The sequence below is a fragment of the Pinus tabuliformis genome, chromosome J (assembly GCF_031772625.1).
Source record: "Pinus tabuliformis cultivar Carrire ecotype Pingquan chromosome J, CPIR1, whole genome shotgun sequence".
NCBI classification, from domain to species: domain Eukaryota; kingdom Viridiplantae; phylum Streptophyta; class Pinopsida; order Pinales; family Pinaceae; genus Pinus; species Pinus tabuliformis.
Genome location: NC_142295.1, coordinates 1,067,753,385 through 1,067,897,563, shown reverse-complemented (window position 1 = coordinate 1,067,897,563; position 144,179 = coordinate 1,067,753,385). Strand labels below are relative to the sequence as shown.

The 144,179-nt window shown below is 38.0% G+C and overlaps 1 pseudogene across 1 annotated transcript; it reads right to left on the bottom strand.

The window, feature by feature from the left end:
• Positions 1 to 39,288: 39,288 nt before the first annotated feature.
• LOC149230644 (uncharacterized) lies at positions 39,289 to 105,403 on the bottom strand (annotated as a pseudogene). Its single transcript, XR_016248016.1, has 9 exons — positions 104,917 to 105,403; positions 101,126 to 101,670; positions 100,742 to 100,862; positions 100,482 to 100,503; positions 99,917 to 100,362; positions 98,888 to 99,006; positions 93,284 to 93,369; positions 93,118 to 93,199; positions 39,289 to 39,948 (listed from the first exon to the last, which is right to left on the bottom strand). The product of XR_016248016.1 is annotated as an uncharacterized LOC149230644 (transcript).
• Positions 105,404 to 144,179: the final 38,776 nt, after the last annotated feature.

The following is a 144,179-nucleotide window of genomic DNA, read 5'->3' as shown; positions in this document are numbered from 1 at the left end:
CTATTTTAGGACTCTCAATTTCAGCATTGATCACCTAAGTGTTGATATCTCCATCATTGTAAAGAATGAAAGAATCCAAATATGAGTGGACAGAATAAAGAGGGTAGTTGTGAGGTTTCTCTTGACTACTCACCATGAATTTCATCAAGGTTTCCCTATATAATCTTCTTTGCTTCCCAAAAACTGGTATGGTGGAAAAGGTCATATCCATCTGTAGGGTTCCTTGTAATTTTTCTCCCCATGAGTGTGACAACAACATGCCATACTTATGGGGAATATCTGCAACCACTATATCCATTACTAAACTTTTAGCTGGGATTTGTCCTAAAGTAACACACAGGTCTTTGATGAGACCTAGAAATCTTACTTTACTGGAATCAATGGAGTAGAAGTCTTTATAAGGTCTAATAATGTCAAGTCCTAATTTATCCATAACAGCTTTGGCATTAAGTTGTGGGAGGCTCCTAAATTTAACATAGCATTATGGAGGATCTTATCAAGAATATTTAGGCTAACATAAAATGGAGGAACACCCCCTTCCTATGGTTTGCCTTCAAATTCCTGTCCAAATAAGAGTTCAGGCTGGTCATCATTCAGATTTACAGAGTCTATGTTTTCCCCTATGTTTAGAGCTTTCATTACTTGGGGTTTGTACATGTTTTTGTTCATTAACTCTGTGAGAGGAATAGGGATTTTCAATTTTGCTAATTCATTCTCAATGTTGAATGATGTTTGAATCTTAATCAAGTTGGGAAGTTTAGATTGATCTGTGATTTGTTTTGTTATAGGCTCTTTTTGTTGACTGGTGGTTGGGATATCTATTTGAGTAGTTTTAGAAACACTATCAACTATCTTCTTGACAGGAATTTCTACTTTCTTTTTACCATAATTATCCACAGTTTTCTTAGGAAGACTGTCTGTGGTTTTCCTAGGATCAATTTTAGAGGATTTTTTAGTAGGATTATCAGAATTTTTTGTGTTTAGAGTGTCTGAATTATTTTTGCTCCTAAGGTTATACTACCTATGTACTTCCATGATGGCATTTTCAAAACCTTGTTTATATTCATCTGATTCTTCAGAATCTAGCTCGGTTTGAGCTAGGAGAAAAAGTTCTTGCTCCTCTTGAGTGGGGAAAATTGTTTCATCATCATTGATTCGCATTAGATTTATTTGATTATCATCCAACTCTTCAATAATATTACCCTCATCATTAGTGTAGTTTCCCTGAAAAGGAGGCTGAACCTGTTGGTCTGGACCCTTTTGTTATCTTTGTTTGATTTGGGGAACATTTCTCCTGAAGTTTTGGTTTCTATTTTGAGGAGCATTTTGGTTCTCTCTCACTTGATTTTGGTCATTTATGTTTACTCTTTGCATCATCTGATTTACTACCCTAACTAAGTTATCAATTTTAAGATCAACAACTGAAGTGGAAGGCTCTTCTTGAATGGTAACCGTACATTCAGATTTTAGTTTGGCCTTCTTGGCTAAGATGTTAGCTTCAAATTTGATAGCATTAGCTTTCATTTCTTCCAAAGTTATTGGGTCTCTCTCTCTAAGTTGATATTCCATGTCTACATCAAAACCATCAGGAAAATCAATTAAAGCTAGGCTAGGGGAGGGCTTGATGTCTTATGGAATGGAATTGTAAACAATATTAAACCGTTCATAGTATTCTTCTACACTTTCATTTGGATTTATTTTTAGTCTTTTATATTCATTTAGGATTTGAAGTGGTTTTTTCTTGATTTCCCATCTAGCTAAGAAAGTTTGATGGAAAGCATCAAGGTTGGCTATACTTCCTGCATGTAAACTCCTAAACCATTTTTTGACATAACCTCCTAAACTTTGGGCAAACAATCTCATTTTTACATCGGCTTCATCTACTTCTTGAAGGTCAAACATATCATTCATTCTATCCACATGATGCTAATTAGTATGAGAGCCAATGTTATCAAAGGTCACAATTTTAGATTGGTAGTCTCCAAGCATATCATTTAGCTGGCCTAGTAACACAAAAGCTGCATACCTACCTACCATAAATGGTTTGGAAGATTGACTAGAAGATGGACCCGAGGTAGGTGTAGTTGTGATAACTACAGGGATAATAGGAATAATAGTTTGAGATATCATAGGTGAGGAAATTGAGACTATAGAATGAGTAGGGCTGGGAGGTTGTAAATGAACAGACTGGGAAGATTGGGTGGATAAAGAGGTTGTTGCAAATGTTAAAGCAAAAAATTCAACATATTGTTGAATATAAGCTTCTTCAATAGCTTGGTCCAAAATTGAAACTAGACCTTGTAATTTATCAAATTGTTGTAGGGATTCAAGATCAAGATCTGTTTCAAGAAGCTGGGTTTGGGGTATGTATGGTTGCAATAGGGCTTTATCAATGACAGTTTGATCTACAAAAGTCTCAGATTTTGATCTAAACAAACTATGTTGGAAAGGCAAATCAAACTCTATATCTTCAATAGTTTCAAATTTCTCTAGAAGAGAGTTAGACCTTGACAAAGGACTATTCTCAGGAAGAGAATTGAATCTAGACAAAGGACTATTACTACCTAACTTTCTGTAAGACTTTTCTTTCTCACCAATTTCTCTGGATTATCTACAAATTTAGTAGGGTTGGGATCAGGGTGAGCTCTAGTGAAAATTCTTTTGGGATCCAAGTCTATTAAAAATCATCACACAAATAAAAATCAAAATCAATGATACACTAAAATATATACAAAATAACAACCTCAGATCATGTATTTCATAATGATATATAAGTTTTAATTTATAGAAATATTGATTGAATACCAGGGAATAATGATTTTTCAATCTAAAGAGTTTTCATTCCCCAGTTTGGTCGCCAATATGTTGTCATTCTATATTTTTGAGGTCGAGGGAGTAAATGCATAGAAAAACATCAAAACCACTTTGGAAGTTGGGATCTAGCCCTGCCAACTTTAGAGAGAGATCTATTTGTAAAATTTAGCTTTGTTTTATGTAAATTTTAGGCTAGTTATGACTGTACTATTTTTTTTATTTGAATTGTTTGGTTGATTTAAGTATTATAATTCCATTGGGCTATGGAGTCTATAGATTAAATTGGATTTTTCATCGAATTTTAGAGTTCTCACAGGGCAAGCTAGGTTTCACTATTTGGATCTTTTCAGAAATTAAATGGATGGTGAAATAGCATAAGTGTAAGGTTCAATAGAAATCAAGGAGAAACTAAGAATTCCTTGATTTGACTTTAGTGGAAAACATTAAAATTACCAACAGCCAAAATAGGGTGCTCTAAGTAACAAATCCCATTTATCACAGTTTCTGGTTAGTAATTCAGATATTCAGAATGATAGAGAAATAAAAATAATGTTTAGACAGATAAACAGAAGAGACACACCACCATTTGGTATACCACATGAATCCTGTAAAAGGTCCTTGTATTATTGATGCTCCAGTACTTTGAAAATTACAATATGCAGATGAAATTACATTCAGAAATCAACCCTTAATACTTCAAACAGTGAAGTATTTATAACAAAACGACAATGTATTATTAGCCTAATTACAAACAATATGATCTAATCCTAGCAGATAAACATGCCACATAAACATCTGGAAGGAAAGGTGGCTCTCTTTTGATGGATTCAGTTGTTGAGTCATCCTAAAGGTGTGTTGTGTTGATGTGCTGGCCATTGTGTTGGTTTTTGCACTGGAAACTGTCTTACTGCTCCTGAATTACCCTTCAATCTAGTAAATCGACCAGTTCTTCCCATCTCTTTTCATCTGGTATGGTCAATTTTGTTATCCTCTAGCAAATTTCATCTACCTCTGTGTATTTGGAAAAAGTTGGCTTCACAGTAAAAATGTTTTTTACCTCATTCTGTATGTAGAAATCATTTGACATGGTTCTCAAAAATGCCCTTGATTTCATCCTTCCCTTTATTCCATTGACCTTGATATTGCTTCTGGCCATTTCTTTCATCTTTAGGACATAGTCTTCCTGAGTGATTAATTTGTCATTTCTTACATAAATGTTGCGTAGTCCTTTCTGGATCAATGCTTCAATTTGGTTAGTGAACCTGTTTTCTTCCAGCTCCAAGGTTTCACATCTTTCTTCCAAATGATCAATAAGGTTCCTCTTTCTCAAGACATTATTCACTTCTAAAATAGTGGTAGTTCTATCACTGATTCCTAATTCTTCAAGCTCATATTTTGACTTAGAATTCAGGAACCTGATGATGTTGGAGGCTTCTGTGGGCATTTCTCCAAGCTTCTCTCTTTCCTACATAGTAGTTTCTGTAGCCTTTTCTATCATCTCTTTCTGCTCAAATATGATTTGGATAGAAGGCCAAATCTCATTCATAGAGTCTAGTATATTCATCCAAATGGTTTCCTTGGCTTCGGCCAAGGTATGAACAATGGAAGTGTCCCTTTCCACCTTCTACAACTTCTCCAATAGTCTCTATGATTTCTACATTTCAGTAACCCGAGAAGCTTCATCTCTGTCCTTTTGTACCTCTAAATCTTTGAGTTGATCCTACAAAGTTTTGATCTCTTTTGACTAGAGTGACATGTCCTCCACTGTCTTGGTCACCTGTTCAACACTTGCAGTATAAGTGGAAGAAGTGGTTGTAGTGGGTATTCCTATTGCTGGAAGCTAAGAAATGGGTATGGCATCTAGGGGGACAATGGCCATCTTCTGACTTTCTTCTTTCTCCTTTTTCATTTTCTCCATCTCTGCCTCCATATGTATGTTCTGTTCTATGATCAGCTTCATCATGTTAGCTTTTTGTGCTTCGTTTTCTCCAATGTCCTTGGTCAATGGATCCTCTATGGCAGGAAGCTTAAGTTTTTTTCTCAATGTTGTAATGTCCATGTTCTTCTTTTTAATAATCTCCTTCTGCAGCATTGACATCTTTGAGATCATATCCTATCTTTAGCACCAAGTCTTCCAAAGACTTGATCCTATTGTCTTTTTCTAGGGAGGATACTTTCTCCATTTTCAACTATGACTGAACATTTGTAAATGAAACCTGCAACTTAGACAATGACATAGCAATGTTAGTTAAAGTAGAAGATATCATTTCACCATTTTGCTTGTGCATCTCCATTTTATCAATGGGATGAATGTCTTTAGTGCTAAACTCAAATGTGGTGCTCTTGTAGTCTGTTGTTGTTTTTGGCTGTGAATTTTGGGCCTCAAGGAAGGCCATATTCATTTTTCCATGCTCTATGTCAAACATTGACAACAATCTACTCTGTGAGTTGTAGGTCTACTTCCAAAATTGATTATATGTAATGTTTTTGAGAATCTCCTTTCCATGCTTAATCTCCCTATACCTATCAAAAACTATCTTCTCCTTTTCTATTTGGACATTTTGTGACTCTAGCTCAGTTTCCTTCTAACCTTGTGATGATGAAGGCCCAGTAGGAGATGTTGTAAATTTGTTGGTTGCAAGTGGTGAATCTGTGATTATGATGGCAACCTACTCTTTTGTTTCTTTGTCCACATCTACTCTAGGAGTCAACTTTTTCCTCTTCCTGTAACTGATCCTGAACTCTTTGGCTTCACTCCCACTTATTGAAGAAGATCCTTCCTCCCTCTATCTTTTTCTTGATTTTTCCTTAGGAGTGGGAGTCTACAAACTGGAAGTAGAAAAGAGTTGTTCTTCATCTTCATGCATGGTGTTTTCTCTCCATTCCAACTTATTAGCATACTGCTCTATCCCAGGCCTTGAAGTATGAATGTTAGGAGTGATTTTATTCTCTACTCTAAGCTTTGAAATTATGCCACAAGGGTCATAAGACCATGTAAAACTAAGACTAAACTTCATTTCTTTAAGCATCATGTCTGCTTCTTCATTTGTTGTCCTGGTGTTACATACAAATGGGCCCACCTGTGTCTTTATTTTGAACTGTGATTTCTTCTTGACGACTACAAAATGGACATCATCCGAATTCAACATCTATCTAATATACTCCATGGAAAAAATCCTCATGGTGAGGTATTTGGGGAGTTTGTATGGTGCCATTTCACAACCATACACCCTGATCTCTGTGTAATTTTGGTATAAATACCAATCCCCAATCTTTGCTTGATATGTCAGGTGTAGAATTCTCTTGACTTCTTCATTGATCATGGGTTGAATTGCACTATTAAGGATGTTCATGGCTGGATGAACAAAATATTCAATGAACTACTTATAAGAAAACTCATGTTGTTCTTTCATGACCAATGATGTCCAAAAGATCACTAGATGTTGATTTCCTGCATCATCAAGTTTCTGCACTCCAAAACTGAAGTTATCTGCCGGATAGTAAAGGAACATATAAATCAAAATAGAGGTGTAATTAAACATTTGCTCTGTGGGAAACTTTATGAATTTTTCATGAATACTGTTAGCCAAGAATTGATTGAAATTGAACACAATGGAAGGCTTGTCTGTGGAAAATATGGAGAGGAATCCTAAAATGGGTTCATATACCCACTAATATGAATAATAGCCTAAAATATAGGAAATCATGGATATAATTTGTTTGGCTTGATCAAGGAAGATGGAGGAAGGATATGGAGGATTCTTTTTAGGTAATTGGGCATTCTCAGGCAAGAAGATTTCGAAGATTTTAGCTCTAGTAGTGAAATCCAGCTTCTGATAAAGCTGGGTGAGGGCTTCTAAGGAGAAAGGAGTATTATTTTCCACAGTGGGAGCCAACATCATTTGGTCAATGGACTGGGCAGTAATTGTGAAGAGAATGTCACCTGAAGGGGCCATGATAGCTCTTTGAGTAGGGACATAACATGCCTGACATTTTTTGGTAAACTCAGGGGCTTGGAATGTAAGAGGGAAGATGTAATGGGGAAGATTGGACTCCCAGAGCCCAATTTCATCAGTTTTATCTATGTGTTTGTCTTCTAACCAACAGTATAATTTAAGAAAATCACAGTCACATTTGGTTTCATTAATCCTATAATCCCTTTCGGCCAAAGCGATATGATCTAACTCTACGGAAGGGGGAATCAAAGGATTAACAAGCTTATCTCGAGTTTTTGTTTTCGGAGGCATGACTGTATCAGTGAAAACAAGAGGAATTGAGTGAAAGACAAGAAGGAATTAACCAGAGGATCTTACCAAGAAACAGTTTGGATAACGAACTATCTAGTGAAATAAATGGGGAACTGTTAGTTTCTATGATGGTCTGGTCACAAAATAGCTTTGAGATTGATCATTGTGCAAAGTTGTCAGTTTACAAAGAATGAGGAGTGAAAAGCGAGGAGAGTGATAGGATGAGAAGTAAAGGAAGGAGAGGGATGGGTTCAGAAGATTTTAAACGCTGCTATGAATGTTTCATTGAAAATGGCACAGGACCATTAGGCTTGAACGCTGGGAAATAAAAATTTAATGCTAAACATTCATTTTTCGGGAATGCATTTAATTCTCTAATGGCTATGAGACATGGTGGGAGGAGAATGGCAGAGGAAATCATGGAGGGGCACAATAAAGAGAGTGAGGGGACGATGGTTTCAGAGGGGGTAGCAAACGGTATGTGGTTTCAGTGGGGGGTGTGCGAAATCGTGAGAGGGTGACACCTATGGGATGGGGCCCAGTGGGAGAAACAACTTTTTGGACCCCCCCCCCCCCCCCCCACACCCCCCCTGAGACGGTAAAGGCAGGATGGAGAGGGGGAGCCAAAGGCAGATGAGGGCCATATATTGTGAGCGGGAACAGATCCCGGTGCCACTGACTAAGATGTACTTTAACCATATACGACAAGCCAAATTTGTCTACATGCACTTTTAATGTTTTCTTTTCTGAGTTAGGTTAAAAGGAAGTATAAAACATATGTGGAAACACTTTATACCATGGCACGTATTTTTGGCCTTTTCACCATATCCTTAAAACTTAGGATAAAAAATGAAAATGGAAAATATTTACAAAATCATATAATTTATCTACCCATAACTAAAACTAACATTTTATTTTTCTAAAGGGTGCACTTAGACTAACAAACCCACTTTTTTATACATAATGAAAAACTATCTAAAATCTATCCCTTATTTCTCCTAATGATTCAGATGAAACAATTGAATCAATGTTATTTTCTACCTAACCACTGATTTACCAATTTAAATTGTTGGGCAAGTCTTTATTCTCTAACCTAATTTACATAAATTTAAACAAGTTTAACCATGATTACACTGTATGATTAAACCAAAAGCTAATGATTGTGGCATTTTGAACAAGCTGCACACAACCTTTATCTAACAATAATGAAGAAATCTAACTATCTGTAGTGGCATTTAGACTTGCAACACTTTCAATATTATTCCTTTTTTTCATTTTCCTTTCTGTTGGTGGGGTTAAATCTTTTCTTCTTTTTCAATATTCTTGTTTTTTTTTTTTTCTTTTTTTTTCTTATTTATACCCTCTTTTCATTTATGTTCTATTTTTTATTTTATTTGGAAATCATTGGAAGATTCAAAAGTATTTACAAAATAAGATTCCCGAGATACAATACTCAATTACCTTGAGATCCTGTAAATTATAGGACCCTAACAACGTCTACTATATATTGGGGCTCATTCAACCTTATTTTGGCATCATTCAAGATCAATCCTTTGGTTTGTAATTTAAAGGATATTTGACCATCCATTTCAGGAAGTGTGAGGAAGTTCACAATGATCACCTTGACTACCATTTAGAAAATTTTAAAGGGTTCGATGCTATAGCTACTAGGGATTATCTGTCTCTTTGTTTTGTCACAAATTTTGAGGCTAGCAAGTGTAGAAACAAGCTCACTCTATCTTGTGACTCCTTTCTGAAGTAGACCAAGGACTATCCTGGCTAAGCTCCTCCACAGTTCAATGGTGAACACAGTGAAAGTTTCGGCCCTGTGTTTCAGTGATCGTAGGCTCATATTTCAACCTCCTTGTATAGATTATTCTATTGGAAACAAGTTGTGGGAAACAATGATAATACTAAGAGGGGGTGTGAGTTTTAAACTTTTTATGCCTATTTACTTTTCTTATTCAAGCTTGGAACCCATCCATATAATCCGCAACAATATTTAACATGGAAGCAACATGAAATCAACATATAAGAATATACACCATGAGAATCATACACATGAGACAAAAGGTTTTACATGGAACCCCTTTTGGGAAAAAGCCACCAAATGTTTTTTGTTGTTATCAATGTAAATAAGAGAACCTACTCTATTACATCAATATGTTTTGTGAGAACCCACTCACAGGAAGCACCAACTCCCTTTGATTATTTGCTAGCACCGAATAGCAGGAAGCACCAACTCTTTTTTGTAGAAACTTGTCCAGCTTACCAAAAGAACCATGTGAGACACTGACCTCACAAATTTTTTGCAAGCACCAACTTGCAGCTCCTTGGATTTTTGCAAGCCAACTTGCAATAGGCACCAACCCCCAAGTTTTCTCAAGCACCCACTAGAGATGGAAGCACCAACTTCCTATATGCAGACACCAACCCACACTCAAATAGGAACCATATGTTCTTTGTATTTTGGTAACCACTTTGCCTAATAACAAATTTTTTCTTTGCTCACACTGCTCACTCTATAGCAGCCCACTGATCTTCTCAACAACGGTCACTCATCACCGCCCATGATACCCTCTATTCAATTCTCTCCATCAGCATGCACTGCGATCTCGGTCTCTTGCTATCCATAGCACAGGCTTAGCTCTTGGCCTTCTTTCTCTGCACAAGAACCTTCGACCCTTCTTGTAGCATAGGCACTTTTGGCCTCTCTTACACAACACAAACTACTTCAGCCTTGCTCACAACAGTGCACAGGAAACTTCTGTCTTACACACAGCGCACAGGAAACTTCCACCTTACAAATAGCGGTGTAGCTCTCAGGGTCCCTTACCTCTGCATAGGCATTCTTGGCCTTTCTCTAGAGAACTGGATCTCTCTCTCAGCCTTACACATTAGCGCACTCACCTAGATATTTTCTACTTAGCTCACTTGTAAATATGTTGCTTTCCCTCCTTTTCTCATTTGAGCTCCTGGGTTTTGTTCCTCTACTACCCCCTGATCAATGTTTCCACTCTGTCATGAATTCACAATGTGCAAGTGTACCTCGACGTGGCTCTACCATTCTACTGGCGCATCTAGATTAGTCTCTGCCACTACATTAACCATGAGAATGGGCACTTTGACATTTTCTCCATACTGAGAATGAATTCTTAGCCCACTTGCACACTCCGCTAGGCACAATACTCTCTATGAATAGATCACTATCACTGAGGCTCTCCATGCTTATTCATGGTTTCGCATGGCTTGGTTGTCCTTTGACATGGCTTCTCTATGGACCATTCTCCTTGTTTCCTTGTCTCAGAGTTTTCTACTGATCCATTTGTCTCCATGAACCAACTCTGCCGATCTGCATTTGTTTTATGGTAGCTGACTGATTCGTCCTCTTAACTCACTGAGACATGCATAAGAGAAAAGGAATATCTTGTATCAACTTAAGGTAGACCCAACACTCTTTCCTAAATATCTTTTTCCTTGTTTCCTTGACCTAGCGATCTTTGATAGTTACCATTAATCCTGAGACAAACTCCTATGCTTGCGCATTCAAGTTCGTAGTCGCTAACCCATACGACATTAACTCTTTGTACTAAATAAATTTCACATTATTACTCCATTGTGGTGCTATCAGAGAAATTCAACATCGCAATCTTCACAGTGGTGCAGTATTATAATATTCCAATTTCCGATCTCTGATATCACGAGCTCCTTCTGTTTAGCCCTTCCCACATTTCTCACCATAGGACCGAGGGTCATGACCTATTACTTAGCCTTGAGGTGAGCATTTTTTATTCTGTTTGGGGCTATTTTTCCTTTGTTAAGCACTTAACGCCCTTGGTTCTTTAAGTTCTTCTTAACCATGTGCTAGCCAAATGTCAGAGCCTATCTCATCAGAAGTTTTCAACTAAGGATTTAACTTTGGAGTTGTGATATACCCACTTCCAATATAGCCCATAACTCTTGGTAGTCAGCCCCAACTCCACACCTTTGGTTATTTGAGTCTTTATGACCGTGGTGCCAGCCCAATATCGAAGCCCCCTTATCAGAGCTTTTCAACACTTAATCTATTATAGATTTTTGACATCTTCAATCCTTCAATCACCAACTTCCAATATGATGTCATCACTGCCACGTAGCGATTCGTTAGAGATGACACATGTCACTAGGTTATGGCCCATTAGGGTTGAATAAGCCTGCCATGTGTCCTCTCGTACTGCCACATCATGCTGATGTCAGCTTCCACTGTACCTTGTGAGAGCCAATCAAATGTTTCCATGTGTCCTTATCAGAGCCAACTAGATGATGCCATGTGTCTTTATTAGAGCCGACCAAATGCTGCCATGTGTCCTTATTGGAGCCAACTAGATGCTTCCATGTGTCCTTATCGGAGCCAATCACATGCGGCCATGTGTCCTACTAGAGGAGAGTTAAAAGGGCTTGCCCACCTTTTGTTTTGCAATGAAATCATTTGTTAATCCTTTATCGGCATTCCCAATAGATTTTAACACTATTGGTGCTTCACCCATATCGCAACTTTTAAAAGGTTTTCACATTCAAAATTTATGATTCTCCGATCACCGATATGCCTGATATGTTGACCTCTGATCGCTGATATGTCAATATGTTGGTCCACTGATCTCCGATATGTTGATATGCTGGACCGCCAATCTTCCGATCTCCTGATGCTTCGATATGCTGACCTCCAATCATCAATGCGCCGATACACTAACCTTCGCTCTTCCAATCTCCAATATGCTGGATCATTGATCTCTGATATGCCAATATTCCTTCCTGCCTAAGGCTTCAAATCCCTAAACTTCAGCAGGCCATAACTTTTGAACCAAGAATCCATTTCTGGACTTTTGCATATCGTTGGAAATCTCTTCTAGAGAACTTTCCAATGGAGAGGGTCCGATGTAGTCTTTGAGCCCATCTACTACCTCTAATATGGCTCCAAGCTCTTTGACATTATTTTTCTCCTTGACTCTCTGGACAGCTGGAATCACAACCACCAAGGTGATCCTCTACATGAAGCCTGCAGCTATCATGGACTTCCTCCTATTCCATCACTGTAATCATCAGTTTATGGCTTCTCCTATAAGCCTTCTACTATGATGATTCTCTACCCAAAGCCTACATCTATCATGAGATTCCTCCTGGGCCATTACTGCCAACATTTGTTGTCACAATAATGCTAGTATGGTTGACATCAATGCCAACACTCCTGCCAATAGTTAGGCAATGCTAACTGCCCAACACATCTCCCCAACATTAATGTTGAGATCAATTCCAACACACTTTCATATGCCTTCACTAGGCCACTAGCCATCTAGACAATTCCAACTGTCCAACAATCTCCCCCTTTGGAATTGATGGAAACACTCCATCCCTCTCTTCATGTGATGGAAAAACCTCATGATGCTTCCATACATCTCATTTCATGAGACACCAATGGCTACTTTCTTCTGAACAATCCATCACATATTCTCCACAAATTCTCTCCCCCTTTGACATAAATGGCAAGGGGCTACAAGCTGCCTTTCCCTCCCCATGCAATCACCGATTATGTAGACCATAGTCTAGTTGTTGAGATGTGCATTCTTCTTTGCAAACATCTCTACCAGGGTTGTTGTTGTTGTTTCTCCATAAACTGGGCATATTTTATATGCTCCCCATGAACATATACATCCTTTGATTTGAATGCCTCCAGTTTTGGACACCTTATGGTTGTTGTCTTAGCACTCTCTCCACTAATGCATCTTTTGTATCAATGAAAGATTGATACCAATTAAAATTCTCATGGTATTGTTGTTGCTGAAAATACCAATTAATGATGATGCATTTCTTCTTGGACTTCACTGTTGCTACTTCTGAGATTGTGCTACTTTATTTCAACATCTCTACTTCTCCCCTTGAAATCATATCTTTACAATAGGAACTACTTCACAGCTAATACCATTTGCACACAAGGTTACTCAACATGATCCCAACAAAACCAATTGACATAGTGATACTAATTGAGGGTTGAGGGACATGAAAAGCTTACACCAATTATGTTTCATGGACACAAGTCTACTATGCATAATCAAACTCACAACTTAAATGAAATAAGGTTATTTCACCAAATATTCAAACCTTTCGTTTTCTCAAGAAATATCCATTTTTTAGGCTACCCATTGTTTCCTGCTACTACTTATCAAAGAGGCTCCCCTTGAGCCAATTCTCTTTGATCTCCTACAAAAACTTTGTTGCCTCTACGTGGGGACTAATCTTGTGGACCTGACCTAACTGGGAGCTTCTTGTCATTCCACACTTCCATTGCATCCCATCTTCTTCCCACAACATAAGATATTGTTGTGTACTCCTCATGCTGGCTGCACTCCACCTTCATCAATCAAATTCACCTTTATGTTAATTCTTCTCGGTTTCCTACATCTGACTTATTTGGCCTCCCTTGAGGCCCTTCTCTTCCTTCACTGAAGAGAAAGAGAGGATCTACTCCCCCTGAGAAAATCACCCCCCTTCTTCCTCCAGGGCTTTAATGGTCGAGTCCTGGCAGAAGCATTTCTCTCCATCTTCTTCTTTGCTCCTACTTGGGCTTCTTCTCGGTTGCTCATGGGTAGAGGAACTTTCTCTTTTACCTCCTCTTTCTTTACCAAAATCCTTTTGATGCTTTTCTGCCTTACAGAGAGGTCCATCACATGGCTAAGAGGATCATTCTCCTTATTTCTTCCTCCTCTTTTAATCTTGCTCTTTTGACAGAGAGCACTGAAGACAAGTCTTTATTTCTCAACTCCATTGTTTCTCCTCATCTTCAAATCCCAAGTTGCTGCATTCACATGCATATGCTAAGAAGCATTCCATTTCTTCTCATTTCTACAACTAGCTCTCTTGTGCCCAAATTTTCCACAATTATATCATTTGATTTGGCCTAAGAATGGGGTAGAGGAGTTACTCTTTTTGACATTGTTTTTGTCAAAACTCCTATCCTGGCCAAAATACCTTCTCCTAGACTTTTTTTGCATTCTTGGGTTGCTACTACCCAACACATTTTTTTTTTCCTTACATGCCATATATAGTCTATGGCTTCATGTGCAAAATTATAGCAAGAAAAACAATACCCATAAAAAAGCTTATGTTGAGAGAGGTTACCTCTTATTTGAAGGATTTGTCTTTGAGAAGGAGGGGTCCTATGCTGGATCTTCATGTGCCTTCAATCGCAGCTTGTATTGCTATCATGCACTCTTTCTTTCAATTTCCTTGCTAGCCTCTTCTACTGCACTTCAGGTTGTTGCTTCTTAGCCTTATGTTGTTTCCTTTCCTTCTTTCGTTGTTGCTACTTTCCATGCTATTGTTGTTGTCTAACAACCTTTATTTCTTTTTTGTTGTTGGAACCCTGAACTCCCTCTACCTGGGAAGTTGACCCTTTATCCTTTGCCTTATTGGAGCTAGGTTTTTCCTTGAAGCCCAAACTAGTCTTAATGAGGGGGGATATTTTCTTTCCAAGCATCTCATCCAAGACTTTTTTCCTCCCTTCAAGCTTCTGATATTGAGACAATTCTTTATTTGAATTTTCTAAGTCATGTCTCAATGAGAATGCTTCATTTTTTAGTCTCTCTAAGGGTTATCCATTCATCATCGCTACCTGAGGTATTCTCATTTACTCCTATGGATGAGCACACCGAGAATATCTCTTCATCTTTATAGGATCCCTTATTTTCTATTGCTACTAAAATGGGTCTATCTTCATTAAAACTACTAGATGCATGGTTCTCTCTATCTTCAAGTGATTCACATGAACATCTAGATAATGAATGACCTATTTATTTAAACTTATCACACAAAAATAAGTTACCTTATGAGCAACAAGATATCCCTTCCGAGACTTCTTCATCACCACCAGGAGTGTGATGAGCAACAACTTCTCCAAGTTCTAGTTCATTGCTTGAGCAGTAGGGCTCCTCAACCTCTTCTTGAGCCACATGGCTATCTCCACCATATAGAAATTGCAGTTTATCCAACACTTCCGCTGCTGACCCGTAATTCCTCACTTTATCAGCATCTAGCTTAGATAGCCCTCTCATGATGACCTCCTTGGATTTTACATTCATCTCATTCTTTTCTCTATGTATTACGAAGCGCCACATGTCAGCATTCAAGGCTAGCAAATATTCCAAGATTAAAACCTCCCAGAATTCATAATCGAGCCCAAATTCGGATTCATTTAAGAATGGAACTCCATATGTTGTTAGTTAAACTTTATTAGTCATTGTTTCCCTTTGATATACCTTCTAGTGATTAAGCTATTCCTGAAGGAACTTGGCTCTAATACCAATCATTGGAAACAATGATGATGCTGAGAGGGGGTTGAATTATTATTAAGGCTAATTTTAAACTTTTTATGCCTATTTACTTTTCTTATTCAAGTTTGGCACCCATCCATATAATTAGCAACAATATGTAACATGGCAGCAACATGAAATCAACATACAAGCATATATACCATGAGCATCATACACATGAGACACAAGGTTTTACGTGGAAGCCCTTTCAGGAAAAGACCACCAAAGCTTGTTGTTGTTATTGATGTAAATAAGAGCATCTACTCCATTACATCAATCTGTTTTGTGAGTACCCACTCACAAGAAGTACCAACTCCCTTTGATTGTTGGCTAGCACCAACTAGCAGGAAGCACTAACTCCCTGTTTTTGTAGACAATTGTCCATTTTACCAGAAGCACCATGTGAGGCACTGACCTCATAGATTTTTTGCAAGCACCAACTTGAAGCTCCTTGGATTTTTGTAAGCCAATTTGCAGGAGGCACCAACCGCCAACCTTTCTTAAGCACCCACCAGATATGGAAGCACCAACTTCCTGTATGCAGGCACCAACCCATACTCAAATAGGAATAAGATGTTCTCTATAATTTGGAAACCACTCTTCCTAATAACAATTTTTTTCTCTACTCACTCTGTAGCAACCCACTGATCTACTCAACAATAGTCACTCATCACCATCCACGCAGTTCTCTTTTCTCTACTCTTCATCGGCATGCACTCATCTCTCAGCCTCTTTCTCTCCACAGCATCAGCTCAGCTCTTGGCCTTCTTTATCTGCATGGGAACCTTTGGCCTTTCTTGTAGCACAAGCACTTTAGACCTTTCTTACACAGAGGAGACTTTGGCCTTTCTCATAGCAGTGCACCAGAAACTTCTTCCTTACGCACAACTCACATGTAACTTCTTCCTTACACACATCAGGATAGCTCTCAGGATCGCTTACCTCTGCATAGGCATTCTCGACCTTTCTCTATAGAACTAGATCTCTCTCTCAGCCTTACATGACAGTGCACTCACTCAGAGATTTTCCACTTAGCTCACTTGCAACTACGTTGCTTTGCCCCCTTTGCTCATCTAAGCTCCTGGGTTTTGTTCCTCTGCTACCCCACGATCGATGATGCCACTCTATCTTGCATTCACACTATGTGAGTGTACCTTAGCATGGATCTACCATTCTACTATCACGTCTAGATTGGTCTCTGCCACTACATTAACCATGAGAGTGGGCAATTTGAAAGTTTCTCCATACTAAGAATGAATTCTCAGTCCACCTGCACACTCTACCAGGCACAATCCTCTCTATGAACAAATCACTATCATTGAGGCTCTCCATGCTTATTCATGGTTTCACATGGCTTGGCTGTCCTTAGGCATGGCTTCTCTATGGACCATTTTCCTTGTTTCCATGTCTCAAATTTTCTACTAATGCATCTGACTCCATGAACCAACTCCAGCCAATTTGCATTTTTTCTATGTTATCTAACCCATTCATCCACTTAACTCACTGAGATGTGCATCAAAGCATAGGAATGGCTTGTCTCACCTCAAGGTAGACCCAACACTCTTTCCTTAAGATTGTGATCATTTCTACCTTAACCCAATGATATTTGACAGTTTTCGTTACTCTTGTATTTGATGATAATATTTCCATTATAGTGGTGCAATATTCTAATCTTCCAGTTGTCGACTTCCAATATGGTGAGCTCCTTCCACTTAGCCCTTCTCGCATTTATCACCATAGGATTGAGGGTCATGACCTACCACTTAGCCTTGAGGTGCTAGAGCATATTTTATCCTCCTAAGGGCCATTTTTACTTTCTTAAGTGCTTAACGCCCTTGGTTCTTTAAGTTCTTCTTGACCATTCCCTAGCCAAATATTAGAGCCTCTCTCATCGGAAGTTTCAAATCGGGGATTTAAATTTGGAGTTGCATTATACCCACTTTCAATATAGCCCATAGCTCTCAGTGCTTGACCCTAGATCAACACCTTTGGTTCTTTGAGTCATTGTGACCATAGTGCCAACCCAATATCGGAGCCCCCTTATCAGAGCTTTTCAACACTTAATCTATTATAGAGTTCTGACATCTTCAATCCTCTAATCGCGGACTTCTAATATGAAATCATCACTTCCACGTGGCGAATCCTTAGAAGTGACATGTGTCACCCCACTATGGCCCATTAGACCACCCAATATGGTTGAATATGCCTACCACATGTCCTATCGTACTGCCACCTCATGGTGACATCAGCTTCCACTGCACCTTATACGATTACTGATATGCCTAATATACTGACCTCCGATCGCTGATATTCCAACATGTTGGTCTGCAGATCTCCAATATTTCGATATGCTAGACCATCGATCTTTTGATTTCATTATGTGTTGATACGCTGACCTCCGATCGTTGATGCACTGATACATTGACCTCTGATCTTCTAATCTTTGATATGATGGATCGTCAATCTCCAATATGTTGATATTCCTTCAAGGGTTCAAATCCTTGAACTTCAACAGACCATAAATTTTGAACCAGGGATCCATTTCTAGACTTTTGCATATCGTTGGAAAAATATTTCAAAGAAATTTATGATGGAGAGGGTTCGATGTAGTCTTTGGTCCTCTTCTACCTCTAAGATCGCTCCAAGCTCTCTGATATTATTTTGTGCCTTGATTCTCCAGACAGATGGAATCACAACTACCAAGGTGATCCTCTACATGAAGGCTGCAGCTACCATGGACTTCCTCCTGGTCCATCACTATAATCATCAGTTTATGGCTTCTCCAATAAGCTTGCTACAATGATGATTCTCTACATGAAGCCTGCAACTATCATGAGATTCCTCCTAGGCCATTACTGCCAACATTTGTTGTGACGATAATGCAAGCTAGTATGGTTGACATCAATGCCAACACTCCTGCCAATAGTTAGAAAATGCCAACTGCCAAACACGTCTCCCTAGCATGACTATTGAAATCAATGCCAACACACTTGCCGATGCCTTCACTAGGCCATTGGCCATCTAGACAATGCCAACTATCCAACAAAAGTGTCATCTCTCTCTTTCTTTTGATCATACCTTGAGAGGTATTTTGTTATTGATCATCTTGAGATAGTCAGAACTATTTGTTGTACTATTTAAGGACAAAATCTATCTCTCATAAGGAAATAATTTTGGGTTTTCCCTGTAGTGGGGTTTTCCCTAGCTGTGAGCCAAATATTGGTGTCTCTTGTCTCTTGATTTTATCTATTGTTCATTGTCTAATGTGATCTTTTATCTACTATTCATATTGAAGAATCATTCATTGAAGTTTTCAAATTGTGAAAAACTATTCTAGTCTTTGCACTCTAGAATTTAAACGTTGTTTTAAAGCTATTGTGAAGGAAAAGAGTAGAAGGACCATCTTAAGGATCACTTGAGAGACACTCAAAGATCATCTTGAAGAGAATTTGGAAGTTTTTAAATTTTTGTCCTATTCTTTCACCATGAATTCCCCATTCATGAAGACTGAAAGCAAGCTTGAAGGAGCTACTAACTACAGGGCATGGAAGGAAATAGTTGAAATTATTCTTGAAAGGAACAAAGTCTTGAGAATTGTCATAGGTACAATAACTAAACCATTTGATCAAGCAGGTAAGGATAAGTACCATGAAGATGGCATTTTGGTAAGAAGCATCCTATTATATTTTGTAGGGGATGATTTGATTCCGTATATTGTTGAACACAAGACTACTAAAGAAATATATGATGTCATCATTGTATTTTGCACCATAAATAATGTGAATCAATTTATCAATATAAGAGGCCAACAACATCACATCAAGTTGACAAAGGATGACACAATGGCATAATATTTTGTGAAGATATCTCAACTTAAATACCAAGTCAAAGCCATTGATGAAGAAGTGTCCAATAAGGAAATTGGTAGTTGTTTCTTTGGATGGTCTCCCTAGATCTTGAGACTCATTTTCTTCAAGCATTAGCGCAAGAGAAAATTCTCCAACCTTTAACAAGTTATGGGTTGCTTGCACCCAAGAAGAGTCAAGACTCTATTCTAGAGGAGAAATTGAAGATCCAAGATTAGAAGCTTTTGCAGTTCATGCAAAAGGAAACAAGAATAAGAAACCAAATTATGGAAAATTCCAAGGAAGTTTTGGTAAAAGACAAGGACCTAAATATGCTTCAAGAAAGGGATCTACTTCTCATAGAAGAAATCCTCCTCCCTCTCCAGATACAAGATATATAAGTAATGATAGGGATAGGAGAGATGAAAGAGATAGAAGAGAGAAAAGAGATTTATCTAATATTCAATGTTTTCATTGGCAAGCTTATTGTCACTATCAAAATCAATGTCCTCGAAGAATTGAATAGATGACCATGAAAGGGATGATGATCACAAAAGAAGTAGAATTCACCATTCATTTGTTGTTGATTTAGATGAGACATATTCAAAGAGAAGGCATAGAAGAAGTGAATCTAAATTTGAACAATCATTCTAGCTTTCTAAATTAGTTGAAAAGAAGTTCTAAGGATGGATTCAAGAGGGAGCTATCCCGATCAGAGAAAAATAAGTATCTTGTGTTTCTTTTTTTGTTTCAATTAATACTAACATTGAACTATATATGTTTTGTTAAACCCTAGGTTGGATTTGAAGAAGAAAAATTTAAGTGTAATTAACCCTAACCCTAATTTATTGTTCCCTCTCAAGAAACCCTATCTCTTGAAAACTAACATCTAGGGTTTGCAAACTCTAAATTCTGAAAGAATAATCTAAGGAATGTGGTAAAACCCTAGCAAGAGTTGAAGTAATATGAAACCTAGGGTTTAAAATTTAAAGCCCTAGGGATAAATAATTTCATTGAAACTCAAAAACCTATAAGGATAGGTGAATGAATATCTAGGGTTTGGTCCCAAAACCCTAGAAGCACACTTTTAAGAAATCTTGAAGACCCTAGATTGTCAGTATTGACTTCATGCTCTTGTTTTTCTATATTTTGATTGGTTGTACTTTTCAAATAAAATTGTAGATTCACTATGAAGGAAGTAAGATGATGATGAATGCGATAGAAAGAGGAGATTACTGACTATACTCAAGAATATTGGAGAGCAAGAGGGATCTATCATGAGCTCAAAAGATAAGTATCTTACATTTTGAATGATTAATCCTAGAACTAATTTTATTCGAAACCTTAACTTCTTGATGATGTTGATAATGATGATAATGTTGATGTGGTTTCATAATATCATTGATGATATTGATGATAATTATGTTGACTTAATGATAATGTGAGCTCTTTAATAATGATATGAACTTCTTGGTAATATGAATGATGATATGGACTCCTTAAGGATGTTGATGTTGAATTTTTTAATGATGAATGATGTTTACCCTATAATGTTGACAATGTGTACTCCCTTTTAATGATGATAAGTACCCCTTATTGATTGGATTCCTTGATGGTGATCTAAACTCATTGATGCTTACTTTTTGTTGATGATGATAATTCATTGATGGCATGGACTCACTGATGATGTTGATGATGATAATTCATTGATGACATAGACTCATTGATTATGTCAATAATGATAATTCATTGATGAAATGGACTCAATGATGATGTTGATGATGACGATGTATTGGACTAGATTATGATATTAATGGGGATAATATAAGATGATATGTACTACTTGTATCAACTATTTGATGATATGAACAAGACTACTAGATGATTTTGAAGATATGGAATTGATGATTTGTTGACTCCTTGATGATGATTATGATGATATAAAATTCTTGAATGCTTGACTCTAAAAACACTTTGTTGATGATAATAACTTTGTAATGATGTTTTGGATTCCTTGATGACATGAACTCTTTGATACTAATATGGACTCCTTGATGATGTGATGAAATTGACTTGATCTGAGAAGGCTAAGATCAAGATGGAACTGACACACTCTTAGAAGCTAAGTATTGTATTGATTATTTCATTATGAGTCTCTCAAATTTCTTTTGGGTTTTCTTGTTCTTCCATTGCCTCCTAGTGAGGTTTGTAGGTACATAATGGAGACAACCAAGGAGTAGAAATTGTTGGAAATGACTGAAGAAAAATATGACGAGAGGACTCATGATAGGTTGTATACTTAGAGGGAGAAAATAAGTTCAAAATACTCTTGTGTAAGAGGGAATTGTCCTTGAGGTATGAATCTCGTCATATCCTTGACACAATGGGCTACAGGATGAATGATTTGAAGAAGATGCGAGGCTCTAATATTTTTTGGATTTGATTATGGCCTACTACTGACAATCTTTCTTCAAAGAGAAGCCTTGTTTGTAGCTGAATGAATAACTCAACACTGAGATCCACCATGGCTACATTTGTTTTGATGAAATATTTTTTATGTTTATGTGAAGAAATTGAAATAACTAAGAACCCCTCTCTAAGTGAGAGGGAGCACTGTTTACATTGTATCATGTATTCATCCCATAGGTTGTGTGTCGAGATACAGTATTGTCTGAGAGATGTATTGATGGATTCTTCCTATAGGTTGTGCATCGAGACATTATTGTCTGGGATATGTATTGATCGATTCCTCCCACAGGCTTTGCATTGAGAGAGACTATTGTCTAGGAGATGCAGAGTTGGATTCCTCCCGTACGTTATGTGCCAAGAGACATTGTTGTCTGGGAGATGTAGACATGGATTCCTCCCATAGGTTGTGTGTCGAGAGACATTATTTTCTGGAAGATGAAGAGATGGAATCCTCCTGTCGGATGTGTGCCGAGAGACATTCTTGTCCAAGAGATGTGTTGATGATTCCTCTTGTAGGATGTGGGCTGAGATACATTGTTGTATGGGAGATGCCTTGATATGGGTGCTATGTATCTTTACTTATGATGAGTTTCAGAGAGAGAGAGAACGTAACTTGATCTCTTCCTTAGGTTATGGGCTGAGAGACCTATGGGTTGGTTGGGAAGATGGATTTTGAGAGAGAATGAAAATTCAACTCCTCGTCTAGGAGAGAGTGTTGAAATATTAATAACTATGGTAGACATTTTTCATCAAACTATGGAGAAAATTCATTCGTTTGTCACCACAAGTAGGATCGTGTTATTCTCTACAACTCGACTCATAATGACATCAAATCATCCCTACTAGGGCTAATTAGCCTTCATATATCTACTATATATTGGGGCTCCTTCAAACTCATTTTGGCATCAACCAAGATCAATCCTTTGGTTTGCAATTTAATGTATATTTTTCCATCCATTTTAGGAAGTGAGAGGAAGTTCACAAGGATCATCTTGACTATAGTTTGGAAAATTTTAAAGGGTTCAATGTTACAGTTGTTAAGGCTTATTTGTATCTCCGTTTTTTCACATCTTTTGAGGCTAGAAAGTGCAAACTCAAGCTCTCTCTATCTTATGACTCTTTTTTGAATTATACCAAGGCCTATTTTGGCTCATCTCCTACACATTTCATTGGTCAACACAATGAAAGTTTGGTTCATGTGTTTCAGTGATCTCAGGCTCAGATTTTGGCCTTTTTGTATAGATTATTCTATTGGATAGGAGTGTCATCTCTCTCTTTATTTTGATCATACATTGAGAGGTATTTTGTTATTGATCATCTTGGAATTGTTGGAAATATTTTTTACACTATTGAAGGATATAATCTCTCTCTCATATGAAAAGAATTTTGGGTTTTCAACAGATTGGATTTTTCCTTGTTGTGAGCCTAATATTGGTGCCTCTTGTCTCTTTATTTTATCTATTGTTCATTTTCTCTATGATATTTTATCTACAACTTTTACTGGAGAATCATTGGTTGAATTTTTTCATGTGTATATACTTATTGATGAAAGAATAAAGAAGTAATTATCAATAGAAGTAGCTATCAAATTGTAAAAAACTATCCTACTCTTTGCACTCTAAAATTTCAACATTTGTTTGGGTAAATCGTCTTATTTCAAAAGATGGCAGACTCATTATAATCAAATATGTTTTGGTGAAGGCATCATAGTTTATTGGCCTTCAGTTATTTTATCCTGAAAGGAATCCCTAATAAAATAAGAAATATTTGTAGCAGATTTATATGTGTTGGGAATTGACAGGAAAGCAACATCCATTTGGTGAAATGAAAAGTGATATCCCAGCCAAAATTAAAGGGAGGGTGTGGATTGAAATATCTCCATAATTTCATTTCGTCACTAATTGTAAAGAGCCTATAGAAGATGTTTAACAACATATCTCATTGGGGTATCACAATGAAAGAAAAATACTTCAATGGTAAATCTGAGATTGAATGGATAAGAAGTCATAGGAAGTCATGTCCAAACTCCTCTATGGTTTAGAAATCCCTCTATAATGCTTTTCCTGTCATTGGTGGCTAGGTAGCATGATAGGTTGGAAATGGGAGGAACATAAGAATTGGTCTCGACCCCTAGATTGGTGTTGGGGACAATTTCAGGCTTTTTGATAATTTAATCAAGTCATTGCATAATGCATGGGTGTACTATTTAGGTGACGCTAGAAATTGGGGGGGATACAAGAATGGAGCATCAGAAGTTGGAAATCAACTATTGACCTGAGTCTAAATGATCAAGAATAAAAGAAGTGGACAAGTTATGTCATCCTCCTTGCTTCATCCAAGATAAAAATATTAGATGAACACAGAAAAATTAGTATGGTCTAAAATTTCATCATCGAGTGATTTCACTACCAAACTAGGATATCAAGCCCAGTTTGAGTCCTTATTTAATGGAGAGATAACCTGGTGAGTGAAGTTTCTATGGAAACACAATGGACCATTGAAAATGAAGTTGGTATTGTGGTTAGCCTTATCTAATAAATTTCTTATGCGGGACGATGGCCTCAAACGAGGCTATATTTGCCCAAATTTTTTCTCCCTATTCAAAAGTGAAGAAGAATGTCCCCTGTCTTTTCATAAATTGTCAATATGCTCAACAAAGCTAGTTTATGATTAAGGAAAAAATTTCCCATGTTTCTTCATCATGGAGAAATGATTCTATTGTGAAATGAATTAATCAATGGATCTTTGATAGGTCTATTGTTTCTTTCCCTATGATGCCTACTAATATTATCCACTCCATCTAGTGGGAAAAAAACATTGTTATTTTTCAAGATAAATTTCTTCCTACAAAAGTTGTTTTTGTTGTAATTGAAGATACAATCAAATCACATACAATGGAGGATAAACAAAAGAATATTAGAGTTTTGGTAATGCTCCCACTAAAGGAAGGAAAGCCTTAGGGCTATTTTGATGGCAGCATTTAGGGAAATCCTTCGATCTCTAATGCAGGTGTTATTCTCTATCTAAATAATCATTTGGTAAAGAATATATGTTTATGTCCTAAAGGTGGAACAGAGAATATGGCCTGGTTCTCAGACATTTGAGCATTATTATATGTGGAAATGTAAAGACTCCCAATAATCCTCAATTTTTTTATTTTTATTTTTTAATATAAATGTCTATATATGGTAATAAACAGAATAATAACTTCTATTAAAGGTTATGTCGACATTTTGAATGATTACAATATTTATGTAACTTTATCACATTTTTCCTCTATTGGTAAATTGACATATTTTCTTCTTGTGTATCTTTATGTTTTCCAAAGAGAACAATGTTTCTAACTGATTTAATGGTGATGAATAATCCCTCTAAAGGAAAGGGTTTCTATGTCCTAAAGGGCCATCTCTGATTTAAATAGTTAGAATGTTCATCCCTTAATTCTATTGAATTGGGAAGCTGGTTCGAGCTCTGGCGATCCTGCTTCGAGCTTCGCTGACCTAACCTGATCCCCCCCCCCCCGCGCGCCTGTGCCTGGCAGCGCCACTGCTAGGCCCGCGCTCTGCTGATCCCCTCTCAGTCTGGGGCCTCCTGCCCTCTTCTCTCAAACCTTCGGGCCTCTGCCCTCTCCCTTCACCAGGGACCCCTCCGGTTCCCCTCTTGAATCCCTCGATCCCCTTCAATGCCTGAAATGAATCCTTCGTCTCAGGATCCGGATGACCTGGAAAAATCTTTCGCTTCTCTTATCCCTGAGAATGCAGCAAACAAAATTCGCCCTACAGCCTCTAAATTCATTAAGAAGTTAGATGAAATTCCAGAAGTCTCGCTCCCCCCTTCCCTCTCAAGGAGAGCAGCAGTTGCATTAGCAGAAAGAGGACTGGTAGGACAGTTCACGAGATTGTGGCCTTCTCCTCGTTCAGTCCAAAAATGGGTCGAGAGAAACTGGAACTCGATAGTGCAAGGGAAAATCGCAATCAGGTTCTGCGGGAGGGGGTTCTACACCTTCCTGTTTGAAACAATGGAGGATCGTAACCTCATCTTCAGAAACGGTCCCTATTTCATGGACTCTCGAGGCCTTTATCTTAACAGATGGACCCCTAACTTCGATCCTGAGATGGATGTACCCAGCACTGTCCCCGTCTGGGTTCGCCTGCCCCATCTGCCGCTTCATTGCTGGGGGGACGAATCTGTGAAGGCCATTGGCAACGCCGTCGGAAAATATATCGACAGATCCGAACCCAAGGAGAACATGCATGCCTGTGCGCGGATATGTGTTGAAGTCGATCTCAGTAAGGGACTGCCGGAAGCAATCAAACTCAAAGTTGATCAGTGGACGCACATACAGCAAGTGGACTACGAGCAGTTGCCCTTCAAGTGCAAGGTATGTCACGAATATGGGCATTTCGCCAATAGATGTAGCAAATCTAAATCAAATGTATCTGAAGGCAATGTAGAAGCTCCAGAAGAAGCTTGGGAAATAGTCAAAAAGAAAAAATCAAACCCCCTCTTGGTCCTTCCTCTAAGCCCCCCCTGGAAAATTCCTTCCCCTCCTCCCAACCCTCTGGATCTGGCCCTTCCTTCCCCTCCTCTAACCCTTTCGAATCCTTGTCTGCAGAGGATCCCCCATCCCCGCCACCATCCCCGCGAGGCCCCTTGGTAACCCCCTCCCATATCTCCTCCCCCCCCCGACAGTAGAAAGAATCTTAACTAGGAACAAATCAAAGGAAAACAACCACTCCACCGACCCCCCCAGAAAAGTTGGAAGGAAGTCAAATAAAGAGATAAGGGATGAAAACGCTGCAAAGGAAATGGCCACTGGGACCCAGCAACCAATGGAAACATACCTGGACAAAACTAAAGGAAGTGGGGAAAAAATGAAAGAGAAAAGCGGGGCCCACAACAAACAAGGTAAATGATGATTTTGGTCTCCTGGAATTGTAGGGGGATGGGCTCCTCCCTAAAAGCAAATGCAGTCCGAGACCTTCTCAAAGCTGAACACCCAGACATCCTCCTTCTTTAGGAGACCAAAATCACGGACCAAGAATTTCAAAATCATATAAAGAAAAACAGAAGTTATGAAGGAATAGCACTAAGCGCAGTAGGCGCCTCAGGGGGCATTGGGACATTATGGGACAAAAACAAATGGAATCTCAAAGGTCAAATGCATAACAGATGGTGGATAAGATCAAACATGCAAAATACAGCCTCGAAAGAAGAATTTTCAATATACAACATCTATGCCCCCAACCATTACAGAGACAAAGCTTCATGTTGGGATTCAATCACCTCGGATCTTTTGAATGTGCAGGGAAGGAACATTTTCCTGGGAGGAGATCTAAACCTTATAAGAAATGCTGATGAGAAGCTAGGAGGAAACTTCTTTGCTGATCCCTCAAGAGATTCTTTAGAAGAAATTATTCAAGCCCATAACTTAGTGGACATCCCTCCGCAAAATGGACGCTTCACTTGGTCCAATAAGAGAACAGGCAGCAATAACATAAAAGAGAGGTTAGATCGAATTCTCGTCCAAGAGAGAACAGTGGCAAGATACCCAAATATCCAAAGCAAAATAATCCAAGGTTACATTTCAGACCATAAGCCAGTGGCTTTGACTCTTGATAAAGGAAAAAATATGGGACCGATCCCATTTAAATATAATAAGGCCTGGGACAGCAGCGAAGAATTCAAAAAACTAATCAAGGAACAATGGGCAAAAGAGGTAGTGGGATCTCCTCATTACATCTGGGAAGCTAAGCTCAAGTCTCTCAGAATTGCCATTAAGCATTGGGCAAAAAACCACGCAATAGAGGAAGGCAAAAAAAGAATTGAACTCCAGGCAAAGCTGGAACAATGGAGCCAAGAAAAAGAAAGAAGTCAGGACACAGAAGAAGATCAAGCAAAAGAAAACGAAATATATAAAGAGCTGTACAAACAGAATAGAAAGGAGGAAGAAGAGCAAAGGCAGAAGTCTCGATGTCTTTGGCTCAAAGCGGGAGACAAAAACACCTCTTTTTCTCACAACTGCCTTAAGCTCAGGAGGGCAGGGAATCAAATTGAGAGAATTATGATGGAAGGAAGGGAACTCAGAGAACAAGAGGAAATAAAGGATGCAGCGACCCAGCACTTCAGCGATCTCCTAACAGCTGATCCTCATCATATTGATAACTCAGATTTCCTTAGCATAATTGAAAATAAAATCTCAGAAGCCCAAAATGCCAATTTGGAGAAAGAAATCACGACAGAGGAAATCGAGTGGACAATCTTCAGCATGGCTATGGACAAGGCTCCGGGGCCCGATGGGTTCACTGTGGCCTTTTATAGAAATCATTGGGAAGTTATCAAAAAGGATTACATCAGAATGGCTAAAAATTTCTTTATGAAATGCAAAATGGGCAGCAGCATCAAATCTTCCCACTTAGCCCTCATTCCCAAATATCCTAATCCCCAAACCTTTGACAGATTCCGGCCAATATCTCTGTGCAATGTTTCCTATAAAGTCATCACTAAAATCTTAGCTAATAGATTAAAAAAGATCCTCCCCTCCCTTATCTCTGAGAACCAAGGAGGCTTCGTTCCTGGAAGACAAATAACGGACAATGTTATCCTTATCCAGGAGGCAATTCACTGCAGCGTAAACAGGAAGGAAAGGGGCATGATCATCAAGCTTGATATGGCGAATGCCTTTGATCGTGTCAATCATCAATTCCTTCAGGCAGCCCTAAAGAAATTTGGCATCTCCGAGATCTTCATCAGCTGGGTCATGGAATGCATCTCACTCACTTGGACAGCTCCCCTCATTAATGGCAGGCCCTGCAATTCCTTCAAAAGCTCAAGGGGTTTGAGGCAAGGTTGCCCGCTTTCTCCCTTCCTCTACATCATCATGGCTGAAACTCTTAGCATACACCTGGAGAATTTGCGCAGGCTAAAAGAGATAACAGGGGTCACAATTGTTCGGGGAACCAAGGGAATAAATCACTCCCTTTTCGCCGACGACACTCTTCTAATTGGAGGCGCTTCCAGCCTCATGGCCAGGAGATTCAAGAACACGCTGGAACTCTTTCTTCAAGCATCTGGAGGTAAGTTAAACAATAATAAGTGCATGATCTATACATGGAATGTACCCAAGCATATCATTCAAAGAATCTCCACAATCTTGGAAATCCCGGCTCAAAGGAATTGGACACACTTCATTTACTTGGGGTTACCCTTAGCCAAGGAAAAGGTCAAAACCAAAATCTGGATCAAGATAATCGAGAAGCTGAGAGGGAAGCTTCAGAGCTGGGGGGTGTCTTGGCTTAACCTGGCAGGAAGAACAATTCTCATCAAAACCATCCTTTCAGCCCTCCCAATCTATCAGTTTGCAACCACCCTTGCTCCGGCAAGCATTCACAAACATATGGAACTTATCATTAGGAGCTTCTTATGGCAAGGAGGCAGGCAGGAATCAAAAAAATTCAGCCTTGTTAAGTGGGAACAAGTCATCTTACCCTTCGAAAAAGGAGGCCTTGCAATAAGAATCCCAAGACTAGCCAACATGGCCATGGGCTTCAAATTGATATGGAGAATTCTCAACGAAAAGGGGGCTTGGTGGACAGAGGTTATCAAAAAGAAATACTTGAATGGGGCCAACTCCAACATTCTCTCAGAATCCATCATTGACAGACAGTGCACCCCGGTTTGGAAGCTTATTAAAAAAATTCTCCCTCACTTCAAAGCCTGCATCTCAAGAGTCCCGGGCAATGGTAGAAACATCAATATATGGGCAGACAGAATAATGGGATCAGAAGCAACGGAAGCCCTCATAAATCTCAGGCCCCTCCAACGGTGGATGACAGAGGGAAATCTCAAGACACTCTATGACATTTCCTCCTGGGACCAAAACAGTTGGATCGACTGGAAGTCTATCTCCCCTCCCAATGATCTTAAGAACCTTTGGTCTGATCTCAAGATTTCTCTCATAGGATCTGCCCCCATTAATAGAATGAGAGAAGATAAATATGTCTGGGACTCCAATGGTGGAAGCTACACAGTCAAAGAGGGCTATAGAGTCCTTCAAAGCGCCTCAGCTATAAACAACTGGCCTCTCCACAAAGTGGCTTGGAAAATTGAAAGCCTCCCAAAAGTAAAATTCTTTAATTGGACCCTCCTCAACAGCAAAATCCTCACAGCGGAAAATCTAAGGAAAAAGGGAATACATGGCCCCTCAATCTGCTGTTTGTGTAGGGCATCGGAAGAAAGCTGCAGTCATCTCTTTCTTGAGTGCCCCTTTGCGCGGACTTGCTGGAAGATCATTACTAGCCCTTTGATCATAGGCGATCTCCCCACTCAGATGGCTCTCTTGCAGAAAAACTGGGGAAATAGCTATCCCCTCCCCAAAAAAGGCAAGTCCCTGGCTAAAAGGTTGTGGAACAGCATTCCCTCAAACCTGTGCTGGCAGATTTGGAACGCCAGAAACAAGTGCATTTTCAATAACAAGGTCCCCAACATCTCCAGCACAATAGCAAAAACAATTGCGCTCATCTCAGAGACCATTGAGGCGAATGGAATAATCCAGGATGATACAAATTCGGGAGACCCAAGAGAAACAGAGTGGATGAGCAAGTTCAGATATGAAGTAAGAATACAAAAAACAGTAAGCACAGGCAAAGGAAACTCGGATTGGAAGTTGAGAGGGACAAAAGAAGAAATTAGAGATTGGATACAAAAGCAAGGGAGGCCCTCCTTACACTTTGACGGGGCCTCAAAGAACAATCCGGGCCAAGCAGGAGCTGGAGGAATCATTAAAGACCTCCAAGGTAAAACATTAGTAACCTATGAATGGGGATTGGGATCAATGTCTAATAATAAGGCAGAGGCCTACAGCCTCCTTCTGGGGACCTCTATTGCAAGAAAACTTGGTCTTCAAAACCTGTTAATTATGGGAGATTCAGCTATCATTATAGCGGCCATGGTTTCTGGAAGGGACTTCAATCAAATGGCTTTGAACAGCATCAAATACAGGGTTATGGACAATATCAAGGAAATCAGCGGGGCCATCTTCAAGCACGTACTAAGGGGAAACAATGCAGAGGCCGATGAACAGGCCAACAAAGCAATCAGTAGACGGACAGGTCAGGTCAGAGAAAACAATGATGTCTATGACAAAGCCATCCCATAAGCTCCTCCAGCCGAGTCACCTCAGACCGCACACTCCTCGAAATTGGTATCCCATCGAATCTCCTTATCCCCTGCAAAATCCTCTCGACTGCACAAACCAGTACTCCATAAATCAGATCCGCCCCCCTGCACCGATCCACTCCATATCAAACAGCCACTACCATGATTATCAGGCATCCTCAGCAGTCGTTCTCTGCCTCAACATGCCGGATCACCACCTCAGTACCATCTTCGCACGCTGTAAGATCTATCCTGAGGATCTCAGTCATGTCAAGAGCCGTCCCTCCCAGCACTGGTCCAAGAGATTAAGGAACCCCCATCATCCTATTTATAGCAGCCCGGACCTCAGCGACCTCTCACTCCTCTGCGCTGCCTGGACTCCTCAGTGCGTTCTTATCAAGCGTGGGCTCCCTCCTGAAGCGGCTTGCAATCATCGGGAGCTTGATCCTCGTCCCCTGAATGTGGTAACCTCTGGTTTCATCCCTGTTATTTTAAAATTTGCAAACTGGTGGTTTTTTGGTTTCAGCAGAGCCCATCGAGCCCCTCAGCTCCCATCTTATTTCATCCTTCCCGGTGCTGCTCCGCTCCCTCCTTCTCTGGCTTATCCTCTCTCTCATACCGCTTCCCTTCCTCAAATTGTTGATACCTTTACTCAGACCACCAAGATGGCGGATCAGCAGGACCAGCCAAATGCCCAGGAGCAGGCGAACAACCCCTTAGACAGGATCTTCAACAACAGCGAGTGCACTATGGGCAAAACGCACACATTCATGATCAACCGCTTTGTTAAACATTTTAATGAGCTAAAGGATGACTACCAGGCTGATAGCAGGTCGAAGCGAAAGAAGCTGGAGAAGCGCAAGGCAGAGATCGAGGCGTTGAAGGAGAGATGTAGTCATCTTGAGGAAGCCATCGAGCATATCCGTTCTCTCACTCAGAGTTTCCAAGCAAAGGCTTCAACTAAACCTAGCGCCAGGAAAGAACCTCTTCCTGACGATTCGGCCACTCAGAAACTTTCCTAGGAGCCATGGAATGTAAATTTTGTTGGATTGGCGGTTCTTATGTACGGCAATATAGCCGTTACTACTTTGCTTTCAGTCATATTAGAAGTAGCAATGAGGAAACTGGGTCTGCGAACCCGTTTTTGAACCTCATCTCTCAAATTTACTATATTTATGTACTAAACTCTGTTCCTATTGGTTTTTATAATACAAAAGTAACCGATTCTATTAAAAAAAAAAATTCTATTGAATTGTATCATAAATAGGAATATGTCCCTAACAATGAGGGGTATTGGTCTATTATTTCTTTTATATTCCAAGTATCAAGTATTAATATTTAGCACTATAGTATTTGGGCTCATCGTATAAACATATGGACCATGTAAATATGTTTATAATATACTTCCATTCAACGTGTTATTATTTATTGCTCCTTAGAAACATCTACCATATAATTATGAAACCCTCAGTATGTATACACCGCTCGGTATCAATCTGGAAGACCCTTTAGTTGTCTTTTCTATATTGGTGGTTAGCTCTTGAACCTTTTTAATAATCTAACTCATTTATATTATAGCGAATGTGGTATGATGTTTGAATCAAAATTGAATGTTGTTTCTAATATAGATCATATTTTCATTTACAAAGTTTTTTCTAAAAGTTTTCATTGTATATGTGGCTTCCATCATGAGTAGCCATAGAGTTGTACATTGACCTACCCTAATAAATGGATGGCATCATTCCTTGCTTGATCAATGGCGTGGATTTGTTTTAGGTTTTGGTGCATCCTAATGACTATCTCATGGTGTATCATTCATTCATTTTGATAAGGGATTTCACAGGATAAGTTGCTCTACGGCTAGGGTTTTATTAGGCCCTAGATATGTTATCGTATTGGCTATCCAAATATTTCATTTACAAGCTATATTCATACCTTTACAACATAGTCCATAATTATTATATTACTAATTTTCACTAAATGCATTCATTTTACCTTGTGGTTAATTATTAATGTTTTCTTGTATTTTTAAGGATTAAATGAGTTTTTAATGTGGTTTTCCAATGATGGTTTACTAATATGTTTATGTGCCCAAACAACAAGTTCTAGTACTATAATTTGACAATTCGATACTTATATAAGTTTCAATACTAAGTAAAGGTTAACACATTGGCACTTCTCAAGATGGCATGGATTGCAACTACATGTTTATGGATGGATTTATGTTTTATGGATCACACCTAGCTCACATGTGAAGCTCAAGACGTTATTCAAATTTATAGTCAAACCTAAATTCCACCTACAGAAATTCGATACTTAATTCAGTACCAGTTAAACAGTTCAACAACAGTTATGGGCAATTATGTCTAGATTTGGAGGAAATTCAAGCTGATGTGAAGTGGCATCATTTCCATCTCCAGCAATAATATAATACACTCCCAAATCATAACAAGATCATTTTTAAATATTATTTGTTATTTTAATTATAGTACGGGAGTGAGATTTCCATAGAATCTGATGTGATCTCTTTGACATTCGCTTCCTTTACACTGTATTATAAACATATATGCACAACAAATGTGGAGAGGAGAGGACACAGAGAAATTTTTTTAATCTTGAGTTGGTTTTGTAATAAATTGAACTAGTTTTTGTAAGTAGAAGTGACATTCTTTCAAAGGAGATTTATTTTTTATTAAACTCTGTGTATTATTCTAGTTTGAATTAATCTTTCCAGGTGTTTTGTTTAGGTCAGGAAGGGTCCCTCGATCTGAGTAGGTCCTTGCATTTCACCCTTAGCATATGTTTGTATTTTCTTTGATGGATGGTGTGTTATTTAATTCTTTGGTTTGCTAGTTTCATTTTGGGTGATTGTTCTTTAGACCTAAACACCTCCACTTTCATGCATCTATTCACTGCTCTGCTATATTTTTCTGACTTTCCCAATGCTTCCATCAACACCCACAATCCATTCAAATTGCTCCCTTCATGCTGACATCTCCTCAATCTAAAGTTGCATATTACATATACCCACAATGTGATCCACACAAGTTTTATTATCATGATTGTTTGTTTTGGAGTTATGTATTGCCATTGTTATATATATTAAGAATGCATACAATTAACATGCCTCATATTCATTTGAAATGGTATTTTTTATTGATTGTGTGATTTGTAATTTTAAAGTTATTACATTGTTATACGTAAGTTTCATATTCTCACATTATATATATATATATATATATATATATATATATATATATATATATATATATATATATATATATATATATATATATATAGATATATATATATATATATATATATATATATATATATATATATAGAGAGAGAGAGAGAGAGAGAGAGAGAGAGATATCTATATATATATATATATATATAAAGAGAGAGAGAGAGAGAGAGAGAGAGAGAGAGAGATTGATTTGTTATTTTGTTTTGTTTATTTTTTTATTTAATATCTTAATTAACTATATTATTATATGGGTTTATTTCATGGTTGCTATATATTATTATAAATGTAATTTTTGTTGCATTTTTGTCATGCAGCATTAAGAGGAGTACATTCGTAAAATGATTTCATGGAATAGGAAAAAAACTAATCTCACTCCAATATTGATTTGTTTATGGGTTTATCTTTTCTAGACGACAAATCTCTTAAGTGTCTTTCCTTTGAACCTTTTACATTTCATTATTTTGATTTGTTTTCTTGCAACATATGTGTTGATTCCCTTAGTGTTAATTTTTAACCATTTGATTATATTGTCACTACAAGAATTCATTGAAGGACACTGAAACCTTAGTAAGCTCTTCAAGATAGATGACATGAACATCTAAGCATGAAATATTGTTATCCAGAGCCCCTATAGCACTAAGTTGTTTTATCTCCTAGTGATAGGCTTTGTGGTGATTTTCCATTTGACTTTACTTACTCCAAAGTGTTCTTTACCAAAATTAGTTGTTAACATAGGCTATATTATGCTTTAATCCTGCATTTCCTATGCTTTCACTATAAGTCTTACGATCCTAGATTCGATAATTAAATGTTGGAATTACAATACATATAATTCCACCAACATTTTTGGCATCATTTCCGGGGAGGTGCTAAAGGGATTAGAGCATAGTTTCTTTCACAAGTTTCTTGCATGATTTTAGTTACAGGGACAACTTGGGGGCTAATATATAATGGTAAGATGAGAGGTAAGAAAATGTGCATCCACTTTGGTGGGGTTTCTCCAAAGCCTTTTTGTTTCATTCTTTTTCTTTGCAAGTGTGTTTTCCTTTATATTAATTCATGAAAACAAGAGAAGCCTAACTTGTGTGAAAAAATAACTTAGTGACAACAGGGTCTTAGTAGCATGGTGGCACATCAAGTACATGATTGGTTTGCTTTCATTTGTTTTAAGTGTGTTTCCTTCTTGTTTCTTTACGATTTTTAATAAGAAATCCATACATTAATCCATGTGCAGGACATGGATTAGCAACCAGCAAATCAGTATTCAAGGATGATCAAGAGTTTGGAAGAACTCTCTCAAATCCTAGCAACAACTAGGATCTCTGCTTCGCAGGAAGAACAAATCTTGACAACATCCAAGAAATTATCTTATTTCCTAGAAGCGATAGAAAAACAACAACTCCATGAATCACATCCACAAAAATATCTTCACCCTTGCAAACTTGTTGAGGAAGCTAAAAAATCATGGAGTGTATCCAATAGAGAGCAACCATTAGAACCTGAGATTGAAGAATTTTTGACATGCCTATCTATAGATCCTTTAAGCACACAAGAGGATAATCATCTAATAATAGAAGATCTTCATGGAAAAATAAAGGAGTATATGCTAAGTGAGCCAAATAGCGAGGTAAACCAAGAGAATTTTGATCTTTTTGAAAATTGGTTTCAAGCAACTATAAGGCCATACCACTCCTTCATTCTTCCTTCCTTATTAACATCATCATTAAAACACCTAGTACTTCATACTCAAGTATGAATTGAGGATTATATTCTAAACTTGAGTACGAATGAATTTTTGCACCTATTACACACATGGTTACATTAGAAATTCTCCCTTACTTGAGGAGAATAATTTATTTTTTCTCAAGTAGAGTAGGATAGTAAATAAATAAATGTTGCATATAGTAGTTAGTTTAGCTCTAAAAATATAGTGGAACATAGTTCACATTTTTTTTTGCATAAGTGGGGATGTTAACAACTAAAAAGAAACTAGTTGAAAATGGGAGATGCATGTTCCTATAGCATATTTCTGTTGGGTTCTCTTTCAGTTGCATATTTTTTTAATGAAGATTTCCATTAAGTCTTATTTCCAACTGCAACATGGTTCAACTATTACTTTTATTTCCCACTTATTGTTTCTTTTTTATAGTTAAATTTGTTTATAGTTTTTCTTTTCAATAAAGTAAGCTATGACCATTATCTGAAATTGGAAATGATTGGATTGCAACATCATCTAGTATTGCATACCAACTATCTGGTATCAGGTTTCAACTAATCAGTACCCATAATTTTGGTACCAATTTTTTTATTTTGCAAGGCAATGCAGGATTCACGGATCTTGTTCATTTGGGATGCTTAAATATTGGATGAATATTTTCAAAAGCATGGAACACTTGGGAGTATTTGATGACATCTTTCCTTTTACCTTAAGTTGTTAAAAATGATTTATTCATGCCTTATCATTACTTATCTTCTTTAAGAAAGTTATTTTATAAAGATGATTGAATAATTAATCATTTTCATAAAATTTGAATTGAATGATAATTCCAAACTATACATAGCTGCCATTTTTGTTTTGGAATAACATTTTTTCTTATTCATATAGATTTCTAACTACCAATACAAAACAATTGCTCAAAATATAGTTAACAAAAAACATTAAGGGGATTAAAACAAAATTAAAAGGTCCATATAATGATACCAATGCAAATCAACTTGAATATTATAGCCATAACACCAAATCATGATCTCCGAGCATATTTGTAACACCCTCCTACCACAACTACCCAAGTAACCAGCCAACCAGGGTAAACATGCGACAAGAGGCTACTATTATTAGATTTGCCCTCCTATGTGACCTTAAGGAAGTGGAATCAACGGAACACATCAACCAACCTATCCACATCAACAACAGAACCCTTAGGAGACATGTCAGCCACTTAGACTTTCTGTCCCTAGCTCCCACTGATGTTTTGGACACTTTAAGCCTCAGTCGCTCTCATGCTATAGGCATGAGAGCATCAAGAAACTCAAAGTTTCTCTCACAGGCTTTCCTGCTTGCATTTAGAGACCCAATTTGTTAGTGATATGCCAGCATCCCCGAGATTTGAGCCACTTTTTCAAGCTGAGAGCCCAAGTCACTACCCAGAATCGAATGATAACTTAGGAGAAATAAAAGAACAAGGAAACAATGATGCATGAGCAATAAGTTAAAAAAGATCTTAATCAGACCTCTATTAGCCATGATAGACATTTTGTCAAACATGTCACAAGCATGTAATCTATAGGTGTAACCAATAGAATTAAACATAGGGATCTTGTACTTATTTGAGGATCACTAAGAACCATTGTTCCCTCATGCCATTTGCTGCATTACCATCTATTAGGCCATAGATACATTATCCATTCATTTACAAGTAAAAACATGCTGAGAGACATACATAGTTGTTGTCATAAAACACACATATAACTAGCATAATAACAACATAAATACTCATGAAAGTACAACCATATAGACCACATTTAATCCATCAAAATTATTATATAAATACAAGGAGAAATAACCTTTCATTAATGATGCAAAAACCAACCCGTGATGGGACTTCCATGTTCCACCCAACCATATAATGGATGAGCCAAATCTCTCTTTATCCATTCACCCCCTTTCCATATTCCAAGGATGAATGTGGGACTCAAACCAAAAGAACCAACCAGGGCATACCGAGGATAAACCACCTCACCCTCATCAATAGAAATCAGGTTTTACCATAATGCATCCTGGATCACTTGGCCAACAAAATTAACACATCATAACAGGATTTACCGTACTCTCCACCTGATCACTAAGTCAAACAAGCATGGATGCCACCAATTCTTCCACCTACACCGTGAGGAATTTTCCTGTCTCCTAGCCTCTCAGGCTTTACCGCAATCCAAACCGGTATCACTAGGCCCTAAACCGAGACCCCAGTCTCTTAGTATTTACCACAGTCCACACCAGATAACTAGGCCCTAAACTAAGACCCACTCTCCAGGCTTACTGCATATCCAAAACCTAGGATTACTAGGTCCAATGGAGATAAAACCACCTCTAGGATTTACCTTATATCCTGCAATTTGCCGAAAATGATTCCTAGGAAATCAGAGGAAACACAAAATATGGCTTTAACACAAGGCAAAGTTTGGTTTATGTGTTACTAGGGCATGTGTTTTATCATTTCGGAGATCCACCTCACTCAGCTTCGAATCCATCCAGCAATCCATCTCAACCAAAACATGAGAACCCCATCACACCATGGCTATCCGGAAATGGAAAGGCTAGACTGAAAACATTGTTACACCTAGCAAAACCCATGCCATAACAACAAAAGAACCACATGAAATACCATGCATGCCAAATCTAGAAAGGGAAATACACATGCAAATTGATACTTGCAAATAATCATGTTGTACTTTCTTGATCCTGCCTTTTCCTGCTTGCTCCTTCCTTCTTCTTGCCTTCTTTTCCTTTCTTGATCCCATCCATAACCATAGAAAAAGCTTGGGCCAAGAGCTTACACTGACTAAGAGCTTTCCAATTGATCCTCAGAGGCCTTTTTATTAATGAGGCCTCTATTTTCTTCAATTTCCATTATTTTCCTTCATTTTTCTCCTCACATGTAACTTGTGACCTTTCACCTTCCTTTTCTCCTAATTTCCATTATTTTCAAAAATGCCATTTTACCTTTTCAAAGCCTTTGCCATTGCCTTTTCCAATTTCCTTAGCCATAAACAACCAAATGAACACCCCCCTAGGATGTCTTGCCCAACATTCAGCCTGGAATACGTGTCCCATCAAACATGGTCATATATATTTACATGATTTTTTTAACTAGGGTTGTTACAGAACCCTCTCCCTTGGGGGAACACCGTCCTTAGTGTTCAATGACATATATAACCACAAAATTGTTGTAAACAAAACATACTTCCCATGGAGCTTTATAACACAACTCGTTGTAGTATTTACAATGACCACTATTGAAACATGACAATCATAGCATTTGCTAGAGCTTTATAACACAACTCATTATGGTATTTACAATAACCACATATATACATAGACATTTGCTTCAACCAGAAAATAACCATACTGTCTATGGAGCTTTATAAATCTAGCTTGATACAATATTTACAATAATACACACATATGTACATATGCACATTTTCTCAATCAGCAAATAAAAGGATACGATGACTACATCTGCAACAAGGGAATCTAGGGGCTCACACCTCCACCTTCAAAGTAATACCAGGATTCACCTCCTTCCCAGGAAGTCTAGAATCCACTGCAAAGTCAAATCTGCATCCAATGCCCAACGCTACAATCCAATGCCACTTTTCCTCTTAGTGAACAGCTACCAGCTCAATGTTCCAAGGCACACTCCCAATGTGAATGTAACTCCATTTGGCAATGCTAATGAACAAAACAAACATATCTAATACCTTCCCTTCTCTACGACACAGTCCCTCGAGAAATCTAGTCACCCCCTTCCGTGCAGTCACTCACCTTCCAAGTTCCTCGATATCCCCTATCCTAGGTGATCCATCCCTTGGCAAGGCCTCCTCACATCGGAAGATCAAGAAACCAAGGCATATACCTTCCTCAACCATCATACCGGTCATAGCATGATCATGGAAATCAATGGACACTATTGGGTACCAGTGCCCCACAATGGCCCTGCTCCTGAAATGCTCTACCAGCATACTGCTGCATTTTCCAATTCCTTTTGTTGTTGCAAATTCTTGCATTCAGTTTCGACCACTCAACCGGGTTTGTTCATGCATTCCTGTTCCAAACACATAAATTCCATTAGATTTAAATAATTTGGAATAAATTCACATCATACCTCATTGGTAGCTCATTAACAAGGTACACTTGCAATTCTATTCGCTTCCTATCACAACAAATCAAGCTAATTGTTTGATGAAAACATCATGTATAAACATGTCACATCTCGTTAGCTCAAAACACAACCATCATAGATTAAAATCATAAATCATATGTAACCATCATAAACCAGAATCATAGATCATATATAATCATCATATACCATATGCATAATAAAATTGAAATAAACTATTGATACTTATCCGTTCACCAATCCTTAGCTTCTACCTTTGTCCTTATTCCATACGCATTTCATATCGGTTGCCACACCTAAAAATACCCAGTGCCTTCTCCTCAATCATGTGCACATACACATAGTGTACATCCCACACATACAACCACACATGACATACCACACCATGAAATGCATGCATCTACACTTGACATACAACATATACATCTACACCCATTGTACAACACAACACAATACATATGCATACACCTGGTGTACAACAAAACACAACACGTATATGTACACAGTGTACATCACAAGACACACATCCACACACAACGTGCGACACCAAAAATGCATACACATACACCCGATATACAACACAATTCATACATCTATACCTGATGTACAATGCCACACAATACATGTACCTACACCTAGCGTACAACACAACAAAATACATGTACTACACAGAGTACAACACAACGAGTATGCATGTCATGATACCACAACTACACAATACACATGCATAGTACCACATGTACACAACACAACATGTTTGACATGCACACAATACCACATGTACACCAGTACCATATGTACAACACATACAAAAAACCACCTATACAAAGCACCACCTTCACAACATTTGGTTAGCATCACATGTACACGACATCACCTACACAATGTGTACACAACATCACATGTACATCGTACCACCTATACAATGTGTACAAAATACCACATGTACACAGTACCACAAGCACAACATGTACACGACACCACATGTACATAGTGCCACATGCATGACATGTACACAACACCACCTGCACAGAGTGCCACTTATACCACATGTACACAACACCAGTTGTACAATCATTCACACAACACCATATTTACATGGCACCATATGTACAACATGGACACAATGTCATATGTACATAGCACTGCATATACAACATGTACATAGCACCATACACAGAACTGCATATCCAACATGCACACATTACCATATGCACACAACACAGCATATCCATCATCTACATAGTACTGTCTATTGCATATGCAACATTCACACAGCACTATCTATACCACCCTATACATAGCATTGCATAAACAACATGTACACACACTATATATACACAACACTGCATGTGCACAACATCAAAAATGCAACATGTACAACATATACAACATATGCGTAATAATAGTACCACACATCCAAACCACACGTCTCTACCAGGTAACCTTGCTTCTAGTGTCTCTCCGCCATCCATGCTTATCCTAGCATGCCACGGACCACACAGATTTCATTCTGTTGATGCATCCCTTGGTATAACCTATCCATAACATAGACATAATATAATCACATAATATCAACTCATAAGCACATAATACCGACCTTGTAGATGTGTCAAGCTACTCTTCCCGCTTGATTCCTCATGAACCAAGAATATCTTCATGTCATTCACCTGCATAATAAATCATTCCTCCACACAAATGATCCTTGACAACCCTATCAAATAGTGGAATAGATACATACATACATACATACATATATAATCACTAGCATAAAACAATCATCATCTTGTTAGACAATGGCATACATACATGCATGTATACATTTATAAACATCAGCGTAATTATGATCATAACATAATTACCAAATACCATAAGATATAGGTTAAGAGAAATTCATTATTTTTGCATAACATGCACAATGTTGAGAATCATCATTCCCAAATTGGTCAAACCATCTGACACCCCAGGTCCCTTTACTTTACCTTTTATGGTTATCCTTCTCATGTTTGTACTGCCACCATCCATTTACCACAATGGACCCAACCAATCCTACCAACTCTCATAGTATTACCTTCTGTTGCACTTACTTATGCACAAAGCTTCATCTAAATCTTACATTACCTTTAGGGTACCACACAGCACTCCCTGAGCTCAATTAACTGTCTCAATTCCAAAGACTCAACATAAAAGGAAAGAACAATAAGCAAACAAGAGAAAACCATGAAAACCAATAGCAATACAACATCACAAGCAAAGTGGCATAGCTATCCACCAAACACACGCAAAATCGCAAATCAAGTGAAACAATCAAAAAATACCAAAATCACAAGATTAACCACAGATACCATGACTCCATCCCCATGGTTCCCAAGGAAATCTCAACCAAATCCTTCTTCAAAATTTCATGGAAGTCCCTTTTCCAATCTCATGCATCATACTACCATAAACACATAATTGTCAGTGCATAAATAAACATAACAATACACCAGATACCTTATCTTGTTGTGCCAAGCACGTTTCCTTGTAGCTAAACACATCCATGCCATCTCTCAAGGGACTCCAATCCCCTTGAAAAATCCACCTATAACTAGAGACTAGCTAATATACCTGTCAAATACATGTCCATGAATATAGAACATATCCACATAATTTTAGACAAATCAAGGTTAAGAAGACTTCCTATGTGCAAAGCACTCATTTGTTTGGAATTAGGGTTTCCAAACATAGCCCAAGGAATTCTTTCCCAATTCCTTTCTTTTACCTTTTTACCTTGTTGCAATCAAGGCTTAGTTATATAAACACATCAACTATTACCTTGTCACGCTAATACCAAGCATGTTTCTTGCAACTACTCACACATGTCAACCACATGTTCTAAATATCGAGACAATAATATCTATCAATTTGAAATAAACCTTTACCAATACTAACAATCATGTCATAATCCATAGTCAACTCATAGTCATAAGACATAATGCTATAACTGTCACCTATTACACTCAAGTACATATCAACTGTCTCAACACATATGTATAATTACAACCATCTTAAAACAAGATCATTTGAATACATACTCATATTATGCAATTCATCAAACATTTAACCAACTTGCAACCATACCATGTTAAATAAGTCAACTAGACAACATAATCAAACAGTCAAGTACCAAATATACAACATAAGTAAACTCGTACCTTAATGTATCTCAGGGGAGGCAATATTGTCTTCACAATCAATCGAGGTTAGCACGATACAACTTCACAACATATCAATTCAAACATAAATCATGATATCCATAACAGTAACTAACTAACATGTTCACATCATAAGCTCATAAGCATTTATCAATCATGCATAATAATCATATATATACGATTAGTACAACACCATATCACAAATATGTCATCTCATACCTGAATATCGCAACCATAACCATCTACATAGGTAAAACTAGGTTAACACAATCCATATAACATCAAGATCTTCAATGCAATGAACATAACCATCACACATATGACCAATCCAAATTACAACACCAAGATCTCAATGAAATAACCCTAATCATCAAGTTAATAGCATATAACAACAATAATCTATATATCAAGCTCATTAACAATATATAACCTAATCATCAAGTTATCTAACATAAAACAACAATAGCAATGCATACATCCACATGTTACCATCATTCTTGACTATCCAACTCATCAACTATCATCTATCATGTATGTGACCATATCATCAAAGGAAATGTACATAAACCTAACGTATATAACCTAATGTATATAACAATCCATTCACTTACATACCTGCATGCCAAACATACAATACCTATATGACGATCTATTCTTGCCTCGAGGCCTAATGTTGCAACTTCAATTTGATTATCTGCATCTCCTACTCTATCTCAACGAACACATTAGCATCATAACATATTAATATCATGATGATGACCTAAATTGCATACAATGAATTCACAAGGCATGTTTGACCTACTATTCATGCATAACTATAACCAAGACCATGCATGCATAACAACTGCAAATAGACATATAACATATGAGTACCAAACCATATACACCTCATTCTAGCTAGAGTCAAGTCATCAATGCATGACCATATCATCCACACAAACCATGACCTCATGTATGACACAACCATTACTCCATTGTACACATTGCCATATGAAACTATCAACATGCATAGGCAATGCCTAATCAACTACACATATGCATGAATGCATGTAGTTGAGCATAAGCAATCAATTTTTGTAACCAACCTATAAGACTGATACATGTAATCAAATGACTAAGAATGCAACCTAACATAAAAGGATGTAATCAAGCAACATACAGTAGCATGTAAGTGACATATAACAATATGTAACTAGTCATATACTCATGACGATGCATTCCACAAAATCAACATCAAGTTCTTCATGACAACCTTACTACAACCATGATCAACATTGCAATGCAACAAGCACATGGATTACAAGTGTAAGAGACACACATGAAACTGACATGCATGCATGACCAACACATACCACCCATCCAGTCTGAGGGGTGAAACATGCTCTGATACCACTCTGTAACACCCTCCTCCCACATCTACCTAACTAACTAGCCAACCGTGGTAAACATGCGATGAGAGGTTACTATGATTGGATTCGACCTCCTATGTGACCTTAAGGAAATGGAATCGATGGAACACATCAACCAACCTATCCACATCAATAACATAATCCTTAGGAGACATGTTAGCCACTTAGACATCCTGTCCCTACATCCCACTAATGTTCTCGACATCTTAAGCCTCAGTCTCTCTCATGTTATAGGCATGAGAGCATCCAGAAACCCAAAGTCGCTCTCATAGGCTTTCCTGCAAGTGTCTAGAGACTCAATTTGCCAGTGTTATGTCAACATCCCTGGGATTTGATCCACTTTTTCAAGCCCAGGGCCCGTGTCACTACCCAAAATGTAATGATAACTTAGGAGTAGTAAAATAACAAGGAAAGAATGATGCATGAGCAATAAGTTAAACAAGACCTTAATCAAACCCCTACTAGCCATGACAAGAATTTCATCAAATATGTTGGGCGTAACCAATATAATTAAACATAGGGATCTTGTACTTATTTGAGGATCGCTAAAAACCATTGTTCCCTCATGCCATTTGCTGCATTACCATATATTAGGCCATAGATACATTATCCATTCACTTACAAGTAAAAACATGCTAAGAGCTATACATAGCTGTTGTCATAAAACACACATATAACCAGCATAATAAAAACAGAAATACTCATGAAAGTACAACCATATAGACCACGAATAATCCATCAAAATGCTCATAGAAATATAAGAACAAATAACTTTTCATTAATGATGTAAAAACCATTTCGGGATGGGACTTCCATGTTCTAATCGACCATAGAATGGCTAAGACAAATCTCTCTTCCACCATTCACCCTCGTGCCATATTCCAAGCATGAATGTGGGACTCAAAACAAAAGAACCAACTAGGGCATATTGAGGCTAAACCACCTCACCTTCATCAATAGAAATCAGGATTTACCATAATCCATCTCAGATCACTATGCCAACACAATGAACACATCATAACAGGCTTTACTGTGATCTCCACCCGATCACTAGGCCAAACAAGCATGGATGCCACCGGATTTATCCACCTACACTGTGAGGAATTTTCCTGTCTACTAGTATCTTAGTCTTTACCTCAATCCAAACCCAGATCACTAAGCGCTAAATTGAGACCCCAATCTCTCAGGTTTACCACAATCCACATCGGATCACTAGGCCCTAAACCGAGACCCCCTCTCCAAGCTTTACCGCATATCCCAAACCCGAGATTAATAGGCCCAATGGAGAGAAAACAACCCCTAGGCTTTATCATATATCCTGCCATTCGCCAACAAGGATTCCTAGGCCATCCGAGGCAACACAAAATCTGGATTTACCACAACCCACAATTTGGTTCAGGGGTTACTAGGCCATGTGTTCTATGATTTTGGAGATCCACCTCACTCAACTTTGAATCCATCTGGCAATCCAGCTCAATCAAAACATGAGAACCCCATCACACCATGGCTATCCGGAAATGGAAAGGCTAGGATGAAAACACTGATACACCTAGAAAAACCTATGGCATAACAACAAAAGGCAATACCATGCATGCCAAATATATCAAGGGAAATAAACATGCAAATCGATACCTACAAAGAATTATGTTGTAGATGCTTGATCTTTCCTTTCCCTACCTGCTCCTTCCTTCTTCTTTCCTTCTTTTCCTTTCTTGATCCCATGCATAACCATTGCAAAAGCTTGAGCCAAGAGCTTACACTGACTAAGAGATTGCAAATTGTTCCTTAGAAGCCATTTTATTAATGAGGCCTCTATTTTCTTCAATTTCCATTATTTTCCTTCATTTTCCTCCTCACATGAAACTTGTGACCTGTCACCTTCCTTTTCTCCTACTTTCCATTATTTTCATAAATAAATGTGCCAAAAATACCATTTTGCCTTTCCAAAGCCTTTGTCATTGCCTTTTCCAATTTTCTTAGCCATAAACAACCAAATGAACACCCCTAGGATGTCTTTCCCAACATTCATCTTGGAATACATGTCACATCAATCATGGTCTTATATATTTTTACATGATTTTGTGAACCAGGGTTGTTACAATCTTTATTAAGACTTGTAGTAGAGTTATTGAAGTCTCCACTCATATTGGAACACTACTTTAAAAGCGAAAGCATACATGAAAACTATGATTAGTAGGACTTTAGGTGTCTTTTGGTTATTCTTTGGCAGCCTCATCCATCTCACATTAAAAATGGCTCATTCATGTTATGTCCTTTCAGTACATGTAAGTACATCATGTATCCAAGACATTATGCAGATAATCAAAGCCACTCTAAAAGGTATCATCCTATGCCTTTAAAGGGATTTCAGAAGCCGCTCCCCCATCTACCAATTGAAAAATAAATGTCAATAATCTAAACCTAAAATGGTAGGAAACATGGGACTAGAGCCTTTAGTGTAAAATAGGTTTAAGAGGTTAACCCATCGAGGCTATGGATGCATGTTGGCAGTGGGTACTGACATCTAATATCACCATGAAAACCCATCGAGGCTATGGACACTCATGGGAAATGGGGCATTCTTCCTAAAGAAGTGTCAACCAAACCAAGCCTTTTGCCTACACATATGATGGTTATTCTATAATGTTTCAATCAAAAGGAAGCATGTGTGGATAAAGTCAAGGGTAAAAACAAACTCCACCAATTTGCTGCTAAATAATGGCCTTAAGGTAACCTTGAGACCTTTATGACTAGCTTTTCAGACTATATCTAATATTTAATTATTTTAGAAGTGGGACCTATGATCACAGAGAATTAATAAAACTCAACTACAAATATTATTGTAATATTTGGATGACTATAAGACTTTGGGATTTTTTAGTAATGAACAATTTTTCATTGGTTCATCATTTGTTGTGATCATTAAAAAAAATCCTCCTACCTACAAAGAAGGAGAGCCCCTTAAATTTATAAAAGGTTTCTTTTTCTTAAGCATAAAATTGATGAAATCATATGTAATGAGTGATTTGGAATTTATTTTATGCTTGGTGTTATTTTAGCATCATTTTAATAAATTTGAGATGACTTATTTTTGTTCAATATTCATGTCATTAGTTCTATTGTTTTGTTTTTCAGGTTCCTTTGTATTAGAGCCATCTCAGTAACCCTTCTTACTTCTTCAGTATCTCACCTTGTTTGCATGAGGACATGCAAAACTTCAGGCATGGGGGAGTGGTTGTTGGGACCTTTTCAACATCTTCAGTTCATTCTCTTCATCTTCCTTTAGTAGATTACATTGGCATTCATATACTCTATCTCTTCTAGATCATTCCAAACTTTGAGCCTTACTCTACCTCATCTTCAACGCCACACAGCTTCCATTGCAATTGGCATTACAATTAAAATTCAAAACGTATACATGAGGTCAAACATGTTTAAGACTCTTTAACTCATCAAGCTTTAAGGAAGCATGATGATTAACCACTTCATATTCCATAAATCTTCACCTTTCTTAAACTACCATTAAACCCCTATTTCTAAATCCATTAATGCATATAGTATCTTCTCCTTGTACATCATAAAGCATTCACAAAATCATCATTTGAATGCTCTCAATAAGAGGATGAAGTCATTTTTTCTTATTTGAGAAAAAAACCACGAAATAAGTAATGGTCTTACAATTTTCTAAGTCCATATTTATTTAGCCATTATCTTCATCATCACCTTATATCATCCACCATCCCTTCCTAGTCCATATTTTGTTTGCATGAGGGCATGAAAAGTCTTAGGCATGGGGGGATGTTGGGCCCTAGATAAGTTATCATATTGGCTATCCAAACCTTTCATTTACAAGCCATATTCATACCTTTACAACATAGTCCATAACTATTATATTATCAATTTTCACTAAATGCATTCATTTTACCATGTGGTTAGTTATTAATTATTTCTTGTGTTTTTAATGATTAAATGATTTTTTAACGTGGTTTTCCAATGATGGTTTACTAATATGTTCATGTGCCCAAACAACAAGTTCTAGCACTGGAATTTGACAATTTAGTACTTATATAAGTTTCGGTACTAAGGTTAACACATTGGCACTTCTCAAGATGACATGGATTGTAACTACATGTTTATGGATGGATTTATGTTCATTAGATCACACCTAGCTCACATGTGAAGCTCATGGCGTTATTCAAAGTTATAGTCAAACCTTAATTCCACCTATAGAAATTCAGTAAGTAGTTCGATTCCAATTCAATAGTTCGACAACAACTATGGGCAGTTACATCTAGATTTGGAGGAAAGTCAAACTGATGCCAAGTTGCATCATTTCCATCAACAATAATATAATACACTCCCAAATCATAACAAGACCATTTTTAAATATTATTTGTTATTTTAATTATAGTACGAGTGAGATTTCCATGGAAGTTGATGTGATCTCTTTGACCATCGCTTCCTTTACATTGTAATATAAACAAATCTGAACAACAAATATGGAGAGGAGAGGACGTAGAGAGAAATTTTCAATCTTGAGTTGGTTTTGTAATAAATTGAACTAGTTTTTGTAAGCAAAATTGATATTATTGCAATGGATATTAAATTATTATTCGTCTTTGAGTATTATTCTGGTTTGAATTAATGTTTCCAGGGACATTGTTCAGGTCGGGAAGGGCCCCTTGATCTGGGTAGCATCCTGGAATTTCACTCTTAGCATATGTTTGCATTTCATTTGATGGATGGTGTTCTAATTAATTCTCTGGTTTGATAGTTCCATTTTAGGAAACTATTCTTTAATCTGAACACCTGCACTTTCACACATCTATTCCCTGCTCTACTATACTTTTTCTGACTTTTCCAATGCCTCCATCGACACCCCTAGTCCATTAGAATCACTCCCGTTGCATTGACATCTCCTCAATCTAAACATGCATATTACATATAGCCACGATGTGCCCCACACAAGTTTTATTGTCATGTTTTTTTGTTTTGAAGTTATGTATTGCCATTGTTCATATATATTAAGAATATGTACCATTAACATGCCTCATATTGTTTCGAAATGGTATTTGTTATTGAGTGTGTGATGTTATAATTTTAAAGTTATTAGGTTGTATCTGTAAGTGTCATATATATATATATATATATATATATATATATATATATATATATAGATATATAGATATATTGAGATTTGTCATTTTGTTTTGTTTATTTTTTTATTTAATATATTAATTAATTATATTATGATATGGTTTTGTTTCATTATTGATATATATTGTTATAAATATAATTTTTGTTGCAAGAGGAGTACATTTGTAAAATGTTTTCATGGCATAGGAAAAAAACTAATCTCACTCCGATATTGATTTCGTTTCTAGGTGTATCTTTTTTGGAGGATAAATCTCTGAACTGTCTTTCCTTTGAACCTTTTACATTTCATTATTTTGATTTTTTTTTCTTACGACATATGTGTCAACTCCCTTAGTGTTAATTTTTAGCCATTTGATTATATTGTCACTACAAGAATTCATTGAAGGACATTGAAACCTTAGTAAGCTTTTCACAATAGATCACACGAGCATCTAAACATGAAAGATTGTGATCCAGAGCTCTTATAGCATTAAGTTGTTTTATCTCTTAGCGATAGGGTTTGTGGTGATTTCCCATTTGATTTTACTTATTCAAAGGTGTGCTTTACCGAAATTAGTTGTTAGCATATGCTAGAATAGGATCTAATCCTGCATTTCCTATGTTTTCATCTCTAAGTCTTACGATCTCGGATTCGATAATTAAATTTTGGAATTAGAATACATATAATTCCACCAAAAAGTTTCATTCTAAGTTTTCATGTTTCTTCGATGTTTCTCCACATTTGTCCCCCGAATTGACTCATTGTGTGTCAAAAGTGTTGGTAGATTCACTCCACATTAACTCCCTTGTTGGAAAAGGTAAACCAAGTATAGCTCCTTTTCACAACAGTTGTATGAATTTTTGTCTCTCATTAATTCGGTTGAATTTGAATTTGCAGAAGTAGTATCATATAAATAAATTCTTGTGTTCTTGTATTCGTCGTTTCTTGCAGGTTTGTTAGGTTTCCTTTGGATTAAGTTAGGGTATTCAGAAGAATACCCTTCTAACTCATTTCCTGGGTTCCTATTTTTTTGAATATTCATCTCGCTATTACTTTGGAAAAAGTCTCGGTATTCCACACCTTCGTTCAGTGTTAATGACTCTTCTAGGTATCATGAAACCCTTTGTATTTATTTCCTTTCCTTGGAAAATTAATTTCAATGAAACCTTTGTTCAAAACAATTTCCTCACAGGTTTTCGAATTCAACTTTTGATTTTTTTAGTTATATTCATCTTCCAAAAGAGGGATAATACTCTTGCAATTATTTTTCCTTGTTTGGTTTAGGCATCAATTTTAACTCAAATTTGATACATCAACTTTATTTTATGGTCACTAATATTTGTCAAGCTTTGGGTCTGCTACCTATGCTAGTAAACAAACAAAGGAAACATGGAAAAAACGAAGAATACACTTGAATCTTGATGATCAAATCACCTCAAAGACTCCATTAGAACAAAGACACTTTGGAGGGTGAGGACATCAATGGTTTAATATGCATGAAGAACGAAGATACATGTGGTATCCATGTCACCACTAGAGAAATTCCATGTCATCAGTCACTATTAGTCCCAATCATCAAAGATAGTGACATGTCATGTTCTCATCACATGATGATGTGGAAGTCATGATGTATTGTTGTAATCATTGTAAGGACAAATAAGTGGAATTCCAAGAGTCATGGAAGTCCAAATACATGTAATACCAAAAGTCATATGTAATTCCAAAATCATTCATAATTCCAAAGGTTCTAAAACTCCAAAGGTCACTAGAAGTTGGAAAGTCAAGAGTCTTGAGGATGTGAAAGGTCATGCCTCAAGTTATAAAAGGATCCTAATTTCTCATGTAAAGGAATTTTAACGTTGGCTTCTCCCACAAGGCATTAGAGAAACAAAGTTATTACTTTTGGGGAGAAAGTAGTGGCTCTAATGCTTCACTATTGGAGCTAGTGATGTTCATTGTATTTAGTATCCTGGGACTTTTTATTAATATTGAATCCTTTCAAGCCAACACATTTTCACACATGGATTGTGAATGTTTATAATATTATTCTTTGAATGTTTTTGGTTCATGTTTTCTTTCATCTATATTGGAATAATTGAACTATTTCAATGAATTCGGTGATTACTTATTGAAAATGTGCTTTTATGTTTATATTGATCGTCACATCCCTTTAAACTATTTTGCTTGATGTTAGATGAGACTTTCTCTTTCACGTGTGTCTCCATTAGGGTAGTAATTGTTAGGATATTCCGACACATAGGAAATAGTTAAGTACAACTTGGTCTAGTATAGAGTTAGGTATAGAGTTAGGTAAAGTGTGTTTCTTTACCGTTGTACATTTTGTAACTTACAATCCGACGGTTCATTCTCTCTTCGGTATTACCGACACTTGATCCGTGGCTTGACACCCGATTGGTCCATGATTTCTATTTAAAGCGCATGGAGGGTCATTTGTAGGGTAATCCGTGCATGAGACAAGCATATGTAAATTTTCATTCTTTTATTAATAAATTGCCTGAAGTGGCCGCGTTGGCTCAGGCCGTGGACTGTTTCCCTCTTTGAGGGTTTTAACCACGTCAAAAATACTAGTGTATTGATCTGCAATCTGGTTATGAGCGGTGTCCTTTGGTGTTCTGTCTGAGGAACTTACCTGTAAATTCCTACATGGTATCAGAGCTATTTGAGGGTCGCGTCCGTTGGTGATCCAAATCTGAAGCCGGTAGAACTGCATCCGACTGCCATTTCCTAGATCTACTGTTTCTGACTGCTTTCGGGCCGAGAGGACTGCTCTGTTGTGTTGGGAGCATCTGTTCCAGTGAGGAACCCCTTTCGTTTTAGGCGAAAAGGTTTCCGGTAGCCCTAGCTGCATCATTTTTAAGATCTAGAGGTATACAGTGTTTATTTGCAGTTTACAGTTATTTTCTCTCTGTTTATTTCGGTTTTGGTTTATTTAGCCTTTTTAATTACCGGATCTATACCTTTCATTTCTGCGTATGCTCTTTGCCCTGCGACTCTATATGATCTGGGCAAATCAGAAACAGAAAGGAAGGATTTTTCTCATGCGTATGCTCTTTTCCCTGCGCCTTAGGGTGATCTCGGAAAATCAGAAACATTGAGGAAAATATTTAGTTTCCAGCTAAAGCTAACTTTGAGCCGCAAAGTTAATTTTTTGAAAATATTTAGTTTTTCGGGTAAAGCTAACTTCGAGCCGTAAGGTTCGTTTTCTTTGCATGTCCATGTTGGGTTTTGTGTTTTTTGTTTTGTAGGGAAAAAGAGCTTTCTCAAAGCAAGCACGCAACCCAAAGCACCCCCCCCTCTCTCTCTCTCTCTCTCTGGCGGCGGAATTTTTCATTTCCGCACATTCCCGCACTTCGTCGGCAACTTCATCAACTTTTTTTCAAAAAGCCATAACTTCTTCATCCGGAAGCCGTTTTCAGAGCTGTTTTTTTTAAACCAGCCTAATTTTTCGAGATCTATCCATTGGAACACTTAGTTTCAGCATCTTTAGCTTCAGTTTCTGTTGAAATGGAAAGTCAATACCAAGTTACCCTTGACAGTACCAACTACTTCCAATGGTTGGCTTACATTGAGGATTTACTTAGAAGTAAAGGTCTCTACAGAATAGCCTCAGGCCAAGAAAAGAAACTGAAGGATGAAGATAAGGCTGCTAAATGGGAAAATAGGCAAGATCAAGCACGTGGATTGATAGGGATGTGTATTTCTCCAGATCTTAGATTCCATATTGCAGAACTTGATACTCCTGATGAAGCAATGAAACAAATCAATAAAGTTTTTGGGATTAAAAATGAACTTAGAGCCCATCAACTTGAAAATGAGTTGCTTACATTGGACCCTAATAATTTTTCTTGCATTGAAGATTTCTTGTCCAAGTTCAAGACCCTTAGATATCTCTTGGAAGGTGTTAAAGTTAAGAAAGAAGATAGTAACCTTATCTATTCCATTCTTACTAAGTTGGGACCAGCCTACTCTGTGTTTGTTTCCACCTTCCATTCTACAAGAGAAGCCTTCATTTCTTAAGGAACAAACTACAAGTCCCCTTCCTTTGACTCTTTTTGTGATTCTTTAATAAGAGAACAAGAAAAACTCTTACACCTTGGTCTTCTTAATCTTGGAAACTCTTCCAAGAAAGCGTTAGCCGCCCAGCAGCAACCAAATTCAAAGAATCCTAAGAATTCATATCCTAAAAAGAATGGTCCTAAACCAAACAAGGGTCCTAAGCAATCTCATCCTCAAAATGAAAAATCATTTCAAACAAAATGATAAGACAAATAAAAACAAATGGAAGAAGACTGATAGACATTGCAACCTTTGTAACCGAGATGGCTACTTAGAATCCAAATGCTTTAAGAAGATGGAAGCCTTGGAAGCAACGATGAAGAAACATAACATCCATTTGGAGCATTCTTCACCTTCAACTTCATCTTCAGGAATGGCGCTTTCTGCATGTGGTTGTCAATCATCTCGGTCTGGTTATGCATTAAATGTATCTTCTTCTTCTCATTCTCATGAGTGGCTCATTGATTCTGGAGCTTCTTATCACATGGCCAAAAACAAAGGCATGTTTTCTTCTTTAAATGATTGTAACACCAAAAATATATATGTTGGTGATGATAGATCTCTTAGTGTTGTAGGGACTGGAACTGTTCATCTAGACAATGGTCAGTTTAATGATGTATTATGTGTTCCAACCTTATCCTGCAACCTTCTATCTGTATATCAGATAACTCATTCAGGTGAAGGTAAAATCGTTGAATTTTCACCTCATGATGTTGTAATCAAGGACTTAAGAGATCCTAAAAAGATTTTGGCTACTGGCATTGCTGATGATTCTACAAGGTTGTATAAGTTTCACAACTTTGGGTCATCAAATCTTCCCTCAGTGTTTGTTGCTCATAACGATGAAGTGAGCAAACTTTGGCATGAGCGATTTGGTCACTTAAACTATCGCTCCCTTCAGCATCTATGTAAAGAAAATATGGTGACAGGTCTTCCTATGGTATCTTGCAGAGATGGTGTTTGTTTCGAATGTGTACTCGGAAAACATCATCAAGACATTTTTGAAAAACGTGCCTCTTGGCACGCCTCAGCCGCTTTACAGCTTGTGCATAGTGATTTATGTGGTCCACTTCCTGTTGTTTCATTCTCTGGCTGCAAGTATTTCTTAACTTTCATTGATGATTTCTCCAGACGCACTTGGGTATACTTCTTAAAACTCAAGAGTGAAGTATTTAACACATTTTTGGCCTTCAAAGCCTTTGTTGAAAAACAATATGGACATCAAATTCTTAAGCTAAGATCTGATAATGGCGGAGAATATGTTAAAAACACATTCATCAACTTTTGCACTGAGAATGGAATTCAAATGCAACATACTGTTCCATATAATCCACAACAAAATGGTGTAGCTGAAAGGAAGAATCGCACCTTAAAGGAAATGGCTAATTGTATGCTACAATCTAAAGGACTTGGTCTTAGTTTTTGGGCAGAAGCAATTAACTATGCAAATTACATAATAAATCGCACTCCTACTAAGGCTTTAAAGAATATCACTCCAGAAGAAGCATGGAGCTCAATCAAACCAGATGTTAGTCACTTTCGTGTTTTTGGAAGTGAAGCGTGGGCCCATATTCCAGATGAAAAGCATAAAGCTTTAGAACCTAAGAGTGAAAAATGTACTTTTGTTGGATATTCTGAAGATGTCAAATGCTATAGACTTATTCCATTTAAGTCCAAAAATGTTAGCATTAGAAGAGATGTAAAATTTGATGAAAATATATCGGCCTGCGAGCCTAGTCCGGCGGATGTGCCACCTCTCCCTATCTCTTCTACTTTTGAAAACATTTCTTCTTCAGATGATGATAGTGAGGATGACAATCCTCCCCCACCTTCTCAGGATCCTCCTTCAGCTCCTCAGCTTCCAAAATGGGTCCGTGGTACTCGGGATGCAGCAGGTGGTCTTGCCGGTGATCCTACAGATCAGCGACGTACACGTTCTCAGTTCGAGAGAGCCTCTTCTTTACTGGCTCAAGCTCCAGTAAATTATGATCCTGACACCTTTGCAGAAGCTTCAGGCCATCCAGATTGGGAAGCAGCTATGAATTAAGAATATCATTCATTGTTGGCAAATGATACATGGGATCTTGTTCCTCTACCAAAGGGACGAAAACTTGTTAGATGCAAATGGGTTTACAGAACCAAGTATGGACCAGATGGGAAAGTTGATAAACATAAAGCTCATCTTGTTGCTAAAGGTTTTTCACAGGTTGAAGGCATTGACTACACTGAAACCTTCTCCCCTGTTGCCAAAATGAACTCTATCCGCCTTGTTCTTTCCCTTGTTGCCTCGTTCAAATGGGAAGTCCATCAAATGGATGTTAAATCTGCCTTCTTGCATGGGGACTTGCATGAAGAAATCTACATGGAACAACCCATTGGCTTCATAAAAACAGACTCCAGCCTTGTATGTCGGCTTAAGAAATCCCTTTATGGTCTCAAGCAAGCTCCTCGAGCTTGGTATGCCAAAATGGATAGCTTTATTTTAGAATCTGGCTTTTCTAGGTGTCATTCTGACAATACTGTCTACACCAAGCAAGTGGGCAAGTCTCTTATCATTCTTGTTCTTTATGTTGATGATCTTATCCTTACCGGTAGTGATCCCAACCTTATAAACCATGTGAAGTCTAGCCTTAAAAGGAAGTTTGAAATGACAGACTTAGGACACTTACATTATTTTCTCGGTCTTCAAGTCTTGCAATCCAAGGAAGGTATTTCCCTTTCTCAGTCCAAGTATGCCTGTGATATTCTACGCCACTTTCACATGGAAGACTGTAAGCCAGCCCCTTCTCCCTTTCAGTCTGGAGTCAAACTTTCAGTCACTTGTACTTCTCCTGAAGTTGATGCTACCTTATACCGTCAACTTGTAGGAAAACTTTTGTATCTAACCCATACTCGTCCTGACCTTTCCTTTGCTGTTGGCCTTGTTGCTCGGTTTATGCAAAACCCACGTGAAAGTCATTGGAAAGCAGCTAAAAGAATACTTCGTTATGTTCGAGGTACAGTTCAGTTTGGGATTCATTACAGTGCTGAAGCAGCTCCTCTATTGGTTGGTTTCACTGATTCTGATTGGGCTGGTGACCCTGATGATCGGAAGTCTACTACCGGTTATGTGTTCACTCTTGGTTCAGGACCTATTACATGGGCTTGCAAGAAACAAGCTGCCATTTCTCTTTCATCAGCAGAAGCAGAGTATCGTGGTGCCGTAGAAGCTAGTAAGGAAGCCTTGTGGCTTCGTTAGATCCTGTCAGAGTTTGGCTTTCAGCAACAGCATCCGACTACACTTTGGTGTGATAATCAAAGTGCCATTCAACTATGCAAAGATCCAGTCCAACATCAGCGCAGCAAACACATTGAACTACACATGCACTTCATCAGAAAGCTCATTCACGACCATGTTCTTGAAGTGCAATATTGTTCAACAGATGATCAAGTTGCAGACATCTTCACAAAGGCTCTCACAGAGGCGAAGTTCACTAAACTTCGATTTATGGTTGGAGTTCAGGAAGTTGTCACTAAGGGGGGATAGGCTCTAGTGCCTCCTTCCTTCTCCTATTGTGTCATATTTGTAAATCCTTCAATCCTATCCCAAGTTGTTCTTAAGGGGGGATGTTAGGATATTCCGACACATAGGAAATAGTTAAGTACAACTTGCTCTAGTATAGAGTTAGGTATAGAGTTAGGTAAAGTGTGTTTCTTTACCGTTGTACATTTTGTAACTTACAATCCAACGGTCACGATATGTAGTGATCCGACGGTTCATTCTCTCCTCGGTATTACTGACACTTGATCCGTGGCTTGACACCCGATTGGTCCATGATTTCTATTTAAAGCGCATGGAGGGTCATTTGTAGGGTAATCCGTGCATGAGAGAAGCATATGTAAATTTTCATTCTTTTATTAATAAATTGCCTGAAGTGGCCGCGTTGGCTCAGGCCGTGGACTGTTTCCCTCTTTAAGGGTTTTAACCACGTCAAAAATACTGGTGTATTGATCTGCGATCTGGTTGTGAGCGGTGTCCTTTGGTGTTCTGTCTGAGGAACTTACCCTATAAATTCCTACAGTAATCTTATTTCTCTCTTAGAGGTTCATTTTATTCTCCCCTCTACAGTAAGATAACATTGATACATCTGCAATCAAACATTCACAAGGTGCACTAATTTTCTCATTCAAAAGGAAATTTACACTTCTCTCTTGTGCTAACAGCCAATGCCAAGGCATATCTTTAAGAAAATAGCAGTCGATCCATATTCTAGATGAGACTCCTACACCAAATGGTATGAGGTTTATTTGGGACCCTATATCAGGGATATCCCCTATATGTTGGTGGTCTCCAGCACCATTGAGATTCTAGCACTAGAATGAGGGCAGCCAGTTTTTTATGGCTGATAACTCCGCACACCCAAATCATTCTTCTTCTAATCAAGGTAGCAACATTCCAAGCACTACTTTGACTACTATTCCTAAAGTAGGGGGGTCTTCTCAACCTAGCCCAGAGTTGATGTACAAAGTTACATATGAACAAATCCGGACACTTTGACCCATAACCCGTTGGTTCACAAAGGCTAACAGATTAATTACTGGAGCGCAGAATATCCCACATTCTATGAAGAAGAAATAAACAATTCATGGTAGTATATTATTTTCTAAAATGGAAGATTTGGTTTTTTCCACTCTTGAAGAGTTAGCAGAATCCGTAGAAAAATCAGTGCATCAATATTAACTTCCACCTCTTAATGAAGGGTGAGAGGATTATGTTGTTCTTTCTTGCGACATTTTTGATAGATTAGATGGTGAAGGAGAAGACTCCTCAGATTCTAAAAAGGAAGAGGAGAAAAAAGACAAAGACATGGCCAATCAAGAATTAAATTGGATGGCCCAATGACCTCTTTCTCTTCTATACATTCTCCATAAGGTTCCTACACATCCAGAAAAGTTGCTATCAAAATTCAATCCAGAAAAGAAGACAAAGGCAGAAGATCACATCTATGACTTCTACATGCATATACGGATGTTAAAGGTAAGGTAAGATGATGTTGCTTACAAAATTTTTCCTTATACATTAGAAGGTAGCGTAGCAACATGGTACCATAGTCTCCCTATCAATTCAGTCCAAAGTTGGAGTGAGTTCAAGAATTTATTTCTAGATGAATTTGTCGATGAGAAAACTCTTGCCATGTTACTAAAATAGCTCGGAAATAGTAAATTGGGGGACAAGGAGAAAGTTAAATATTTAAATAAGAGATTCAACTGTATATTGAATAATTCCCTCCCAAGAATAGAACCACACAATTCAATTACTATCGATTATTATACAACATCCTTGCCTGTTAACATCTCCTAATTCATTAAAAGAGCTGCAAAGGGAACACTGGCATTAAAATTTGAAGAAGTGATCGCCATCGAGAAGGACTTTTGTGTTTCAGAGTCATTATTAGTGATGATGAATCAAAGGACTCAAATGAAACTAGTAGGAAGTCTCAACCTTCTTCTAGTAAGGCTAAATAAAAGGAATCATCAGATATTGAAAGCTTGACTAGGATGGTGAAAACACTCACCAATGAAATCTCAGAACTAAAGAAAAGGTCAAACAAGACTTCTACTAGTAGCAAGCCTCCCAAGTCCTTCCCTTTTCGAAGGAATAATAATAGCAGCAACAATCAACCCACCAAGTCTGCCTAGAGCTCGAATGTTGTGATGAATATAGAAAGTATCAACATGGATAATTATTTTTCTTTCCACCAAGAATATCACTCAGAAAAGACATGCCCACAATGGAACCACAACATGAACACTCTAGCTACATGCGTTATGGATTTCTTACTAATAGATGAGAAAGAAGAACAAATAGAAGAAACATTTGAACCCACAACGATGAAATAAATAAAAGGAATTGGACATGTAGTGAATGCATTTGCTTGTATCTATAACACTAACAAGAAGAAAGTTGAATAATTTCCACAAAGTGAAGCCCCTCCACCGAAGCAAAATGGTTGATATAGTTTGAGTAAAGGTCCCATTTCTGATCAAGAGGTGATGAGACATAAATTAAGGGATCAATTGTTAAGAAGATCTCACCACTAGTCAATCCTGCTCAAAATGTATAGAGTAAATATGGAAATGCAACTAATTCTAGGAACACTTCATCTAGCAAAAAGAGTAACTCTACCACCCCAGAAGTGTCAAACAAAGCTACTCCTCCAAACACTTCAGCATGACCTGCTAGAAGTGAAATAATTGACTATAAAATTATTGAATATTTGAAGAGAGCATGCACTAATATTTCCATCTATGAGATCGTGAGGATCGCAGACCATCGTCAATTAATTGTCCAAACCAAACCTTTTCATAACCTTCACCAAGTGTTAAATCTTCTTCCTCTCAAAAGGTGTCTAGTAAGTCATATGGTCCCCTCAAATATGTAGTTAATGCTATAACATTAGAATCTAACATGTCTACCCTTTGTTTTTATTAACTTTTGAAATTTTCAATTATAATGTCCACAATTTTTTAGTCAATTCTAGTGCATATGTAAATGTAATGCCATTATCTGTTGCAAAGAAACTAAATGCTAAATGGGACAAAACTGGTGCACAAGTTATTCAGCTGGACATATCTCTCATCCAATCTATTGGAGAAAAAAAATGTGCTTATTATATCATCAAAAGGTGATCGAGTTGATCAATGTATAAATATTGTAATTGCAAACATTGAGAAATCCTATGGTGTACTCCTTAGCAAAGACTGGTCCAACAAATTACAAGGGTATTTTGTGATAGACTAGTCACATTTATGGATTCCATACAACAGCAAGAATAACTAAGTTCAGGTGGAAAGTGAGCCATATATGAAGCACACCATGATACCACTTGAGGGCCAAAATGAGCTGGTTGTTTTTGCTGATCTAATCTTTGGGAATTGTTTTCTTGAAATTGACCTTGAGGGTTATTAGGCACAATTGTCACCCATTCCATCAAATACATAGCTATGACTCATTCCTTATTCTTCAGCTGGTGCAAATGAATCATGTAATATAGATGTACATAATAATACTAATAGTAGTAATAGTAGTATAGGAAGTATCTTAATAGCTCATAATATTTGGACTTTATATTTTGATGGTTCAAAGATGTAGGATGGCTCTAGAGCTGGTTGTGTACTTATAGACCCATGCAACAAGAAGCATATCCTTTCATGTCATCTAGAGTTCGAGTGTACTAATAATATTGTTGAATATGAAGCACTCATACTTGGATTGAAGAAAGCTATTGACCTGAAGGTAGAGATTCTCAAGGTAATTGGTGACTCAGAGGTGGTCACTCATTAGGTACGAGATACTATACATTGTGTTTCACCGAATCTAAAAAACTACCAGCATGAGGTATGGTGTTTAATTAATCATTTCAAATATTTCAATATTATTTATGTTCCTAGAGTTAGAAATGTTGCAGCAGATGCATTAGAAAATGTAGTCACTAGGATGTCTCCATTGAAAAATGGTTTTTCTATTGAAATTATATATAAACCATCTATTCCTAACAATGTCACTAATTTATTTTTTTCAATGATGACCAATAGATACTGCACTTTATGGCTAATGTGGATGTATTCAAAGATGTTACCATAGATGAGGATGAGCACGATCAAGCTTTGTAGGAGGCATCCAGTGCAACGAAAGGAAACACTATGCCTAAGGGTGTGGTGTCCCTAGAGAAGTTATATGATCTGCAGAACTGATTTAGAGGACCAACCAACAAAAATACTTAGAGCTCAAAGTTATCATTTGAACAAGTCAATCTTGGGACCCAAGAAGATCTGAAGTACGTAAACCTTGGTATGTGTTATTCCACATAAGAATGACACACATTTATCTACCTATTTAAGAAGTAACGAGCTATATTTGAATGGAAATATGATGATTTAAATACATATGACATTCATAATATGTAGCACGTCATTCCTATAAGAGAAGGGGTAAATCATTTCCAAAAGAAATTAAGAAAATTTCATCTAACATTAGAACACCTTATCCAAAATGAATTGAGAAATATATTGGATTCTTCAATCATTTTTAAACTCAAACATTCCACTTGAGTTTCCAATTTGGTCCCAGTTAGAAAAAAGACTGGTGAAATAAGGCTATGTGTTGATTTCCGAAATCTCAACCAGGGTTCTGATAAAGACAATTACTCAGTGTTATCCATGGAACAGATCCTTCAGACAATATCTGGGTTTGAGATGTTTTAGCTATTAAATGGTTTCTCTGGTTATAATCAAGTTATATTACCATAACCAAATAGATTAAAAACTACATTCAATACCAAATGGGGAACGTTCGCCTTCAAGAGGAGGCCATTTGGGCTTAACAATGTCAGTGCAACTTTCCAAAGATCGATAGACATCATCTTTCGTGGCCTTATAAGTAAGAGTTTCATTGTTTATTTCGATGATGTTAATATTTTTTCCAAGAAAATATCAAATCACATGCATCATCTGAAACAGATATTCGAGTGGTGTCGAAAGTATGGGATTTCTCTTAATCCCAAGAAGAGTATCTTTGGTGTGTCCAAAGGGATCCTATTAGGGCACATCATTAGATTAAACTCGAGAGGGTCAAAGGCATTACACAGATCCTGTTTCCAGTGAATAAGAAGGCCGTGCATTCTTTCTTAGGGAAAATTAATTGTTTGAGATAATTCATCTCTAATTATGCTCAAATAGTCAAGCCCATACAAGAGATGATTAAGAAAGATGCAGTATACAAATGGGATAAATGGGAGAAGGAATATTTCGCTTAGATCAAGAAGGCTATTGTCGATGAACCCACATTATTCAGTCCATATTATGGCAAATATTTATTTCCTGCTCTATACGTTTGATTCATATTCAGTGATCGTGGTCATATTGACTCAGAAGGATATTAAAGGAAAAGAGTGGCTTGTCCCTTTTATGAGTGCTAGTCTACAAGGGATAGAATTAAATTATCCTACCATTGAAAAACAAATATATGGTGTATATAAGGTAGTTAAGTATCTAATACAATCATATTTGTACCTCATCCAGTAATAAGAAGATTATTTTTGTAGCAAGAGTTGGGCAACAAGAAGGCTAACGAGATGACCTGTCTACAAGAATATCATGTGGAGTTCAAACCATTTCATACTATAATGGGTCATGGCCTATGGAAAAAAATGCTCCTAAGATATATCCTTCAGGATGGGAGCAGGAGATAGAAATGTACAACATTAAATATGTTCCTCAGTCCACATCTACAGTGCCATGGTATGCATATTTACAACAATTTTTGGAGCATGGAACCTTGCCCACCTATCTATAAAACAAAATGAAGAGGGAAATCCATTTAAAATCTCTATCTTATCAATTAGTGCATGGAGTGCTTTTCTGGAAGCACCACAATGGTGTCTTGCTAAGGTGTTGTTGACGGTGCTAGACCTGCCAACATGTCAGGGTGATCTCCCTAGTAAGAAGTCCCAACTAGACCTCAAACTGTTTGGAGTAGGAGTCCCATTAGTGGGTGGTAATGTAGTGTCTTGACTACAGTATCATGCAGAGGTGAGTATGATATCTTTGGTTAGAAGCAAGTGTGTGACCTTGCAGTGAGTCAAGTGAGATGCATGGGGGTTCTAACGCACAGAGGGGAAAATAAAGTGTGTCCCTTAGAAGACTGTAATAGTATGTAGCCTGAAAGGAACACACAAGCAGAATGACATCACAAGATGGAAGCAAAATAGTCCACAATCCAAAGTGACAGGTTAATCCAACAACACACCTTCAACAAGATTCATACAATTGCATACAAAATAGTTCATACACAAATGCGTAAGTTAAACAACAGACATTGCTAAAGCAACCATAATAGTCCAACTAAAATAACAACATATGCATGAAAATGTATTGGCTCAGTTATATTATTAAGTGAAAGTTCCATCCATACATACACCATTGACATCCACTAGCCCCAATAGTGGAACATTACAGTCAACACCACCTGCTCCTCCAAAGAAGTGTACTTTCTCTACACTCTGGAGAAGCCAAGGCTCATCACAATGTTGTTGGGAAAAGTATCCAATACGGAATGACCCTATCCCACTCTAAGGGTGATAGTACCTCAGCAACAACCGAATGCAAAGCTATTCAAGATTACTTCTTTATGAGATGTAAGAGAGGGGAGAAAGAGATCCACTAACCGTTGTCTTCCGCTAATGTTTGACCCAATCTTCTCTCCTTGCTGCTTGCTCCCAGCTCCTTGCTCTTTCACTGGCCCAGCTACACAAAGATCCTGCAAAAGCACAAGAAAGGGAAACTACAAGAAGCATACATCCATAATTGATTCAAGGATTAGAATAAATCAAATATACAAGCATCAATACGCCACAAAGACACATGCATATAGAAGAACCTCAAATGCTTTATTAATGGAAGAAGTAAAGTTCTGAGAGTGTTACAACCATAATAGGCCCAATCCAGCAACACCTCCTAGCAGAAAGAAATCTCCTCTTCACCTCCTTCAAAGCAATCACCCAATAGTTCTATACTCAAACCAACAGCACTTCCTTACATTCACAAGATTCCAGCCTCCTTAGACCTCATGAGAGAGCTCTATATATAGGAGATTTGGAGAAAGGATGAGTCAACTTGAGTTTGGCATGAAGCTGACTAGTGTCCTCTCCCACTTCAGTTATACTTCAATTCTTGAGTCCACTTGGAGTTTCTTGCTTCCACTTCGAGATCTAGATCCTCTTACTCATCACAAGGCGAATTCCCTGATCCAAGTGTCATTTTGGAAGCTTCCTGGGCATTTGACACCTTGCAGAATGACTGTGCCACTTGGCCAATCTCGCCCAGCGCAGGTAGCCTTCATTAGAGTTGACATTCAGCGCAGGTACAGAGTGGAGCAGTTGACATTCAGCGCAGATGCTCAGTGGAGCAGTTGACATGATCCAGAATTAGCTTGTTTTTTAGTGTTTTCAGGTGGAGAACTGATTTTTAGTGCTGTGGTTTGCTGACCTTGTTCCTCTAGGGGTAGGAACAACATGTTTAGGGACTTTGGATCCCTTAGATTATCGACATTTCATGCTTCATGCTGTAAGGCACAAAAATGTCTATAACAGTTGCCCCCTAAAGTATGAGGTCGTTTATCGGGTGAAATGCTTTATCAGGAGGATCCGAAGTTCATTCAATCGCTGAGAGGTGCCCTGTAATAAATACAATACAATACATTATTTTTCATTCTGCTTTCATGATCTAGCTGAGGCGGGCATTCCCATGCTCAGCTTTATAAATTCATTTTGGTACATAGAACAGACGATCGTCTGATGGTAGACTGATAATTCTCTGCTGAAATTATCATCCTTTGAGTAGGATGATCATCTGCTGTAATGATGTACATATCAAATGTCTTTATATTTCCTGAATATATATCGCAGCCCGGATGGATGAAACTAGATCCGGGGTCTTCAAACTCGTTCGATCTTCACTCTAAGTACAAGTCGATCCATGTGAGAATTGCGCTGAAGTCGAACATGGAAAGACATCGCTTGATTACCGGTCAATAATGTAAACCGTTAACAAGCGCGAGAGGAATCACCAATAATGACAATGACCCTCAAGGTACTGCAGTACAATTCACGTGGTGTGAATAAAGGACTTGGCGTTGAACACCACGCAAAATCTTCTGGTCGAAGGTCATTAATGTATACCTGTCGCCGGAAGTGAGAAACTTGCCATTGAGGCATGCAAGCTTCAAAGTACTGGGGTTTTTGTTCCTAGATCAACTTCTTGGATAATGAGCTGAAGTCGACAAGAAGTGATCCGTCAAAGGAGGGCCTTAATGAATCCCACATCAGTGACACGGAACGGAGTTAATGATTTTAGTGGAGGTGAAAATAATCTGTGAGATATGATTCAGGGTGGCGATCATGGGTGGATGCAGGATAATGTATGGCAGTGGATGGGACATGGTTAACTCTTTCTGACCAACATCTCTTGAACATATAACGACACTGATGTGATGGATCGGTAGCATTACCCCAAATGTGGATGGTTTGGCGAAGACCATGGTGATGAGACCGGTGAATGAAACAACCCAACCCGATGTGATACGGAGGACAAAGTGTCATGTTCAAGAGCGACTTGCTACCATTAAAGCTTTGAGGTTCTCCCAATTTTTCCCCAGTCATTTCTGACCAGTACCTCTTTATTTTTGTCAAGCTTGAGGAGGATAACATATGCTTGTTCTATAACCTGCCCTTCGGGCAAGCCCATCGCTATGTTTTAACGAGCCTAGCGATAGGGAAACTCGTTCTCGTCTAAAGACAAGTTTGTCGCTATTTAATCATTTTAACGAGTCTAACGACAAGGAAAACTCGGTCCTTTTCATTTTTAGAGAGTCTGAAAAGGTACAGAAAGTTAACTCCAAAATTCCTTTTTCGTCATCTAATCCCTTAAGTCCGAAAAAGTATAAAACAATACAGAAGGGATGAGTTTTCGATAACTTTAACGAGCCGAATAAAACAAGCGCTCGACCTTTTTGTGCAATAATCCCTCAGGTCCAAAAAGATTAAAATCTAGAGGAGGGATAGCTCTTCCGGTCATTTTAACGAGCTGGAAGGCCAAAACTCGGCAAACTTTTCATATTTTACGAGTCAGATGAAAAGAGCTCAAAGAAGACTCGTCTTTTGAGGAACGAGTGATAAACAGGGATAGCAGCAGATTCCAGGTACAGGTTGGAATTTTCCAATCACGGCAGTGTCACAAGGATGGCTAGGTGAAATCACTCTTCGCAGTTGTTCCTCAAAATGGGTAAACAATCATATGGAGGTAAACGATCGGCCAAATGAACAGTGGAGGTGATGGCTGCAGCAAAACACGACCAAGGTCTTTTTACGGTTGATCAGGGTACATTCTTAATGGTTATTTACCGGGAAGTTCATTTTTTAATGAGCTTAAACTTGCTCAAAAGCTTATGTTTATTTTTTAACGAGCATGAACTATGACGTTAAAACTACTCGGATCTCGCTTTTCTATTTTTTAACGAGCATAAATTCCGCGGTAAAACTGCTCGATTATATGGTCAAATTTTGATTTTTTACCATCACTAGCTTTTCTCTTTTCAAATATAGTACTGCTTTTTCAATCGCTGCAACAAACTTTGTTAGAAATGAATAATATTTGCATGAAAATGAGATTATAACCCTAATATTTCACTTTAAACTGTGTAAAAAGCCATTAAAAGGTGTTTTTACCTCTCATTTACCATTTCATTTGCATTCGGTTTGTTGGAGCTCTGGAGGTGCCTCTTCCCCCTTGATTTTCACCAGCTGATTCCGGGAGATTCTGCGGACGATTTTCGGCGCCGTCTGGACCAGGTAGGAGCTAAACCCTAGCTCTTTCTTTTCATGGTTTCTTTTTCCTGTTTCATGCCTGTTTTTCAGTATTTCTGAGCCCCTGGGGTTTTGCCAGGGCGCCCTAGGATCAGCGCAGGTTCCCCTTTCGAAACCTGCGCTGAAGGTCAAGCTGCCTTAAGGCAGTCTGACCCTCAGCGCAAGTGGGAGACTCTCTGCCTGCGTTGGGCTCAAAAACTGAGTTTTTAAGGTCATTTTTTGATGATTTTTTCGCCAGTTTTTCATCAAAATCAGGGACTTACTCCTTCTCTTGTTTGCTTTGCAGGGAACTCTGAACAAAATGTCCCTTACATGGCGAGAACGAGAACATGAAGAGGAGGACATGATTGCCCTCCATGACCCTGTCACGGTGAACGCGTTGCGGAACTGTGGCCTGCTGAAGTTCTTCCGTATCTCTAGTATGAGAGCACAGATTTCTTTGCTGCAGTACATGCTTGATGCTTGGGATCCTGTTAACCAAGTGTTCCAGATTAGGGGAAAAGCCATCCCCTTGACCATAGAGGACATGTACTTCTTGACTGGACTGTCAAGGCGAGGTGCCCCCGTTTCCTTGTTAGGTACGGCCCGGGGGACTGATTCCACCAGAGATTATGTCCGCCAGTATTGCAGGGAAGGTTCTCAGCCGAGCAGAGACGGCAAGATTGTTATCCGTGAGATTATTGATCGGGCTCTCAGGTCCATTCTGTTCACTATTGGTAGGATGGCCGGCAGTGCAGCTCTACATGTTGCCAACAGGTCTTATATGCAGCACGCTTTGGAGTGTCTCCAACCGAAAGTATTCAACTGGTGTGATGCAGTACTTGTTCAGATGAAAAGTCAATTGACCAAGGTAAAGGATGGGAAGCTGAAGAACTTTGGATTTGGTTCTATTCTGACTGCCTTCGCCTTGGAGAAAATCCCACTGATGCAACCTCAGTACATCATACTCGACTTGCCTTCTCCGACCGAGCCACGCATGCAGAGGTGGGTCGACCACATGTCTAGGCATGCTGGTCAACCTCAGATTACTTTTACCGAGGCCTTCTTTAGGTGGTTCGAGCGCCAGGAGATGGCGTTTTCCGAGTATCCATATGTGGGTATGGATTTCCGAGGTGATCCGGATTTGGTGCTATCGGATGGCGAACAGTGGGCCGCCATTGGTAAACTCCTTGACCATATTACTGTTTACTGTTCTTATTCATAATGTTGCTATGCTTTATTCTATCAAGACTTTTAATTGTACTCTTGGGTGCATGCAGATATTGGTCCTGTTCGTCCAGCAGTTCGTCCGAGATCGCCAGTTGCTACCCCGGCAGTGGAGGCTGCTAGGAGAGTTGTTATTCGCGATCTTGACGATACTGAGACCCTTACAGCTGTGCAGGAGCAGGTTGAGAGCCTTACTCGCGGTCTTCCGGATGTACAGATTGACGAGTTACCTTTACAGCTGCAGCGGCATACTATTGGCGTGCCTAGACGATGGACTCGTCTCTTGCGCATGATTGCACAGGCCGTGACGTACTATCATGAGCACCATTAGGCTAGGGTGCCCCCTAGCATCTTTTTGAGTTTTTGGGTCATATGACCGATTTTGTCTTGGTTACAGAACATTATGTATGAACTTATATAAACAGCTTATATGTATTTTGATTTTCGGGTTTTATTCTGGTTGATTTATGTGATCCATATGTACAATCTTTGACGATGTGTCCCTTTTATAAATGCTGCAAATGTCTATCTAACACATAGTTTGCTAATGAGTCAGTTAATGTGTTTAAGTTTCTTGAAATATGTTGATATTGAATTGAATCAAATCGTCTTTCCAAGATCTTAACCCTTAGGAACATGCGATAAATAGCTGGATTGCGAACAGAATATATACCATTGAGTTGTAGTATTACGAGCTGTGAGTCTAGCCTGACAATTAGTCGGCGTATGCCACGTGTGATGGCATCAGAGAGTAGTTCTATCAACGCGCTATACTCAGCGATGTTATTCGTTGATTGCCCAATACATACACCTCTGAAACTTACTAACTCGCCGCTTGAATCAAAAATGGCCCAGGCTGCGGAAGATAAGTTTCGTTAACTACGACTCGCTCCATCGGCGACATCTGCAATAAATGAAAAGGTGGATCACTCGACCAGGACAAACACTTTAGCGAAAACAAAATACAACAAAAGCATGCAGGTTACTATTTAAGCATAGTAACGCTTGAGGTACAACCCGTTGCAGGGCTGCGCCAGTGGAATTCCATCGTAATCCATTAACTCATAGGCTCCTTTTGCTAACACCCTTTTAACAATATAGGGGCCCATCCATAAGGACTTGAATTTACCTGCTCCCAATTTATCGGATTCTTGGTCATAAAGCAAGACCAAATCACCTTCTGAGAAGACACGGGGTTTGACATTTTTGTCGAACTGAGCCTTGACTCGTTTCTTATGAGCTTCGTTAGCCAAAGCGGCATCACGACGGGTTTCATCCAATTGGATTAGTTCCAAGAAACGAGTCTCTTCTTCTGAAGTTCCGGGGAGAAGATCGATTGCGAGTTTAAGCGACGAAATTTCGCACTGGATTGGTAAGACTGCTTCCAGGCCATACACCAGTTGAAAAGGTGTGAACCCGGTTGCGTTCTTTACCGACGTTCGGTAAGCCCACAAGGCTGAGTACAGGATTAGGTGCCACCTTCTTTTATGAACCCCAATCATCCTTTGCAACATACGCTTCAGGACCTTGTTGATTGCCTCAACTTGTCCGTTGGCTTGCGGATAATATGGGGTAGAGCTGTCGTGAGATAGCCCTAGCTTGGCAGCTAATTCGACCATCATGTGATTGCGAAAATGCGACCCATGATCTGTAACTATAGCCTGAGGTACGCCGAACCTGGCGACTACATGATTGAAAAAGAAAAGGGCAGCTGTTTCACCAGCGTTATCCAATGTAGGCATCGCCTCAGCCCATTTGGTAAAATAGTCAACAGCGACTATAATATACCCATGCCCCCCGGTCGAGGTGGGGTTACATTGCATGAAATCGATGCCCCACTTGGCGAAGGGCCCAACAGCAACTATCAGCTGTAAAGGTGTGGGTGGTCGTCTGGTTTTGCTATCAAAGATTTGACAAGCATGGCAACTTCTGACTGCGGTTATGCAATCTTTGAACATGGTTGGCCAGAAGTATCCTGCTCGTAAGATCCTTTGTGCTGTTGCATATCCAGACTGATGCCCCCCACACGCGCCTGAATGACAATCATTCAGGGCTTTTTTGGCCTCCTCATGGGTAAGGCACCTCCTCAGAACTGTATCAACACCACGACGGTAAAGTGTATCACCGACGATCATGTAGTCTTTTGCTTGGTATCGTATACGTTTTTGTTCGGAGCAAGAGGTGTTAGGCCTAAACTTTTGGGTTTGGAGATAAACTATGATATCTCCATACCACTCATCGCTTACAGATATCAGAAACAAACTTTCGTCCACGATTGACTCTTCCGATGTTTCATCGTTGGACGATGATGGGAGATCGCATAATAATTCTGCGAAAACTAGAGCTTTCTTTGATTTGGATTTCACAAATTCCAGATCAAACTCTTGAAGGATCGCTATCCATTTTGAATATTTGCCCCCCAGCAACTGTCGCGACAGTATATAAGTCATGGGGTTGCAATCTGACAAGATGGTAGTTTTCCGAAAGAGGACATAATGTCGAAACCTTTGAATCGCTTGAACAGCTGCAAGCGCTAGTTTTTCAACATAAGAATATTTACTTTCTGTATCGTTTAAGTTTTTACTTAAATAATAGATAGGATGTTCAATTCCATCGACTTCTTGAACTAAAACCATCGCAATGGTCGTATCCGCTGCAGCCAGATACAGGTTAAAATCTCTTTGATAGTCCGGGGCGTACATTAATGATGCTTTTACTAGACAATTTTTCAGAGCATCAAAGGAAGCTTGCGCCACCTGGTCCCAGAAAAAAGGTACATCCTTTTTCAAAAGACGAGTATAACCTTTAGCAAGTTCTGCGTAATTTGGAATGAACCTCCTCAGAAAGTTTGCTTTCCCTTGGAGTTTCTGAATCTGAAGCAAATTTGAAGGTGGAGGCAAATTAATGATTGCCTGAACCTTACAGGGGTCGAGACGAATCCCATCTTTAGAGACTACAAAGCCAAGTAAACGACCAGAACCGACGCAAAACACACATTTGTGCGGATTGAGTCTTATCTTGTAGTGTCGGCAACGTAGAAAAATCGCTCTTAAATGCTGCGGATGATCAGTCCGCTTTTGCGAATGAGCCGGAAGATCGTCGAGATAAGGTTGAACAATGTTCTTGATGTCATGGAAGGCATAATTCATCGCCCTCTGAAACGTCGCCCCTGCGTTCTTTAAACCAAAGGGTAATTTTCGATAAGCGAATGTGCCCCACGGACAAATAAATGCAGTCTTTGACTGGTCCTGTGGGCGGATATTTATTTGATTATACCCGGAAAATCCATCCATAAATGAAAAGATTTCACATCCGGCGCATTCATCAATTATCTGGTCGATGAAGGGTGTAGGGTAGTTGTCCTTCGGACAAGCTTGGTTTACATCCCTATAATCAACACACACTCTAATCGTCCCTTGTTTCTTCATAACAGGGACAATATTCGATACCCAATCGGTTAGAGGAACAGGGTAGATGAATCCAGCATGGAGAAGTTTTTCAACTTCTGCCTTAATGGCAGCGGCTTTCTTCGGGTGCACCTGCCGAAGCCGTTGTCTTACTGGTTTGACATCAGGATACATTTTAATTTCATGTTCAACGATACTCGAGTCAATGCCTGGCATTTCATCATATGACCAAGCAAAGACATCTCTAAATTCGCGAAAAAGAGCGTCATATATTTCCAGTTCTGAAGGGGAACAACCTTTGCCGACATAAATATTCTCTACAACATCTGTTTTAGTCGAGATATTTATGGCTATAGTCTCTTCAATATTGGATAGGTTTCGCTCGGAGTCCACCGTGTTTACAGTATTTGTTAGGAATTCAAATACTGAAGGGTGATAAAGGTCACTTTGAGTATCTTCTTCATATTCCGGAAGAAAGGAACGATGGTGGTGATCATTCCATGGTGCCCCCTCAATCATCATTGATTGTAAGATTCCTTCGTCAGTCCCATGTACTCTCGACCAAGGATCTAATGGGGTTCCATATTCTCTAGACCTATCTACCCAAACGCTTGACGAGCGTTGATTTGGGCTCGCCTCCCATGCTTGAAACATTGATTGCTACAATATTTCTAAAGGGCTTGGGGGCAAAACCATTGAATGATCCATGTTGACCTTCGTGGAAGATATCATGTTGCAGGTTGCTACAAACGGTACATTTCCTGTATAAATAGGAGGTGGTAGCGCGAAAGTTCCCATCAATGTGGGATCTTTCAATAATCCTACTCTGATATCTTGAATTGAATGGTTGCTCTCATGGATCATGGGAATGCTTCCTGTAACTTGTGAACCATTAGGGAGGAAATTCTGTTGGTCGACGATCGTAATCCCTCCTTCAAACGGGAATGCGATCTTCCTAAAATAAGTCGACACGACAGCTGCCATGGCATAAATCCATGGTCTACCTAGTAGGATGTTATAGTCAAGATTTCCATCAATGACTTCTACATCAATTTCTACTGTCTTTCCTCCTAGTTCAACTTTCAAGTTATTAAGGATACCGTAAGGGGTATAAGTCCTTCCGTCGAAAGCTTTTAATGTCGTCGAAGATCGCGACAAGGTTGGAGATCCTAAAGTTTTCCAGCAACTCATTGACATAATACATGTCGAGGCTCCCTCATCAATTATTGTTCTGTGAACAGTTTTGTTGAGTGCTTTCACTTGAATAAGGAAAGCTAGCTGAGCTGGTAACTGAGGATCATATCCCTTGTGATCAAAGGATACAAGATTGGAATCCTTGGGATCAACCCCACCAATTGCCGATAACAACGCCTGCCTTTGGGTTGGACAATTTTGTAGCACTTCAAGAGTCGACATAGCGGATGGCGATTGGGCCAAATCTTCCACTATGTTATAATGCTGCGCCGCTCTGGCGCGAGGATTAAATGTCGACTTGTGTACTACACCCTTTGGCGGTTTTATTGTTAATTCAGGGATGGTGGGCGTTACAACTTCTGTCGAAGTTGTTGTCGAACTACTTGGTTGATCTTTACCTTTTTCGTTCGACATCTGAGGATTCCCATAATCTTTGTTCCTTGTCGAAATCAAAGCATCATTCTGCTGTTTCGAAACCGACAACATAAGGACTTGCGACGGGGAAGCATTTCCACTATCAACCAGATTTTGACCTGGGTTGGGAAACGGATCAGTCAACACAGCTGAGGTTTGGGAACTTTTAAAGAACCTCTTTAACTCAGCTTTGAATGGGCAATTCTTTGTGCCATGATCCTTATCATCACATATTAGACATGGATAATTTTGTTTCCCTTTCCCAGGAGGGTTTGAAGAATTTTTTCCAGGGGATGACTCACCCTGTTTCTTCTTCTTCCCTTTGTTTTGTTTCTTCTTGCTTCCTGGTTGATTGGTTTCTTTGCCTTTATCTTCTGATACGGCATTTACTTCCGAAGCAAGAATTTCCTCTTTTGCATTTTGATCCGAATTCTTACGGGCTTTCTTTGACGAAGCCTTTATCGATTTCGCGTTTGCTGTGCCAATCACGCCATCACCGGCATGAGAGTCACTATTTGATTTAGGAGGGGGAGGAATTGAAAACTCTGGTCTAGGGGCGTTAGGTATTTTGTCATAGAGTGTGCCGGACTGAGTATAAACTAAGTCCAAATATTGTGCACGAGCAATCACTTGCTCCTCTGTTACGACTCCCCCCTTGGCCACATCTTCCGTGATAGCCAGAAGTAACGACTTTATAAACCATTCAGCTAATAGCTGATCGGGAACATATGTTTTCACCATCCTACGACGACGACGCCACTCATGTATATGATCAGATATATGGGTAGCAGTTGTCTGTTTGAAGTTGGTTAATATTTCTGTTCCCGTTTCATACCTTATCGGTAATTGAAAGTGGGTTAAGAAAGTCGTGGCTAGGGAACTAAAGTTGTCGAAAGAGGCTCTTGGCAATTCAATATACCATTTAGCCGCTGGACCTGTCAATGTCCTCTGGAAAAGGCGAAGCCTTATCGAATCGTCGTTAAGGGTGTTCGACGAACACCACAGATGAAAAGTCATCACGTGATTCGATGGGTCTTCACCTGGATTTCCATTGAATTTAGGAATGTCAGATGGAAGTTTATGAGGAATCGCTGGCCACCAAGGGGCATAAGCAATCGGATCGTTGGTTAAATGGTGTAAATCGGGTAACTCTAAAGTTGCCACGAATGGTAACTGTTGATTCAGGTTAGAAGCGTAACCAGGGTACGATGGAATCGCTTGAGCAGTGGGCCTTTGCATACCAGCATAATGTAATTGATGTTGGTATGACTGATACGGTTGGTGGACTTGACCACTGTAAAGTGGTTGGTTTTGACCGTTTTGGATATACGGTTGTCCACTATTCGCAAAGATCTGCTGCTCAGAACCTTGGTACACTTGCTGGAACTGCGGTTGTTGGTATTGCACAAGCCATGGTTGTGACGCCATGTTTTGTTGTGCTATGTTAACCGTTGGACCGAGGTGTGGGGTAATGGTACCCATTTGTACTTGTGTCGCCCCACCAGTTGGCGATTGTGGTTGTGACCCATGATCAAGTGACTGTTGCATTACAACCTGAGAAATCTGAGGTTGACATGCAACAGGTATCGCTTGAACTTGTGACACTGTTACAATAGCCGGTGTGGTTGGGATGTTCGTCACAGGTACACACTGTTGCATAGAATATACAACCCTTGGTTGTTGAGGTAGCATAGGTACCCAACTACTTGATGCAATTCCAGTATAACCTGAATACTGTTGAGAACTGCCATATGGATATCCTCCCGGAGGAGGTAATGAAAGGGCATACTGCCCCCCATATGGTAGCAATCCGGAACTCAGAGGGATTGTTAGTCCTTGAGGACTGGATGGCCCAAATTGACCTCCATGAGGATCAATTTGTCGAGTTTCAACATAAGAGTTGCCGGGTATTACTCCGGATGAACAAACTGGAACAGACCATACTGTCGAAATAGTCCCTTGGTGGACTCCTTCTAGCTGTTGAGAGCTAGTTGGGACAGCTGGTATGCCGGCAAACATCGTTGGAGTGACGGCAGGGGCTTCTGCTATCGCTGTGTCATTTGACACAGTCCTAGACGATGACGGTTGTTCAGACATTTTAAGTCTATCCAATAGATTGCCTAGCGATTCTACAGGAACTTCCACTTGTGGTGGATTAACTTCTGATGAAGGAAATAGAGTGACCCCGACTCCAAAATGAGTTGGAGTACTTGCTTGCGGATCCTCTGCAATTTCCTCTATCGCAATCAAACCCGGTGGAAGAGGAAGACCATCAGGTCCGTAAAATATTTCTGGTGCCGAAGAATTGGTTGTTTCGACAGCGACAGTTGTTTGGGGAACAAAACTCTCTGGACCGGTTACAGATGGAACTGGTTCAGTTACACAAGTACTTGCCCCCAGACTAGGATCAGTATTACTGTCCTTCTGCGGCTGTTGAACTTCTTCTATAGAGGCAGGGTTTCCAGAAATGTTAGGAGTAACCGGAACCTCAGATGCAGTCGGAACACTTGTTCTAACTTTCAAAGGAGATTTTGAACCGGTTAAACGAGTTCGCTTTGCCCGTACTGTTTTCGATTCCGGAGACAAAGACGGTTGACTCGTAAGCCTCCGCGAACGACGGGGTTTCAATTGACTTTCCTCCACGATTGCGGATTACTCGATCAACCAAAATATTAAAAGGGGAAATTTGTGTTTCCGAATTGAATGAATTTTATTAGACGCTTTTAGACACAACTTGCTTTTTCACTTTTTAAGAGTTGAGAAAAAGCTAAAGATGACTCTAGTCTCCTTCGATGTTTTAACGAGCCCGAAGTGACAAATGCTTGGATGGACTTTTTCAGTTATAGAGTTTGAAAAATGCCAAAAGAAATTGCTCTGGAGTTCTAGGCAGAGGGTGTGCCAAACTTTTCGCAAAACCACAGAATACGTTTTACGGTACGGGTGGTCGATCTTCGTGAATGCTGTGTTCACTGCATTGCGATCAGTAGGGCGGCTGACACGGCTTCCTAAGGATAAAAGATATATGCCTATAGGGGTCTCCCAATATATACATGATGGTACGTGGGAGCACAAGTCTGTATTAGTGCCACCGACTCTCAGGAGGAATCACCCACCTTCGTCGAGATCGACAGTCACTACGTTTAACGACGCCGGAACACGTCTCTAGCTTAGACCTCTAGATGTTTGCGTTATGTTTCAAAGCATTGTTAGGTTCATTCAATATATTTTAAGTTGATCTTTTTAAATGCCTTTCAAGGTTCACCACAAGATGTTTTGATACAAATTCCTAAATGCAGTCTAAGATGAGAAGCAAGCTTTTTCAATCTTTTCGACTTATGAAAATCTTAACTACTGAGGGAAAAGAGAGACAAAATCTTTTCACACAGATCAAAGAGCACTCGCTAATGCACTTTTTCCCTAAATCAACATACAAACTTATATGAAAAATGCAAAAATGCAGGTATTTCTTTTCTCTTTCTTAATGTTTGTGCGACACAAAAAGAAAGCTGTTGTATAATTTCGAATTCAATTTCAAGTGAAAGCAAACAAGTTTGTCCAAAATCGAAAGACACCTTAAGATTTACTTGTTTCGACACTAGAAATATATAAATTCAAACCAAACGACGAAAGCAAAAACTCAATCAGCTATGAACATCAAACAAACTAACTCTTAAGATCAAAACGAAACTTTATCACAGGTCTAGATCTAAGAGGCCACAGCAAGACTAGTTCACTTTCGTTATGGGAAACTGTAAATGATACAAGAAATACACAAAGAACAAACACAGTTCCTTTATACAACTGAGGCGGAATAGTGGCAAGGAAAGTTGGTTTCAGATAGGCACATTGACTGGTAACAGGCAGTAAAACAAGAGTGAAAACAGGGCAAGAAACAGCAGGAAACCCCAGTAGCACAAGGCAAGACTGGTCCAACGCAGGTGGTACACAGGCAGTTTGACCTTCAGCGCAGGTAGCCCCTTCGGGAACTGCGCTGAAATGCAAACAGCCTTCACACAGCCTGCACTGAAGAACGAAACTTTCGTTTCTCTTGGTTTCCGGGTCACAGATTGCTCAAAAATTCACAGTTTTTGGCCAAATCAGAAGCTATCAGTCAAGGACACACTAAGGGATGACAAGGAGGATGAAAAGCTATCACTAAGAGCTTATTAGAGTCCTTGTGGATCAGCTCTTCAAATCATAAACTTGCCCAGAAACTGAGCTAGAGTAGCTGCCCTCTACTTTGCATTTGAAAGATCCAAATGCAGTTCGATTCGGTACTCCCTTTGTTTATGAAATGAATAGCAAAAACACAAACAACCAACAAGATACGATCCCCAGTGGAGTCGCCAATTTGTTGTTGGGAAAAGTATCCAATACGGAATGACCCTATCCCACTCTAAGGGTGATAGTACCTCAGCAACAACCGAATGCAAAGCTATTCAAGATTACTTCTTTATGAGATGTAAGAGAGGGGAGAAAGAGATCCACTAACCGTTGTCTTCCGCTAATGTTTGACCCAATCTTCTCTCCTTGCTGCTTGCTCCCAACTGCTTGCTCTTTCACTGGCCCAGCTACACAAAGATCCTGCAAAAGCAAAAGAAAGGGAAACTACAAGAAGCATACATCCATAATTGATTCAAGGATTAGAATAAATCAAATATACAAGCATCAATACGCCACAAAGACACATGCATATAGAAGAACCTCAAATGCTTTATTAATGGAAGAAGTAAAGTTCTGAGAGTGTTACAACCATAATAGGCCCAATCCAGCAACACCTCCCAGTAGAAAGAAATCTCCTCTTCACCTCCTTCAAAGCAATCACCCAATAGTTCTATACTCAAACCAACAGCATTTCCTTACATTCACAAGATTCCAGCCTCCTTAGACCTCATGAGAGAGCTCTATATATAGGAGATTTGGAGAAAGGATGAGTCAGCTTGAGTTTGGCATGAAGCTGACTAGTGTCCTCTCCCACTTCAGTTATACTTCAGTTCTTGAGTCCACTTGGAGTTTCTTGCTTCCACTTGGAGATCTAGATCCTCTTACTCATCACAAGGCGAATTCCCTGATCCAAGTGTCATTTTGGAAGCTTCCTGGGCATTTGACACCTTGCAGAATGACTGTGCCACTTGGCCAATCTCGCCCAGCGTAGGTAGCCTTCATTAGAGTCGACATTCAGCGCAGGTACAGAGTGGAGCAGTTGACATTCAGCGCAGATGCTCAGTGGAGCAGTTGACATGATCCAGAATTAGCTTGTTTTTGAGTGTTTTCAGGTGGAGAACTGATTTTTAGTGCTGTGGTTTGCTGACCTTGTTCCTCTAGGGGTAGGAACAACATGTTTAGGGACTTTGGATCCCTTAGATTATCGACATTTCATGCTTCATGCTGTAAGGCACAAAAATGTCTATAACACACAATACTCTCCAAGTCTTATCTAAGTAATGCCTAGCCAAAAGCTTGGCTCCCAAAAGCTTTTACTATGAGTTATGTGGTTCTATATATAGCAAAGGATGGAGTGACCCTTGACATTCCCCTTTGACTCTTTGACTACCCTAATGATTCTTCAACTCCTTTACAAATAAATCTCTACATTACATAGCGAATGTTCAAATTCCACTAATGACACTTGGAATTTCACTTACAACATATTTACAAATAATAAGACAATTTTCACATATACCCATCTGGGACAAAATAGGCTTGAGACAGCCTAACAAGAAAAACATCATCACTCGAAAGCTTGGGCAAAGACAAACTCGGCAACATCCTCTTGATAGTCTTCAGTGATGAATTGATACCAAACTTGGTAATGCACTATGAAGTCCGCATATTGTTAGGTGATGTCTTTTTGGATATGGAATCTTACCTCCATGGATTCATGGTATATGGTTTTGGAACCTTTGTCCAACTCATCTTGAAGCATGTGTAACATTGTCTTGAGTGTGGTTGCACCACCAATGTACTTCTGCATGTTTTCTGCGCCCAGATGCAATTCATCGCTGGTGGCCCCCCACATCAACTGCTCCATGTACCTGTCGACCTACAACTAGACTTGGTTCTTCTTAATGGCTTGAGTGAGGGATCTGATTGAAGGGATCATATGTGTCCTCACCATGGCATCTAGACTCTTGAAAATTGTGCATAGGAAGCCTCAATGCTAGTGATGAGCGGAGGAAGTTGCTCATAGTTTCGGATCAACATCTAGATCCGTGCTTTGTCTAGCTATGCCTGCAGCTTCATTATATTCTGCAAGTAAATCAGGGCTCCCTTGTACCTCATTGTCCATTCCTGTACATGCACAATAGAAGTGTGTATGTCTTTGAGAGTTTGGGAAATCTTCATGCATTGCTACTGAAAACCATATAGATGGACAACCACCTTGTGCATGGTGACAAATATGTCATACAATTTCTGCATGGTGGTCTCAAGAGTCGATACTTCAGCATGTATCACTTTTAGCATCTCTACCAAAGTGGATCCTGTGGATTGTTCTGTTCTATGCTTGGTCGCTTGCAAGTCCTTTGCCATCATATCATTTTCTGCTAACAAGAAATTGAAATTTGAGCTCGTGGCTTCTACATAAGCCTTAAAGGCATCGTTCATGGAAGCCCGATGTCTTCTAACATCTGACACAATCACCCTTTCCTCCATATGTGAAGGTGACACGTGATCATCCGAGAGATGATTTCTTCACACCTATACAATCCTTTGTTGTGACTCATTAAATGAAAAATTGTACACATTCGTCACTGGATCATCATCAAGGAGAACAACCTCTCCTCTCTCACTTGGGACTGGTTTTGATTTTGGTGGTGGTGGAGACTAAGGGGCGACCTCAGATGTCATCAACATGAGGTCAGTATCTTGGTCATGTGGCTCCTGTTCCAATTCCATGTCTATTGCTTCAACCATTTTCTCAATCTGCTGAGCAAGTTCCCAAACCTACACCTACTCACCCTCTTCTTCATCTGCTAGCTTCTCTAACTCCTCAACCTATATAGGCACAATTTGTTCTATTATCGCACCTTACCTTTATTCCTATTCTTTTTTATGTTTCTCTTCCCTCTCTCTCCTTCTTAGCTCCTGCTCTTATGTTAGCATCTTTTATGTTTCCTGCAACTTCCTTTATGCATCCTCCAACCTTTTCTTCTCTATCTTCCTTTGTTCTACTCTCTTTATGTGTTGTTGCATCTTTGCCTCCACTTCCAAAGCTACTCTCTAAACAAGAGGATATTCTCTGAACTTGTGGCTTTGCTCAGCCTCCGAGTTCTCAGCAATCTTCCTCTTGCCTTTGTCCTCCGCCAGTTTGCTTCTCATTGTTGTTGTTTTTGTTGCTTCCGGTGGTGCTACTCCCTGCAGAGCAGCTTTCCACTCTATACCCATGTTGACTGGTTCATTGAGCCTAGAGGATTTGTATGATTATCTCCAAGGATCTTCCTCTTCCTAATGAAATGTCTCGTGGATCCATGGATAATACACCTTCGATAGTGGTTCTTGCATATGTAGTGGGGATCATGCAGATTGTAGTCTTTGGTGCCATACTCAAAATTTTCTAATTCCTTTGCCTCGACATCCACAACCTTCAAACTTTGGATCTCATAGAATCCAATCCTCAAAGGAAGATCAAGCCATGGTTCCTTCTTCCTCTTGTGTAGTCCTGCTGATAACCCTATGGAGATTTGATATGCAACCTCTTGCATGACCAAATTATCTGTGGAAAACTTTGGTATCACATGCAGAGGCCTCTCTCCACCAAACATCCTGATGAAGGTGCCACCGGGTGAGGCATACCAATCTGCAATGTTAAGTAATGTTTGCATCGCTTCTTGGGACATGCAAGGTGGATCCTACTCAAAGATCAACTTGTAAACTGGGATGATGAAATGGTTAGATAGCCTTTCCATGACTCCTTAGTAGTTTCACTCAAAAAGAAACTTGCAATAAATGTTCACAACATTCTCTGATGGTGTCCATGTCCAACCCATGCCAAGAAACTGATGTTGGGCATAGATTACATCAAGTAGGTATGCGGACATATAGAATCTTGCTTGCTCATCCTTGGGAAAATTCTGGGCATTGGTCACATGCACTTTCAGTTGAAGAGCCAACATATCTAACTATTTAAATGACCTTCCTTCATTTTCCAACTCTTCCAAAACAACCACCCAATTCTGAAGAAAGGTCTATGTGCTCTCTTGACCATACAAGCGACATGCAAAGATGATCAAGAGTTGGTAGGACTTTCTGAGTGACTAGTCTTGTACACCTGATTGGGTGTCGAATTGAACTTCGATGCCTCTTTTACCCAATGCTTCATGATGTCTCGAGTGTTCACATTGTTGTTGGGGGTATAGAAAAGTGCATCCATGTGGTTCATCGATTGTGGTAAGTGATACATTTGATGATAGTTTTCTGTCCTGAAGGTAGCAAGTTGTGTTCCACTGGCACTGCTAAATCTCATCATCTCAGGATATGTGTGTGAGACAATCCAATGAATGATGTCTGCACATAGGAAGGAGGGGTACCTGCATGGAACCTTATAAAAGCCTGAATTGTGGATGTTGACATAGACCTGTTGATCTTACAGATCTTCCTTGAAGCTGCCTGCAAAGATACCCTTAATTTCCTACCATGTTATCTTCTTGTCCTTGAATATCTATGAATAGTTGTGTGTCTACATAGACTGGAAAGTTCATTGAAACTTGTTCAGCTACATCCTGAATGTTACTCTCAATGGTATCCTTTGATCTAGCTCTCTTGGAAGCCATGTTACCTATACTATTGAAAGTTTCTCAACGATTGTTGTACCAGGAGACAAAGAGGATACTCATGACATGCAAATTTTAGCTCGAAATCAAAAGAACTTCAAGATAGACCAAGCAACAAACTGGGAAACTGCTGGGAAAGATTGTGCAATCATGGGTTTCAGAGGTGAGGGACTATCAGCTGGATCTGCACATTACGTATTCTCAATTGTCAGTGAGTAGGCATTGCTGATAGGAACTGTGCAATGTGTAGTTCAGTACGGCTTGTGTTGGTTGGGATTATGCATTGCGCAATCCCAATGGCCAAGACTCCAGGACTGGCTCTTGTAATTGCACAGTGAGCAGTTGGAGCCAGTCACTAGCAGCCTCTGCACAATTCCTGGATCCAAGGCAGAGCCTTGAGATCCAGAAGTGCGCAGTGCATGTCAGGAAGAGCTAGAACAGGGCCAAGGAAAATTAGATCTACCCAAGGGTAACATGAAAATGAGCATATCTAAATGTGTGAGCGATGGTCGGTGCAGATATGAGTGAATTATAATGCATGCAAACAAAACAAGTGCAAGAATTAGTAAAACAGAATAACAACAAAGCTTATGGAGAGAATCGTCGCAATGGCTACCATTAGTGCAAAAACGGGGTTATACATGCAACACTTAGGAAAGGCAATGAAAATATTAAAAAAACACTTCTACAAGATAAAACAAATCAAAACACCAACGATCGTTCATTAAAACATATAAAACAACACCCTCACAAGCCAAGGAAACAAAAGCAACAAAAAAAGCAGTAAAAGACTAAAAAAGCAAGACTTTCCCAGAAAAGATGTGACAATTGTGCCGAAGGTTCCTAGATCTCCTCGGGAATTCCAGAGCTCCAATATCAAATGTGAAAATGAGCTATGGTAGTTTCCATTAAATAGATTTGATCAATTTAGGGTTTATGAAGCGAAGGCCAAAAATCTAGGAAGAGAGACACATGGCAACAGTTTCTAAAAATAGTTCAAGTGTAACTCCCACTGCTAAAAATAGATCCCTATTTTCTAGGCATTATTTTTCTCTTTCTGCTTTTTCTTTTTCGGGAAAGATTTCCATGCATGCATAGACAAATTACACAGTTTTAGGGAGAACTGGGAAACTCACTGACACATGAATTGGGAAACTGCCAAGGGAATGCTTCTGGGCAATTCCTGAGTTGGGTGGCTTTGGCTGCTTCCATGCTCTATGCAGTTTCCCAACTGAAGACAAGTTTTCAATTGGGTCTGCACAATCCTGGAGCTGAAGCTCATTGTTGGCTTGAGCTGTTCATTTCCTAAGAGTAAGGTTGGTTTCCCTCTAGGATTGTGCATATCAATAAGGCAGTGCTAGAACCAGATTGCAACCAAGTGAAGGGGTCATCTTTTGGTTGGACAACAAATCAATTAAGCGAACACAAGTTGTAAATAAAAAGATAAAACTTAATGAGAGCACAAGTACCTGGAAAATGTAAGAAAAGTTGCCTAGAATTTAGTAGGGAGGCTCCAAAATGAAGCGTAACCAAAATTTTGGAGGGTGGTTGTAGCCGCTACAACATTGGCGACACACTACTAGAACTCCAGTTCTCTGTATGGACCTTCTCTCGTGTAAAGCGAGTCTAACCCTTCTGGAAGTATTGTTTGATTCTTTGATCATCATGGTTCCTTCACTGCTTGAGTTAAAGGTATAGTCCCTACCATTCTCTTGATCGATTAGCACGCATACTAAGCCAATTCAACTGGGTTGTTTAGATTGGGGATGAGGGATAAATTGATGCACAAGTAATATAGACTACCATAGTTTTAGTTTCATCTCTGGCTTTGCTCCGTTGCCAGCAGGCTTGGACAATATCTCGGTGGAGTTAGTTTAGGAACACATGCATCGCTCCACTGCCAGTGAGCCTGGCTAATACCATGATAGAGTTACTTTCTTAACCTCTCTGCATAGGAATTCTTTCTCTTCTTTCACCTTTATTTTATTATTAGTATTATTATTTTTACTTTTTCATTTTCAAAGAATTATGCATAGGCACTTATTTATTTCATGAGGCGAAAGAGGGACCCCGACTTATTAAGAGTAGAAGAGGTTGTCCCTTCAGAGAAGGATGTTATATATACCTCTAACATGCATGTTAAGGTTTTCCCCCTCACCTTACTCTACTTGATTGAGTTTAAATGGGTTAGTCAAAAATAGAAAATTGATTAGAGTAGGTGGTACTAGTTGAAATTGCAAGTATTGTGACTTCACCAAGACTCACTCTGAAAGGAACGTATTTTCCATGAGGTTATCATCGACTGAAGAAATGCAAGTTATTCATAAAGAGAGGGAATAGACAGATAAACAAATGTTGATAGTTGTACAAATCCTCTTGTATTTCACCTTGCTTGTCTCAAGAAGCCAAACACGGTTTCATGTGAAACTAACTCTACGGGTGCATAACAAGAAAACAAGAAAAGGAAAGTAGTAGAATGAAAGAAAAAATGAGTAAGAAAAATAAAAACAAGAAAGCAAAAGCAAACAAGAAAGAAAACACTACTCCTACTCTTAAGCTAAATAGTGCATGGGCCTATTAAGGTGAAGTGATATTTCTGATGCAGCCACTGGTGCATTGGTTGGCCCATGTAGGTCAAGGCATGGTTGAAAAGAAATATATTTAGGAAAACCAGCCGAAAACAAAGATAAATAAATGAAAACCAACTCACTCGAAGTTTAAATGTGTCTACAGAAAAGAAAACAGTAAAATCACATGGAAGGCACTCTGTAAGCATATCATGGTGTTGTATCACACTGTGTGTAGATGACAAGCATGTACACTATTTCGATCTTAACAAATGAGAAAACATGCAAAAAGGAAAAAACTTTCATTTCACAACATGACTTGCTATGTATGATTTCTCCAATGCATGAGTGATAGGATCATGTGATTCTGGTGGAGGATATGAAATTTGTAAACTAGATTGTTTTTCAATACAAACAAGAGAGTGATGAGGAGCATGAGGTGATTCAACCAATTTCTGATCGGAAGTGGAACTGACATCAAGGCTGCGAGAACCTAACATAACCATCAGCTTAGGTTGAAGTGCCTTGATATCTTGAGGGGTTTCCACTTCATCAACAGATAGATCATCAAACATTGGTGGCTTAGAAAGATCAACAGTAAGTGAATCAAAATCGTGATCAAATGAATGAGAAAAAACAACACGACAACCACAATTAGAAGATCCGAGATGTGCATCGACATCCTCATGATCTGACGAATCATACAGAGGGGTTGACGAAAAATAAAAAATTTCACCCTCTAAGTTTTTAGAATTGAAAGATGATAGATTGGGTGGATTTGGAAATAAAGATTTGTCCTCTCTACAATAAAAAACAAAGTGACATCTTATGTGTCCTGTGAATGATCGGAAGTAGAAGCATTCGGGGATGAATTTTAACAAGGAAAATTAGAAGTAGTAGAATCATATAAGATGTCAGTATAAAGCAGATGAGGTGCAGACGAAAGAAGGTCATCCTTCACCACAGGTTCTTCTTCAGATTCCCACACATACTCATCAAAAATGATAGTGCAAGTTGGCTGCTCAACACCAACTTCGTCGACAATTTGATCCTCGTGAACAACAAATGTTGAGTCTGGAACAGATTAACACAACACAGTGAAATCAGGAGGATCAAAGGAACCAAAGGAAGGATGTTGAGAAAATGATATCACGTGAAAACCATCGGGATTGGAGTCCAATTCTGCATAGATATCTAGAGCAGGTGGGGCGGGAGGAGGTGATAGGTTGGTTCACAACTTCCCCCACCTCGTCCTGCAAAGCTAGAGCTATTTGATGAGAAGAGGATAGAGAGTCACTCGTGATAGCGACTTTTTCCTTCTTAGATTTGGAAGCTCTAACACCGAGGTATGCTGGGAGGGGTTCAAATGATTCTAACTCATGTGGATTTTCATATACGTGAAGAAGATACTGATTTTGTTGTGGTTCCTTTTGGTTTGATTAATTCTCTAGATACTTTCATGTGTTTGATGAATAGTGTGGTGTGTCCTTATCTAGACAAGTTTTTGATAGTATTATTGATGACATGTTGATATATTCTAAGAAAATGAAGAGAATGCAGAACATATAACAACGGTATTGAGATTGCTAAGAGAGCATCAGTTGTATGCCAAACTTATTAAATTCAGTTTCTTTTATACAAAGGTTCAGTACTTGGGGCATATGGTTTCCAAGGAAGGTAAAGCAGTGGATCCAGAAAATATCAGAGCTATCATGGAATAGGAAACTCCTAGAAATGTGGATGAGGTCAGATCATTCATGGGGTTAGCAGGGTACTACAAGAGGTTCATTAGGAATTTCTTGTGGATTTCCTATCTTATTACATCATTGTAGAGGAAAAGAAAGAAATTTGAATGGACAGAGGAATGTGCAACTAGTTTTGAGTAGTTGAAGAAGTTACTTACAAATGCTTTGGTATTAAATATTGCAGATCCAGATAAAGAGTTTGTGGTATGTATAGATGCTTGCAAGAGAGGACTGGGTGGAGTCTTTATGCAGGAAAGACAAGTAGTATGTTATGAGTCAAGGAAATTGAATGAGCATGAGAAAAATTATTTCACTCACAATCTTGAGTTGGCAGCAATCATCCATGCATTAAATATGTGGAGACATTATCTTCTTGGCAAGAGGTTCATCTTGATGAGTGATCACAGTGGATTGAGATACTTATTTGACCAATCGAATCTAAATGCCAGGAAATCTAGGTGGTTTGCTACGCTCAATGAGTTTGACTTCGAGATCATGTACATTAAGGGTAAAGAGAATGGGGTTGTCGATGCTCTTAGAATAAGAGTGTAGGTAAATCACATAGCAGTTATGAGTTCATATGGGACAAATTTACAGGATCGTATCTTACAAGTAGGACAATAGGATGACAGGTACCATCATCTTAAGCACAGGTTACAGCAATAGGGTACAAGTGAACAAGATGTGGACTATTATCTCATGGCACATGGTTTGGTTAGATTTAGGGATAGGATCTATGTGTTAAACAACAATGAGCTCAAGAAGCTTATATTGCGATAATTGTTAGGATATTCCGACACATAGGAAATAGTTAAGTACAACTTGGTCTAGTATAGAGTTAGGTATAGAGTTAGGTAAAGTGTGTTTCTTTACCATTGTACATTTTGTAACTTACAATCCGACGGTCACGATATGTAGTGATCCGACGGTTCATTCTCTCCTCGATATTACCGACACTTGATCCGTGGCTTGACACCCGATTGGTCCATGATTTCTATTTAAAGCGCATGGAGGGTCATTTGTAGGGTAATCCGTGCATGAGAGAAGCATATGTAAATTTTCATTCTTTTATTAATAAATTGCCTGAAGTGGCCGCATTGGCTCAGGCCGTGGACTGTTTCCCTCTTTGAGGGTTTTAACCACGTCAAAAACACTGGTGTATTGATCTGCGATCTGGTTGTGAGTGGTGTCCTTTGGTGTTCTGTCTGAGGAACTTACCCTGTAAATTTCATGTTAAGCCATATTGAGGTCACCCGGGATATCATAATACATTGAAAGCAGTGAAGAATTTCTACCATTGGCCAAATTTGAAGAAAGAGGTGGCAGTGTTTGTTGCGAGATGTTTGGCTTGTTAATAGGTAAAAGAAAAGTGTAAGCATCCAAGTGGTTTATTGCAGCTGGTCCTGATTCCAGAGTAGAAATGGGAGGTCATTTACATGGACTTCATTACAGGTTTGTTGAGGATAGATAGACGACATGATTCTATTATGGTTGTGGTTGATAGGTTTACCAAGGTATCTTACTTCATTCCAGTGAAGTCTACGAATTCGGCTAGTGAGGTAGCTCGGGTCTTCATCAAGGAAATAGTGAGGTTGCATGGTTTCCTAGGAAGATTGTGTCAAACAGAGATGCCAAGTTCACTTCCAAGTTTTGGAATGAATTATTTGCAGGTTTAGGTATATATTTGGATGTTAGTACAGCTTATCACCCACAGACAAATGGACAAACAAAGAGGGTCAACAAGATTTTGGAGGACATGTTGAGAATATATGTTATGCATCAACAACGAAAGTGGGAATAGTATCTTCCACTGGTGGAGTTTGCGTATAATAATGGGTATCAGTAATGAAGATGAGTCCATTTGAGGCACTTTACGGGAAGAGTTCTAATACTCCTATTAGTTGGAGTGATCCAGTGAATAGGGTATTAATCGGACTGGATATGTCGGAATAGGTGGAACATGAAATGCATGTTATCAAGAAGAATATGAAGATAACATAGGCCAGGAAGAAGAGCTATGCAGATCAACACATTATGTTTGAGTTTCAGGTTGGGGAACATGTGTACTTACATATCAAGCCCAAGAAGAGCTACTTAAGGATTGGATCATGTCTCAAGCTAGCACCTTGGTATTATGGTCCTTTCAAGATTCTTGTGAAGATTGGACCAATGGCCTGCACTGCCTCCGACAGTGAAAGTCCATGATGGTTTCCATCTTTCATTGCTTAAAATATGAAAGATGTTGATCATGTGATTGACTATTTTGTATTGCAGGCAGAACCTGAAGGAGAATTCTAGCTAGAACCTTAATGCATTTTTTAGGGAAAGATGCTCATTCTCCATAATCGAGCAATCGAGTAAGATAAAGTTCAGAGGAAGAACTTTGGGCTCGATGAAGCTACATGGGAGATGGTTGATTAGATGTGGGCTATGTATCCTTATTTATTCACTGGTTGAGCGTATGTTCTTTGATATATGTTTTGATATTGTGTTTTTGCTATGTCTATATATGCATATGTATGTAAATATTGCATTGATCTATGTTATAAAGCTCCAAAAACCAGTATTGTGTTCATGATATGTTGGTTATGTCTTTAGCAGTATGATATTATGTAAATGTTGTATTAAGTTGTGTTATCAAGCTCCATGGGAAGCATGTGTTTTGTTGGTTATTAAGTGTCATTAAACACCAAGAACGATGTTCCCCCAAGGGGGAGGGGTTTGTAACAACCCCTAGTTGATTTCCTATGTAGATAAATAAAAATAAGACCATGGTCATGGGACACGTATTCCAAGTTGAATGTTGGGAAAAAAGAAAGTGATGGGGATCACTGGTGATCAATAAATGGTTTTGGAAATTGGAAAAAGCATTGGAAAAGGAAAAGTGGCATTAATTGGCATTTTATTTATGAAAATAACGGAAAATAGGATAAAAGGAAGGTGAAAGGTCACATAATTGCATGAGGAGGAAATTGAAGGAAAATTAAGGGAAAATGAAGAAAACTAAATGATAAAAAGGCTTCTAAGGATCAGTTCATAGCTTTTCTCAGTTCAGGCTTTGGCACTCTCATTCTATTCTCTCTCTCATACTCTTGCACACTGAGAGAAATCTTGGAGCATTGTTGGAGCACTCTATTTTCATTGGATTTGGAGAAAGAAGGCAAAGAAAAGTAGAAAAGCGTAAGGGAACAACGGGATCAACAGCTACGGTGGGATTTCCTTATAGGTATCAAGTTGCATGTATGATTTCCTTGCTAGTTTTGGCATGTCTGGTATATGCATGTGGTTATTTGGTTATGATCTGTCATTCGCATACAAGATCGCTTAGATTGATAATGGCTTTACCTAGCCTTGCAATTTCCTAGATAGCCATGGTGTTGTGGGTTTTTCCACTTGTTGTTTCTCATTGGTGCTTAGATTCCTTATGGTTGTTGGTTGAGTTACTAGTTCCTAGAGCAGTTGGCTGGAACAAATGCTTTGGAGCCCTCGAACAACTTGAGTTGAGTTACTAGTTTTGGCCCCTAGGTTGGAAAAACACTCTGGAGCCCTTGGTGGGTTGAGTTACTAGCCCAAGAGTCGGGTTGGATAAATGCTTTGAAGCCCTAGAAGGTTGTGGGTTGAGTTATTAGTTCTTAGAGCCACAGTTGGGACAAATGCTCTAGAGCCCTAGATAGCTTAGGTAGAGACTGATCTAGTTGGTGTTAGTGATGTCCGAGCATGAGGTGGAATCACTGGTTGAGGGTTGAGGTGGTTTGGCCTCTGAAAGCCCTGGTCTAGTTTTGTTTGGTTTATTCCATGAGATCCCACGTTCATGATTGGAATATGGCACGGGGGTGATTGGTTGAAAGAGAGATTTGGTTCAGCCCAATCTATGGTCGGGTGGTACGTGGAAGTCCCTGACTTGGTTCGATTTTCATATGTTTATAATAGCTCTTTTCCTCTTGTATTTTCATGAGTAATTGTACTTGTTACTATGTGGCTTTGATGGTTGTTCTATCATTGTGTATATGTTGTTCATTTGTTGGTTATATGATGTATATTAGCTATGGACTTGATTTGTTTTGATTTGTTAATGGATAATTAATGACTGCATGAGCTAATAAATGTTATTATAGCTATGATGAGAGGCATTTAGACCTTCTTGACCATTCTCTAATAAGTATCTGATCCCTATGTTTAAATATGCATCCATGACCTGTAAATTACATGTCCTCAACATGTTTGAAGAAATGAATGTCATGGTTAGACCTGGTTAGGTCAAGTTCTTGATCAGGTTTTGTATGAATGACTTTGTCTTGATGTCAATTATCATTCTAAAAAGTTTCACTAAGTTCTAGGCAGTGATTTGGAGACTGGCCTAGAATTTAGGCTCAAAATCTGGGACTGCATGCTTTGAACTAGACATTTTAGGTTGCAACTACATGGATGCATGCTTGTGCATGTGGTTGGAGGCTTCTAACCACATGGAGGGCTTGCTGTGGGAGCGTTTGGGGATCCAGGTCAGAAAAAAGTGTGTCCAACTCAGGTTTTAGCCACCTGGGGTGGTTACTCAGCCTCTTAGTGACATGTAGCCTTGTAGAATGTTATGAGTTGTCAGTTGTCTTCCACAGTTGGCCCCACTTCCTTAACAGGACCTAAGATGTTGGGTCAGGTCATAGTAGCTCCTCCTCTCATGTTTACCTCAGCAAGCCAATGAAACTGGGTAGATATGAAAGGGGTGGTAACATTAATTTTGACATTTAATTGTATTTCTGGAGTTTGGAGTGGCATGTGAGTTATTTCTTTAGCTCTCACTTATTTAGGGTTAATCTCATCTCTAGTCAACTTTATTATTAACTCCAACTCCATTTTTCACTAGATAACTACAATTTTTGGTTAGTTAACTAAAACTATAAAAAATATATTTTTTGAATTTTGTACCTATATTAAAAAACCAACCTAATACACATTGATCCTCTCTGAAAAATATCATAAATATGTGATCATAAAAAAAACTAAATATAATAACATAAATTTGAATTAATCTTTTTGATTTCTCAATCTTTTTTCCCTCTATCATCTCTCTGGCTTGAAATTAATATTATTATTTTTTCACAACTAAATTCCTCTACACTTAAAAAAAAATCTAACATAATAACAAAACTTTATTATATTATAAATTCAAAAATCTAGCATATCATCAATTTACTATGTTAACAGTTTAGCAAACAATACATTATCGCTATTCAAAAGTAATTTACTGGGTTAACAATTTAGCAAACAATACATTATCACTATTCAAAAGTAATTTAAAGCGTTATATAAAAAATTAAATGAGAAAGTAAAAACACCTCAATCAAATAAATTAAATCTAATTAAACCAGCACCCACTCGATCTCACACATGAAAATCAGTTATTTGAAATTGTGTGCTATTACTATTAAAAAAAAATAAGAAATGTGGCTTTGGCCATAGAAAACTAAACAATTTTTTGAATTTGTAACCAATAAGTGTTTATGTTTATCGTTTATTTTTAGGGTTTATGGTATTGTTATTGTTTTATTATATTTTAATGTTTATTTTTCCTTTTGAAGGATATACTTTACGTGATGAGTGTTCATTTACGCATTATTATGGACAATATGTTTATCCACTTCCATTTCAAAGGTAAATGAAAATAAAAATAAAAATGTAGCACTTAACTATATAAAAAGGTTGTTTTACTTTTTTAAGTAATTAATTATATAAATCTAAACATAAGATCATATAACTGAGCAAAAATATTTGCAAACTTTATTTAACACTATGTAATTAATAATTTCAATGTCATTAAAATACAACATTTTTGAAAAAACATTCCTATAAAAGAAAGCTTTTCAAATTTAGATATGCTCCTAAATTTTAAGCCTTCGGGTCCACAAGAAAGGGCAAAGTGTGGGAGAGGTTTAGGCCCGAAATCAAATTAGGAATGTTAGATTTTCAAGGGCGGAATCGCACGGTCATCAGGTTTGATAGTTAAATGAAAGTTAAGGATGGTGCCTGGGTCATTTGTGGCATTGTTTTGGGCCTTCGGATCTGTGGGTCCGCCTTCAAGGGCTTCGGGTTATTTGTTGCACGAGAGTTGAGTTTTTCAACTTCTCCTTCTAGCTCAATAAGTAGGTTTTTTAGTCCAATGGTCATACAAAGCGAACTATTTGTGTTTATTTTGGATTCTTTGCACTCTTTGTAGGGCGGAATGTCTTGTCTTCGTTTCTTTTGTAGTCTTGTTGGAATTCGGTTCGGGGTTCTGCCATCCTAGTTGTCTGTTGAAGTTTCACAGAGCTGGTGTTTGCCTTGCTCGGCTCCGTTAAAAAAGTGTACAATATGTATTTTGTTTAGATTAATGGAAGGTTCCACTCTTACTTGATCAGAAAAAAGATAGTAGTAAATCTATTTCCACCACTACAAAAACAATTTAAACACTAACAATCTTAATTTTTTTTAATCACCAAATTCCAATGAAAAAATAGTTAAAAAAAAAAAACATCACCCAACAAATTTTGTCACTACTTAATCAGGTTAAGTTAAATAAAAATGTGTGATTCAATTAATCACCTCCATTTTTTGTTATATCTTTGTCTGGCAAATGTTGAGGTTTAAGTTTCCATGTAGATAAACGCTCACAAGATTTTTCCACCTGGCATCACAGATTTACATTTTTAATAATAAACAATAAGAAATATAACAAACTATTAATTGAAAAAATATATTAATTACTCACCTCTATCTTCCAATTTGTTTTGTAAGTGATGACCATTAAAATTATTGTTTGCAAACATGTCCCCCTAACATCCCAAGCCATATTCCCTGTTATTAAAAGGATAAACATAAAAAAGGAATTTTTATTTTTAATTATAATTTTTAAGATAAATATAAAAATGTAAAAAGTGAATATATGTATAGAAAATGAATAGATAAATAATTATATAATATTTTTTTTATGTTAATTATTAATTTATGTGTGTTAATTTTGGATTTTACTAATATGAAAAAGAATTATTTTTTTAAATCATAAATTTTTTTGTTTATTTAAAATAGATTTAAATTAAGGTTGATCTTTGAACCTTATTATCAGGTTTTATGTTTTTTTTGCAATAGTTACAATCGCGAGGGGACCTATGGTCTCACCTCTTCTAAATATTGAAGTTTTTAACAATTTGGTGGTTAATGGGCCAAACTATCAAAAGGAAAAGCCCTCTCACTTTGTCAAGAAGTTCGATGAAATCCCCAAAGTTGAGGTCTACCCCTCCTAGTTGAAATCTTGGGCCTTGCAATTGGTTGAGCATGGCTTGGTAGGCCAATTCATAGGGATTTGGCCATCCCTGTGCTCTATGAAATTATGGGTAGAAAAAAATGGAAACCCTTAGGGTTCGATCACATCTTCCTTTTGTGGGAAGGGTTTTTTTCACGTACTTTTTCGAAAATAATGCAGATCAGGGAAGCAAACCTTAGTTAATGGGAGCCTAAGGGTTGTATTTGGATTGATGGATCCCTGATTTCAATCTTGAAAGAGATGTGCCTTTGGTTGTCCTAGTGTGGGTGAAGCTTCTATTCCTCTGTCTCCACTCCTGGAATGAAGTAACTTTCAAAAGTATTAGAAATAGCCTAGGTAAATACATCAATCGTGCCTAGCCACAAGAGGGTGTGTTTGTGTATGTAAGAATTTGTGTTGAAGTAGATCTAGATAAGGGGCTTCCAACGACCATTAATCTAAATCTGGATAACTATTCTCGAATCCTGGAAGTGGACTCTGACCATCTTCCCTTCAAGTGCAAAATTTTCCATGTGTATGGCCACTTTGTAAAAGTTGTAAGAAGAAATGGGAGGAACAAAAAAAAAAAGAAGGAAGAGGGAGATCAATAGAAACAACCAAAGAGAAGAAGAGGTCTACCAAGACATGCTAAAAATTTTCCTAGATAGCCTAATCCAAATGGGAATAAATAGAAAGGCCCAACTTCCCCAAAAAAACTAGGACCTGAGAAGGATCTAGCAAGACCAATGGGAAGAAAGACATCCATAATAGCTATGAAGCTTTGAATCTGATTAATAAAGAAGGAGAAATCTAGTTGAACAATCCTCTTATTTCCCCAAAAAAGGAGCCTAATCTCACCTCATATTTTAGGGAAACCTCGAATACTGAGAATATGCTTCCTCTAAAGGATGTCCCAGCCCCTATGTAACCAGTTGAAGACTCTTCTTTTGAGGAGGAAGAATATCAGTTCCCTCAGATCATTAAATTAGCCCTACTTTTTCGAGCTCTACTAATGAGAAATTGGAAGCCTAGAAGGAAAAGGAGCAAGAGTGCTTCCACCACAAGGTAGGTAGGAAGACTAGTCGGGACGTAAGAACATAAAAGGTAGACTCATAAACACAAAGAACTGGGAACTCAGTCAACACTAGATCCAAGGTTCATCCAAGGAAGAAGAAATACAAGAAAAAGAGGAAATTCAACCCCTCATCAAGGGGCAACTAAAACACATAATAAATGATGAAAATTATCTCCTAGAATTGTAGGGGGTTAATGTATGAGAAAAGGATGTCATAAGTAAAATCCCAAGTTAAAAGAGAAAAGCCCCTAATTTTCTTGCTCTAGGAGACTAAGATGGGGGATCAAGAAGTCCTTTAGCATCAATACAAATTATGGAATGGTAGTGGTGTTTTATCAATCAAATCAAGTGGAGCATCCAACGGACGAGGGTGCAATAATTCAATGTATACAATTTGGGATGGGTATGCTTCTCTTGTTTTTCTGCATGGTTCTCCTCCAAAATCTCATTGTTGAGCAAACATTTGGCATCCTAATAGCTTTCCCAAGATTAATTCCTTTTGTTGGTTACTAGTGCATAAGAAAATTTTGACTACAAAAAAGCTTCAAAAGAGGGGAATCCAAGGCCATTCTCGATGCCAATTTTACAACAAAAATGAAGAATATATCCAACACGCTTTTTGGGAGTGCCCTATATAAAAAATGTATGGATTGAATCTCTTTCCCATTTGACAAAATGACTTATATGGTTGTGTTCTCTCCAATATCTCTTTTCTTCTTGGGCATTGCAATACTCAAGTCAGTTCATTCAACAACTTTTTGTTAAACAAGTTTGGGAAGCCTTGATCAAATTCATTTGTTGGAAAGTATAATTAGCAAGGAACAAAAGTATTTTTAGCAATACTCAAGTGCTTCCCCAATTGATAGCAATGAAAGCTTTGCATTTGTGCTCCTACTTCTAGGGACAAAGCCCTTGTAAAGTAGCCTCTCCTCAAGTTTTGGATCCCCTAGAATTTTCTTGGCTTTCAAAGCTCTCCCTTCCAAAGGAAATCAATTTTTCTCCAGGGTTTCTACAAAATGTCTCGCAAGAAAAATGGAAACTTCCCCTCTCTTGGGAAGCCTTCAAGGATTGGAAGGCACATCTATCAAGCTTTGTACTTAGCCTTAATGAAGTCTCGAAAAGAAATCCAAGGGTGGCAGGAGGACAGAGGGGCAGTCTATGGCCCCGAGGGAACTAAAGTATTGAAGTAGTCATGGGGATTAGGAAATATGACAAATAATTATGAAGAATCCTATGGTCTTCTACAAGGTCTCCTTATGGCTAATGTTCCTTCTCTTTTAATTATTCAGCGCATGGTAAAAGGATCCTTTGCAAGGGATAAGATATTGGAAAACGTATTAAATCACATTAGAATGGTCACAAAACAAAATCCCTTCAATTCAAACGATGTCTACCCATGAGTTATAGACCATTTGGTTTATGTGGAGTTTACTTCCCACCAGGTCACAAGTTCAAACCTCATGGGGAGGGGATGAGGAGTAGAAGCCAATTTAGGCGAATTAAACTTCCCAAGGGGTTTCTAACCTCGACCGAGCCTCACACAATCCTGGTTATAAGCATCCCATCATGGTTATATTGGTATTCTTTGAACCAATAAGCAGGATGGCCCCAACCTAGGTTCAGCCTAGTTACAAAAAAAAACTATTACCATGTCTTATAGGATAAAAATAAAGAAGCAAATGAATGTGCCAATGAAGTTTGCATCCTAAAGTTTGGAGACTCAAAGCTAGATGGCTAATTAATGTCATCCTTTATTCCTTAAGTTTCATTTCCAATTAAAACCATGTTAAGAATTATTAAAAAAGGAGGATGAAATATGTCATTTACATCAATAGGTTGAGGAGTTGAGATCGTGAGTTGAGATCATTTGGTCAACAATTTGGTTATGAACATGAACTATTCTACTAGCTGAAGTGGTTTGATGGATGAACCTATGGATCTGCGAAAGTACAACGTAATGAAATATTTTATCCTCAAATAGGTTGGATGTTTTGTAAAAAAAATTATTTTTAATTTTGGGGTCCTTTTGGAATGTTTTCGCATCCACGAACCCGTACTTTATCTCTCAGTTTAAAGTCCCTCAACAGAGGATAATTTTGATACAAGTTATGTTAGGTATACTTGAAATATATGACAAAATTGAATTGCAACCCTAATGTAAAGTTATGAACCTAGTAGAGATTTTGAAATCAATACAAATATTCTCATTATTGCAAAAAAAAAAAAGATAAATTTAAATTAATTATAATATTATTTAACTTAATAAAAATTATAAAATAAATTATAAAAATTACTACTATTATTTTTCATAAATATAGAAGTAGATTTTTTAGAAAAAACTGATTTTTTGGTAATTATAAAAATAAATCTAAACTAATTATTCTTAAAAATATGAATAAACAAATCAAGAAATAAAAAGAGAAAAATATTTAAATTTTAAAATATTTCTCGATACACATAGAGTGAGGGATAGGATATGGTTGCACCAAGTAGCCACCCTGCTCTCTAGAATTAATAATATCCTATGACGACTCATTTCCCATAACTAGAAACCAGCTATGCAAGCCCTTGCCCAAGCAAGGCAAACAAATAACCTACATAACCTCTCGAAATTTTTTAACCTTCAATCCAACTATAGCTTCTTTGACACACTTTTTCATTCAATTTACATGTGGGAGGGGAGTAATTACCCTCGCTTGAACCCCAATTACCTTGTTCATCACCCCCATCAAGGAGAGCTTATCACTCGCAATGAATTTTTCCAAATGTTTGATGTCCCACGAGCATAGCAGAGGATGCCAGTGAGATTCAAATTTGGGGAAGGGTTCTTGGGTACCCCAACTTTCTAGGCAGTCGACCACATGGTTTCCTGATCTCCTAGTGGGTGAGGTAATAGCGTAAGGAAAATATATAAGTAGCTCTTAGATTCTGAAAGCCTGATTTTCAAGCCTCCAACTTTTGATAACCTTCGAAATGGGGGAGTTGTTAATCAACTTCTGAACAACATTCATTACTAGTCGAGAATCCCCTGTACCCTGTAGATTGGTCATTCCCAACCTTCTTGCCAACAACGAGTCCTTTTCTAGCGTCGTAAATTCTGCCACATTATTTGTTGTATACTCGCAGTATCCAACATACACACCCATAAATCTTCCTGAGCAATCCCTAAAGATACCCACAAACCCCACTAGCCTAGGATTCCCTTTGGAAGCCTCATCAAACTTCAACTTGACGAAACCTTCAAGAGGGAAAACAAAACCAGATGGGGAAGGAGTTGGAGCTTGCCTTGGTGTAGAGAAGTGATGACCAATCATCATGTCCAATTTACTGATAATTTGAGCCTCCTCCCCTTCTACTTTCCAATCCTCTTCTACCCATTTCTCAGCTAGGATTGTTTCCCTCATATTCCCAACAATAATATTCTAGACTAATTCAACCGAAGATCTTTGGTTTTTAAAGATTATCCTATTTCTCTCTTTCTAGACATTCCAGAGTAGGAATCCCAAGATCAAAATCCAGGAGCAATTTACAAACAAACTTTTGAACAACATCCCTCTCTAGTGTTCCACTGTTTTCCAAAGACTATTGGGTGAATGGTCCAAATAGACAAACATAATCTCTACTTTCACCATAAATCTTCCACTATTGCACAAGTATTCAACCGATGTTCCACACTCTCCTAATGGCATTGGCACAGAGGGCACCGAGATGATCCTACAAAATTTTTTCTTTGAAAATGATCCCAAATGAAAAAACACTTACGACTTATGAACCAAAGAAAATAAACTATTTTCAATCATAACTTAATTTAAAATATAATTAATTTTTTTATATAAAATAAATTTTAATTACAAATAATTATAATAAAAATTTAAATTATAAATATAGTTATAATTATATATAATAAATGACATTTTTATTTATAATTTTATAATTTTAATTATTTTATTTAATATTCTAAATATAAATATTAAAATCCATATAATCATAAAACTTACCTTAACTCCCAATCCAAATTTGAAACCCAATAAACAACCTCCGGGAATCCCAACAATATAGTAACAACCCACGTTGATATAAGCCACAAGAGCTTGCCATCCGCAACCAACAGCTACACCTGCATGATAAGCAAAGAAACATACATCATAAAACTCTCTGATGTAAACAAATTAGGGATATTTCAAGCTGAATTTAATTGGAATGTAAATTTTGAAATTTAGTAAACAGAAGTGAGTGATGTTATTGATATATTTATTGATTTTGTAATATTTTCAAATTTGTAATACAAACAAATAAGATGATTAATATTTTATTATGGCTTTTTTATAATAGAAAATATTATTATATTTTAATTAAATTAAGAGTGGGATGATTATTATTGCTTGTTTTATTAAAATAAAAAATTAAATTTTATTTGTTTTATTAAAAAAAATATCAAATTTTGGAATTTTTTTATTGGTGATGTGTAAAAGAGTAAGTTTTCAATTTTCCTAAATATCTTTAACTTATTTCTTTATGTCAAAAAAGGAAAAGTCTTTACTAAACAAAAAAAAAAAAAAACACTTTTAATTAAAGAAAAACAATTTTAGAACACTTTCCAAACCTTTAAAATAAAACAACCCATATATAATTGGATTAATAAATTTAAATCCAATTATAAATGATGTACCATAATTCTCAAGATTAATAAGTTTAAATTCAGAAAACAGTCTTTCGGATTAATCACATTGTAAGGATTGTAAAGATTGGGTTGATGTTTCGAACCAACTAATGTAGTTTATCCTTAGGACAAAGATAAACCACATTAGTTGGTTAAAAACGTCAACTCAATCCTTACAATGTGATTAATCCGAAAGACTATTTTCTAAATTATAGTTCACAAAAGTCTTAAATCTAACATATTTAAATCCAATTATAAATGATTTACCATAATTCTCAAACATAAAAATATCCAAAGATGAACGTTAAACCTTATAATTTTCCTAAAATTTAATAAAAAAAATATAGTTGAACAAAAATTGATGAACCTGAAAGCACGGGTTGTATGCCATTGAAAATAACTGAAACAGCCAGGAAAGGAGAAAGTTCTGCGACTGCATCCGTGACTTCCTCCCCTTCTGTAAATGCATAGCTAATGATGTTTTGTAGCAAGAGAATGGCAATGGCGAAAATAGTCGAGATGATGAAAGAGATCGTTGTCACCACTATCACTGAAAATGCCGCTGCTCTGGGATTTCCCGCGCCGAGCTCATTGCTTACCCTCACACTGGACACGACAAGGAAAGGAGAAAGTTCTGCGACTGCATCCGAGACTTCCTCCCCTTCTGTAAATGCATAGCTAATGATGTTTCGTAGCAAGAGAATGGCAATGGCGAAAATAGTCGAGATGATGAAAGAGATCGTTGTCACCACTATCACTGAAAATGCCGCTGCTCTGGGATTTCCCGCGCCGAGCTCATTGCTTACCCTCACACTGGACACGACAAATAGAAAGTATATTTCCCAGAAAAATCTTTAACTATATAGAAAGACTGTATTCCACAGAAAATTTCTGTTAAGAGAAGAGACTTGATTGAATTATATATCACTGACCTTGCTGCTGCGTTGAAGCCGACTGAAATCATGAAGAACAATCCCATTACTGTCATACTGTACATAAAAAATTAAATCTTTAAACAGCGAGAAGAAATTTAAAGCTTTAAACAGTAAAAAGAAAGAAAGAAAATGATGTAATGATAAAGTTCATAAAGATCGGTAAAGAGAATCGTGTCTGTAGATTCATCTGCACCAATTTGGTAAAGGCGATTTTCTTTTAAAATATAGAAATAAATTTAACTAAAAAGGAAGAATACCAGATAGACAGTGAGTCCAATGCAATTTCTGGATTTTCCAGAAGACCAGACAGGAGAACCAATATCTGGAAATACCAGATTTCCAAACTAATGTCATAGAAAACCAGTCCGTTGGTGAAAACTGAATTCAAAACAGAAATAAGAAAATTAAAGCAATGTTAACAATGGCGTTATTCATAAACCTAAATCAAGAAAACCAGAAAATGTGAACCGTGAATTCAAAAACTGAAATCAAGACATGCTGAAAACAGCATAATTCACAAACCCTAGTCAAGAAAATCAAGAAATGTCGAAAATAGCACAATTCAAAAACCCTAATCAAGAAAATGTGATCGATGGATGGAATCATGCAAACATAAGAAGCAGATGGAGTGTAAGTCTGACCATAACATGATTGCGGAAGCGATAGAAAGCCTCAAGAACGACGGCAAGCCGGAGAAGGCCTGAAGGGAGAAGCCTGTCCATGTGTGCTTGCATTTTGGGGTTTTTAGGATATATACAAACTGAGCAATGACGACGATCCACCACGACAGACTCAGCACAAACGCCGCCCCGAAGATTCCCCAGCCGAGTTTGTAAATGGCGAGCCAGCTGAGCAACAGGTGGACGAATATCGTGCAGAATGATATGAAGGCGCTGGGCATGACGATGCTCTGAGCCTGCAGGAACTTCTGGATCGGAAAATTGGCGGCATATGCGTATATCTGGGGAATTAGGCCGTAGACGAATATAGCGGCCGCGGTGGCTATTTCCTCCGACTCCCGCAAGAGCAATAGTAGGGACTTGGAGAAGACGTAGATGAGTGTGAGAGGTATGGCCATCGCCATGAGAAGGACGGTGGATTGTTGCAGGTAAATGCCGAGCATGTCGTAGTTCTTCGCTCCGTAGGCCTGCCCGCACAGGGTTTCCACCGCGCTTCCCATTCCCAACTGTTAGAAAACGAAGATGAAATTATTAGAATTAACATCGCAGTTGCATTCAAAATTTGATCACAAATTGTTTGTTTTAATTGCAATTGCAGTCATGTGATATGAAATTATTAGAATTAACATCGCAGTTGCATTCAAAATTTGATCACAAATTGTTTGTTTTAATTGCAATTGCAGTCATGTGATTTCTTTTATAGATGAAATTATCAGATTTACAGATGAAATTATCAGAATTAACATCGCAGTTGCATTTAAAATTTCATCACAAATTGTTTGTTTTTAATTAGAAGTGCAGTGATGTGATTTCTTTGAATTGTGAAATTTGGATTATAAATTTTTTTTATTGAATTTATTTATATATTTAAAAATATATTTTAAATAATAAAAAATTAAAATATCATTTATATTAGATATCATTTTTTGGGATTTAATTGCGATAAATAAGTCATTTATCTATGACCATTTTATGAGAGATAGTAGTAACTGACTAATTTCTTATGATTTTTGAATAGTCTATTTAGCACTCATTGCATCCGGTGATGCTCTTTTTTATGATTTTTGAATAGTCTACTTAGCACTCATTGCATCCGGTGATGCTCATAGGGGTGAAGAAGTGAGATTGAAACTAGTGAAATAAATCACATAGTGTTTCTCATGATTTTTGAATAGTCCACTTAGCACTCATTGCATCCAGTGAAGAAGTGAGATTGGAACTAGTGAAATAAATCACAGAGCATTCTCATGATTTTTGAATAGTCCATTTAGCACTCATTGCATCCGGTGATGCTCATAGGGGTGAAGAAGTGAGATTGAAACTAGTGAAATAATTCACATAGCATTTCTCATGATTTTTGAATAGTCCACTTAGCACTCTTAGGGTGAAGAAGTGAGATTGAAACTAGTGAAATAAATCACATAGCGTTTCTCATGACTTTTGAATAGTCCACTTAGCACTCATTGCATCTGGTGGTTTCTCATGACTTTTGTATAGTCCACTTAGCACTCATTACATCTGGTGATACTCACAGGGGTGAAGAAGTGACATTGAAACTAGTGAAATCTCATGATTTTTGAATAGTCCACTTAGCACTCGTAGGGTGAAGAAGTGAGATTGAAATTAATGAAATAAATCACATAGCGTTTCTCATGATTTTTGAATAGTCCACTTAGCACTCATATAAATCACATAGCGTTTCTCATGATTTTTGAATGAATAGTCCACTTAGCATTCATTGCATTTGGTGATGCTCACAGGGGTGAAGAAGTGAGATTGAAATTAGTGAAATAATTCACATAGCATTTCTCAAGATTTTTGAATAGTCCACTTAGCACTCTTAGGGTGAAGAAGTGAGATTGAAACTAGTGAAATAAATCACATAGCATTTCTCATGACTTTTGAATAGTCCACTTAGCACTCATTGCATCTGGTGGTTTCTCATGACTTTTGAATAGTCCACTTAGCACTCATTGCATCTGGTGATACTCACAGGGGTGAAGAAGTGAGATTGAAACTAGTGAAATCTCATGATTTTTGAATAGTCCACTTAGCACTCGTAGGGTGAAGAAGTGAGATTGAAATTAATGAAATAAATCACATAGCGTTTCTCATGATTTTTGAATAGTCCACTTAGCACTCATATAAATCACATAGCGTTTCTCATGATTTTTGAATGAATAGTCCACTTAGCATTCATTGCATTTGGTGATGCTCACAGGGGTGAAGAAGTGAGATTGAAATTAGTGAAATAAATCACATAGTGTTTCTCATGATTTTTGAATAGTCCACTTAGCACTCATTACATCCGGTGATGTTCACAGGGGTGAAGAAGTGGGATTGAAACTAGTGAAATAAATCACATAGCGTCAATCATCACCTGGTAACCAGGACTTCCCAGGAGATCACCCATCCAGGGTTGCCTCTGGCTCAAGCGCGCTTAACTGTGGAGTTTTCCCCATAATCAAGCCCACTTAGCTTGCTACCCCATTTGCAAAACCTTAGCAAGTATTGTGCCTCATGAACCATTCAAAAATCATGGGCTTGATTGTGGGGAAAACTCCACAGTTAAGCGCGCTTGAGCCAGAGGTGCTCTGGGATGGGTGACCTACAGGAAGTCCTGGTTACTGGGTGCAAGCCCCGAAAATGATAATTGACGCTATGTGACTTATTTCACTAGTTTCAATCCCACTTCTTCACCCCTGTGAGCATCACTCGATGCAATGAGTGCTAAGTGGACTATTCAAAAATCATTAGTCAGTTACGACTACCTCTCATGGAAATGGTCATAGATGAAGGACTTACTTAACACAGTTGAATCCCAAAAAATGATATATAATATAATGAAGTGATGGTTGACACTATGTGATTTATTTCACTAGTTTCAATCCCACTTCTTCACCAAAAATCATTAGTCAGTTACGACTACCTCTCATGCAAATGGTAATAGATGAATGACTTACTTAACTATGTGACTTATTTCACTAGTTTCAATCCCACTTCTTCAACCCTGTGAGCATCACCTGATGCAATGAGTGTTAAGTGGACTATTCAAAAATCATTAGTCAGTTACGACTACCTCTCATGGAAATGGTCATAGATGAATGACTTAATGCAGTTGAATCCCAAAAAATGATATCTAATATAATGCACTGCGAAAAACCCCCAATAATCTCTTGTACTATTAAATATTTTATTTTAAAGAATTACTTCTGGTGGGTTTATTAACAGTGTTTAATTTCAACAGGATGAGGAGAATTGACCTATAATGTATCATTAGCAAAATGTTTTTAAACTAGAAGTCAAAACCTAAGGATAAGATCTAATTTTTAGGTGGGAAAGTTTGGTCTCACATGTCTTGAGGCCTACATGTTTGATACCAAACTAAAAATTTATTTGAAAGAAAAAAACTTGTATAAAAGTTTATGAGATTTTAAGTAAGTATATTGTGATGATTAAATGATGTTAAGATAATTAAAATTTTATTTTTAGTAAATTATATAGAAAATTTTTTATCTCCGTGTTTAAAATTATCTAGTGTGATTTCTCATCCAAACAAGAACCATACCATCCGTGTTTAAAATTATCTAGTGTGATTTCTCATCCAAACCATACCATCTCCTCTTGACAATAAACCACACCAAATATTTCAGAATACATCCACAAAACTTCTCATATGTAAACTGAACCACCAGAACCTTATCTTTCACCACATGCTCAATAAGACATTAAGAGGGATGATGTGGATATACCATGACTCCATAAGCGAAGACCTGGATTCCCCTGTTCCCAAGAGATGCACCGGCCAGCTCCAAGTTTCCCAGATGACCAGCGAAGATCTGTGTGGACATGCTCATTATATAGTTCACCATGTACACTACCACGGCCGGCAGGGCAAGGCGGCACAGCACCTTCAATTCCAGCAACACAGCGTCTCTCATCATCTTCATCCATGGCTGCTGCTCTGCATTGCACAGGATCACTTCCAGACGATTTATATCAGGAATATGGGTGCTACTGCTCCCCCCTTGATGATCCAGCAGAGGCTCCTCCACTTCACCACGCGCCATTCACAGAGACCTTCTCGCTGGGATGATTGCTCGCCGATTCCTCACTAACTGATATATTCCAATATAGCAGGCCAAACTCTGTACAGAAGGAACAAATTCATTTCATAGATAAAGATTAAAGCAAAGTGCAGAGCGGGTTGAAATGAAATGAATGATGTTAATGAAGTATATGAGGTTGAGACGTTTAAGGGACAAAGAGAATAATAACTTTAACTTATTTTAGTATTTTTTAATGTCGTACGAGTTTGGAAAGTTAGCAATCTAATTAATCTTAATTTTGTCAAATAAATGATACATATGGTCAATATTCAGATTATTTTCATGCTGAATAAATGTGGATATTCTTATACCTTGCACATTTCCTGACAAAATGTCATTCTATCTCCACCATACTTTTATCACAGAAAATACAAATTTTCTTTTTTCCAAACTTTTTTGGAAAACTTCCGGTCTCACATTATCACACTATCTAAAATAAAATTATCCTCTCCTCAACTGTACCATTAACTTTTTGAGAAATAATATATATATGCCATTAATATCCCTGAGAAATAAATAACATATATGAAGATTTTGGGTGCCCTAGGGATTCTTGAGGGTGCTGAACGCATTTCCACCATAAAAAATTATTCAAACACTCCAACATTTTGATTTTTTGAATTTTTTTTACTAGATTCTGACAAGAAAACTGTCATCCAAATGAACTTGTAGTGTCAATAGAACACGAGTGGGAATACTTGCAAACCAATTCCAAACACCAAAACTCCAGAGGCGGGAGTTGGTGTTGGGACTTACTTTCATATTGCTTGTATCCTCCTACACTACAGGCTTATTGGTGATGTAGTCGTTTAAATTTTCTAGAGATTTTGACTTTTCACTAGAGTTTTGTTATATAAAAACATAAAGATCCGAACAAAACCAAGATTAACTAAAAATTCTGGGTTTTTTCACTCGAGTTTTGTTATATAAATTTTAGTGAAATTGATATTTTTATTATTTTAAATGTATTTTTAAATATATAAAAAATGAGTTGTCTTTAATGTGACTCTTTGGACTTTCTCAGGGGAAAAATTTGAGGTGAAATCTTGATTTGTGTTATTTAAACTAGTTTTTTAACTGTATATATGGATTGAGCAACTTCAAAAACCGCTAGGGCACTTCGATTGTGCAAAGTTACCCATGAAACTTGTAATTTCAATAAAAATTACACTGAAACCTGAAAAAACTTTCGAAATATCTCAATCAATTCAAAACTTTAAAATATTTATAATGGATTAATTTATAGAAATTTTAATTTAAATTTAAAATTTTAAAAATATAAAACATTTAAATTTTATTAATATTATTTTAAATTTTATAAATAGCGTTAAATAATCATTTATAAATATATAGATTTTTAATTTTTTTTTTTAAATATTTTTTTTAACAATTAAATATTTATAAATAATATAGAAAAATAAATAGTTACGAAACCTTACCTAGACCAATGATGTACCACTGAATTATGATTGGAAGTGCACATCACATGACAAAAAGATGAAAAGCCAGGGAATCAATTTTAAAATATCAATTGTCCTTTTAACCTTTTTTATGATTTGATGTGAAAATGTCGTTTTTTCGTAGGTTTTTGAGCCTATTACATTTCCATGACAATCATTACAATTATTCGTATATGTCTTCGTTAGTGGCTCATGACAATCAATAATTGCTCTTACTTGGCTATTACAATTTCGTACATGTAACCTAGGATGTATTTTGGTGTATAGTTTAATTTATTTATTAGTACTATTTATTTAATATTTAATTGATTTTTATATTGAAGGTATTTTGAAAGTCATTTATAAATGGCCAAGTGTTGAGAGTCGTGGTTGAATACGCAAGATTTGGGTTGGTTTCGTTTCCCATCATTAGTGGACATAATTGACTTTAGGTTCGTCGTTTCTAGGTGGATCCATCTTTGTGATCAAGTCATTGGCTCTATTATTGGGATGAGAATAGATTAGATCATAATCAACATTGTTATTATCTTGTAAGGGGTTTTCGTGGTTTAGGAGTCATCTGCACATTTTTGTTTTGGGACCGGAGACACAAAATTATCTGCATTGTTGGTTGGTTGAGCCTTAAAATCCTCCTCTTCGCTCTATATTATGTTTGAAGATTTTTTGTTGTGGTGCATGATCAAGGTCAGGTCTTGGGTGTTATCTCTTAGTTATACATTTTTATCGTTTCTTTCCGTTGATATATTAGAAATAAGGGAGGAATCAGGGGGGACAATTTCAAAATTTGCATTGTTGACTCTAAGTTCGTTGTTTATGGATGGCTCCATCGTTGTGATCTAAGTCATTGGGTCCAATATTGGGATGGGAAAAGACCAAGCCAGTATCAACATTTCTCTTCTCTTGTTTCCCTATGTTTTTAACTGAACCAACCTATATAGACATACTCTCAAGGCTTGTCTCACCTTCGAGGTCTTGTGAAACAATGCTAAGGTTGTGGATGGAGTCAAAGAACTGAGTAACACCATTACCACTCGTACACTCTCGACTTGCATTGGTGAAGGAGTGAAGTAATGAAAGAGACTACATCAATATTTGAACATCCCCAAAAACAATACACCTACCAGCTGCAAAAATAAACTATCCTAATGGCATAATAGCACATTCCAAGACTGTTTATTCTAACTTGTACCCTTTTTTTTATAGAGACCAGTCACCATTTTTTAAGTTTTTTTCCCTTTGAGGACCAAGGAAACTCCTCTGGGACATACAACTTCGAAGATTCTTAGGTGGAAGCCAAGGCCATAAATAAACATAGTTACAACACACTTGCAACATTTTAGTATTAAGTATTTCAGATTGACATGTAGCTTCAGGGATTTTGATGTAAAAGCCATGGTTGAAAATGGACCCAAGCATGACACACCTGCAAAGATTTCATATTAAGTAATGTGGATTGACCAAAGCCAAATACTATTGATATTAGAGTCCAATAAGCCTTGTAATTTAAGGATTATGTATATTAATATGTTACCTGGGACTATTGGTATCATTATGGAACCTAATTTGATAAAGTACAAATCCTTATGAGATCGAACTTTAGAGTGAACGCTAGCTAAGGATGAGAAACTGCAAAGACATGAAATTTGAACCTTGACTAAGGATGTGAACTCCTGAGACAAGATTGTGAAGCAATTTGCACCTGATTGTTTCAAACCTGGTTTAATCTTGAGCATTGCCCTATCAACCCTAGGTTGGTGTTGTGTAGATGGCATACCTTGCTAGGTCAACCACTTCCGAGATCAAGCTTTGTATATCACCCAACATTGTGATAGGAGGTAGTTGGAGAGTGTTTTCTACAAACTATACAGCTACATAGGCCCTCAAATTAGGAGTGAGTAAGCTAATCATAGGCCCTTAGATTAGGGGGGAGTAAGCTACATCTTTAGGCATAAACTGAAACTGAATTCGACCATCTTTTTAACATGCCCTAATCCAAATTATGGAGAGACTAAAATCGACCAAACTTGAGCATAATCAAAAGTGATGGTGGAATTTTACATCTAGTGGAACTTTACATCTAAGGTTTTCCACATGTAAGGTTTTTCTTATTCTAAAGTAACCCATATTTTCAAAATCTATCAAAAATTGATCCAAGATCAGAATCAATCAAAACCCAAAATCCGATCAAAATTTCAAACACCATTTTTGAAAGGAATGTGTTGTAGCTACTACAATATCGGGCCCCCAAAATATTTACCCTGAATACTCAAATTTTGGGTCCCCCTTTGCTTTTCAAGGTTTTAACAAGTAAGGTTGTGTCTTGGATTGACCAAATCCTTAGATGGTCAAGCTATCATTGAGGGCTATGGTTGCTCATGTTTTTACAAGGCACATAGCTTATGCCCACTTGCTTCAGCTTGGTTTACGTTCTTCTGAATGCATTAGGGTTTGTCGAGTTGTTTCTTTACTCATGCACCTTCAAAGCTCTATACAACCATGTTATGGATGAATATTCCAGCCATGTGTTAATTTGATCCTCATTCCCCAATTTGCATCTTGAAGGTTGAATTATATTGAGTATTTCATGGCAATTTCAGCCACAAGTAATTACATTGTCATGTTAGAAAATTGCATTGCATATCAACGCCATTCTTAGTCATTAAGTTAATCCATATGCTAGAATGTTAAATTGGTTTGAGGAAAAGGTTTTTCCACGTATTCGAGATTGAGTCTTCAAAGCTCCTCATATTGCATTGCATATCACTCTTTCAAGGAAGACATTTGAAACATTCTTATCATTTGTATTTCTATAATCTCTTAAAGGTTTCTTCTAGAGTTTTACAAATGTATTTAGTTGAAACTAACTTACTAAATAGTTTGAGCTTGTAATCTTTTTCCTCTATTGTACATTTGAAGCTCAACATTCAAGTTGTAAATATTATCTTTGTATTTCTTATATGAGGTAATAAAAGATTTGCATTCGCACACAAATATGCTTTCAAATGAAAGAAACATTAAACACTATATTCTTGGAAGTCATCAAAATATTTACTAATTGTCTTAGCAGTGATATTATATTGTGTTCAAAATTGTTAGGTCTAGTCTTATGGCCAAAGCATTGCTTGCTCCAAATAAAAATCTTGCCAAATATGTGACTAAAGCTCTTGAATTTGATCCTAATTCATCAGACATCCAACATGAATGGGATATGGTTTGTAAATGCATATTGTTTGTTTAGTTGGCATAAATATGGATTGGGAGACCATAAGGGTGTCATTAGAAAGCTTGTGACTATCTTAGAGTTGGAGAAACTAATTTAAAGTGTTTATACAAAATCAATCACAAGAATGAAATTAAAGGTTGCAATAAAGACTATGTTAAAGGCTATGATAATGCACTGTGATAAAGATTATGTTAATGTAATGAAAGACAAAGTCAATTATAAGTGGACAATCTCATTCTCTGGACTATCTTATGGACATCATGTTTCCATTTCTTAGCATAAATACATATGTAGTGGAGATGAGTCAAACTATGGTTACGTCCCCATCTCCATGCCATTGAGGGAACTATAATGATAAAAAGGGAAACTAGGAAGTTGGCATATAGTGACACAACAATATATCATCATAGTTAAAAATCTATCCAAAGGAATTACACTTTAAAATAATTGCCACTAACATCTTGTATCCAATAAATCATAACCTATGTATTTCCTCAACTGAATCGCAACCAGTGTTACATATCAAATGAATTTCACTCTACATATGCCATCTCTAATCCCATCTTTTATTTGAATTGAAAAGGGTTGTCGACTTATGCGATGGAGAGTTATTTTTACTTGAAGATAATTCCAATTGGTTGAATCACTTCAGTCTATGTAAAACTAATTCTAAGTCTTAGGAAATTGCAGAAGGAAGAGTTGTGGAGCTTGTGAAAGGAAAGGGACACCTGTAGGAGTTTGTTACGAAACTTAGCTTGCATTGGAATGACATTGTGATGATGGGGTTTGAGCTCTATCTAAATGTAATACATCAACATGCATTATTTTTTTGAGTTGATGTATGATAGGGAATTGGATGCAACAAAACCACATTGTAGTTTCTATGATGTTTGTTTAACGAAACTGGCCTGATATCTATTTCCACTATAAATCGTGACAACCAATTTGTTAAAAGATACAATCCACTGTGTATGGCACCAACACGCCTTAAAGGTAGTCGATCAATCATACCTTTGATTATGCAAGAGATCACGGGGACAATTGATAGACATAGATCATTTGATCTCTTACGACATCCTATAGAGATGATAGGATGCAATGTTTACATGGTTTTCTTCCTTCATGGTGGCATGACAATGGTTTACATTTTAAAGACAAGGTTTACTTTACCACCTCGTGCAAAAATCATTAGTGACATCACCAATTACAGACCTGGAATATATACAATGGATCATTCACCTCGTCGCAATTTCTCTACTACTCTTGATGGGTCATATTTGAGGAGTTTATCCTTTGTGTTTGTGTAAACTAAGAACTAATAAAATTCATAATAAAACTATAGTCATATTGAGTGTACTTTCGAAGAATTTAATTTTGTTATTTTAGAGAGACAAAGTTCTTATATATTCCAGCCAAAAAAGAAAAAAAGGAAAATAATGTCATGTATGCAAGGACAACTTCCAATGTTGTTATGGTTGTTACATTGACTGATATAAAAAGGGGTGAAACATTTTATTAACCATTCCTTGGTTAGGAGGACGAAAATGTAGAAGATAATGATTATATGTCAGATGAAGTGAAACAATCAATACACAACTCCTTGTCAGTTGCAAAATGAAGTCGGGTCTAATGAATCTCTGATGAAGATGAACAATTGAATAGCAAACACACTATCAAAACAATAATCGTTATCCAGCCATTAAGGCTAGGGTTTTTACACCTGACCATCCACAACAGTGAAATGATGAAGAGCTTGCACATTGTCACACTTGAACGAAGATTGTTAAAGGGTTTGACATGAGAAGAATTACCCAAGACAAAAGTTGTAACAATGAAAAAACGCTTCAAGCATTGGGGTTCCATAAGGAGGAAATATTGGAAATTTACTTTTGATCATCATTCCTTAAATTTGTGAACAAAAGGCTAGTTCTTTTGGTGGCGTTGCTTTTTGCATTGACTATGGAATTGTTTACACATCATTTTCTATGGCAATTGAGATCATCGACATCTATTCTATTTTTTACAATATTATGAAATCATTATCGTGTCAAAGGGATGAAGAAACTCAAACATAAGCTACAGTTGAAGAGAAAATACCAAGTAGGGATTTTTCAAATACTACAATGCAATCTAATCTTCTACAAAGATGTGGCAAGTTCTACTAGAAAAAAATGATCTCTGTTTCCGTTTGAGACACATGATTTTAACAAAATATTTAGCAAAGAAAATATGTTCGAGAGATATTTAAGTAACCTTAAGGATGGACTTCACTCCCAAAGATATTGACACATTCTGTAATTGGAGTTGTTGTGGGCTTATTATTGGAACAATACCCCAAATAGAAGGACGTTTTGTTGGACAAAATCGTCCTCTTCAAGTTATCCAAGATATCATTACCTTATTGGAGGTAACAATCTTTGATAGTAAAGGCTTTGATTAGGGATTATCCTTATTCCATTTTTTATTCCTCCCTTGATTGGAATATTGATTATTAAACCCACTGGAGGTCAAAGAATACTATTATGATGCCAATTGTGCTTAATTGTTCTAGGTAAATATTTTATCTACATTTTGAAATGTTTTTATTAGACATGGCCCCTATGTATGTGGTTGCCCTAATTTTATGAAGGACCATAATAAAGCTAAAGAATTTGGCTATTACCTCAAGGCTGGAGATAATAGTCAGAAATCAAGGTGACTTAGGTTACGTTTATGGAAGCATAAGAGATTGTCAAAGGAAAATGCATGGAAGTGTTCATGGGATAATTATACGAAGAGAAATGGAACATTTTTCTTAGGTGGTCACAGAAAAAAATAAACCATACACTTGCAAGATACATGGGCTACATTCTTCACTAGGCAACATGACCAGTGAAGGGCACATTGAAGCGAATGCCAAATTGGAGTCACAGGGGTGAAATTGATTGACAAGTGTGGTAGCAAAATAAATTGACTCTTTAGGGTTGTAAACTCCTTCGATCCTTTCACTCTTAGTTTCATAAATCTCAAGATACTTGTTATATGTTTTCCTATTCTATTATGAAATACTTTCATATTGAATCCTAACTATTGGTCATGTGCTTGCAGATTTGGAGTTGCTAGGATGGTTATTGGTTGTACATCCTCGAAATCCATACCTATATGTTACCATATTGTAAATTTTGGTCATATTTATGAGAACAAGAAAATTATGAGGGCCATCCAAGAGTATTTTGGAATGTAAAGAGTCTTATGAGTTGAATGGGCCATGGGGGAATTGGGAGAGTTATGGAAAAGGTGAAAGGTCACCCACCCACTTGCATAAAGAGACCCTCATGCCTCATTCATAGGGGCTTTTGACATTTGAATCCTGTAGCAGAGTTGTAGTGTTCAACGCTTTTGAGCACTCTTGTTCTTGGTAGCTTATAGGCTGAGTGATTGTGAGGCTATGGTTTTTGTCTTAAACATGATATGAACTTCCCACATTCCACTATTGGATTTTGATGGGCTTGTGGCATATGTATTTGAAATTTTAGTATCAATAATAAGTTCTTCATTTTGGCACAGATTCACACACATTCCTTTGCTGGTGGTAATGGCTAACCAATACTCCAATCGTGTCTACATGTGTGCTTTCATATTATATTTACGTTGATGAACTAATTCCTGGTGATTTCTTATATGTTCTCTTTAATATTTTCTTTCTTTATTCCATGTTGAGGCTGGTAACTTATTTTGAACTAATTTGCAGTTAAACTCTAGCACATTCTTAATTGTATGTCTCAAATGGTTTTGGCTAACAAATTCCTCTTTGAGGTGTACTTATTCTTGTTGTTTTTTTGCCATACTCTTGTACATTTCTTTGTAAGTTTGTCACTTGTGGGCTGATTTTGTCCTCATTTTCAACCATATCACTCTTGATATCATGGTAACCTTATATGCATTTGACAACCAAGAGTAACACACACATGGTGGCAATCAGGCCCACATTCTGGATGGGGATCCTATCCCAAATGGTATAAGGTATAATTGGGATTTCACACCACGAAGACCCCAAACTATTAGCGGTACATTTTCCCCCATCAACAGATTTGGTGCAAGAAGGAGGGCTAATGACAAGCTGACCCTGTGGAGACTTGTTTTAATTTTTTTATTTTAATGACTCCTTCCAAAATCCTTATCCCAGGTTTCTTTTATGAAGGAATACAAGTTTCGATCCCCATTAAGATTTTCAATCTCTTGTCAAAAAATAAGTTTGATGACAAGGACAAAATCTCTGCATCTGGGCATTTTATCTAGTTTCTTAAAAGTTGTATCTCTAATGGTGTGTGTCATGACGGTACCATATGTAGACTTTTCACTCTTACCTTTGAAGGTCAAATCATGGTGTAAGACCTTGCCACATGCATATATCCACTATTTTGAACAATTCTGGATGGATTTGTGTCTGATTTTGAAGAGTCTATTTCTAAAAAAACATTTAAAGAAATTGATGAGCTTAGAATGAGACCAGATGAATCACTGGAAGATTTTTCTTAGAGATACTTCAATATTTGCTATAAATTCCCGAGAAAGATGAGGATTAGTATCATTTAATCAACGAGTTTCCAAATTTTGTTGGTCCATCTGAGAGACAACTTAAACCTGATCTGCACAATGAAAAACTATCATTAGATGTTTCTAATGATCCACAAGTTATAAATCAGCCAAACCGTATTTCTCCTTTTGTTATTCCAACTTGTGTTTCTTTTTTAGGTGTAAGTAAAAGGAAATATTAGGCTTTAGAGGAGGAAATGTTTCCGCCTAACTTCTCTCATCCTCATTCATCTTCATTACCCAATGAAATAGATTCTAGTACTAACATTCAAATCTCTCTTGTTGATGAATCGGGTAATGCAGAAACTTTGTATGAAAAAGAGCATAGTTGTCTTGCCTTTTAAGCTATAATAAACCCTGTTGAAGTGGGGAAGATTCAAACTGAAATAAGTAACTTGATGAAATTAATGTTGATTCAGATAATCCTCCATTAGAAATCATTTTTGATTCTCATCATCGTATGTTCTAATCTTTATCTCTCTTCCATGCCGAAGGCATTGTCTTGGGTGACAGTCAAAGTTCAAATGATTCCATGGAGCATAACATGTGTGTAGATTTGTTGTTCTCTCAAGTTGATATGAATATGAAAAAATCAAATTTTGAATAAGATTTAGTTGGAATTGATGCTTCCTCAAGTGAATCTTTTCATCTTCTTTTAACTTCCACTCACTACTCGTACCCTTATTTGTTTTCTGAATTTTTTACATCAACAATAGTTTTGAATCCTTTAGACTTTCATTTTGTTGGTTTGCATTATGATTAGATACATGGTGATGATGTCTCACATTAAAAGACAAAAATAATAAATCCATTATTCACATCCATTGTCATGTCCAATCTTTAACATGGGAAGAAGATGATTCTTTAGCTCAAACCATGAATCAAATATTTCCAATTTATTTTGTCTATAATAGTCCTGGTGAAAATTCCATGTAATTAAAGTTAATAAAGGGAAAATAATAACGACAGTTATGGGACACTTATTCCAAGCTGAATTTTGGGAAAAACATCCTAGTGTGGGTGTTCATTTCAGTTATTATGGCTAAGGAAATTAGCAAAGGCTTTGGAGACGAAAAATGGCATTTTTGGCAATTATTTATGAAAATAATGGAAATTAGGAGAAAATGAAGGTGAAAGGTCACAGGTTGCATGTGAGGAGGAAAATGAAGGAAAATAATGGAAAATGAAGAAAATAGAGGCCACATTAATAAAAAGCTTCCGAGGATCAGTTCATGGATTTTGGTTAGTTCAGTTTTGGAGTCTTCTCCCTATTCTCTCTCACTCTTGGACACTTAGAGTTTTCTTGGAGAACTTCAACATTGGATCAAGAAAGACAAATAAGGCAAAGAGGAAGCAAAGATCAAGCAAGAAAGAGAAGGATCAAGAAGCTACAATGGGTTTACTTACGTGTATCGATTTGCATGTGTGATTTCCTTGCTAGATTTGGCATGCATGGCTATGCATGTGTGTTCTTGGTTCTCTTGTTGTCATGGGCATGGGCTTTTCCAAGTGTGAAATTTGTTTCAGCCTAGCCTTGTCATTTCTGAATAGCCATGGTGTGATTGGGTTATCATATTTTGATAGAGTTGGATTTGCAGATGGATTCAAAGATGAGTTAGGTGGATCTCTGAAAGGAAAGATCACATGGCATAGTGATCCCTCAACCAGAATATGGATTGCGATAAAGCCACTGGCCTAGTGGCCCCTAAACCAAACTGTGGTTTGCGATAAAGGCAGGTATTGTGTGCCTCGGTGGGCCTAGAAATTCTCGACTGGTGAATGGAGGGATATACAGTAAAGCCTAAAGGTGGTTTCCCTTGATAAAGCCTAGGAATCGTTGTCAGTGAATGACAGGATATATGGTAAAGCCTGGAGGGTGGTGTCTTTATTATGGCCTAATGATCCCTGGATCAGACTATGGATTGTGGTAAATCCTAGAGACTAGGAGACAGGAAAATTCCTCATGGTGTAGGTGGATAAATTCGATGGCATCCATGCTTTTTTATGGCCTAGTGATTTAGTGAGGATTGCAGTAAATGCATGATTCTATTGATGAGGGTGATGTGATTTAAGCTCGGAAAGCCTTGGTTGGTTCTTTTGGTTTGAGTCCCACATTCATGCTTGGAATATGGCATGGGGGTGATTAGCTAAAGAGAGACTTGGCTCAACCAATCTACAGTCAGGTGGAACATGGTAGTCCCATACCGGGTTGGCTTTTGCATTCATTAATAAGAGTTCCTTTCCTTGGTATTTTATGAGTAAATATACTAGTTCATATGTGGTACTTATGGCTATTGTATCCTCATTATTTTTGTTGTTTACATGTTGGTTATGAATATGTTTGATGACTATGAAAATGTATGGTTCTCATCATGTTTTGATTTTTAAATGATTGAGCAATGAATCTATGACCTAATATATGATAATGCAGCTAATGTTATAAGGCATCAATGCTTCTTAGCTATTCTTAGATAATTGTAAGACCCCTATGCTCAGATATGGTGTTTAAACCTGTAGAATGCATATTTGTGACATGTTTGACGAAATTCCTGTCATGGCTAACAGGGGTCTAGTGTAGTGTTTGTTCAAGAATTTGTACTGACATCATTGTCTCTATGTTTATTTTCATTTCTGTAAATTCCATGAATTTCTGGGAAGTGACTGGATCCTAGCCCTGGAATTTAGCCTTAAATGTCGCAGTCGTTGGCATAGTACTGGCAGAAAAAGGCCACAGTCGCACTTAGGAAGGCTCAAGGGAGAAACTGGGACCCTCAGTCACTTGGAGGGCTTGGCAAAGGGAGTGGTTTGGGCTCTAGGTCCTTGAACTATTGAGTTTCCTCAGGGGTTGGTCACCTACAAAGGTGGGGTAGATCCTAGAGGTTTTGTAGTATATGTGTGGATGGTCAGTTTGGTTGTGTTTTTCCAGTTCCACTTCCTTAAGGTGACCTATGAGGTTGAATCAGATCATAGTAGCCTCTCGTCACATGTTTACCCCCGTTGGTCAGTTACTTAGGTATATGTGGGAGGAGGGTGTTACAGAGTGGTATCACAACATGGTTCACCCCTTGGACTGGATGGGTGTTGTGTTGGTCATGCATTCATTTTGGTTGCATATGTTGTCTCATGTTTGTGGTCTATGTTATAGCTATGTATGCATGGTGTTGGTTATGGTTGTAGTGGTGTTGCCATGTGAAAAGTTAATGGTGTTGTTGTTGGATGTGTTTATCATGAGTTTATGTCGGTTATACACTAGATATGCATGTCGATTTTTGTATGTAATGTGTATGGTTGTGTGTCATACATATGTTGTTATGCATACAGTGATATGGTTATAGTTTCCATGCATGAAGTCATGATGTGTGGTGAGTATGGTCATGCATTGATGGCTGGATAATGGTTGATATGATGATTAAATTTTGATATGATTATGTTAATATTTATAATGTGCTAATATGGTCGGTCTTATAGATGAGATATCCTCCTCGATTTATACTAAGGTACGTTGGTTTGTTTATGATTTGGTTTAGCGGAAATAGTGTGCCTTACAGGAAGAGATCAAAATGACTAGCAAGATGATAGACTACAAAGACTTCCTATGAATCATATGAGTAGTGTGGTGTTGGGCACTCTTCTAAATTAGTAGAAACATTGAGGAGTTTGAAGGAAGAAATAAGGAGTTATAAAGTAGATAATGACAGAATCATGCAGGAACAAGAGAAACAAGCTGAAGTCAATGCAGTAATTCTTTATAGTTTGTAAGAATTACAGAGACAGGGACCACTCTGGATCAGCTATGGATAGGAGAATGGGACTAATGGGGCATATGGAAGTCGGCCTCATGGTAGTCATAGGTTAGATAGAGATGACACGATTAGGGATGGTAGATTCTTGGACACTTCGGAGAGGAGAGGTGATGGAGACAGGTACTATTCTAGTTCTGGTTCTGACAGGCACTATGATCGTCATCATTATCATCCTAACAGGATGAGTGATAGGGGATACTTTTCGGATGAGTTTAAGAAAGTCAATCCACATAATTTTGATGGAGAGTTGAAGAAGCCTAAGGATGTTGAGGCTTAGATACTTGACATGAATAAGTTCTTTGAACTGCATGAGTATACAGAGAATATGAAGGCCATAATAGCTATATTTAGCCTCAAAGGGAAAGAAGATATCTGGTGGAAAGATGTAAAACAAGTTAGAGACATCAGGACAAAGGAGTTGAGTTGGCTTGAATTCAAGGGGAATCTTTATAAATAAGTACTTGTCGGAAAGGTACTACGATAGTAAAACCAAGGAATTCTATGAGCTCAAAGTACGTGAAGAAATAGATGAGGAGTGTATGAAAAAGTTCTTGGAGCTATTGAGGTATTTACCGTATATTAAAGATGAAAAGGCTAAAGTTCAGATATTTGTCAATGGATTTCCATTCGCATTTAGAGATTGGATTGAGTATGATGAGCCTTAGTCACTTAAGGAATTTATTTGGAAACTAAAGCATTGCTATGAGCAGTCAAAGTGTAAGATAGAATCTCAGCAAGGATGGAAAGGGAAATATAAAAGTAAAGGTAAATGGTAGCCGAAAAAAATAAGGCCTCAGAATGCAGAAGAAAAAGAGAATGTTGCACCGCATAAGAAGTTCAATGCAGCTAGACAAGGACATGGGACACAATAGCAGAATAGAGGTGATGGTATAGGATGGTTGGAGTGTTGGACATGTGGTAAGGAGCATATTAAGAGGGTTTGTCCATAGAATCAGGGTGGTAAGCCTTAGATATATAGTGCACAGGATGTGCAAACTATTGGGGATGTTGGGCAAAGCATTCCTTGTATCTATGCAACGCTGGATAATAGGTAGGCAGATCATCAGGCATCTATCATTGAGATGGGTGGTAAGCTTTGTGATCAAGTTTTTTCTATTTTAATTGACCTTGGATCAAAGTATAGTTATGTTAACCCTGACTTGGTGGATAACTATGGTTTGAATAAACAAGTGCATGAAGAATCTTGGTTAGTGCAGTTGGCTACAGGTACCAAGAAGAGAGTTCATCATTGGGTAAGAGCTTATGCATTTGTGTTGAATGGTATGCCTACTTCAACATATTTGAATGTATTACCATTCAGGTCATATAGTATTCTTTCGGGTATGGATTGGCTATATCTTCATTGGACCAAAGTGGACTTTTATGACAAATTCATTGAGTGCTTGGATTATAATGGTGAGCAAATAATCTTGGAGGGTAAGACGAAAGCAACATCAATTAGGATGGTGACAACTATGTAGGCAAAGCTCAGTCATAGAAAAGGGTGTGTTTTATTTGTACTACACATTTCTAGTGATAAAGGTAAGGAATATGAGGATGCAGAGAAAATGAGCAGGTACCTAATCTTACAATAGTTTTAGGATGTGTTTCCAATAGATATCTCAGAGTTACCGCCTCATAGATAAGTGGACTTCTCCATTGAGTTGGTACCAGGGGCAGAACCAACATCAAAAGCACCATATCGAATGAGCACTCAAGAGTTGGTGGAGCTGGAGTTGTAGTTGAAGGAAATTCTTGAAAAGGGATACATTAGGCCAAGTGTATCACCTTGGGGTGCACCAGTCTTGTTTGTGAAGAAGAAATATGGTACTCTCAGGTTTTGCATTGACTACATGAAGTTGAACAAGGTGACCATCAATAACACGTACCCATTGTCAAGGATTGGTTACTTATTTGATCAGTTGAAGGGAGCATAAGTGTTTTCAAAGATTGATTTTAGATCCGGATATCACCAGGTATGCAACAAGGAAGAGGACATTTACAAGGCAACTTTTCAAACTAGGTGTGGGCATTATGAGTTTGTTGTAGTTCCATTTGGTTTGACTAATTCTCTAGCTACCTTTATGTGCTTGATGAATAGTGTGTTTCGTCCTTATTTGGACAAGTTTTTTATTATATTCATCGATGAAATTTTGATATATTCTAAGAATTAGGAAGAACATGCCTAGAATTTAGCAACCGTGTTGAGACTATTGAGAGCATCAGTTGTATGCTAAGCTCAGTAAATGTAGTTTCTTTTAGATAGAGGCACATTACTTGGGGCATGTGGTCTCCAAGGAAGGAATATGAGTGGATTTAGAGAAGATAAGAGCTATCATGGAGTGGTAAGCTCCTAGAAGTGTGGATGAGGTAATATCATTCATGGGGATAACAGGCTATTATTGGAGGTTCATAAAGAAATTATCCTAGATTTCATATCTTATTACATCATTGCAAAGGAAAGGCAAGAAATTTGAATGGAGAAAAAAATGTGCAACAAATTTTGAGCAGTTAAAGTAGTTATTGACAAATGATCTAGTGTAAAAGATTGCAGATCCAGATAAGGAGTTTGTGGTATGCACAGGTGCTTGCAAGAGAGGACTTGGTGGAGTTCTTATGCAGGAAGGACTGGTAGTATACTATGAATCACAGAAACTGAATGAGCGTGAGCAGAACTATCTGCCACATGATCTTGATTTGGCAATGATCATTCATGCATTGAAGATGTGGAGGCACTATCTTCTTGGTAGGAGGTTTGTATTGATGAGTGATCATAGTGGGTTGAGATACATGTTTGACCAACCGGATTTGAATGCCAGGCAAGCTATTCTACAATCAGTGAGTTTGACTTTGAGATCAGGTACATCAAGGGTAAAGAGAACATGGTTAAATATGCTCTTAGCAGGAAGATATAGGTAAATAACATTGCAACTATGAGTTCTTATGGGACGGACTTACAGGATAAGATTTTAAAGGCAGGTTAGGAAGATGACAGGTATAAAGAGCTTATGCACATGTTACAATAGAGTACAAGTATAGGTGCACAAGAGCGGACTATCATTTCTCAGTAGATGGATTGATTAGCTTTAGGGACATGATATATGTGCCAGATAACATTCAACTCAAGAAGATTATCTTGAGGGAGTTTAATGCGAAACCATATTCAGGTCACTCAGGCTACCAAAAGACATTGACAACAGTGAAGAAATTTTACTATTGACGAAATTTGAAAAAGGATGTGATAGAACTTGTGGCTAGATGTTTTGATTGTTAGCAGGTAAAGGTAGAGTATAGGAATTCAGGTGGACTACTACATCTAATCCAATTCTAGAATGGAAATGGGAGGTCATTTTCATGGATTTCATTGCAGGTTTACTGAGGACATCTATACAGTATGATTCCATCATGGTTGTGGTGGACATGTGTTGCACAAAATATTGTCACCATGACATTCTGCAATCGGTGTGAGTCTATCATCACTCATACTTTCCTCCTTTGCAAGTCTTAAACCTCAGTTCTTCATGTCAAGTCTTGAAAATAAGAGAAAGCACTTAAAAGTCTCTAAAACTCTGGTTCCACACTTTCTCTTAGCATTACTTGCAGTCCCGCACCTACTAGTCATGTCCCCTGCATACCTGACCGCTTTGTCTCTGTGTAATGGGTGCGGACCCCTGTAAAAGTAAAAAAGGCGCAAGTACATTCTTAAAAACTCACTTTGAGTCATTTCTAGAAGCTTCTAGAAGGAATCTTGAGGTGGCAAGTTCGCTCCTTTAAGGTTCATGCATCCCATACCTTAAGGAGCTAACCCTTTGATGTGAGGAGCTTATCCCTTTGAAGGAGGACTCTATCCCTTCATAGGTGGACCTGTAACCTCCTTCCTTTGCACTATAAAATGAAGCATTGGGCTAGTTACTGAGGAGGTTGAAAGCTGAATATTTTTGAGGTGAAATGCTGTTGGAATTTAGTCTTCCTAATTGAGCTTGAGAGGAGAGATTACATACCTTTTTTGATCTCATTGGGAAGAGTGTGAGGCTTGTCAAAGTAGAGGAGATTCCTGTCTGGACCCTGGGAGGAGCTTGTACAACATCAAGGAACCAAAGGTTGTAAAGTTCTTCTATTTTCAAAGTTAATACAATCAAGTTTATTTTTCTCAATAAGCTGTGTTTTATGGTTTATTTCATGGATTCCTTGATCACCATGATGAATATGATTTATTATATTAGCTATGCAGGTGTTATTTGATGTGTGCTTGTTTGTGATTGCAAGTTCTCAAAAGGAAACTCGTTCGGACGGTCGAAGTGTGGCTGCCACAAACTAGCGTTGGACTTAAGGTAGGGTCTAAAACACCTCTTAGTTTTTTATTAATAAATCACAATATATTTAGAGAAAGGTAGATTTGCTTGTCCTGCTTGTTGCTAGATATCTGTTGATACTAGGGAGATCGGTCTTGTCCACAAGAACAATTTATCCGACCAACAAATTGAAGACTCCGCAGGGGACTGGAATTTGGTTTCTGCTTTTCCTTTTTCTTTGACTTGAGAAAATTTTTCTTGTTTCTAGTGTTTGCTTGATGTGTGTGGGATTGGGTAGTTTTTAGGATCTGGATTATATTTTTTTTTTCCAAAATTTTGAAGAGGATCGCACTTTCTTTTACAAGACAATGCGGACATCCTCGCATTGTTCCTTTAGTGCACAAAATGGTACCGCATCTGGTTCTAGTGGAAGCCTGCGGACCCTGTCAAACTTTTTGAAAAACCCAAAATGTTTTTGTCCAGTTAAGCTTAGGATTTATTTACGCTTTTTAGTCTCTACCCAGATCTGCATGTGTCCTGTCAAAAATTTCTTGTAAGTAAGTTCCACTAGAATTTTTGTTTTAGGTGATCTTCTAGAAGTTTTGCGTGCCTGGATTGATTTTCGCTTGGTCTTTGTAGTGACTCAGAGATTAGAAGCCTAAGAAACCTTAGATTACCCTGGTCTTTTTGGTCTTCTTGATGAGTCTGACTGATTTGTGAAATCTGCCCTTACTGAGAAATAGATTTCGTTTTCTCTTTGCAAAGCTTTGAACGAACTTGTTTGAAAGTTTTGAATTTCATTTTTATAAAAGAAAACATAGCTGGGTGTTTTTTGATTTATTTGTTATTCTGAACGAATTATTCCTTAGTATATTGAATAACTAAGTAAAACGTCCTCAAAAAGATTTAAAGCTTTTATTTCAATTAGGTTTTTAGAAGTTGTTAGATCTCAAGATTGATTTTTTATAGTTTTGAGTGTTTTCTAGAAATTGTAGAATCTATTTTGAAAGAAATTGTTTTCTGTAGTTTTGAGTGTTGAAAAAGAAAGGGATTTTTCGTGAGCATAATTAGTAGTTTTGTTTTGAGTTTATTGAAAAAGACAAAAAATATTTTCTTTTCATTTACATGTTGAAAGAAAGATTTGTTTTTCAAAGAATTGCATTCTCAACTCTTTCTTTTAGCTAGAAATTCATTGAAGAAAAAGAATTGTTTATCATCTTAGGTGCATTTTTAGTGTTTTTGGAGTCGAGTCTTCACACCATAAAGTTTCATCTCCATTCCTATTGACTTAAGAAACAACCCATAAAAATAACACTTAAATTAAAATTGATCTAGCAATCTTTTTATTTCTAGGGCTCTTATCACCAATATAGCTTAGGCTAGTATCTTGGAGTAGGGAGTAATTAACTCTCCAAGATAGTTAAAACAAACAAGTAGCTATATCTTGCGGTAGGAAATAAATCCAATTGTAATTGATATAATTTGGGAAGCTCCTCTTAAAGGAGTCAATCACGAGATCATGTCCGAACCTTTGAGACAATCAAGTCTGTCTCATTGGGAAAGATAGAAGATTTGCGCATATTAAAAATGGTAAACCTCGGATTAACCATTGTCGAGGAGCCTGGGGTCACTTGTTGGTAAAACTCGGATTGATCATGTTGAGGAGCCTTCAAGAGGATTGAGCTTTGTTACTCTGCCCTTGCGCGTAGATCGGATCGTACACTATTCCCCCAGTTGTATTTGTTACTGTTGGTATCCATAGTGACCATAATCTTAAGATTCTTTCCTAAGGTGACGATGAAGGACGGGTCTCACTGTACTTGGAGCAGACGTCGACTAGACTCACTTGGACTCTATGGAAGGTTCTCTTCACTCAGGACGGTTTTGTGAAGAAACTTGTGCCAGTCTGTTTCATTAAGCAGGTTGTCGGGGTAACTGTTCCAACTGCCCTTTCTGTATTGAATTCTAAGACGTTGGATTTCATCACCAACTAGTGTTTTTGGTATGGAAAGTTACTGTTTGTGTGTGGTTTGAACTCTTAGATTTTTTAGGCGTGTGTTTCAATTGTTTGGTTCTTTAGAGACTTTAACTGGTTTTATTGAGATTTTCTTTGTTTGCGTGTGAAGTAATTAAAATATTTAATCGTGGCTGAATTATCGAGACAATCCCGTAGACTTTGGGGGCAACCTCCCAAGTATACACCAAGCCAGCTTGAAGGGCTACGAGCTCTTGTAACACCTAGTGATAGTAGAGTTGGGTCACCGGAAGTTGGAGAGTCTCCTTTAATTGTTCATCCTGATTATCAAGTTCAAGCAACAAAGTATATTTCTGAACCAATTTCATTTTCTGAAGTTACTGGTAGTATTTCTTCTACTAGTGAATTAGCTGAAGAACCTGAAATTTCTGATCTTGAAACTGAACCTTCTGCTACTCCATCCTCAGGATTTGCTTCTCCAACTTCTAGTGGTCCTGGTTCACCCAGGGTAGGAAGGATCATTACCCAAAATCTTCCTTCTGGACTCATTTCTATTGAAGAACTTGTTAGTCTGGAAGAAGATATAACTCTCCCTGAAAATCAACCAACTTTAGAACTTAGGGAGTGTGAATCAATTTTCTACAGTCCACCTAGGAGGGACGCTTGGTACGTCTCATTGACCAACCTTTTAGAAAATCTGGGTCTTAGTTTTTCACCACCTCGAATTCATTTTTCATCCAACACCTAGAGATTATTATCCTCCTTTGAATATGTCGAGACAATCATCCATGTTTTCCCAATCACCGGAAACATTTTTATATGGCGGTCCTTCTGTTCCTTCTGGGTATCAGTCACTCACTGGTACTTTTTCAGGAGCATCTCCTCAACCCATTGAACATGGGATATCAACTGGTAATAACGGAACTCAACTGTTGAGCATAGAAGAAATTCTTATGATGTCTGGTACTATTCCAAATCCGCAACCTCAAGGTAGTCAGTTACCACCTGGGGGGCAACCTCAAGGTAGTCAATTACTGCTTAGGGGGCAACCTCAAGGTAGTCAATTACCGCCTGGGTGTCAACCTCAAGGTAGTCAGTTACTGCCTGGGGGGCAACCTCAAGGATAGTACATACCTTCGGGATAGTACATACCTCAAGGTCAACCCCAGACTCAGTACATACCTTAAAGTCAACCCCAGTATCAATATATACCTCAAGGTCAACCCCAGTTTCAGTACGTGTCTCAAGCTTATCAACCTCAGGGTCAGTACCCAACCCAAGGTTTCCAACCACCTTCTGGTCAATCATTTGTACAAGGAACTGGAAATTTACCATTTAATTATCAGCCCTATGCTCAACCCGATTATGGTCCTCAATATGCTCAACCTTCTATGGGTCCATACCCCAGAATGAATATGGTGTGGGATCCATCTCAATCTCAATATATTTTGCAACCTAATGTGTAGTTGTCATCTCAATCTGGACAACCTTTGGTTTATGGTTCAATCCAACAACCTGTCCAGCCTATTATTCAAACTTTTGCACCTGGTGTAGCTCATCAGTCTGGGCCTAGTTTGCCTCGAACTCTACCTGAAACGACTGCTGCAACTACTGCAGCTTCTGTTCAATCTACCCCACCTACTTCTAGAGTATTGGCAGCTCCGGTTTCTACTATTCCTGCATCAACTCCTCAAGCCTCTTTACCTCAGTCGGGACCTACAATTCAGACTTCGGTTCAGATGCCTGTAGGACAACCTGGTCCAAGTACGGTTGTCACAATTCAACCGCAATTCACTTATCAACCGTACCAAGAACAGTACCAATTCAATCATGCTGTGCAAAGCCTAGTTTACCAGTATCAACCGTACCCTGGATATACTTATCAGCAACCTCAACAACCCCAGTTTGGTCCGGTTAATCCTGGTTTTCCAGGAGGATACAATATTCCAAATGCAATTGCAATTCCAAGTTATCCTGGATATCCTCTTCCTGAGGCTGGTCTTATGACCCAGGGTTTTTGTGACCCTAACTGCCAGTTACCGTTTATTGCAAACTTTGGACTTGCCTAATTTGTTGCGCCTTACGAACGATCCAATTAATTATCTTCCGTTTTGGCCGCCAATGCCGAATAAGTTTCCCAGTGATATCCCAAAGTTTGAAGGTAAATCAGGAGAGGATCTGTCAAACCATGTGATGACTGATCACCTCTGATGTGCATCTAATTCCATTATCGATGATTCAATTCGCTTACGTATTTTTCAACGCACTCTGATTGGTCTTGCGGCCAAGTGGTACATTGAGTTACCGCGAGCTTCTTTTTATAATTTTAGTTAGTTAGCCACTTCTTTCTCAACTCATTTCAGTTGCCTGTCAGATATGACAATGGCACGGAATTATTAACTTCATTAAAAAAGTCAACGTCCACATATATTTCAGATCATATTCATGAATGGCGACGTATACGACGTTTAGTGAAAGTTTTTATTCCGGATCAAATTTTAGCAGAATGGTTTATTAAATCATTATTATCTAAAATCACTGAGGATGTAGCTAAGGCAGGAGTTGTTACTGAAGAGAAAGTAATTGCTCAAGCTCAGTACCTTGACCTCATTTATACGCAATCGAGTACTTTACACGAAAAAATCCCCGACCTTCCGAAACAAAATCAAATAACTGCAGCTCCTTCAGGGTCTCATGCCGCTGATGGTATGATTGGTTCAGTTAGCACCAAAAGCAAGAAGAAATCTTCAAAGAATTATTCTCCTATTATAACTTTACCAGATTCCCCAACAGGAGACTCTTCTGCTGAAATTCCTGCTGATATTCATGTCGTAGAATCATCTACGGCCAAATCAAAATCCGGTGGTAAAAAGAAAGGGAAGAAGAAAAATAAACAAAACTCAAAAGAGAAATCAGATAAAACTGAATCTACTAACGAGAAACGTAAACCTCACTATCCTTGTCTCATTTGTGACGAGGAGCATTTTACAAGAGATTGCCCACATCGAGCTGAGGTTGCGAAAATTGTCAAAGGTTCTCAAACGCCTACTGTCTTGAAGGATCCTTTTCCTTGTCAAGATAGTAAGATGATTGGTTCTTCCTAAAATGCCTCAGAAGAACCCATAATGATGATGTCTCATGTCAGGGTTGTGACTTGATTGCAAGATTATGGTAGTAAAAGTCCTGTTGGTGGTAAGGAAGTAGAATCTTCTAATTCAAACCCATCAACTTCAACTCCTTCTAGTTCTGATCCGCTGTAGATCGAGAAACCTAACCCAGACTTAGTAATCAAACCGCCTACTAAAGGTATACTACGGAAATTAGCTTTCAATCTGCATGCGAGAGCTGCTCAGAATTATAACAATGTTGAAGACTTAGCTATTTCCCCTTCAGCAATGTTGGCTTTGGAGGTGCTGCAATCATGCCCAACACAACGTAAATTACTTTTGTCGGCTATAGGAGCTGTTGATATTCAAGATTCGAACCTTATAATCTTCGATTTAGAGAATAGTACACCTCGCCTACCTCATCAAATGGCTTTCCAGATTCCAGTGTTAGTCAAAAACAGACCTTGCTTTAGGACTGTAATTGATGAGGGAGCTTCTATGTGTATTATGTCGATCCAGTGTTGGAGATCGCTTGGTTCTCCTACACTCAATCAATCCCCGACGATTCTAAAGGCTTTTGATGGCCGTGGGTTCCATCCTTTCGGCATTCTATAGGATTTAACTATAGGGGTTGAAGGCAAAACTGTTAATCTAGATGTGGAAGTGGTTGACGCCCCTCTAGATTACAACCTTCTCTTGGGTCGCAGTTGGTCTTACGCTATGAACGTTGTTGTTTCATCGGTCTTTCAGCTTATCAAGTTTCCTCATAATGGAAATATTGTAACCATAGACCAGCTGACTTATTTTTCATCTGACCCAGCCTCTTCTGAAAGTATCCAACATGTCGGTAAAACAACTATCCCTTACAAGGATGTTGGGGTAGGATTGATTAAAGATTCTGGTTTACTAGGAACTTTTTCCTTTCCTCCTCCTAACGTATCGCCTTCTACTGCAACTATTCATATGATTTCATCAAACACTATTGATTTTGATGATCCTTGGATCGTACCTTCCGAGTCTGAGGTGGATTCATTTGGTGATGCGATGCCTTTAAGTCCCTATGAAATTGCATATCAGGCTGTACAGTCGTTTTCTAACCCTTGTTCAACTGAAATCGATCTAATGAATGTGGTCCGTGGAGAATCACTTTCAATATCAACCTCAGCTTCAACAACTTTTTCTTAGCCTGTTCATACAAATGAGCAGATTCGTGAACTTTTGTCTGTTGATGATTTACCATGGGAAAATCTTGATCATCGATCTTCGTTTTTACCTGAGCTTGATCATTTTGAAAATGATTTTTCATCTATTTTTACTACTGATTATGTCAAAGAACCACATAATCCATTGCAACATCCTGATTCTGAGTTAAATTTGGGAAATATTTCTCGAATGGTTCCTATTGACATTTCAGTTAAACCAGGAATTGTTGAAAACATTCATATAGGTGCTTCCTGTACGGACAATGAACTCCAAACTTATAAAGCCCTATTTCAAGAATTCCGTGACGTGTTTGCCTGGTCATATGAAGAAATGCCAGGAATCGATCCATCAATTGTTTTTCATGAAATTAAAACTTACTCGGATGCTAAACCTATCCAACAACGTTTGCGTCAGATACATCCGCGAAAAGCTGCCACTATTAAAGCTGAAGTTGAGAAATTACTTCGAGCAGGTTCATTTATCTGAATATTGTTCTTGTTAACAAAAAGCAAGGAACCATAAGATTATGTATCGATTATAGGCATATTAATCGAGTTTGTCCTAAGGACAATTATCCAACACCCTATATCGATCAAATCATTGATGATTGTGCCGACAGTGAAATTTTCTCCTTTATGGATGCTTTTTCCGGTTACAATCAAATCAACATACACCATGTTGATCAACCAAAAATGGCTTTCATTTATCCATGGGGGAAATTTGCTTACTACAAATTGCCTTTTGGATTGAAGAACGCCGGAGCAACTTTTCAGAGGGCTATGTCTTACGCATTTCATGACATAAAGCACATTGTGTAGCCATATCTCAATGATTTACCTTCCCATTCATTACGTAGAGCCGATCATCTCACTCATTTACGAGCAATCTTTATGAGATGTAGGCATTATCGAATTAGGCTGAATCCACACAAATGTGTATTTTGTATAGAAACGGGTCGTTTACTGGGATTTGTTGTTTCAAAAGCAGGCATTCATGTCGATCCCTCGAAGGTTGAAGCTATTATCCAATTGCCTTCTCCTTCGACTCTTCGCCAACTCCAAAGTTTGCAAGGGAAAGCAAAATTTTTACGTCGTTTCATTCCTAACTACGCCGAGATAACAAAGGGTTTTACCTGGTTGTTGAAACAGAATACTCCATTCTTTTGGGATGAGATAGCTGAAAAATATTTTGATGCACTTAAATATGCGTTGACCCATGCACCATTATTGCATCCTCCCAACTACAACCAGGATTACTTCTTGTACCTCGCCGCTTCTCATTCCACCATTGGGATGGTTTTGGTTCACGAAGACGAATTCAACTGTGAACATGTGATTTACTATCTTAGTCAAACTTTGTATTTGACTGAGCTTAAATATTCGCATGTGGAGAAATTGGCCTTGGCAGCTGTTCAAGCTGTCCAAAGATTTCGTCATTACATCTTACTATGCAAAACTACAGTAATTTCTGATTGTAACCCTATGATCTATATTTTGACCAAACAATTGCTAGGGGGAAAGTATTCCAAATGGATAGTTATCCTGCAGAAATTTGACTTGGAATTTGAAAAATCCAAGGCAAAGAAATCTCCGGTATTTTCGAAACTGATGTGTGATTTCCCGCGTGCTGATACTGAAACTGTGGCGGAAGAGCCCATTGCGAAGGAATCCTTATTTCTTATCAGTACTCTTGATCCATGCTATGGAGATATCATTGTTTATCTCCAAACCCAATCTTTTCGACCTAAAATTTCACGATCTTAGCGACGGAAAATACGTTTCCTATCCCAACAATACAAAATCATTGGAGATACACTCTATCGTCGTGGGGCGGATTCTGTTTTCTGACGTTGTTTAACTCATGAAGAAGCTGAAACTGTTCTAAATGACTGTCACTCTGGAGCATTAGGCGGTCATATGTCTGGGTATGCCATAGCCCAAAAGATATTGCGCGCTGGTTATTTCTGGCCGTCTTTATTTAAATATTGTATCTATGCGGTCTGAAAATGCCACAATTGTCAAATTTTTTATCGTAAGATGCATGCTCCACCTGCTCCTCTCCACCCTATAATTGCCATCGGTCCTTTTTCCAAATGGGGTATCGACTGTATTACATGTAACCCTCACTCGGCCGAGGGGCATGCGTATATCATCCTTGCGGTAGATTATTTTACTAAGTGGGCCGAGGCGATGCCTACATTTTCAGCAGATGTCAAAAATGCTGCAATTTTCATTTTCAATCATATAATTACTAGATTTGGTGTTCCTCAAGCGATTATTACCGATCATGGGAGTCATTTTCGAAACATCATGATGACTAAACTAACAGATCAACTTGGCCTGCGTCACGATAGTTCTACTCCATATTACCCACAGGCTAATGGTCTGGTTGAAGCTATCAACAAAGTTCTAGTCATTATGATCCGACGAATCATTGGTATTCATAGGTCGAATTGGCATAACATGTTATTTTCAACACTTTGGGCGTATCGAACCTCAGTAAAAACATCAACTGGTTTCACTCCTTTTCAACTGGTTTACAGTTTGGAAGCTGTGTTACCCATTGAATGCGAAATTCTGTCATTGCAAATAGCCATAGAATTACTCCCAGCCACTTCTGAAGAGGAGAAACGTTTGTTGTACTTAGCTCAGCTAGATGAGAATCGACATGATGCTACATTAGCAATCGAAACTCGTGGCAAATGAATTAAAGATCAGTACGATCGAAATGTTACACCTCGTAATTTTGGTGATAAGAGCCCTATAAATAAATGGTAGATTATTTTACTAAGTGGGCCGAGGCGATGCCTACATTTTCGGCAGACGGAAAAACAGCTGCAATTTTCGTTTTCAATCATATAATTACTAGATTCGGTGTTACTCAAGCGATTATTATCGATCATGGGAGTCATTTTCGAAACATCATGATGACTGAACTAACAGATCAACTTGGCCTGCGTCATGATAGTTCTACTCCATATTACCCACAGGCTAATGGTCTGGTTGAAGCTATCAACAAAGTTCTAGTCATTATGATCCGACGAATCATTGGTATTCATAGGTCGAATTGGCATAACATGTTATTTTCAGCACTTTGGGCGTATCGAACCTCAGTAAAAACATCAACTAGTTTCACTCCTTTTCAACTGGTTTACGGTTTGGAAGTTGTGTTACCCATTGAATGCGAAATTTCGTCATTGCAAATAGCCATAGAATTACTCCCAGCCACTTCCAAAGAGGAGAAATGTTTGTTGTACTTAGCTCAGCTAGATGAGAATCGACATGATGCTACATTAGCAATCGAAACTCATGCCAAACGAATTAAAGCTCAGTACGATTGAAATGTTACACCTCGTAATTTTTCGGAAGGAGACCTAGTCTTACTATACGATCAAGCAAACGATAAGCTAGGGGCTGGAAAATTTGTACCTATGTGGCGTGGTCCTTATGTTGTTAACTGGAAGTTGGCAAAAGGGGCCTATGAATTGGTAGATTTTGACAGTGTCTCTTTGGGTAAACCTAGAAATGGTCTTTATCTGAAGAGATATTATGCTTAAATCTAGGTGTGGAGATTTTAGTTAGATTAGTTTCTTTCTAGCTGGTGTGTTTTAGATTAGAAAAGTGTGCCTAGTTTAGAGAGTGTTTTTATCATTATTCCTGCTTATCTTGATTTTATTCTTGATATTGCAGATGTCGAAGTCTCTTCAAACATACATTGGTTTCACTAATGGTGCTTGTCGTAATACATGGAACATTTCTTCCACAGCTTGGGTTGTCTATTCACCCTCTGATGAGTTGGTATCTATGCATGGGGTAAGCCTCAGTCAAACAACGAACAAAATTATAGAGTATAGTGCAGTGATTGAGTTATTATCTGAATCCATCTCATTCGGCATTCAGAGTTTGATTGTTAGGTTAGATTCTGAACTCGTTGTATTGCAGCTTAATAGAGTTTATGCCATTAGAAATCCAGTGTTATTAAGATTATTTTTGAGAGTTCGTCTCTTGGAACGTGAATTTGACTATATTGAATATCAGCATATTCCAAGATATTTAAATACATTAGCAGATGCAATTGCTTCTCGAATGTTAAATAGACATTTGCAATAATCAAACAGTAAATTTAAAAACATTCCATAACATGTTATACAAGATAGCCAGTAATAATGATATAGCATAGCATAGAAGTGTGTCAAATATACATCGTCTTTGATCATAGGTTGAAAAACACCTTATGATCGGCAAAAATGATAGTACAAAAAGCAAAAATGTCGTATGAGTCTACAAAGGCGATCATCCTATCACTGGTGATGATCACGATAAGAAACCACTGCTCAGGCCACCCTACAAAGGAACCTCCTGAAAGGTCCTAGGACCCCAATCACATAGCGCTGTAACCTAAGTGGAATATCATCTATGCTAGTCTCTGGAATATCTACTGTCAAACGCTCTAGATGATTTTCCAATTCGGTCAAGGTCTCTGTAGATTTGTCCCATGGGGCCGGTACTACTGCAGCTGGGTGTCTCCTCTCATAGGGCCGGAGAGCGGCTGGTTGCCGTGGACCCACATCTGCATTTGAAACTTTTATTATCAGTTTTGGATGATTTAAAAACAAAAAAAATTAGTTAAAGCTTAGAAAATGTTGAGAATGATTTTACCTGAATCATCCCACTGCTCTCCTGGTGGAAGAGTCATGTCTGGGTCACCACGATAATCCATCCCAGCATATGGAAAATCCTGAATCATGAAAAGTTGGTTCTCCAACCAACGAAAATACTCAGGCAGAAATCGAACAACCTCTGAACCCTCCTCAGGATGACGGGCCATAACTGCAACCCAACGCATTAGCTTAGGCTCTCGGGGAAGTCCAACTCCAACGGAAAGATGCTGTGGGACCAACATCGGGACCCTCTCTAGACCAAAGCTCACAACTAGGAAACCATATCCAAAGTTTTTTAGTTGTCTGTTCTTTGCTCTAGTTAGTTGGCCTTTTACATTCGCCAACACAGCTTTGCACCAGTTGAAGATGGTGCCTCAATAACAGTCTACTGCCATTCGCATTTGGGATCCGGTAGCTACATGCAGTGCTACGCTTCCGTAGAGTCTGGTCATAGTAAATGCAATCACTTTAAGTTCAGGACGGGAGATACTTTTGATATCGATCCCTTTGTCCTTTGTTTGGTCATTACAAACATCTATTCGGAGACTATCGACAGAATGGCCACCTGGCCTAGTCCCGAATCGAGATAATCGTTCACTTCTCTTGGGCAAACCAATTAAGAATAAATGTCCTCTAGCTCGATTTCGAGCCGGTGGCCACCAATAATGAAACACTGGTCCTGTATATTCCACCTTTCTACCAGCCATTGCAAAAAGTCTACTTGGGCCCTCATGCCAAGTATGGCCCAGAATTTAAATAGTCTGCATGCTCTCAATGCATCCAATGAGGGTTGATGATTTATTGCGGCAAGGTCCACATCTTCGTGCTCGCGTTCCCACCAAATAAGCATTTTGTATGTCCTACATTGCACAAAAGACGTATTAGAACAATTTAGTTCGAAAATTTTGGGCGGAAATGGAAAAATTGCAATTTAAAACCTATTTCGTGGGGTCTGCACCCGTTAGATTAGGGACAATGCGTAGGTCTGCACTCTTCTTGAGAAACAGGTGCGGAACTCTGGCTCTTTCCTTTGTAGAAAAAAGTCGGGGTTCGCAGGTTCCGCATGTTGCGCCTGCGGACCCCCGCAAGCGGGTTTCTAAACTAATTTTTCTCTAAAAATCAAAATGGAAGCCTAAAAATGAAATGCAAATGGTTGAAATGCAAGATAAGGATGATGTGGATTACCTGGAGCTGGCGGTTTTCGTTTCCAACGGATGGATTTTCCGCAATCTTCACAGGAAGTTTCTTACCCAAAAGCTCTCTCTTCTCACTCTGAAGTCAAACGGTAAAAATGAATTTACAAAAGCCCTTTTTATAAGCTTTTTTGAATAAATGAATTTTCAATTTGTTTATTTTTCACTTTAAAAAGGTAACTTTTTGATGCATTTTTATTTATTTTAAACAAGTATGAGTAATGTTTGAGTTTTTGTGCAGAATATTGGATTTTTCAGGGAAAATTGATCATTTTCAACAAAAAAACATTGGAGTCCTCTTTAAGCTCTTTTCTGACTCGTAAAACATGAAAAGATTGCCGAGTTTTTCTTTTTAAGATCGTTAAAACGGAATTAAAAGGATGGTCCACTTACAGCTCTTTTCTGACCGTATAAACGTGAAAAGATTGCCGGGCTTTTGTCGTTTCAAGTTCTATATTGGTTATAAAACAACGTGTCGTTGATCGCTTTTTTACTTTTTCGAATCAGAGACACTAATTATGAAAAGTACTCCTTGATCTTAATGGTCAAGGGGTTCTCTCAAGTATTATTTTATACTTTTTCGGGCTTGGGAGACACAAATTTACAAAAAAGGACAACCATGGAGTTTTCTTAAGTTTTTCTTCTGACTCCCTAAAATTGAAAAACGCCGAGTTTCTCCTATATTGGACTCGTTAAAATGTAACAGTAAAGGACCTGTTCAATTTTAAACAGGAACGAACCACTCCTTCTTAGGGTTCGAATTTTAAACTGAGTTGGACTCATCCGAAGGATGAGCTTATAACCAAGCAAATGTCATCCTCCTCAAGCTTGTCAAAAATAAAGAGGTACTTGCCAGAAATGGTGGGGGAAAAGAGAGAAAAATGAACATGTTTGTTATACTTTGTGTTTTAGAAAAGCATTTAACCACTCTTGAACACAACACTTTTTGTTCACCTGAGTTTTAGAAATCCTTTGCCTAACAGTTAATCAAACCATATTGAAAGTCTTCAACCAGTTTCTGGGTATTAGCTTTGGGTCAATTGTCACCAAACCATCTGCAGTGTCGTTATGTGTTCAAGAGGTCAGTTCAAATAAACCATTCATTTGCAAAATATCTGTCATCCATCTTGACCATCCCTGAGTTAGTCCTTACCAAATATATTTCTTCAAAATTGATCTATGATTTCGTGTTGTGGGCTTGCCTACGACAGATTGCTTTCTATCGACTTCAACTCATTATCTAGAAAGATGATCTAGAAATCGTCAGTACCTTGGAATCTGCATGCCTCAATGGCAGGTTTCTTGCCTTCGACGACAGGTCACATCATTGACCTTCGATCAAAGGATTCTATAACATGTTTGACATCAACTCATCTATTCACATTTCATGGATTGTACTGAGTACTTTGAGAGCCATTGACATTACTGGTGGTTTCTCTCATACTTGTTAATAGTTCACATCATTGACTGATAATCAAGTGGTTTCTACCACGTTCGACTTCGACACATTCATTCACATGGATAGAATCATACTAGTTCGGGAAGCAGAAATCAAGACCCTAGATCTAGTTTCCACCATCCAGGCTACGAGGAATTTTTTTATTCATTATACAGTGGACTATTCATAAACAGATGGCTGTGCCCATACTGTGTCTACATATGTCTATACTTGTGATGTATTACAAAATCATTCCTATATCAGAGCAGTTTAGTTAGTTTTCTAGTCAGTTTTGATCTGAGTATGGGAATGCCTACCTCAGCGATGATATGTTCACATATATATATTTTGTATTGAATGTTTTTACAGGTTCTAACCAGGGTGTCCACAGGATGATCCTTGAAATGATAAAGTACTTCACTCTTCTTAGATGACAAATACTATCCTCATCTATTACAGACTTCGCACTTTAGGGGGCAATCTGTTGCACAAAATATTGTCACCATGACATTCTGCAATTGGTGTGAGTCTATCATCACTCATACTTTCCTCCTTTGCAAGTCTTAAACCTCAGTTCTTCATGTCAAGCCTTGAAAATAAGATAAAGCCCTTAAAAGTATCTAAAACTCTGGTTCCGCACTTTCTCTTAACATTACCTGTGGTCCTGCACCTACTGGTCATGTCTCCTGCGCACCTGACCGCTCTGTCTCTGTGTAATGGGTGCGGACCCCTGTAAAAGTCAAAAGGGCACAAGTACATTCTTAAAAACTCACTTTGAGTCATTTACATTCTTAAAAACTCACTTTGAGTCATTTCTGGAAGCTTCTAGAAGGAATCTTGAGGTGGCAAGTTCGCTCCTTTAAGGTTCATGCATCCCATACCTTAAGGAGCTAACCCTTTGATGTGAGGAGCTTATCCCTTTGAAGGAGGACTCCATCCCTTCATAGGTGGACCTGTAACCTCCTTCCTTTACACTATAAAATGAAGCATTGGGCTGGTTACTGAGGAGGTTGAAAGCTGAATATTGTTGAGGTGAAATGTTGTTGGAATTTAGTCTTCCTAATTGAGCTTGAGAGGAGAGATTACATACCTTTTTTGATCTCATTGGGAAGAGTGTGAGGCTTGTCAAAGTAGAGGATATTCCTCTTTGGACCCTGGGAGGAGCTTGTACAACATCAAGGCGCCAAAGGTTGTAAAGTTCTTCTATTTTCAAAGTTAATACAATCAAGTTTATTTTTCTAAATAAGTTGTGTTTTATGGTTTATTTCATGGATTCCTTGATCACCATGATGAATATGATTTATTATATTAGCTATGCAGGTGTTATTTGATGTGTGCTTGTTTGTGATTGCAAGTTCTCAAAAGGAAACTCGTTCAGACGGTCGAAGCGTGGCTGCCACAAACTAGCATTGGACTTAAGGTAGGGTCTAAAACACCTCTTAGTTTTTTATTAATAAATCACAATATATTTAGAGAAAGGTAGATTTGCTTGTCCTGCTTGTTGCTAGATATCTGTTGATACTAGGGAGATTGGTCTTGTTTGCAAGAATGATTTATCCAGTCGAAAACATGTTGACTAAGGTAGCACACTTCATTCCAGTGAAAACTATGTATTCAACTAGTGATGTGTCACAAGTGTTCATCAGAGATGTGGTCATATCACATGGTTTTCCAAATAAAATTGTGTCGAATAGGGATGCAAATTTCACTTCCAATATTTGGAAGGAGTTGTTTGCAGGATTAGGTGTAGATTTAGACTTCAGTACAACTTATCATTCGCAGATAGATGGATAGACAGAGAGGGTTAACGAGATATTGGAGGACATGTTGATGATGTATGTGATGCATCAGTAGAAGAGATGGGAAGAGTACCTTCCGTTGGTTGAGTTCGCTTACAATAATGGTGATCCAGGAGGATCTTCAAAAAAGTACCAGTGGCATGGTAAAAGGATCAAACCTCAAAGTGGTAGAATCTGGATAAAATTAGCATCAAATCGAAGTGTTTGTCATCCTAATTTCAACGGTGTAAATGACACTCAAATCCGAGTCCCGATGAAGAAGTTGGAGCAAGTCAAAGTTCGAGTTTGACTTGTCCGTGTGGCAGGAGAAGATGGCATGGAAAAATTTGTAGTGAATGGGGAGGCACCAAGTGGTAGGTTTCCATTGGGCCCCGCATTTCGCATATCGTGAAGAAAAACAAAGGAGCGGTTTAAGAATCGTCCCTAGGAGTGCCGATTTATGATATCTCATATCGCAAATTGGAGGTGGACGTGTATTAAAGAATCAGCCCTGGCGCAGACAGGTTGCAATGCAATTGCAATCACATATCACAAGTGGATCAGAATCGGCCCCCGGAAAAAGGCCGGCTGTGATGCGATTTATCGCATATCGTAATCACAGAAAGCGGTTGGTTTTTGCGATACGGTTTCGACTAAAAGCGCCGATTGCGACTTGTGATGGGGACCGCCGAACGTGATATATTATATACTATGTTATATAAACTGACAGGTCTGTGTATCGTAGAAGTGCCTGTTGTATTGGCTTTGGACTATCCGCTGATAGTTAAAAGCACCAATAGACATGCCACTTTCCTTATGTGCAGTTAATTGGTTTTTCTATGTTTAAATAGGACTTCACCATTATTATAAAGTTGTTTCCATATATCCTTCCAGCCAAATTCCGCTTGCCTAACTTGGTTATTATGTTAAAACTACCGGGGTTTTGAGGGATATCGCCATGCTTATATATATAGTTTTTGTGTTAGAAAATGAAGGGGGGAGTCAGTAGAATAGTTTAGAAGCACACACACGCAACAGACCTTGACCCTAGCAGCAGGCCAAATGTCACCTTGAGTAGCAGCGAGGTTCTGAGAGGTTGAAAAAGGCCCGATTATCCAAATTGAGAGTTTGGATAGGCATTTTTGCACTATTTTTCGCCAGGAGTTCAGTGGTACTGTCTATTTTTGAAGCTGGGCTCTCCATTCTCTGCCCATATTTTAGCTTGGACGTATAAGAGTTGTAATTGCTTATTGCTTGTACTTTTATCTCTTTTATGCCACTAATTGAATGAAGGCCTCCCCACTATCAAGCAGGGCCCAGAGACGTAGTCCAAATTGGACGAACTCCATAGTCAAATCATTGTGTGATGGTTCTTATGCTCTTTTGATTATTTCTACATTTTTTATGTGCTTTTAAGTTCCATGGTTAATTAGCTTTGTTATATGTAATTCTGATGCATCTGTAAGTAAAAGATATTGGATCAAGTTTGGTATCAGAGAAGTTCTTTGTAGATGTTAATTGCATGAGTTTATGCTAACCCGTGATAAGCTGCGAAAAGGAGAAGGAACGCTTAAGTCCTTTGACCCTAAAGCAGGACATGCACAACAAAGAAGAAACATGGCCAATGAAGAAACTCGTTGGGAAGAGGAATAGAATTTTCCGAAAGGTATTCCATAATATGGCAAGAAAAGTGTACAAGTTGTTCATAGAGTATGAGAAGGCACTTGGACATGAGAAGAAGGATGTCAATGATCATGGATCAGCAAATCAGGAAGGTGGTGGAGAAGATCCTCCTCCCTCTCCTTCTTCCAGTGAAATTTCTCATCACTCTCATCGAAATTCTAAGCATACCTCTAAGAAACCGTTCTTCAAGTTAGACATAAAGTTTGACCTGCCCATGTACAATGGAGAGTGTAGTGCAGAAAAACTCAATAATTGGATCAGACAGATAGAGGTTTACTGTCGAATCCAGCAAATCAAAGAAGATGAGGTGAAAGTCCAGTTAGCATCTCTTCGGCTGAGTGGCACTTCTCTAGTTTGGTGGGAGAGAAAGTTGCAGAAGGGCAGCATAAAATCAAGTAACCTTCTGTCCTCTTGGTCTAGTTTTATTTCTGCATTGAAAGACCAATTCTACCCTCTGGGTTATAAGCAAAAGGCACTTATGGAATGATGATATCTAAGGCAAGGTAAGGTCCAGAATGTTCAAAGCTTCAGTAAATAATTTCGGAAACAAGCACTAAATTTGGGCATCTCATTAGATGCACCCGAGACGGTAGCTAAGTATGTAGGTGCACTACATAGTTACATCAGACACTCATTATTATTGTTTGAGCCTACTACAATTGATGTGACCATCGTAAAGGCTATTCATATTGAAATCTGAGGCAACAATGATCGAGATGATCAAGCCAAGAAGACACCATTCAAACCTTAGCATGGAAAATTCCAGAAGAAAGGAAAAGGGAAGGATAAGAAGACTGTCGCAACCAAGAAAGGGGACGAAGCAACATCGTCTTGCACTCATTGCAAGAAATATGGTCATGATGAGGACCACTGCTGGAAGCTGCATCTAGAGTTGAGACCAAAGAGATTCAGTGGAAAGGGGAAGTAGAAGATAGTGGCAACAACACAAGACCTTGGATTAGATTCTGGTGATGAGACATTGATCACAGTCGTGGGTGCAAGAGGTACTCTTTCTATTAATGATAGTTTTGATTCAGTTGCAAGTACTAGTTATTTGAATGAGCCTGTAAGTAATGAGTGGAAGAGAATTGAGTTATTCCACATTAGAGTTTTCATAAAACATACAAAGGTGGAACCTCTATTTGATTCAGGTTCCAAAGAAAACTTAATCTCAAAGTCCTTAGTGAAAAAGTTAGGCCTTAAAACTAAGCCTCATCCGACGCCATACCCGCTTGGTTGGGTAGGCGATAAAGCCAAATTGCAGGTAACCAGGCAGTGTAGGGCTAGATTTGTTATTGCTTCTAAATTAGTTGATGAGGTAGAGTTATATGTTGTGCCTTTGGACATCTGTGGAATCATCTTGGGAAGCCCATATCGATATGACAAAAAGGCAGTTTTCTTTCAGCATGAAAACAAATACCACCTCACAAAGGATGGGGTAGAGTATATAGTCAGATCTCATCACACAAAATTTAGTGCTAGCATTGTCAGTGTAGGACAGATTAAATGACTGGTTAATTCTAGTAAAGGGTGCATGCTCATGGTAGTGAGAGAAAAAGAGGCTGAGACGACTGACGCTTTCAAGGGATTTGATAATGATCATAAGAAATAATTGTTTGAAATTATTTCTGACTATGATGGATTGTTTCAAGAACTGAGAGGATTGCCCCCAAAATGGAAAATCCAACATGATATCCATTTACAATAGGATGCTCCTTTACTAAATGTTGGAATGTATAGGATGGCTTCTATTGAGATGGAGGAGATAAAGAAACAAGTATCGGGATTGTTAAATTAGGGAGTCATCAGACCATGTTCTTCTCCTTGTGGCTCACTGATTGTGTTGGTGCCAAAGTAAGACGACACATGGAGAATTTGCATAGACTACAGGGTGCTAAACAAGATTATGGTGAAGAATCGATACCCTCTCCCTCGCATTGATGAATTGTTAGATCAGTTGAAATTTTTATTTTATTTTACAAAGCTGGATTTGCATAGTGGATATCACTAGGTTAGAATTGCAAAACATGATTTTTGAAAGACTGCGTTCAAAACCAAACATGGGCTCTTCGAATGGATGGTGATGCCATTCAGACTGTGTAATGCTCTGATCACATTTATGAGGGTAATGAATGATCTGTTTAGGCCTTTTCTTGATCATTTTGTGCTTGTATATTTGTGTTATGCATGTGTTATTTGATGTGTGCTTGTTTGTGATTGCAAGTTCTCAAAAGGAAACTCGTTCGGACGGTTGAAGTGTGGCTGCCACAAACTAGCGTTGGACTTAAGGTAGGGTCTAAAACACCTCTTAGTTTTTTATTAATAAATCACAATATATTTAGAGAAAGGTAGATTTGCTTCTCCTGCTTGTTGCTAGATATCTGTTGATACTAGGGAGATCAGTCTTGTCCACAAGAACAATTTATCCGACCAACAAATTGATGACTCCTCTTGGGACTGGAATTTGGTTTTTTCTTTTCCTTTTTCTTTGACTTGAGAAATTTTTTCTTGTTTCTAGTGTTTGCTTGATGTGTGTGGGATTGGGTAGTTTTTAGGATCTGGAGTATATTTTTTTTTTTCCAAAATTTTGAAGAGGATCACACTTTCTTTTACAAGATAATGCGGACATCCCCGCACTGTTCCTTTAGTGCACAAAACGGTACCGCATCTGGTTCTAGTGGAAGCCTGCGGACCCTGTCAAACTTTTTGAAAAACCCAAAATGTTTTTGTCCAGTTAAGCTTAGGATTTATTTACGCTTTTTAGTCTCTACCCAGATCTGCATGTGTCCTGTCAAAAATTTCTTGTCAGTAAGTTCCACTGGAATTTTTGTTTTAGGTGATTTTCTAGAAGTTTTGCGTGCCTGGATTGATTTTCGCTTGGTCTTTGTAGTGACTCAGAGATTAGAAGCCTAAGAAACCTTAGATTACCCTGGTCTTTTTGGTCTTCTTGATGAGTCTGACTGATTTGTGAAATCTGCCCTTGCTGAGAAATAGATTTCGTTTTCTCTTTGCAAAGCTTTGAACGAACTTGTTTGAAAGTTTTGAATTTCATTTTTATAAAAGAAAACATAGCTGGGTGTTTTTTGATTGATTTGTTATTCTGAACGAATTAATCCTTAGTTTATTGAATAACTAAGTAAAACGTCCTCAAAAAGATTTAAAGCTTTTATTTCAATTAGGTTTTTAGAAGTTTTTAGATCTCAAGATTGATTTTTTATAGTTTTGAGTGTTTTCTAGAAATTGTAGAATCTCTTTTGAAAGAAATTGTTTTCTGTAGTTTTGAGTGTTGAAAAAGAAAGGGATTTTTCGTGAGCATAATTAGTAGTTTTGTTTTGAGTTTATTGAAAAAGACAAAAAATATTTTCTTTTCATTTACATGTTGAAAGAAAGATTTGTTTTTCAAAGAATTGCATTCTCAACTCTTTCTTTTAGCTAGAAATTCATTGAAGAAAAATAATTGTTTATCATCTTAGGTGCATTTTTAGTGTTTTTGGAGTCGAGTCTTCACACCATAAAGTTTCATCTCCATTCCTATTGACTTAAGAAACAACCCATAAAAATAACACTTAAATTAAAATTGATCTATCAATCTTTTTATTTCTAGGGCTCTTATCACCAATATAGCTTAGGCTAGTATCTTGGAGTAGGGAGTAATTAACTCTCCAAGATAGTTAAAACAAACAAGTAGCTATATCTTGCGGTAGGAAATAAATCCAATTGTAATTGATATAATCTGGGAAGCTCCTCTTAAAGGAGTCAATCACGAGATCATGTCCGAACCTTTGAGACAATCAAGTCTGTCTCATTGGGAAAGATAGAAGATTTGCGCGTATTAAAAATGGTAAACCTCGGATTAACCATTGTCGAGGAGCCTGGGGTCACTTGTTGGTAAACCTCGGATTGATCATGTTGAGGAGCCTTCAAGGGGATTGAGCTTTGTTACTCTACCCTTGCGCGTAGATCGGATCGTAGACTATTCCCCCAGTTGTATTTGTTACTGTTGGTATCCTTAGTGACCATAATCTTAAGATTCTTTCCTAAGGTGATGGTGAAGGACGGGTCTCACTGTACCTGGAGCAGACGTCGACTAGACTCACTTGGACTCTCTGGGGGGTTCTCTTCACTCAAGACGGTTTTGTGAAGAAACTTGTGCCAGTCTGTTTCATTAAGCAGGTTGTCGGGGTAACTGTTCCAACCGCCCTTTCTGTATTGAATTCTGCGACGTTGGATTTCATCACCAACTAGTGTTTTTGGTATGGAAAGTTACTGTTTGTGTGTGGTTTGAACTCTTAGATTTTTTAGGCGTGTGTTTCAATTGTTTGGTTCTTTAGAAACTTTAGGTGGTTTTATTGAGATTTTCTTTGTTTGCGTGTGAAGTAATTAAAATATTTAATCGTGGTTGAATTACCGAGACAATCCCATAGACTTCGGGGGCAACCTCCCGAGTATACACCAAGCCAGCTTGAAGGGCTACGAGCTCTTGTAACACCTAGTGATAGTAGAGTTGGGTCACCGG